Source organism: Gadus chalcogrammus, chromosome 11 (genome assembly GCF_026213295.1).
Source record: "Gadus chalcogrammus isolate NIFS_2021 chromosome 11, NIFS_Gcha_1.0, whole genome shotgun sequence".
Classification (NCBI taxonomy): domain Eukaryota; kingdom Metazoa; phylum Chordata; class Actinopteri; order Gadiformes; family Gadidae; genus Gadus; species Gadus chalcogrammus.
In genome coordinates, this window is record NC_079422.1 from 2,329,287 (window position 1) to 2,473,465 (window position 144,179).

Below are 144,179 nucleotides of genomic sequence, written 5' to 3' on the forward strand. Positions count from 1 at the left end.
TTAAAGGTCCCATGACATGCTATTTTATGTATTCTTTAATATAGGTATTAGTGGGCAACTAACACAGTATTCAAAGACGTTCCCGAAATTCAGCCGTGGTGCAGAGTTACAGCCACTCCGAGCCAGTCGCACATTGAGCTTCCCCCAAATGCGCTGTTTCGGTGGACATGTAGGAGAAAGGGATTGTTGGCGGCGAATGTCTCCCGCTTGAGCCCCGCTGAGGGACCACCGCCGGAGGCGGAGGTGCATAAGCGCTGCCCGGCAAAGATCCCTTTCTCCTCCTTGTCGTGGTTCATGTTCTTGAGGGAGTCAAAGCCAAAGTTCCTTCCCCCCAATTCATTCTCAACCTTGGCTGAGATAACCCCCAATACGAGTCTCGTTGTAGAAATACCAGAGACGAGAGTCCGACGTGTTATGCGCCATCACACCAACAGCAGAACGGTTATCCAAATAACAAGGAAGTGTACAACACTTGTGTTACAGTCCTGGAGCTCTATATCTAAATAATATCATATAATACATAGATATCTATATCATATAACATATTGTGTGCGCCTCCAGACGATATTATGAATCACAAACGACTTTGTCGGGTTCTGCGACGTCTCTGGTTCTTCCACTTTCACATCAACCTGAAGTCGACTGAACTGCGCGCTGCCTGCTGCCGGCTGCCCCCTGCCGGGCGATGGTGCCTCGCGGCAACCGGCAGCATGTCGCAGTTCATGTACTTCAGCGAGTCAAACCAAAGTTCCTTTCCCCCAATTCCTTCTCAACCATGGCTCAGATAACCCCCACGACAGTCTCGTTGTGGAAATACAAGACAAGTCAAAGAACCGACAAGAAACACTTGCGTTACAGTGTGTGTATTCACACACACATGTGGCGCTCGCACGGTCGAGTCTCATTGGCGGGCCAACGTCTCTGGGCGGGCCAGGCAGAGTAAGGGGAGGAGCTGAGATTCCTGATGACGTCATGAATACAGACATTCCAAATCAGCGTGCTTGAGCCTCCGTTTTTTCAAAGGCGAGCAGAACAGCTAGTGCTAGTTTTACACCAAACGCAAGTTTTAGCCACTGGGGGACCATAGGCAGGCTAGGGGAACTCATATTTATGTTAGAAAACCTCACAAAGTGAGATTTTCATGTCATGGGTCCTTTAAATGTGAGGAGCCAGCAGAAGAAAGGGGGGAAATTGGAGGAGAAGCCTACGTTCCACATAAGTGCGCTGTGCCATCCTCCACTGTGCCCCCTTCCACTGTTCCCCCCTCCACCTCAACTGGTCCCACTTCCACTGTTCCCCCCTCCACCTCCACTGTGCCCACTTCCACTGTGCCCCCCTCCACCTCAACTGTGCGCCCCTCCACTGTGCCCCCCTCCACCTCAACTGTGCCCTCCTTCAAAAATAACAGGGAAGTGGTCATTGCAGTCATTGAATCACCTGACAAGACTGACAAGTTCACGTGGCACCGCAATTGCCCGCAAGGATGGATGTTTACTTTCTGTCTCAGGAAAGGCCTGTCCATTTGCTTGGAAAAAACGAGCGCGCACATAATTCATTAGGCTACCAGTATTGGTAACATATTTAGGTAAGCCTGCATGTTTTCAACCATACAAAACATTAAATAGGCCTCAGTAACTGAAACAGTCACATATTAAAAAACTAAAAACTCTGTCAGTACCAGCACGTCTAAATGAAAAATGAAAGGTAAAAGAATCAGCTGCTGCCTCGACCATGAAGGAAAATTTGTTGGAAAAGTAGGTTTTGCTTATTGATGAGGGATTCATGATAATTTGTATATTTTACTTTGCCCTCATATTTGATTTGCGGGAGTGCAGTGTAGGCCTATCATCTCGCACCCGCAAATGCACCTCTATCATCCCGCCCGCACCCGCAATGAGCTTTAATTTTTTGTCCCGGCCGCGCTGCACTATTTTGCGTTGCGTCCCGCGGGAGAGAAGACCTCTACTCTCTATGTCGTTGTTTTGCGGTGCTAGCAGCAGCAGCACTAGGGCTACAGGGATCATGGCAGTGTCACATTTATACCTTATAGTAAGTAGTAATAGTCTAGTCGTAATCCCCATTGGCCCAATAGTAAACCCAGAAATGTTGAGTACCCTAAAGTTTTATTGCAGAAATGTCATCTATAGACCTAGTGGATGGAATTCAACTTGGTTGCTAAAAGTTGCACTTTGGGCAATTTGCATAATTAGCATAAATAGGCAATTAAGGCGAGCCACTACAGGTGAATATGGTAAAAAAATAAACAGCCCAGTAGACTGGGCTGGCTATAACGCATACACAGACAGAAAATCACAAACTACCAACAAGCCTAAAACTATTGTAGTCTTTGGGCCCCTTATCGATTCTCCACCTTCACACCCGGATACCGTGCTCACAACCCTAGACTACCTTGAGAGATCACTGAAGAGCTTTGGCATGAAGTATGCACGCATCACAGTGGACCTGCAGCTCTACATTGTGGCGTGTCTAATCCAATGGAGTGACCCAATGCGATGGAAGTCTGTCACCATCCATCCTGGAATGATGCACACTCTGATGTCATTCCTTGGCTGCATTGGATTCTTGATGAAGGGTTCTGGCATGGAACAACTGCTTGCCGTGGCATTTGGTGGCATCGCCAACATTCTCAATGAAAAATCCTGGACAAATGCACTGCGTGCATATCGGATGCTTATGGCTGTGGATACTGGCCGAACACCCAGAATCGTTTCCAGTTGTGCCATGGACTCTATCAACCTAAAGACCGGCTTGATAACTCCCCCAAATCTTGAAGTGAGGCGATCACTTGTCTGAGAACCCTGAGGATGAGCATCAATTACCGGAGACACATGGGGCTCAGAGGAGGGGGAAGACAACGGGGTAACACTAACAGCACCAGCAAGCCCATCCAATGCAGGAGGGACCCCCAGAATGGTTAGGTCACGACTGCCATTGTCATCCTCATCCCTGACTGGGGACTGTTCACGGCTCCACGAAGCTGTACGGTCATCACTACCGTCACTGACCCAGGAGAGCGAATCAGCCATAGTGGGATCAGCTGCACCACAGTCCGTCTCAACTGCTGATTCCTCACACTCAGATAAGTCTGACTTGGGGCAGCCATCATTCAGACTGCCGACGCCCAGGGCATCCAGACTCTCATCCAAGGGGAGGAAGCTGACCTGGAGCAGGAGATTCCGGTGCACCACCCTCTCATGTCCGACTCGATCCCTGATCTTATAGACGTGGAGAGAAGGCTTGGAGGCCACAACCGTGTGAACAACCGGCTCCCATTTGTCAGCAAGCTTACGCTTCCCTCTGCCACCCTTGTTTGCTACAAGAACCTGGTCACCGACGGAGAGAGGCAGACCCTTAACCTTTTTGTTATACTGGTCCGACTGGTGTTTCTGCTCAATAGCAGAGTTCTTCTGAGCCAGGAGTATAGCAGAGTGGAGGTCGCTCGTCAGAGACTTCACATAGGCATCATAGTCACAGACTGTCTCGTCACGGAGGACATTCTTGAACAGGAGGTCAACCGGCAGCCGAGGGACCCTCCCAAACATCAAATAGAATTGCGCAAAGCCAGTTGTCTCATGTGCTGTGCAATTATAGACAAACGTCATCGTCTGAACCATTTGGGGCCACTTCTGTTTGGATCTGGGAGGGAGAGACCGTAGCATGTTGCCCAGAGTGCGGTTGAACCTCTCTGTGCCGCCGTTCCCCATGGGATGGTATGGGGAGGTCCGAGATTTGTTGATACCAGCCAGCTCCAGAAGCTCAGCGATGAGCTCGCTCTCAAAGTTCGCACCCTGGTCAGAGTGGAGACGCTGAGGGAAGCCGTAGACACAGAAGAAAATGTCCCAGAGCTTCTTCGCCACTTTCCTTGCCGTCTGGTCCTTGCAGGGGAAAGCATGTGCTAATTTGGTGAAATGGTCAGTGACCACTAGCACATCCACAGACTTGTTGTTACTGTCCTCGGCTGACCAGAAGTCAATGCAAACAAGCTCTAGAGGGGCAGTGGTCTTAATGCTCTCCAGAGGGGCTCTTGCTGCGGGCTCCGGGGTTTTGCTGAGAACACATCTGTGGCAGTTACGGACATGATCGCGTACATCCTTCTCCATATCACCCCAGAAGAACCTTTGACGGGCGAGAGAGAGAGAACGAGGCTGACCCTGGTGACCAGCCAGGTCATTAACACCAGACAATGCCTGTGACTTCAGGGACTCAGGCAGGATGTATTGGAACCTCTTGTGTTTTGTCAGTGGATCCCTGGTAACCCTGGAGAGGACTCCATGCAGTATAGTGAGCTTTTCCCACTGTTTCAGAACCCTCAGAGTACACTGGCTCTCGTTGCAGCGCTCACGCCTGGAGGGTCTCTGCTTCCTATCTACATAGCTGAATACTCTCGAAACGACCGAATCCTGCTGCTGATGGTCTTGCAGGTCTGCCAGTGAGAGAGAGGAGAACAAATCCTGGCCAGGAGGGATCAATGAGCTCAAGCGGTCACTCATAGAAGCAGCCCTCTGCCTCGGTGCTGAGTCCCAGTCATCACAAGAGGAGAGGAGAGAGGAGACGTCATCCTCTGACATGGACACATCGACGGCCGCACAAGGAGCAACGCTCCCTAATGATTGAGGCTGACATGTCAGGCGGAATGAGTCCTGCACACATCCCTCCTCCACTTCACACACCTGTTCCAGCAGCCCGGAGTATGGCTCAGACAGAAGACGTTGGCTCAGAGGCTTCACAAAGGGGTCCCTGCTGAGGACATCAGCCACCACATTCAGTCTCCCTGGAATATGTTTGATCTCGAAAAAGTATGGTGCAAGCTTAGAGACCCAGTGCTGCTCGCAGGCGTCTAGCTTCGGTTTGGTCATGATGTACGTGAGAGGATTGTTATCAGTCCAGACAGTGAACTTATGACCTTTGAGCCAGTGGCTGAACTTGTCACACACAGACCACTTCAGAGCCAAGAATTCTGGTCGATGGGCAGGATAATTTGCTTGGCTGCGACTGAGGGACTTGCTGGCAAACGCTATGGGCCTGGCCTTCTCCTCGCCAGCAGGAATTTGCGAAAGGACTGCACCTAGGCCATCCAATGAAGCATCGGTGGAGAGGATGAATGGCCTATCGAAATCTGGGTGAGCCAACACCACACAATCGAGGAGCACCCTCTTCAAATCATCAAACGCATTCTCACAGACAGGGGTCCAGTCCTGTGGAGTCAGCTCACGGAAGGTGCCAGCTTTGCCTCCCCACAGTCTAGCTTGCCCTTGGAAAAGACATCCTGAAATTTTAACAACAGCTCAGCCAGCTCCTTCTTCCAAACAGCAGACACTTCACAGCCACCAATGTCTATGTCTGCTAACCCATGATCCTTCAGCAGCTGCACAGGATCAAGCATGGACTTCGAAGGAGTGGGAGAACCAGAAACATCAGACTGTGTCTCGCACAGACCTTGAGTGATGGGCAGGTCCTCAACAGCCAGACAGGGAGAGACGTCAGCCAGCTTGGCATTGCGGCGGAGCGTCACAGGGCTGTGTGTGGGGTTCAGGACCTTGACAGGAATCCAACGATCCCCCCACATGGGTGTCACGAGACGCCCCACCAGAATATTCTTTGGGGTTGACCGCGCCGAGGTGGGCTCCACGATCACAGTGCTCCCTGGGGACACAGGAGCGTTGCTCGGAAACTTCCCCCAGACCACATATTCCTGCTGAGGAAGGAGAGTGACGGCCTGCCTCAGCCTCACTGTGCCTATCTTACTCGGCAGCTCAGGGCCCGACCACCGTGAAACGCAGCTCAGGAGCTGGAGGAATTGCTCACACTCTTGGTCACTGCTACTGGAGGAGATGAGCTCCCAGTACCTCTCAGTGGACTTCATCTCCTGTATGATAGGTCTGATTACATTGCTCCCAAGCATGAACTCATCTCTCTGTCCAGGAACAACGAATGTCGGCACAATGAACTTAAATCCATAGACATCAACATCCAGATCGTAGATACACTTTGGCCGTGTAGTGAGGCCACCACAACCGATCAGCACCACATTACCAGGCACAGGATGAGGACAAGGGAGAACACCGGCAGCTCTCAATTTGGATTCTGCCTCCTCATTAAGCGTGCATGACATGCTGCCCGAATCTAACATTCCTTTCAATATAGACTGGCCACCGACTGACACTGGAGCATAAAACAACTCACTAGCTCTGTCCACTCTCTGCGACCCCACCATTATGACCGTCTTGTCTTCAGAAAGCTGGCTGCAACTATTTACATAGACAGACTGCAAATCTCGTTCTCCAATGAGGGTTACTCCATCACTGCCCACGCTATCCCTCTCTCTACGTGGGCTGGCTAGTTTAAAGGTGCGCTGGAAGGACGGCTTGTCGACACAGCTGGAGATTGGGAGGCATTGGGCATTCATGCCTGAAGTGACCCAGTCTGAAGCAGTTGAGACACAGCCTATGAAACCTGCAGTGCGCATTGGTTGTGTGATCCCCAGAGCTACATACTCAACACAGAGAACTCTGCTGATTCTGTGGCCGGGCGTTCTGACGAGGACCCCTCTGACCAGTGGCAAGAGAAGCAGTACACATAGAGAGGACTCTGTCAAACATAGCGACCACCTGCTGAGGACCAAGCTCAACACCAGAGGAACTGGCAGTGACGGGAACAGGGACAGTAGCTGGAGCAGGATAGAGGGGGGACACAGGAGGGGCCTGGGGCGGGTTCATTATCATGTGGGCTGACTGAGGCTGGCAATGGGCAGAGACAGGAGCGATAGAGACAGGATGAGGCAGTGATTGGTGTATCACCGAAGGGGCCTGATGTGGTTCACTATGCTGGGGACGATGAGAAGACACAGCCACAGGACTCTGGCTGCACACCGACACATTCACTGCATTTTGGGCATGAGCTGTATTTCTTCTCAGACTCGTCATGTGATCATCCAGTCTCTCCTGAACCTCCGCTGCGGTCCACAGTTCAGGGGACTTCAACTTAAACGACATGGCGAGACCGGGGTCAGAGCAGTGGGTAATGAACATCATGACCACCTCAGTACTAGGGTCCTCAACGCCCTTTCCACGCCTACGGAGGCACTCATCAGCGACATCAACAGCCTTGTTAAGGCGGATCCAGTAATCCATCATGTCCTCACCAGCCCTCGGGGCAGTGCTGTAAAAGTCTTTCATAGGGAGGCTTGAGAACGTAAGCTCACTGAAGTTGCGCTTTAGAATGTCAAATACAGCTGTTGGGAATTCACTAGAATCTAACTCAGGGTGGCTGCGAAGAGATACCTTCACCACGTCTCTCGCTTTACCAGTCAATCTGGCCATAATCAAATCAACCACCTCAGTGCGCGTATTGCACTTCATCCTACCCAGATAACACTTCATCATGTCTTCCCATTCATGAATGGAGAATGTATCCGTGTGGTCACCCCTGAAGTATGGTGGAGCTCTAGGGTCTGACTGAACAATCACCTTCAGCTGTGATGGATCAGTAATGCCAAGGGATTGGTGGCCCGGGGACTGGGGCAGAGTACTATTGGGCTGGTGCATGGTGTTGAGGCTGGCTATAATGCTATCGCCTATCTGTTTGGCCAAATCAGCTACTAGGCCACCCAATGACTCTACGGTAACAACCTGGGTAGGCTGAGGCGCTATGGGTGCCATGGGTGTAGAGCTGGCGGCGGGACCTACTGGTAAACTAAACTCTGACTGGTCAACAGAGTACTCCTGATTACCAGGGGCTACCGGCCTACCCCTCCCAAACCCAAATGGAGTGACCCTCTGGCCCCTCCCCAACCCAAAAGTGACGTTACGCCCAACAGGGCCCTGACCAGCCAAAATATCTGCACTGAAAGAATCCCCACTGGACATCTTACAAAACGAGATATTTGACCCTCTGACAAAAAAAATCAATAAAATAAATCGAACAGAAAATAATAGTCTTGGTGACTAAAATAACTGCACAAAACACATAACAAAATAAAAAAATAAATAAAAACCTCTACAATCAATACCCTTCCCCAATACACACAGTAAGAGAGACTAAACATGACAATACACTTCCAAAGAATAACCCCAATGTAAAACAGAAGACAGAAAAAGAATATATAGATATAAAAAAATATATATATATATATATATTAGGGCTGTCACTTTTTATTCGAAGTTCGAATATTCGTTCGAAGGTGGGGTGAAAAGTTCGAATTCGAAGTGTAATTCTCCATTCGAACTGTAAAAATGCGCTATAAAGAAGAGAGCGGCGAGTGGCTTTTCCTCAATAAAGCGGCCCTCCTGGATCCCCGCTTCTCCCGGTTAGTCCACCTTTCCCCTGCACAGAAACATCTCGTGACTGAAAGCCTCTCACACGAGCTCATTGAAACGGAGACCGACACTGATCGCACACGACAGGGAGAAAAGTCTGCTGCTGCGCTGGGCGCGATGGGCAGCCTGTAGCGGCTGCAGCTGCAGCGGTAACGGAGAGCTGCGAGACTACTTGTAATTTTCTTTACAAGTACAAAAGAGCAGCATGCCGTGTTGGAGGTCGGCCTCACAGATTGTTCGTTTATATAGGCTGTGTGTGCCATGGACGACATGCGCTCCGCATATCGCGCTCCGAGCAGTTATTGTTAATGCGTAAAAGACAGCCGCACTTGTGTGTCGGAGCTTCCTCTTGTTGTGTTTACAAATGTCTTATCAAAGATGTGTTTTTATCCTGTGCTGTTATGAATTCAGTAGGTATACGTGATTTCCACAAGAAATAAAAAGAAACACGACAACAGTCGTTGTCGTGTTTCTTTTTTTTTTTTTTTTTTAATAGTTCTATGGGGGATGTATGTGTCGAATGTATTCGAATGTATTCGAATTAATTATGGACATTCGAAATTCGTTCGAATTTCATTTTTGGAAAAAGTGACAGCCCTAATATATATATAATTATTTATTTCTTACGCACCCAACCATAGCAAAATAGCGCAGTATTTACTTCCCCTTTAAGCACTCTTAACGACTACCGTGTACCTCACGCGCACTCAGCGCTTATAATACCAGGGGCAGGGGCAGGGCAGACAGCGGCGAACACGGCGAGGAGACGATGGAGATAGGGCCGAGCAGCAGAGCAGGGCAGGCAGCGGCGGGCTCACCCCGACGACCAGGCAGGCGATGATGGTCGGCGATCCGACGGGTCAAACGGCACCAAGTGTGACCGGTTCGATCTGCGTTGTGTTTCTTTCTAGCAATGAATGACGTGACCCACGATGTGTCTGGACTCGGGCACTCCGACGTCCATTTATTCGATCTGAATACACACATATACAAATAGCTTCCTTAGCCCTTGTGCCCTTACTCCAACTCTCTTCCCAAGGGGATCAGAACAAAGGGAAGAGGGCCGACTACATACAATATTACAACAGAAATGATTGAAATAAAAGGAATAAAAGACATACCTGAATACACACATATACAAATAGCTTCCTTAGCCCTTGTGCCCTTACTCCAACTCTACGAAACACACAGGGGGGGAAGGGGAACTAGCATGACTACACGAGGATCAGTTATATGCTAGTACATCGCGACAAAACACAAAGTTCCCCATAACACAGAAATCTATCTAATAACTATGGATAGATTATAAACCCCAGACTTCCAATTAAACAATATATAATCAAAATAACTAATATAAATAATGATAAATTATAAGATGGTCAAAGATTTGATTACAATATAAATGTACACACCTCTTCCCAAGGGGATCAGAACAAAGGGAAGAGGGCAGGGGGGCGCGGGAAACTTATCGGGTTCTCTGGAATGTGGGCGGGAGTATAGAAGGAGGTGGAGCCAAATCAAAAAAATAAATAAAATAGAGCTTAAGGCGGCATGGAAAGCTAAACTTCAGGTAATACAGAAAAACAAAGGCAATTGTGTAATTATAATTTAAAGGATATAACACACCCTGTTACACTGAGGACGAACGTATTTGCAATACGTTCAATAAAACGTAATCGCGGACAAAATACGTTTTATGACAAACGTAATTGAGAATGCCGAATAGTTTTCTGGGAACGTGATTTTGACGAGACAGGGTTGCTTTGAGAAGACAACTATTTCCGGTTCTATCTCAACGCCTCCCACCACTGGTTGAGAACAGAAAAATTCCCAATTCCATCTCAACATCTCCCCCTGTACCACAAGAATATAACTATTATAAGTCCCAACTGGACGACCCCCTGCTTTCCAAGAAGCCAACTACTACTGTTTACCCCCCATCCAGCTCAAGAATCCCCTTAATTGTCTGCCCCCACCAGGCGATCCCAAGTTTGCCTTGCAACAATAGGGTAACCCATTGAACAGCCGTTCAAAACCCCTCTTGACTTTAACATTCATACTGGAACAGAGGGATCTCATACATTTCTATACACCCCCTATGCCACATCAACTTGATAGGCAAAGACCTGTTGATTTCCCTGCAGATCACACAGACCTGCAACTTAAAGAGGACCACCCCACCCTAGTCTGTACCTTCAAACACTCTCTTCCACACACTCCCTTATTCGTATTGATGAAAGAAGGAGGCTAAACCCCTTCCTATGGTCAGTTAAATGGAAGACTTTTCTTATTGTTCTTTCTCCCCCTTGCCCCCTTCCACCCTAAACACTTGGCCATGTGTTGGGACCAGAATGTAAAATTAGTATATTTGTTTGAATATTTGAGGGTCTGTGTGTTTCTGGGTGCTGAAATACGGGGAGCCAGTTCCTTATTAATATCGGCAGAACACGCAAGTATTTGTGTAGGTTGTAATCACTGTTTTTTGATTCACCAACATTAATAGTTTAAACGATCTGTAAATGTTTACATTTGTACTAAATTTGTTTTTTCTCGTCAGGCCTTTGCAACCCGAGCAGTGATGGATGCCCGGCATTCATCATTTTAATTGTTTACATCACTACAAATATTCTCTTTTCTCTTCAGGAAGTGGCAACACAAGCACTCCAGTTGCCCAACACTCATCATTTTACTTCTGTGCATTGATCTTAATTCTCTTTTCTCTTCAGGAAGTGGCAACACAAGCACTACAGTTGCCCAACACTCATCATTTTACTTCTGTGCATTGATCTTAATTCTCTCTCTCTTCAGGAAATTGCAGTATAAGCAGGAACGAATGCCTAACACTCACAGTCATTATGTTTTTCCAGGTTGCTGAGCCCTTCTGTCTATTTTCATGCGTTTTGTGTAGCAAGACAGGTAGAGAACCAGGATGGTTGAAATAGACACGGGGTTCAACTGCTAAAATAATATGTCTAATTAATAAATGGTGCACATGGTTTTAAACGATGCACAAGGAGGGAGTTAGCTCAACTGCTGTAGCCACAATTAGCCACAATTACAATACATTTTTTGCAAATATTAATTCTACATGGGTAAAATTCTGCACTAATCAGCTACTACATATACGAATAAACTGAATAACACTGCGTGAGATGTTCAAAGGTCAACTATTGCTTCCATTGGAGCGATTGCAATAGATATAATATCGTACCACCAATATGCATGCATTATCTTGTATTCAATAATTAGGGAAGCCGAATTCCTGAACCAAAAGAGGACTTACCAAAAGAAACAGACCCAGGGGTCTTACATCAAAGCAGATCCCTGTACGAGAGTTACACGGTGATCCTAAGATAGGGATAATTATCTAGACTCCACAACATGAACGGTTAGCCTTTAAAGTTGTCCATAGCATACCGCTCGTCCACAGAAGTCCGGGGATTATCCGGGCCTGGGGATTCTTATTAGAAGAGTTCTGGGATAACCTGCCTCGTAGGAGAGTGGAAGAGTCCCCCCCAATAGAGGACCCTGAGGACAAGCGGTAGAAATGCATAGTTCAACAGACCTGACGAGGTCCGAGTACCAAAATAAGAAAGAATAAAATATATATTTCCTTACAACTTATGAAAACAACAGACATTTCAATAAAAGTCTTCACGTAATCTATGGTTAATAATTGGCAATATTTACAATTAAATTAAATAAGTAGAATAAAATGTTATCCATAATTCATCCTAATTGTGATTGACAATATACGTGTTACGTTTTTCATTACACAACGGGCTACACTGGAAAAAGTCTTTCATTGAACCAATTATGAAAAAAAAAGTAAAAAAAAAAAATGTAGGGTAATGGTTCACATCTCCAAAAATGTAATCAAACAATTGTTTCTCATTTAAACATGAACATTTTTAAACATAACATATTTTTGTATACAATATATATTAACAATCTAAATGGCAGAGATAGGCCTACTCCCGACCTCCCTCCAGACACAGACATGCTGTGCTAGCTCACAGAACCAGTAAGTCATCGTCACTCTGGTCAAGGCTCTCAACTGCAGGTTCAGCTGTAGGTGCTACCTTGAATGAATAAGCAGCTGATGTTCCAAAAAGCTTCAAAACATGATCAGGCAGCTGGTGCTCAAAGCAAGCATCACATGACAGCTTTAATCCATATCGGATGTATAGGATGGAGTTTAAGGTCTGCAAGGACATCCGGTTCCTGAGTTTGCTTTTTACCACGAGGACTGAGCTGCCTGTAAATGCGTTGAGACGGGGGAGGGGCCGCGCAGGCACCCGGTGCTCGTTGTGAAGAGGTAATAGCGATAGTGCTTTCACCTCAAAAAGTCGCCAAAATTCACCAATAGCAGCTGAAAAAGGAGCTAGATTTGTCGCTTGTCGCTGTTTTGAAAAAAAGTCGCCAAAGGGGTCTGAAAAGTAGCTAAATATAGCGACAAAATCGCTAAGTTGGCAACACTGCGGTTTGGTCCAGTAGTCGTAAGCTTCTTTGTATTTAATGCGCATGCGCAGGCTTGTACGTAACCTTGAAATTGTACATTTGTCTAAACAAATATTTCTAAATTGAGCTCCTAATCAAATATAACAGTGTTTTAGGAAGAAAACAAAAAATGTTTATTTGGATTGAATGACAAAATTATTAATCAGTTGAATACACAACCTTAAAATTGTACATCTGTCAAAATGGATATTTCTTAATTGAGCTCCTAATTAAAAATATATATATTTCACAGTATTTTGAAATAAAAAAAAGTTATTTTAAAAATAAAACAAAAAATGTCTATTTGAATTACAAAATAATAATCAGATGAAGTACGGCTTAAAAACCTTTTTCCAGTGTATGCAGACAGTGGATACTCGATTATTACAATATATCACAACCAGTTTAATGGTCAACCAAAACGCACAGCCATAACATAACCCCGACTGTGCCCGACTGGACCCCGACTGACAACGTTCCGGTAACAACAGAAGTGTGATGCCTATATTGAAAATGCAGATTTTTTATATTATGATATTTTGTTAATGTTACGAATTTAAGTTTTGTATGTTTGTGTCTTCCCATGTGGTCTTGTCACCCTGTTATTCTGCAGGGTCTTTTAAAATGTAATCCTTTGAGGTTAGTGGTCAATCAGTTCTCACTCTGTTCTTTTGTTATCTTGTGTTGGTTTGGGCCTGTTATCCTTGATCCCCAGGGAAGCGCAGAGACGCAAGTGATCTGTGTCTGTCTGTTGATGCATGTTATGATGCATCTTCGTTCGTACTTTTCTTACGAATGTGTATATAAAGATAAAAGATAAAATTAAAATAAAAATAAGTAAAAGTGTAAAATAAAAACAAATGGAGGATAAATATACCATGTGTGAATGTCCTCTCGTATGTGTCAGAGCCACCAAGATAATGGAGGTTACTCGACTGTTACATACACGAGGGGATATTGAAAACATACCACATATAAAACTATAACATATTTAGGATATAGTTTATTATAATTGATTTACAATAACATTTGTTTCAACCAATAACTTCTGAATTTTTCTTTTAGGTTCAGTTTTTTTATAGAATATCACCATATATTTAATACCCAGTTGGCATAATTGTTGTGAGTTTGGATGACTCTTTATTCTTCCTTAGTTTAGACGGTTTTGATTGTAGTTTAGACGGTTTTGATTCACCAGGTGTCAGACGTAGGATTGTGGCACTCCTTGGGAGCCCCCGAGCCACGCGTCAACTGACTAATCGTTCCTGCGGGTTCTGGAGTGGTGACGGTGAAGCTCATGGGTACACTGGAAAAAGCCTTCTGTTGAACCAATTAAAAAAAACAAGGGTAATGGTTCACATCTATATTACATAACTTGAGCCAATGACAAATATATAGCTTGCCTCAAACAATATTTCCTATGTTCATAAAAACAAAATAATACAACTTGGCACCAAGTATAATTCTATTCTTTGAATGAAGTTAATACATTTAAATCGTATGTTAAATCCTAAACAAAAAAATATTGATTCACTCCAACAATTGTTTCTCATTTAAGAAATATCTATCAGAAATAATTTGTTTTATCCAATCAAAAAGATTACAATTTAATCAAACAATTGTTTCTCATTTAAACTTGAACATTTTTAAACGTAACATTTTTTTGTATACATCATCATCATAATTTTTTCCCGCTCGGCTCTCGCCGCTTCATGGCCTTCGGGCGCTTCTGTCTGGATTCAACATCACATCGCGACATCAGTCAGGGTTAGGTGCTTTGTCAAAGACACCTCGATATTCTGCTTGGTGAAGCCGGGAATCGAACAAACAACCTTCAGGTTACCAGCCAACCCGCTCTACCACCTGAGCTACTGCCGCCACACAATGTACAATATATATTATCAATCTAAATGGCAGAGTTAGACCTACTCCAGACCTCCCTCCAGACACAGACAGACTGTCCTAGCTCACAGAACCAGTGAATCATCGTCACACTGGTCAAGGCTAGTGCTTTCACCTCAAAAAGTCGCCAAAAGTCACCAATAGCAGCTGAAAAAGAAGCTAGATTTATCGCTTGTCGCTGTTTTGAAAGAAAGGCGCCAAAGGGGTCTGAAAAGTAGCTAAATATAGCGACAAAATCGCTAAGTTGGCAACACTGCGGTTTGGTCCAGTAGTCGTAAGCGTCTTTGTATTTAATGCGCATGCGCAGGCTTGTACGTAACCTTGAAATTGTACATTTGTCTGAACAAATATTTTTCGAAATTGAGCTCCTAATCAAATATAACAGTGTTTTAGGAAGAAAACAAAAAAATAATATTTGGATTGAATGACAAAAGTATTAATCAGTTGAGTACTTTACATATTTTACATTTGTCAAAATGGATATTTCTTAATTGAGCTCCTAATTAAAAATATCTATATTTCACAGTATTTTGAAATAAAAAAAAGTTATTTTAAAAATAAAACAAAAAATGTTTATTTGAATTGAATTACAAAATAATAATCAGATGAAGTACGGCTTAAAACCCTTTTTCCAGTGTACTTGGCAAAAAAGCTGATTGTAATTCTATAGGCCCCTGTGGCACGGCCTAAGCTTTTGTCCTTAATGGCATTTTTTCCCCTTGCATTACTTTTACTTTAATACTTTAAGTAGTTTTGAAACCAGTACTTTTATACTTTTACTTAAGTAAAAAGCTTGAGTTGATACTTCAACTTCTACAGAAGTATCTTTAAACGCTAGTATATATACTTCTACTTGAGTACACTGGAAAAAGGGTTTTAAGCCGTACTTCATCTGATTATTATTTTGTAATTCAATTCAAATAAACATTTTTTGTTTTATTTTTAAAATAACTTTTTTTTATTTCAAAATACTGTGAAATATAGATATTTTTAATTAGGAGCTCAATTAAGAAATATCCATTTTGACAATGGATTTTTGTTTTCTTCCTAAAACACTGTTATACTTGATTAGGAGCTCAATTTAGAAATATTTGTTCAGACAAATGTACAATTTCAAGGTTACGTACAAGCCTGCGCATGCGCATTAAATACAAAGACGCTTACGACTACTGGACCAAACCGCAGTGTTGCCAACTTAGCGATTTTGTCGCTATATTTAGCTACTTTTCAGACCCCTTTGGCGACTTTTTTTCAAAACAGCGACAAGCGACAAATCTAGCTTCTTTTTCAGCTGCTATTGGTGACTTTTGTATATGACATCTTCTTCTACGAAGAAGATGGCGAGTGTCAAGTGCAATACTGTAGTGTCTCTGAGAGAAGTGCCCTTTAGTCGTCGTACTAATGCGGAGAATTAAACAACGCTTCATGGCCTTGGGGCGCTTCTGTCTGGATTCAACATCACATCGCGACATCAGTCAGGGTTAGGTGCTTTGTCAAAGACATCTCGATACTCTGCTTGGTGAAGCCGGGGATCGAACAAACAACCTTCAGGTTACCAGCCAACCCGCTCTACCACCTGAGCTACTGCCGCCACACAATATATATTAATATATTAACAATCTAAATGGCAGAGTTAGACCTACTCCAGACCTCCCTCCAGACACAGACAGACTGTTCAGCTCACAGAACCAGTGAGTCATCGTCACTCTGGTCAAGGCTAGTGCTTTCACCTCAAAAAGTCGCCAAAAGTCACCAATAGCAGCTGAAAAATAAGCTAGATTTGTCGCTTGTCGCTGGTTTGAAAAAAAGTCGCCAAAGGGGTCTGAAAAGTAGCTAAATATAGCGACAAAATCGCTAAGTTGGCAACACTGCGGTTTGGTCCAGTAGTCGTAAGCGTCTTTGTATTTAATGCGCATGCGCAGGCTTGTACGTAACCTTGAAATTGTACATTTGTCTGAACAAATATTTCTAAATTGAGCTCCTAATCAAATATAACAGTGTTTTAGGAAGAAAACAAAAAAAATGTATTTGGATTGAATGACAAAATTATTAATCAGTTGAATACACAACCTTAAAATTTTACATTTGTCAAAATGGATATTTCTTAATTGAGCTCCTAATTAAAAATATCTATATTTCACAGTATTTTGAAATAAAAAAAAGTTATTTTAAAAATAAAACAAAAAATGTTTATTTGAATTGAATTACAAAATAATAATCAGATGAAGTACGGCTTAAAACCCTTTTTCCAGTGTGGTCACAGTGTCGTCCTAATGTTCATTCAATTGAATGGCCCACCACTAACAAAGTTCAATCCAACACCGTATGCGAAGTCCTGGCTGGTGAAGCACAGGGGAGCCATGGACCCCAGAACACGCCCCTGCAAGGCAGGACCTGACGTAGAGGACAAGGAGGCCCTCTGGGCACTACTGTGAATAGCATCCATACTAATACACAAACATACACACATGCCATACATAGATAGTTCTTAATCTACACATACTTTTCTTTACTGTTGAAATTTGAATAAATTGAATAAACTACAAACGCATTCATTGACTGTCATTGACTGATTTAATATGACTTTAATTGATAACATAATGGAATATAGCCAGGCTAGCCTTACAGAGTCGCAACACTTTGCGTTGCATTGCGTTGTGTCGAGGTCGGTCTGATCACAAAATTCATAGTTTACCCACCTCAAATTTGACCACTACAGCCCTGGTGCTACGGGTAGAGTATCTACGTGGACCATAAACACAAAACAAATACACAAGCGCGTACGAGTTAGTTTTTTTTAAATGTATTTTTATGTGAAATAAATAGATATAATATATGTATACTACTAGTAGGCCTATTAATAACTTACCATGGCTACAGCTGGCACCCACGTTGGTCAGATCGCCGAGCGTCGATCTTTGATTATTTCGCAGAATATCGCACAAACCTGTTACATATCAGAAATTCGATTTAGCCGTTGTTCTACATGCATAAACTATAATAACTAATAATAATAGAGAGAGAGAGCTATATTATACACTGTAAAATAATAACATACATGATCGTGGATCCAGTTGGTGCTTCACGCTCTCATCGACGGCACCGTAAATCACTGTTGAGATACTATTCATCAGTCAGTCAGATATGGACAACAGATACACATGTTTTTTTCAGACGCTAAGACTTGTTTACCGGTGCAGAATAGCTGTCTTCTGTCTGGTTCAAGGATGCCGATCCATCATCGATATTTATGACATGCGCTCATCACCATACCCCCACCCCCTCTGCGTCATTGCATCCTGGCCAATAGACACCAGGGACACACCCTACCTACGTTTAGGATGTTTGTTTACACATACACTGCACTTCTTGGGGTCCTATACATTTACCGTGGAAAATGAGTAAAGTTAATACACATACATTGTAATTGATGAAATTAATAGAATAGCTGTTAATAGTTTCATGATAACTCATAATAAGTCGTCTATGTGAACTACCGTCCGTATCTTCCCCCGTTTCCCTCTGGACCGTTGGTGAACCCACCTTTTACCCCATGATATATCCCTTAGGCCTATATGTATTGCGATACGGAAAATTACTTCATTTTTTTTCCATCACTATAATATGCTTGCCATGAGATAGACGTACTAAGAGGATTCGTCGAATAATAGGGTAGATAAAACATGATTACAACACACACACACACACACACACACACACACACACACACACACACACACACACACACACACACACACACACACACACACACTGACCCCAGTTCAATCCACATTGTCGGCTGGCTGGACTTCAAACATCTCTGTGACACCATTGGTGTTTCATCCCAACCGACGTATTACTACCATATAGCACCCCTAACGACTGTACTTCTTTTATTGCTCATTATTCATATCTCTCATACTGGCCCCACCAGACTTTTAGGCTTCGAATAACCCCATCACACACACACACACACACACACACACACACACAGACACACACACACACACACACACACACACACACACACACACACACACACACACAGACACACACACACACACACACACACACACACACACACACACACACACACAAAACACACACACACACACACACACACACACACACACACACACAAAAACACACACACACACACACACACACACACACACACAAACACACACACACACACACACACACACACACACACACACACACACACACACACACACACACACACACACACACACACACACACACACACACACACACACACACACAGCAATCCGCCCATCCTTACCCCAGTTCACCCCATTCTCCTTGTCTGGACTTCAAATATCTCTGTGACGCCCGTGGTGTTTCATCCTTGTAAGACCCTGGTTTTACATCCAGATAGCCACCCTAACGACTGGTGCTTCTTCTGTTGTTCTTTATGCATTTCTCTCATTCTGACCCAGACCAGACTTTTAGGCACCGAATAACCCCATCTGTTTTCAGGGCATTTAACAGACACTTTTATCCTAGGCGACTTAAAATAAGTTAATTTGTCATAAGAAGTGCATCATATATTGATGTTGGTACAGCAAGGATATTCATAGAACCAAGAAACATCTGTTAACACACACACACACACACACCCCCGCACACACACACACACACACACACACACACACACACACACACACACACACACACACACACACACACACACACACACACACACACACACACACACACAGCAAGCCCACCCCACCCTTTCGAGAAAACACACCCACCACAAACACACCAGAACACAAGCACCTACCAGCACACACACCCACACGCACGCACGACACATGTACTAATACATTCCTTTGATTATACTGGGCAAACAATAGAGGAGGGTCTATACCTCTATAGACCCGCATCCCAGCGCCCCCTACAGGTTCAACGCACACACACACACTAAAACACAAGCGCCTACCACCACACACACACACACACACACGCACGCACGTGTACTAATACATTCCTTTCATTATACAGGGCAAACAACGTAGGAGGGTCTATACCTCTATAGACCCGCCTCCCTGCGACCCCTACAGGCTGCCGGATGTAACTTGTTTTGAATATCGCTATGTTGGGGATCCTTTATTTACTACCAGGGGGTCTCAGTGGAAGAGATATGTGTGGCTGCCAGCTGGGCGACGCCTCACACTTTCACTAGATTCTACAGGTTGGATGTTACTGCGCCTAATCTATCTCACAGTCTTGAGCGTTGGATCAGTGAACATGCCTGTTTGATGGGTTTACACTGGGACTTCTTTGGCAATACGGGAGTTACTTTATCCCACATTGAGATACCGAGCGAATATTGAAAGAAAATTTAAGGTTGAGAAATAACCAAGGTTTTCTGATATATGAGTGAGGTATCTCACCAGACCACCCTCCTTGCCCGGAGCGAGGAAGAGGTGTTTGCCTATAGACTGAAGAGATGACATGACGACGGGACTTATGTAGTAGGAGGGTGTCCCTCCTCTGCAGGCAGACGTCACGTCTGTTGGCCAGTCACGACTGGCGTAGTGTAAAATTGCTTCTGGGGGACAGTGCGAGGGGCGTGTCCCATAGTGAGGTACCACACTCATATATCAGAAAACCTTGGTTAATTTCTTAAAGAGCCCATGCCATTAAAATCAATTTTTTCCTATTGTTTGTTAAATAACATAGGTCTGAATAAGTTTGTGAGCTGTGGTAAGTTTGAAATCTATGCAGTTTGTCTGCTGAATGCAATAGGCCATGAAAGGAAAAAGGCAGAAGAAATGAGCCGATCTGGATAAGGTGACACTGTGACGTAGCGTTGTCAAATTATTATTCATGGCCCTGCCCACTTGGTTGGTTCGTAACCACCCACAAGAATTCTGAAGGAGTCGTGATTGAGCTAGTGCTAAATGCTAATACGTGTACGGTAGTTGCTTAGTTTGTAGTAACAGGCTAGTTACAGAATTTTGAATGCAATGGCAGAACGACATCGAACTACATGAACTGCGACATGCTGCCTGCCGCCGGTTGCCGCGAGGCACCACCGCCGCGAAGCACCACCGCCCGGCAGCGGGCAGCCGGGCGGTGGTGCCTCGCGCCGGCAGCAGGCAGCAGGCAGCGCACGGTTCTGTACTACAGATTGATGTGGAAGTGGAAGAACCAGAGACGTCGGAGAACCCGACGAAGTCCTTTGTGATTCATTATATCGTCTGGACGTGCACACAGCTTATGGCCGTGATAATATGTATTATTTGATATAGATATCTATGTATTATATGATATTATTTAGATATTGTTGTTGTTGCCATGGCGCCGCGGATGGCAGCTTCGGTACTTCGCTCTCTAGTACTTTGTTTGTTTTTGTCCGTTTATTATGTTTTCGGTGGTATTTCACCAGCAACTTTTTCCAGAGAGGAGCTCTTAATCATCCGGCATACCTCTACAGGATTTTTTTCTCCAGTTTTTACTAACTCAGCAAGTTTTATTGAAATCCTGGTCGGAGGAGCAACGGTTCTCCTTGGAATCTGCCGGAGACGCAGACGGGGGATACGAGCAGGAGCGCTTGTGAAATTAAGGAAGCGGGGACTACGCACCTCGCTTCCAGCCATTCACATGGCAAACGTCCGGTCCCTGGTAAATAAGATGGATGAGCTGTTGCTTCTCAATCAAACCAACTCAGACTTTTTCAGATCCGCTGCCCTGTGTTTCACCGAAACCTGGCTCTGTGAACGCATCCCGGAAAGCGCACTTCAGCTGCCCGGTTTCCAACTCATCCGGGCGGACCGCAACACAGAGCTTTCGGGGAAAACGAAAGGCGGAGGAATCTGCTTCTACTTAAACGTTGGTTGGTGTACAGATGTTACAGTGCTGGAAAAGACGTGTAGCCCTCACTTAGAGTCTCTCTTCATAAACTGTAAACCCTTCTATTCTCCGCGGGAGTTCTCCTCATTTGTTATGGTTGGTGTTTACATACCACCACAAGCGTGCGTCGCAGACGCGCTGCAACAGCTGGCCGACCAGATAACGGACATAGAGAAAAAACACCCGGACTCTCTCGTTATTATTGTTGGGGATTTTAACAACGCCAAACTCAACCAGGAACTCCCTAACTACAGACAGCATATCAAGATTCCCACCAGAGACAAAAACACACTGGACCACTGTTACACAGTCTTGAAGGACGCCTATCACGCTGTTTCCCGGGCAGCTCTAGGACTCTCCGACCACTGTCTGCTTCATCTCATCCCAACCTACAGGCAGAAACTAAAAACTTCTAAACCTGTGGTAAAGACTTTAAAAAAAAATGGACAAGGGAATAAAGCTGGAGTTGCAGGCTTGCTTTGACTGCACCAATTGGAGCGTTTTTGAAGCTGCTGCTACAGACCTAAACGACCTCACAGACACTGTAACATCTTACATCCGTTTTTGCGAGGACCTCTGTGTGCAGACCAAGACCTTCTGCACATACAACAACAGCAAACCTTGGTTCACTCCTTATCTAAGGAAGCTGCGTCAAGCTAAAGAGGAGGCCCATAGTAGTGGGGACCGGGACCTATATAAGCAGGCCCGGAACAAGTTGACAAAGGAGATCAAGCTAGCCAAAATAAGCTAAAGTGAGAAACTAAGATATAGCCTCTCCGCGAATGACCCTGCATCAGTTTGGAAAGGCCTGCAACAAATTAAAACTACAAGAGACCATCCCCCCACCCTGCAGGAAATCCCAGACTGGCAGACGACCTGAATGACTTTTACTGCAGGTTTGAAGAGCACCCTTTGTCACACCCCTCACGCACAAAAGGTTTTCCCTCATCACCCATCCCCCTCCCCCCACCTGCACTAACTATCTGCGAGAAGGATGTGTGCCGGCTCTTTCAGAAGCAGAAGATCAAGAAGGCTCCAGGACCTGATGGTGTGTCCCCCTCTTGTCTGCAAGTCTGTGCTGAACAGCTGGCGCCAATCTTCACGCGGATCTTTAACTGGTCCCTGGAGCTGTGTGAAGTGCCCTCCTGCTTTAAATGCTCCTCCATCATCCCAGTCCCCAAAAAAACCTCCATCACAGGACTAAATGACTACAGGCCTGTCGCCCTGACGTCTGTGGTCATGAAATCCTTTGAGAGACTGGTGTTGAGCCACCTGAAGGACATTATAGGTCCCCTGCTGGACCCCCTGCAGTTTGCCTACAGGGCAAACAGGTCGGCGGATGATGCTGTCAACATGGGACTACAATACATACTGCACCACCTCGACTATGCCAGGATCCTGTTTGTGGACTTCAGCTCGGCGTTCAACACCATCGTCCCTGAAATCCTTCATCAGAAGCTCACCCAGTTCGAAGTGCCTGTCACCACTTGTCTGTGGATCATCAGCTTCCTGATTGACAGGCAGCAGCATGTCAGACTGGGGAGCATCTCTTCCAAAACCCGGTCCATCAGCACTGGCGCCCCACAGGGGTGTGTCCTCTCCCCGCTGCTTTTCTCCATCTACACCAATGACTGCACCTCAAAGAACCCGTCCGTAAAACTCCTGAAGTTTGCAGATGACACCACCGTCATTGGTTTGATCCAGGATGGTGATGAGTCTGCTTACAGACAGGAGGTGGAACAGCTGGTCCAATGGTGCAGGCAGCACCACCTGGTGTTCAACCACAACAAGACTGTGGAGATGACAGTGGACTTTCGGAGAAGTCCCCCCCCACTCCCCCCCCTCACCATCCAGAACGACACAGTGTCCCGTGTCGATTCCTTTAGGTTCCTAGGTACAACCATTTCACAGGACCTAAAATGGTGTCCCCACATTTACTCTGTCCAGAAAAAGGCCCAGCAGAGGTTATACTTCCTGCGACAACTAAGGAAGTTTAATCTGCCTGAAGAGCTGCTGACCACCTTCTACTCAGCCATCATCCAGTCTGTCGTCTGCACCTCGATCACTGTCTGGTATGGGTCAGCCACCAAACGGGACAGGGCCAGACTGCAACGGACAATACGGGCTGCGGAGAAGATCATTGCAGCTGACCTTCCCACCATTGAGGACCTGTACCAGTCCAGGGTCAGGAAAAGGGCAACAAGAATCGCCCTAGATCCCTCACATCCTGGTCACAAAATGTTCAACCTCCTTCCCTCGGGCAGGCGATACAGGGCACTGTTTGCCAAAACCAGCCGACACAAAGTCAGCTTCTTTCCCCAAGCAGTCTCTCTGTTGAACGCTCAGATTTAGCCCCCACCCTCTATTTTATTATATTATTATAATTATTGTTATTTATTGTATTGTATTGTTATTCTGTATACTTAACCGTTTATTTATATTTATTAATTTTTTTGTACCGTTTTCTGTTTTGTGTTTTTCTCTTTTTTAGATATTAACAATAGGTTAAATGTTGTGTGTTGTGTAGGTTAAGTGTTGTACATAGAGAGCTAAGGGACCGAAGTCAAATTCCTCGTTTGTTCGCAAACCTGGCCAATAAAGCTGAATCTGAATCTGAATCTGGAATATAGAGCTCCAGGACTGTAACGCAAGTGTTGTACACTTCCTTGTTATTTGGATAACCGTTCTGCTGTTGGTGTGATGGCACATAACACGTCGGACTCTCGTCTATGGTATTTCTACAACTAGACCCGTAGTGGGGGTTATCTCAGCCATGGTTGAGAATGAATTGGGGGAAAGGAACTTTGGCTTTGACTCCCTGAAGTCATGAACCACGACATGGAGGAGAAAGGGATTGTTGACCGCGGTCGTCTCCCGCCGGAGCCTCGCTGCCGATGGACCACCGCCTCGGCTTCAGGATGCGGTGATTAGCGCTGACCGCTGCCGAGGCGGCGGGAAGCAGGGCTCAAGCGGGATACATTCGCGGCCAACAATCCCTTTCTCCTCCATGTCGTGGTTCATGTAGCCTACTTCAGGGAGTCAAAGCCAAAGTTCCTTTCCCCCAATTCATTCTCAACCATGGCTGAGATAACCCCCACTACGAGTCTCGTTGTAGAAATACCAGAGACGAGAGTCCGACGTGTTATGCGCCATCACACCAACAGCAGAACGGTTATCCAAATAACAAGGAAGTGTACAACACTTGCGTTACAGTCCTGGAGCTCTGCTCTATATCTAAATAATATCATATAATACATAGATATCTATATCAAATAATACATATTATCACGGCCAAAAGCTGTGTGCGCGTCCAGACGATATAATGAATCACAAAGGACTTCGTCGGTCGGGTTCTCCGACGTCTCTGGTTCTTCCACTTCCACATCAATCTGAAGTAGACGCGGTCGTTTGAGATTCATAATAACCTATCGTCTGGAGGCTCACACAGCTTTTGGCCGTGATAATATATATTATATATTATATGATATAGATATCTATGTATAATATGGGTTTCTAAGAGCCATTGCGATACATCCACCGTAAACAGAGCGCATGGTACCGTGGCTACAATCTGCTCAGGGCCAGGTGATAATATATATTATATATTATATGATATAGATATCTATGGATAATATGGGTTTCTACGAGCCATTGCGATACATCCACCGTAAACAGAGCGCATGGTACTGTCAGTGGCTACAAGCTGCTCAGGGCCACACCCCCACCCCCCTCCTTGACCTGCCTTGACACGCCCACCATATCGTCGCTGTCCGATGAAACTCGCGTATATCCAAAACGGTTACTTTTCAGGAAATGAAAAAAACACCCTAATTTCAAAGCAGTTGAACGTAGCGTTGTCATACTTGGTACGTCTTCTTTAAATGTAGTCGTAATATTGCCAATGTGATGGTATAGTTCACATTTTACCAAAATCGAGTTTAAATGGACATACGTGCATATTTCACAGTAACGGTGGTCGATACGCGTTCTTCCGATCATGAATGGGCAAGTCGCGTTTCATACTGACAAATGAATAGGCTACGCTAAGTTTATTAAATAGCCTACGTCCAACCTAAGGCTATTTAATAAACTGAGCATAGCCTATTAATCTTGTCAGTATGAAAATCAGTGTACTGATTCATTGTCCCTTCATATTTATGTCTCCTGCTAACTATGAAGCGATAATGAATCAAGCTATACAGAGGTTGTAACGTTAGACCTACCGTAATTGTGTCACTCCTCCACTCCTTGACCTACGTCTCAGGCGACAAGGGGAAAACTTTTTCTTGCGATAAAGTTAGGCCTACTGTAAAGGAAAGCTATTGTCTCACCAGGCTATCATCAAAATAATATTTATTTGGCACTGTATTGCAGAAAAGAAAAGGAAAAATGAAGCTGCCATTTCACTAAACTCCAACTAGCCCGTTCCTGTTTAAGCAGTTACGGCTAATTAGACTCACTACTGCTACTACAGGTGGAATTATAAAATAGCAACTTGCCTAAATGCAAGATTTTAATCATGTCTTTCCTGTCAGATTGGCAGATAGGAATTCCAAGAGTTCAACAGATAAAACCAAGTCATTTTCAAACATGCACATAAACAATTACTTCTCAATACTCAATAAATATAACATTTCATTAATATATTAATCAATAAGACATGTATATAGGTAGTCAGAAAAACCACACTGGCTTTTATCAATAAATAAATAAATAATGTTTAATAGTGGTGTGTATGTTATTGTTTGTGCTATTTGAGCTGACCATCACTCATGGTCAAGTGCATCATAAAATGGATGAAAGTCCTTCGGTAAGACATGTTTCAGTTCTTGAAGGTGCTTGAACTTCAGTGCTTTAATTTTCTGGGGGGATGTATAGAGTGGGGCCACGCTGACACACGCCTTCCTCAGGGATGGGGATGTGAAGGGTTGCCAGTTGTCGGAGTGGAGTAATTTGAACTCCATACTGCCGTCCACATTGTATCTAATAGAGAGATGAAAGGAAAGAGGGATGTCGGCGAACAGAGAATAGGAGGGAACCAAAAGCAAGTTTAGATTTATGAAACAAAATATTTTAATATGATGTGGCAAATATTTCATGTATGAAAAAGTAGTCTGTACAGACCTGACTGCTCGGAGGTCATGCACCGTAGGATCGCCTGCTTTGCTACCAGGTCGAATTGACTTGCAGATTTTCACTTTGCTGAAGTCTTGGAAAAAGCTGTAATCAACATACTTCAGCTCGTATGGTTTTGGACTTGAACGAGCTCCCCGAATGACTGCAGCATACTCAGCTGGAACATGTACATCTCGGTTCCTTAGCTTTCTTTCGATCACACTGTGCACAGAGTCACATTCCATCTGTGTGTGGCCTCTTTGAAGGTACTTCTGCGTCACTTGCTTTTTTCTTTCAGTGGCAAACTTTAAGAGGGCATTGCTCAGGACCAGGTTTCGGTTTTGATAACCACACCCATCACTCCAAAGAATGAATTCAGTGTAAGTGAGGTGTGTTTCAAGATAGTCCACAATGCAGGAGGCAAACTCATTGGCAGAGACCCCCCCCTCACCCTCATGCCAAAGGTAATTTGTCGCTTCATGTGATGCCATATTGTAGATGGTAAAATTATGGACACTCAGCTTCATTTTGAAATAGAGGGCAGACGCTTGAAGCTTTGGGCAGAGGAGAAGGCCCTGCAGATCCATGCATGCAACCAAGGTGGTGTTATTTGCAAGTTGCTTGTCCCTATCCTTTTCTGCTCGTGCCTCGTCCTTCTTAACGCAGTGTTCCTCCCACACAGCAGCCTCGATGTTCCCGGCTTTGAAGGCACAGCAAGTGTCACACTGATCTTTTTTTGGATGGAACAATGACAGATTTAATTCTTTAAAGGTGTTACTGAACACTTGTCTTGACAGAGCCTGGATGCCGTTGGCTGCACATGCCTGCTTATATTGTGAGTGGAGATGATTGATTGATTTGAATAAAGGCTCCAGGTACATCTTGGAAGAGGAGGACCTACAGTAGTGCGATGGTACTTTCGGCAGTTCAAGAAGAAAGGACTTTAGGAAGTCCCGCTCCTCTGTCCTCACCCTCACTCTTGCCGTCTTCTCAGGACTTTCATCTCTTCTTCCAACCCATTTTAGAACACTCCACTGCTTGATGCCAAGGGTCGACAGGAACATCCGCTGACAAACTCTGAGCCTTTTACCATCAACACATAAAAAACAACAGAGAGATGCTGACCTCCGAGACTGAACCGCTTCTGTCCGGCGCCGCTTGACATCACTCACCTCCACCAGTGACTTCACATAGATTTTCCTTTCTTTCCAGTCCAATTTCCCCCAAAAATACTTGAATATTTTTTCCCTCTTCCCTTCATCGATTTCGGTGCAGTGTAGTTTGCTGGATTTCCGGCAGGCCTCAGCCAGGCACCGCCCCTCCATTTTTCTTTCTTCTATGTTGATGAATTCATTTTTTTTTCGTCCAAGATATGATTGGCCCCTCATTCTTCTCCTTTTCTGAATGTTACCCTTCCAAGCGTCTGGGTTGGCCCTCTTTCTTGACCTTCCCCGGTCAACAGCAACATCAACATCAACAGCATCTTCATATGATTAAAAGAAAAACAAAAGAAAACATGTTTCACAAATTCACATTTCTGTTACATGGTTTCTTAGCATGTGGAAGTATGTGTGTCAGTGTGTAGGCATGCATTAAAGTTTGGCATTGCTGTGTGTGTGTGTGTGTGTGTGTGTGTGTGTGTGTGTGTGTGTGTGTGTGTGTGTGTGTGTGTGTGTGTGTGTGTGTGTGTGTGTGTGTGTGTGTGTGTGTGTGTGTGTGTGTGTGTGTGGCTGAGCCCATTAGTAGCTGACAGAAATGTAAAAAAACAAATTGACAATAAGTTACTCACCTTCATTGACAGGTGTGTATTCCGGGTCATTTTCAGGATTGTGTTCAAGTGAGTCTAAGAGCAATATAGAGGAACACATTTAGTACAACAAATGCACTTATGACATCATTCTGAAAGAAGATTGCATTCATTTGGACTCATAATTGATTAAATACACTAGATTTGTAATTAGTAATGGGCTTTAGTCTGTCCAACTCAAAACCAATGTGAGGTGGAGACTGTAGTGTAGCCTAATCTGAGAATAAGAATAATAAGATACTTACCATCACTGGCACTTTCAGAGTGATTGTCATTATCACTTTCCAGAGAATCTAACAACAATAAAATATAATGTACATTTAGCACACGACAATGCTTTAAAAATTCAGAACTGAGCAGCAAACGTACCTATTCTCTATGAGTAATCATTTTTAATTTAGCTACATACAATTTGATGAGTTAGTATTTGGATTCCTTCCTTGATCAAGGGAATCAGAACAACAAGTGTGGCAGGCTTTCATCTTAATGTGCAACACATCAATAGGCTTTGGGTTGCAGAATAGTAGGTAGCTGCTACTGGGAGAAAAAATATTTAAGCCTAAAGTACATACCCTCATTGGCAGCTGTATTTGCACCGTCACTTTCAACTGAATCTGACAATGACAGAGGGAAACCATTTAGAGTAATGAATACAGTTTAGACTTTCCTGTCTGGTTGACTCAATTTTAGTTTCCTACAAACCTTCCTCCTCATTGTTGACCCTCACGTTCGCCTCAAGTACCCTATCATACCTGACATTGACCATTTCACACATCTCCTTAAGAGAGAAAGACATCCTGAAGAAAGGGAAAAACCCAGATCAGAAAAAAATATAGCGCTATGCCCAGTCAACATAGCTTCAATTCGGAAATCCTATTAAAGTACAGCTAAATTAATTAATAAATAACCAAAGATTGAAGTTGGAGGATGCTTGCAGGTAGGCAAAAACCCTCAACTAGTTTGGTGGTTTAGTCAAATATCCTATTGGCGCTTCTCATTGGCTATGCAGCTTAAATAATTACATAATCAGGCCGTATAGAATGCAAAATGTTTAATAGCCTAACTTTCAATAGATGGGAAAATACATGAACATCTAACATGAACGTCGCAATAACGAGGCATAGTGTTACGAGTAGCTTATGTGTGTGCGCGAGAATGGCAGTGTGCGCATGTGTGTGTGTGAGTGACGTCAGCGAGTGAGTGGACGAGCGAGCGGTAGGTGCGTCTATCACGCGCTACCGCTCGCTCGCTGACGTCACTCACACACACACATACGCACACTGCCATTCTCGCGCACACACATACGTTACTCGTAACACTATGCCTCGTTATGAAGGCGGGAATAAAGCGGCCACCGATTATTGACAGGATGGGTAGGCCTACTTTATTCTACCGGAATAGTTTGCTTATTCACTAGACAGTGTCTAGTGAAGAAGCGAACGATTCTGGTAGTTCGCTCGCTTCTTCACTAGACACTGTCTAGTGAATAAGCTTCTTCACTAGACACTGTCTCGTGAATAAGCGAACGATTCCGGTAGAATAAAGTAGGCCTACCCATCCTGTCAATAATCGGTGGCCGCTTCATTCCGACCTATAAGCAGACAAACTGCCGGTCAAATCACAGAAAACAATAGAGACAGGGATCACACAGGCAATCTTTTTCGCGCTTGGCCCAATCTCGATAAATGTCGTTCATATCGCATATGAGGACTTCGAAGGGTGTGGAGAAATGAAATACTCCGTAACCACGGAGAGCTGTCATCACAGAGAGGGCATCTCGTCGCAAATTTACGGCATCAATAAGAGGGGGCGCTGTCAGCAGACTATTATTAGACAAATTAACAAATTTCAATCGGACAATTTTACCGGAGAGTTAGAAAGGGCGTATCGCGCTTCTGCCTTCTCACACTGCGAGACAGGTTCGTGGCTTAAAAAGTTAAAGTGAGTGTCGCGATTACGGTTTCGATACGCGTTACAGCCCTATTTAGCCTACTTAATTGACGTTCTTCAGTCAGGTTCACAATAAAACATATTCGGTGAAAATTACTTTATCTTATATTGCAACTAGAATAAACTTGAGAACAGTTGACAAAAAAACTAAATACCTTACCTTCAAAGTGTTATTCGGCTACCCGATGATGCGCTTCCAGAGACGCTAATGAGATGACTCCACAGGGCGGGAGATACGCGGCGGGACTGACAGCTTTGACACCAAATGGATATACTTGAAAATCAGATGACGTGTTTCACAACTTTTCATTGGTCAATTAGGTTCATGACGCATACTGTATACGGAAATGAACCTGGACATAACTATCATCGTAAAATCTCAAAATCGGCAAAAATGGACATACGCGGTTTTCATCGGACAGCGACGATATACAGACCGCATGGTAGTGGCTACAAGCTGCTCAGGGCCACACCCCCACCCCCCTCCTTGACCTGCCTTGACACTCCCACCGAAACAGCGCGTTTGAGGGAAGCTCAATGTGCGACTGTTTCGGAGTGACTATAACTCTGCACCACGGCTGAATTTCGGGGACGTCTTTGAATACTGTGTTTGTGGCCCACTAATACCTATATTAAAGCATCATAAAATAGAATGGCATGGGATCTTTAACCTTGAGTTCCAAGTGCAGGTGGTGACTTATATCATTTGCGTCGAGAGCAGCGGAGAGCTGTAGTTCACAAAGCGGCCTCCCACAAAACCTAACATTATCAATCTTTTTCGTGATTTTTAAAAAAAAATGTGCATGAGGATTATCATTTAAATCCACAAACAATGTGTAATCCAGGGCATATAAAGACTGGGACCAGAAAATAATTACTTTCCATCCATTGAAACACACTCATATTTTTCGATCTCATAGGTCCCATGGGCTCTACCGGAAGGGGCTTGACTTTGCCACTCTATTTAACAGATGTTCAACTTGAATCCCGCCCCTTTAACGTGTCGAAATCCCCCGCTTGCACGCAAGTCTTCCCACAATCCCTTGCTCTCTACGATAACCAGGAAGCGTGGCCAATCGGAGACCACCATATGTTTTTGACATATTTTCAAATGGAAACTTTCTTTAAACCTTTATCAAAGCACATTCCAGGATATGTTTTTCACGTAAAGTATTCTTGCTACAACAAAACGTGTCGTGCAATGCGTCTATTTAAAACCACATTAAAGATATACTATTCAAGAGAATTACCATTTCAAGTGCTTTGTACACAAACTTTTTTTTCAAATGAAACCATTGTGTTTCGGGTGTATCAAGTAGGTCCAGTGAGTTAATCTTTCTGTGAAGTTGCTCAAGCTTTATAGTAGAGTTGGCTACCGCTAAATGTAATTTCTCAATAGCTCTGTGCTCACACTGGCGCGCGTCTAGCTGCCGCCGCGGTTTGCTAGTACGTCTGAAATAATGGGGGCATTCTGTTTTGATGCGCCGCTTCAGCGCCGGAGTGTGTTGGGATTTAAGCTCCCTTAAAAGGGTCAAATAGAGCCCCAAAGCTGACAGAAGGTTGGATTTAAAAACAGTGTGGAGTTCAGTCTTTTTTTATGCAGCATCATATTGAAAAAGTTGCAAGAACTTACGTTTCATGTAGGGGAATGAACTTTATTAAAAAAAAAAAAATGTTTCTCACACAAGGCAGAAAAAGAGAAGAAATGCAAATAGCTTTAACAAAGAACCGGGCCACGACCAAGCACCCTACCAAAAACAGTCACTCACTCACTCACACACACACACACACACACACACACACACACACACACACACACACACACACACACACACACACACACACACACACACACACACACACACACACACACACACACACCACTGGTGGCGAGTAGGGTTCTTTGACCAAATCAAAACGGCAAGAGAACAAGACACACATTGTTGTGATCGTGGCGATACTTACACTAAAACATTGAAACCGGACAGTCGTAACACACAGTATAAAGACAGGCAGCGTTGTCTTTCCAAATTAATCCAAATACAGCACCCCGTAACAAGTGATTTTGAGTAGACTGTCAGAAATAAAACAAGGTTTACAAGTTTACAATACATTTGATTGAGCACATTTCTGTAATACAGACTATACACGCTGTAGTGGGCACTTTCAAACAGAAGGATTGTCTTTGACAAATGAAAAAAAAGGAAAAAGGTCTCTTCTGGGTTATTTTTCTTGAGGTAACATCAAACCTTCTTAGTGGAGGTAAGCATTTCAACAGGAATACGGCGCTAGTGATTATCTATTAAAAAAAGGGCTCCCCTAACAAGTTCCCTTCTCACTTTGCAATCAGCCTGCTTGACAGTGAATCAATCACAGGCCTGGCCCCTCGTACTCCTCCAACACCAGTCCTCTACATTCCTGCACACATGAAAATCTCTCTCTCTCTCTCTCTCTCTCTCTCTCTCTCTCTCTCTCTCTCTCTCTCTCTCTCTCTCTCTCTCTCTCTCTCTCTCCCCCTCTCTCTCTCTCTCCCCCTCTCCCCCTCTCCCCCTCTCCCCTGAAGCTGGGTACGAGCCCAGCAGGGAGGAGAGCTTGGCGCAACACAACCCAGGCTATGGGGCTTCTACTTAAGATCTGCTGGAAATTCCTGCAAACCCAAGGGCAGATTTAGTGTTTTTATCCTTCTAACTGCTTTATGTGCAGTGGACTGTAGTCAATAATATGCAATATTAATGCTAGTGCAAAGTCTGTCAGAAGTCCTTTTCTTAAGGATTTAAGCATACATTCTCACGCGGCCACATATTCGTTTGGAGATTTGTTTGTCATTTCCAGAACTGAGACCAGCAAATTGAGAATGTGATTTTAGTTTTTCATTTCCTAAGACAACATTGCAGGACATTATGATAATCGTCAATGTTAAAGTGGATAAAACAGATTCTGAATATGTTATGAATAAAATTAAAATGATAACAATTGGAACATAATTTTGCTAAAGCTGTACACATTGAAGTTTGCTCTAAAATAATCTTTGATGCTAAATCCACAGCATATGCATACAATTTATTTTGAAATCCGACTTGAGACTTCCAAAAAAACTCTTAAAAAGAAAGGGTTCAATCTTCATAATATATACACAACGTAACAACCTACTTTACAGAGCCAACTACACAAATTTCACAAACACACAGTCCAAGTGTCTAGGGCCAGGCTGCAGTTTAAGTGAAAAGGGATCACGACTTGTGGGTTTCAGGGAGTGAATTGGCCTAGTCAGGGTAAAAGATAATGTGTGTGGTGTATGTGTGTGTGTGTGTGTGTGTGTGTGTGTATGTGCACACATGCGCTTCTATGTATACTTCACATGGCTGTCTACATGTTAATCTGCGAATGTTACAGTATGTGAACCTCCTGGGGAGAGTGGAGGCAGGTGGGTGGGGGCCTTCCTCAGATCATGGCCCTTATCACCAGTCTCCCCTTGAGCTGGTGCAGATAGGCGCTCTGCTCTGCCTCCAAGCGCTCGCTGCTCAGTGCTTCGTCCTCACTGTCGGCCGGCTCCTCCTTCACCCTGACGACTGCCCCATGGTGGCAAGGGGGGTCGGCCAGCTCTCCGGTGGAGCCGCCGTCGCTGCTGCAGCCCCTCAGCGTGTGCTTCCGGATGACGCCTCCAGAGGGCACCCTTTCCTCCTGAAGCATGCCGAGGCTGTGCTCTCTGCGGTCCTCCTCATCCTCCTCGGACTCCTGCAGGTGTGCGTTGGGCTGACGTAGCTGCTCGATGGACATGGACAGAAGCTGCGTACCGCATTGGGAACACAGATGGATACATGATATATTGGCCGTTTTTTAACGTAAACGTGGCATAGGGCTGTCTTATTATCAGTTATAATAAGACAGTCCATTACATAAGGGCTGTGTGGATTAGGCTGCTAACAAATATAAATAGATATAAATATAAAGAAAGATAGAATAGTATTCACAACATGAGAGCACTGCCTGCCTGTTGCTTTGCTTTAGACAGAAGACCAGTCGCTTATTCTTATTAACACGCTGCGGTTACATTTTATGAATCCAATTTAAAAGAGCTTGGTGTAGCTTACAGGTTTCCTTTCTAAACTAGCATACAAGGTCTACCTTAAATAAATTAAAAGTATATATTCCCGCTCAAAGGAAAATTAATGATAGCAAGATATCAAGTAAATCATAAGGCAATATTACGTTTTTTTCAAAGGTATGAAAAGTATGTCCATTTTTCAATTGCTTTTTTTTTTTTTTTGATTTTGCCAGACTTAACCACTTTCCATATTTATAAATTTCCTATTTTAAAGGCATTCTATGTTTATATTAAATATATTGTATTTGCCACAAGGGGTTGGGAGTTGTCTTAATCATCATGCCGGTGAAAATAAATCTAGCCTAATGTGAAAACCTCAATCAAAGCCAGAAATCTAGGGGTTATCATGGATTCAGATTTACATTTCGACAGTCACATCAAATCAGTTACAAAATCGGCATATTATCACCTTAAAAATGTAGCAAGACTTAGAGGGCTCATGTCCACCGAAGAATACAAAAACCTGTACATGCCTTTATCACTAGTAAGCTTGATTACTGCAATGGTCTCCTTACAGGTCTCCCAAAACAAACTCTGAGGAAGCTACAGCTTGTTCAGAATGCTGCTGCTAGAGTTCTAACAAAGACCAAAAAATGTGATCATATTACACCAATTCTGAAATCGTTACATTGGCTTCCTGTAGGTCAGAGAATTGATTTTAAAATCATGTTGCTAACCTATAAATCCCTACATGGTTTAGTGTAGGGATCCAAAACCAAACCCAAACCCAAAATATTTAACTGATATGCTTCCACTACATCAGCCTTCTAGACCACTAAGATCCTCTGAGACCAATCTGTTAATTATCCCCAGAGTAAACACAAAACATGGAAAAGCAGGATTTAGTTACTATGCAACAAATAGCTGGAATAAACTCCAGAGGATTTAAGACTTGCCCCAACACTGAGCACCTTTAAAACAAGACTGAAGACTTTGCTATGGCTTTCTGCTAAATCTTAAATACATTGCACTTTCTAAAAAGCTTTTTTAACTTTGCCTTTATTTTCTATTTTAATACTAAAATGCCTTTTTAACTTTCTATTTTTTGCATATGTTTTTCTTTTACTTACCTATAATTTAATTTAATTGTATGACAATGTTTATATGTGAAGCACTTTGAGTCTGCCTTGTGTCTGAAAAGTGCTTTATAAATAAAGTTGCCTTGCCTTTAAGTTCACATCACATCGCGTAATTTCATTCTAATGACATTTTCGCAGTAAAATTACGTTAACTTGTTAGCTTACCATTAGATTAGTTACCTACCCCAACAGCTGTTGATAGCATTATGTACATCTTTGAACGTGTGCTAGCCCATTGCTGTTATCTGTACCGAAAAATTACTTTATAAGCAAAAAGTACAAAGACCAAATATTACCAAAGTAAGGTCAGTGTTTGGCATCCACTGCATTGGTGGCTGGCATAAGCCACCAAAAAAATAGTGAAAGTAGCAAGCTTGATAAATATCATCGATAATCAATTATCAATAAATTAGGTGTCTACTGGATCACTGTTTTGGCATGTTTCCCCGGAGGTTAGGGGGTAAGGGCATATGACCCCAATAGCATGCGACCAAATATAATGGAGAATAACAGTGAATAATACTAGGGATTTCTCTGGGTTTTAACAATGATGGAATTTGGGATAATGTTATTACACAACTCTATGTAAATAAGGACGTTTTTTAGATATTTTGTAATGCAGAAAGATATATATTTAAGATTTCATATCATATGATTTGATTAAACAACATGCTTTTTAGTCTGATCATTTATTGCAGGATTTCAATATATTCTATATTATACAACGGGTGGCTTGAATCCAGCGATCTGATTGGTTCCTAACTGTTGTATAATGAGCGTATACATAACTGCTATGACGCCCAATCATTTTGTGAAAGTTTGCATATCACTCCGCGCCTGGAAGTAGAAACGGTTATAAGTATAAAAGTAGTTGTATAAAAGCAATAGCACAGTTCACTGAAGCCTAAAAATATGTTGAATAATGGAGAGGGTGTAAATGTTGTTACTCCGGGAGTGAGCAAGGCGATGGAGAGACTAACGAAAGCTTAGGCACCTCCGCTGTGCGTCGGGCCAAACAACGCCCCTTAACAGTGGTATAATGAGCACATAACACAGCCTGTCGTGATCTATTGCTTAATTGTATGTTGATAAGCTACACTCAACATTAAAATATCTGTACCCCAATTTTCACATCGTTGATGGCTAATACAGGATCTCCCGGGCCGTGCCTGATTGTTTATCGTGTAATTAATTTGTCAAAAGGAGGCAGAAAAAACAGCAATCCGTGGCATATTGCAAGCACCAGCCTCATCAGCCAAAATACAACAATTTTATTTAATATCTCCTTTAGTAAAGACTTAGCCTCTTCAGCCAGGCATTAGTAACAGTTGCTAAACCTCTTCCTTAACCCTCTAAGCTCCAGGAAATTCCAACTCCCCCAAAAACTCGCCCGTGTCTTCCTGCAGGTACTGTGGGACATAAGACAATCCTCCACATCCCCATATTGCCTCCCTCTGCTAAGAGATGAATCAGGACAATGATTCAGAGCTCCTTTCTCAGTCATCACAAAGGACTCATCTGTGCAGAGCAGCCATTTAAAACTTCCAGTTAGCAGGGCCTTTACATATCATTGTCTTTCAACCTGGTATCACACGATTTCGTGCTCATGTGCACTAACGTCTGGGACACGTTCTATTGAATCGTGTCCCAGAGCGCGATTGTCAGCCTTTTTCCGTGCTACACAGAACGAAATGTAAACCAATGCATTCCGAATGGGAGCGTTTCTCCGATGTTTTTTTGCTACACAGAACGAAATGTAAATGAGTTTTTCAGACGAGCGAGAGAGAGAATAAGTGCGCTTATTTTTCGATAATGACCGGCGAAGTTCTATACATTATCCCGCTTATTACACGGCTACTTCCCAAAACGAAACAATTTATTTACAATGTATTTGTTACCAGCATTCATAGTGTTGATCAGCAGAGAAATAGTCCGCCAAAGACGTTGACGTCGTCGCTAAGCAACCGACAGCGCTTGGGTTGATACATATCCCGCTTATTACATTGACAAGTTACCGGACTACGTGCGGAGTGATACCAAAGGCAAAAAGACATTTTGTTTACCTTGACAGCGGACATTATTCATCCGTTGCCAATGAATTATCAAAAAATAATTGACCGGCGGAAGTTGTGAAGTGCCCATGCAAGTGAACGGAACGTTGAAAAGACCCGTGTAATAAATTCCTTCCACAGAAGGAAATGTAAACCAATGCATTTTGAATGGAAGCGTTTCTCAGACAATTAACGTGCTCCACAAAACGAAACGAGAGAGAGAAAGAGAGAGAGAGAGAGAGAGAGAGAGAGAGAAAGTCTTCAGAAGGGGTGTGCGCAGATAGTATAGTGCACCCTCTAGTTATATATATATATATATATATATATATATATATATATATATATATATATATATGTAAATATTTTAAGCAGACCTCCTGAAAAAAAGAAAAAAAAAAAGAAAAAAGAAAAATAACCCTGCTCCACAGAATGAAATGTATCCAATGCATTTTGAATGGGAGAGGGAGAGAGAGGCTTCAGAAGGGATGTGCGCAGATTGTACAATGGCCCCTTTACTTATGTTTGTATCAAAACAACAAATGCATCAAAAGGTAGATGTAGTGTACTAGGGATACTCTGAGTTCACCGTTTTGTACAGCAGAACTCCTCAAAAACCTTCCGTTCTCACGCTCACGAAAAGTAATCTATTGAATCGTGCCACAGAGCACGATTGTCCCACATTATTCGTACTGTACAGAAAGAAATGTAAATCCATGCATTTTGGATTGGAGCGTTTCTCAGAATATACACAGGTATATATTCAATATATACAAAGAGGCCTTCTTAAGCACATCAGTTACTTGGCTCTGCAGTGCATCAGTGTCCCTCTCTATGGCTCCCTCTCTCTCTTTTCCACTGTGTTTCGAGAATTTATATCGATATAACGAGAAAGGATGCAATGATAATGGCATGAAAATAAAGGCTCCATGTCATAATAATTTAAATATAATTAAATTAAAGCGTGTAACAAGGAAATGGGACGATCTAGTTGTGGGCCAGTAGAGGCTGAATAACCAAATTTTCTGCATCGTTTTTATATTATGAATATTTTAATATTGCCTGGTATACCTGAACCACACTTACACATTGGTGGAAGTGGATTTTCAATTGTCAGATAGGCTATAGATCTTGTTATAACGATAATTGAATAAAAGCAGGGTCTACTTATAATATATAAATAATTTTATATTTATATATATAATATACATTTTAATATTAAATTAATTCAACATTAAACCAATGTATATCAATCTGGTGTTTTTTTCGACTTCAGAAGGGCGGCGCAGTGCACGCTCTATATCGCCCCCCATATATCGTTCTATTTTCCACAGTTTAGATCTGTAATTAATAAGTTTATTTTTTAATCAGTGTGACTCTATCTTCTTATATAACTGTCTGGTGGCTAGTAGGCTATAACGTCACTCTGAGAGACGTGCACGGAAAAATTTAACAAGGCAGGGTTATTTGCAATGATTCATTATGTGTGAGAGGTCATTTCTCCTCCTGAGTGTGAACTGGGTGTGTATTGACAACACAGTCTCACTCCAAGAACGTCAAATACCGAGTGTTGGCAAGGGCACTTTAACGTCGGTCGCTGACGGGAAAGGTACCCTTCGACGTCATCAGCAGACGGAGAGAGGGTTCAATTCACAACAATGTTATACCATCTCCCTCGATGTTTGACGTTCAGAGCAGGTGCTCCAGCAGCCCATTCACTCTTGTATTAACACGACTACGGCTCTAATAGACGCTGTCAGCATCTTTCCTATTGGATAGTTTTCAGGGACGTAGGAAGGGGGGGTGATGAGGGTGCTGCAGCACTCCCCCTGGCTGGGGCTGTAACTGCAAGTGAAAAACGTTTTCTGAACAAATCAATACTTTTATTTTTGGAGAAAAACTTAATCATACAACATGGTTATCATTAAACTATGGACATCCACACTTTTTATATTTTTCATATTTTTATTTCATTTTAGAACTTTGTCTGTGTAGGCTGACGTATGACGCACAACGCAGCGCACGCAATGCGCGAAAGATCGATAGAGCTAAATTGTAACATGTGAAGCAAATTTCAGATTATTTAAATACTGGCCCCAAAAAAGACAAACTTCAAAACCGCAGCCAGACAGCCGACTCCCTGCCACTGGCCCCCTGTCCCTCAACCACCCCTGAGGGGGGGAGTTCAGGGGCCGTATTCACAAAGGATCTTAGGGCTAAAAGTAGGTCCTAACTGGCGAATTTAGGAGTAACTCCTAAAAATAATGGGCGTGTCACTCTTAAATTTAGGACTCCTAACTTTTTTCACTAAGAGCAATTCACAAAGTATTTTAGGCCTAAAAGTAGCACCTAAGTCTAGGAGAGCTTAAAAGTCCTCAAGAGGACTCCTAACTCAGTAAGACCTATTCACAAAGAATCGTAAAATGCCTGCGAGACGAAATGTTAGGGTATTAAACTTGTTGTGGAGTTAGTGCGCGATGCAATAACATCCCCGACTAACAGGAATAATCAGATTAGTCCCGAAATAAAATGTTTGGCCACACTACGTTATTTAGCAACAGGGGAAATGCAACTTTGCAATGCCGACGATTTAAAAATATCGCAACCATCAGTCAGCCGTGCCATAAACTTTCCTTTGGACATTCAACAATTACACAGGATCAAAGCCAACTTCATGGCAATTGCAGGTATGCCCGGTGTGGTCGGTGCTATTGACGGGACGCACATAAAAATAATTGCGCCATCAAAAGACGAGGACGTGTTCGTCAATAGGAAGAAAGTGCATTCCATCAACACGCAGGTTGTTTTTGATGCAAATTTTAACATAGCCTACTGGATGCTGTTGCAAAGTGGCCTGGAGCTTCAGCTACCCATGATTCACGCATTTTAATGGTGAGCGGTCTGAGGCAGCTTTTTGAGATGTAGGCTACCAGTTGGGTGTCACTTGCTGGGTGACAGTGACTATCCATGCAAGACGTAGCTCTAGACACCCTACCTCAATCCACAACCGGGAGCACAGTTAAAGCATAACATGTAAGTGATTACGCAGATTACGCTTAGTCCTATGCGTAAAACACATCGTATTGGCTCTTTGACGCCTTTTAATTGTTGAATCCATATTTATTATTGTTTACTGATTTCCTCCATATATGCTAGAGCACACAAACATACACGAAATGTTGTGGAGAGAGGAATTGGGTGGATGAAACGTCGGTTTCATGTCCTCCATGGCGAAATACGCCTCACCCCAGACAGGGCAAGCACAGTCATCACCAGACATGGGGGACTCGAGTCACATGACTTGACTCGAGTCAGACTCGAGTCGCAAATTTGAGGACTTGAGACTTGCTTGAATAACACTGATTAAAGACTCGACTTGACTTTGACTTGTACTTCATGACTTGAGACTTGACTTAGACTTGAGACAGATGACTCAAAGTGACTTTTCTACGTGCACGAAGGGGTCACTTGCGGGGAGCGGGGGAGGGGGAGTGCAGTACGACCGTTTGATTGACGTATTGACTGTCCAATGCCACTCGGTGGTTCTGAAAATCATTGGCTGTTCACATAATAGTTTCGGAATGTTTTGAATAGTTTGAGTTATTGTTAATGTTAAGACATTGTTATTGTTAATGTTGAAATAAAACTCAACTTATGAACCACTCTCTTTACCGATTTTTAAATGTGGAAACTGGGTTAGATCATCAGATTTTTGTATGACTTGACTTGTGACTTGCTTGACCTGAGCAATGACTTGACTTGTGACTTGCTTGATTCTCACCACAGTGACTTGAGACTTGCTTGTGACTTTCACATGAGTGACTTCCCCCCACCTCTGTAATCACTGTATTTGCCATTCTACACAACCTCTGCAAGCGGAGGAACATTCCACAGCCAGACGATGATGATGTGGTAGAAATTAACCTTACATTTTATGTTAAACTATGATTATTATTAGGCCTACATATCATATAGATACTTTAATAGTGGAAAATAGCTGATCACCTCTGCCCTAGATGTTATGTGCCATGTGGCACCAGTGAGTGAGTCCAGTCCATTCCCACCTGATGTGCCATGTGGCACCAGTGAGTGGGTTCTGTCTATTCCCATCTGTTGTACTCTCTGAAGACAATGCTTACATTCACACGTGTGCATTATCTCTGTTTGTATAAGGATAATATATGTTCTAAGGTCACATTGGGATCCAGAAGACATGAGAATATGCTGACATCCACACAGTATGACCCAGAAAAACATGCTATGCACATCAATATTTGATGAAAGTCCAACTTTGTATTGTGTAAGGATTTGGGATATAAGGAGCTGTACGGGTGTCATTCAGTAGTGTGTATTCGCGGATACCATTCGGCTTTGTTGTCTCTCGTTTGCGGGTGGCAATAAACTCTCCATCTATACTTGACCTGGACTCTCCGATTCCTCTTGCCTATAGCTAGTTGAAGTGAATTAGATAAGTGGTTATTAGAAATCCCACCACAATGATGATGATGATGGCGATCAACATGAAAATGAATTTGGCTGTCTGGAACCGAGTGGACTCGCATTTAGGGATCACTTTGAAAAGACATTTTACCTTGGCACAAATCAGTCAACACTTGTGTAGTTCATAACATTTATTTTCTTTTCAATTTTACGTATTTTTATTGTTTGTTTCTCTCTCTCTTGAACGTGCAGGCTACAACGTCATTATCGTGGTCTGCACAAAATTGTCATCATGCGTGTATTCTGCTAACTGCACTATAACTACTTAATAGGAATACATTTCTAGCCTAGGCTATTTCCTTGTTTTTTGGTGATTTAGTGGGCTCGTCTGAACAACCAATCACCGAACTGACCGCTTCTAAACTCGTGCACGAGAATTTACGTAATCCATAGCAACGGCGCGTCACTCTTAGTTCATTCTTAGTGATTTATCCTTAGTAAGAGTAGGTCTCAGCGGCTTTGTGAATAACTTTTAAGAAAAAACTCCTACGTAAAATGTTTTAGCGCGAGTTAGGAGCACTCCTAGCGGTAAGCTAAAATGCTTTGTGAATACGGCCCCAGAGCAGCTATGTAGCGGAGAAAAAGACTGCAGCAATGCTAACCCCCTCTCTGGTCGATCCTACCTGCGGCACCACCAACTAACTCTGTTGGTTAAGAGCCCTGCCAGCCAAAGGAGTTTGACTTCCCAGCCAGGCGCTCTGCAAATGAAAACGTATTCATTTATTTTTACGTTAAGTTGAACTTCTCTATTGTTACGTTAGTTATAATAAGTATAAGTCCCTGTGGGCTTAAGAGGGCCTCTCCGTATATAATGAATATATATATGTATATATATATACACATATATATATATATATATATATATATATATATGTATATACTGAGAAACGCTCCAATCCAAAATGCATTGCTTACCATTTCGTTCTGTGCAGTACAAATAATGTGGGACAGGATTCAATAGATTACTTTTCATGAGCGTGAGAACAAAAGATTTTTGAGGAGGTCTGCTGTAAAAAACAGGGAAATCAGAGTATCCCTAATACCAGTGTTTCCGCTAGAAGAAATTGGTGCCGGTCATGTGACCGGGAAGGTTTCATTTTACAGGTCAAATTGGAAAAAAATCGGGCGGATATAGTCCGTGTTTATTGGGCTTAAAAAAATGTATAGGCAGGCTATATAAAGAAGAAGAAGTGTGTGATCATATTTTGATTCGCCATGGTTATTAAATACCGGTACCCCGCAAAGCTTGCCGCCGGCTTTCGCTAGCTTGCCGCCGTTTAGTTCATAAGCCTACGGTAGCTTATAGCGATCAATTTGAGCGAGTGCACGAAATGCAACAACTTATTTATTTTATCACACAGGCTACGCTACAATCAAAACCCTCATTGTTTTACATGAATTGGCTAAACAAATGACCACTGTAGCATGTTTAAACACAATTCAAATGAACACATTCAAAAGTATTTCTACTCAATTTAAAAGTGACTGAATGTTTGTATAGAGCGCGCATGCTGTATGCGCGCAGGGTTGATGCGCTCCACTTTTTTCTGTGGAGAACCAGCGCCTTGAATATTCCGCACAAAACGAAACCGGATCGTTTTTGCCCGTTTCGGCTCCGTGTGGACGGGGCCTTATTTCCAATCGGTCATTCTGACCGGAGACATTTAGAATTTTCGGTCCTCCTAATTTTTTTACGGTCAAACACCGGTAATTACCGGACAACGGGAACTCTGCCTAATACACTACATTTACCCTTTGATGCATTTGTTGTTTTGACACAAACATAAGTAGAGGATGCATTGTACTATCTGCACACACCCCTTCTGAAGCCTCTCTCTCTCTCTCTTTCTCTCTCTCTCTCCCTCCCCCTCTCTCTTTCTCTCTCTCTCTCGTTTTCGGAGCATAAAAATTGTCTGAAACACTCCCATTCAAAATGCATCAGAAAACATTTCGTTCTGTGGAGCACGGTTAATTTTATTTATTTATTTTTTCAGTTTTTGAGGAGGTGTGCCTCAAAAATGGAAATATTGACATGAATATAACTAGAGGGTGCACTGTAGTATCTGCGAACACCCCTTCTGAAACCCTTCTCTCTCTCTCTCTCTCTCTCTCTCTCTCTCTCTCTCTCTCTCTCTCTCTCTCTCTCTCTCTCTCTCTCTCTCTCTCTCTCTCTCTCTCGATGCTGGGTATGAGCCCATGATACCGGGTTGTGTCATTAGTGGTAACGTTCACTGTTCTGTATCTTTATCATTTGAGCTCCCCCATGGTATTTTTTTTATTACTTCATGTTTTTCGTATTTCTTTTTTCAAGAAATTAATAGAAAATATCTGCTCTTGAATGAATCACACCAGTGGGTACAACTCAATAAGAGCAGAAAGGGTTTCTGTGTTTTCCGAGTTCTAGTTTGGATGCACTTGCAGCCAGCTTCATCGGCCCCATAGCTCGTCCAAGGTATGTGTGTTTGTGTGTGTGTGTGTGTGTAGTGGGGGGGATCAGTGTGAGCACAATGTTGCCTTTCAAATTGTCTGCCATCTTACACAATTCTCTCAGCACAATGACACCCTGCGGATGGCAAAAGCATGCATTCTGGGACATCTCTCCCCATCCCCCCTTGATTTGACCTCTGCTTAATTGAGTTTCACAGAGTTAGCATGTGAACGGCGCTGATGCCTGCAGCAATGATAACAGAATTAATGCGTGGGGAAGCACTTATTTCCCCCTTGAAGTTCTGTACCCAGAACAAATAACACCAGCATGTGGTGCATTAAATGTTATACCAGGAGAGTTAGCAAGCATTCGTGGACTTGTTAGCCACCTTTTGTGTGAAAACCTAAAACTATATTTGCATTTGTATGTTTGAAAATGATAACCTCATGGTTGCCATTGCCTTGAAGGGCATGGCCTTTAATGCTTCAACTGCTATCGCAAACCAATGACTTTTGTCATTGGAATGAGGAATAGGCAATACCTTATTTATGTGGATCTGGTGCTGGTACTGCTTCTGCTTCTCCAGGAAGTGCTGGTGCTGCTGCTGGATGACCAGCTGGGCCAGCGTGTTCTGGGGCAGGGGGGCTGACTGGGTGCGGTTCAGGGGCCGGTGCTTGGGTAACTTGGGTCGACTGGTGGTAGACTGGCGCTCCTTCATGGCCAGCGGAGATAAAGGGTGGGCCGACACCAGACTCTGGGCTGTGACGATAACAAAAGAAAGGAAACAACAAACAATATGGGTTGAGTCAGTTGTTAAAATGTATCTTGAGGCCAGGATAGTCTAATGGTTAGCCGAATGGTTGCAGCCTCTCCAAAGGCATCATTGAGAAAAATGCCTTACCGCTTTCTACTCATCCTAATTGAGTATATTAAGTATATTAATAATTCTCTAAAAGCCTCTGGAGCTAAATAACTAGGTTACTTTCACATTTGTAGTTTAAGAGCAAAACACTAAACAACTGACTGTTTGACAACTGGGAGTGAAAATATAAGAAGGAGTAATTCACCAGAAGACAGGATCTTCTGTTGCCTCATCTGCTCCTTCTGCAGGAGGTGCTGGAGAAGCGCCTGGTGGCTGGGGCTGACCTTGGCCTCCAGGCCGGTCTGCAGGGGGACTGGACCCATCAGCTGGCCGTGGGGCAGCCCGTGCCTGATATCTGCTGACGGTTCCTTCAGCTCAATGGCATCCTGGAGGGGTAATGCCCACAATTGTCACCATCATTTAAAAATGATATTTATTTGGTATGTTTTATTACTATGCATTTTATGTGCATAACATGTGTGGCGTCTTAATATGTAACTGTAAATTGACTGCATTTATATAGCGCTTTTCTAACCATTGGCCACCCAAAAGCCGAAAATATTGCCTCACATTCACCATTCACACACACACTGACGGCGGAGACAACCATGCAAGGCGCCAGCTCGTCGGTAGCAGTTAGGGTTAGGTGCCTTGCTCAAGCACACCTGAACACTCAGCTAGGAGGGGCCGGGGATTGGCCAACCCGCTCTACCTCCTGAGCTACTATGGTTATCTAGCCCCCGGGGGAATGTGTATCCCTGAAGAGTAGACCAGAGTTGTGTGTTTTCTGAGTTGTTGTGATTCATTCAGATCTTGTGATGTGGCAAGGTGTGTACTCACGCTGAAGGGGGAGGACGACAGTCCCAGGGTGATGTTGGGTAAGGATGGAGACGTGTACAGGCTCATCACGGACATGGTACCCTCAGGACGGAACAATCTGGGCTGTGAGGGCCAACGCTGTATCAAGAAGATGAAGGGAGTCAAATAAATATAAGAAAATATCCCCTTGAGTAATAACACAATAAAGCCTTAATAAAGCCAAAACATGCCTATCTGTAGCCGTACGTCTATAGTCAAAAAATACATGAATCCCACCCCAAATAGTGGAAAATCACAACAATGGCCCAGAATCAACCCTTACATAATAGTTTCTTGAAAAGCCGACTTCTTCCTTCATCAAAGAGTGTATAGTGAGCATATAGTTCTCATGCTCCCTGTCGTTTGTCCAGGGTCCCCACCCCTGAAGCTACTTTTGAGAGAACATCAGCACTGGGGCACACTTCCTATACCCTGCAGAGAGGTGGAACATCTCTGAACTACCTATGTTTATCCTTCCAACCCCCAACCAGTACTCGCTGACCTGTGAGGGGATATCCGGCCCGACACACAACCCGAGGGACGAGTTCTCTCTGAAAAAGGACACCTAATGTAACGGTGCAAAAAAACGCCTTGCTTTTGCAACAGGCATGAGGTCTTCAGGGGGCCTCGCAGGTCTTCATGACATTTGCAGCTTGGCGCCGATACAATAGCAATCTGCTGTTTGCTTATGTTGTTAGTATGTGGGTGTCTCTAGCTACCAGTGCCTGAGATATCAATGATACTCCTTCCCCATCACCCTTCAGCCCCCCTAACTTCCAGGCAAATGTCAGGCCATCTTTCCCCCCATGTCACTAGGAGATCTGAAGAGCCTTAACAACCTAAAGAAAACACAGTTGGCCTGTAAAGATTCTTTGGGAGATATCATGTTGGTCGGCCACGACCCGCTCCCCCGACTCAATAATGACCTGTTCTCAGGGCTGAAAAGGGGTGGACTTATGAACGCCTTAAACGGCAACATTACTAAAAATTATGAATTCAGGGTAAATGTACATTAAGGAAACATTCCAAGCTGAAGAGATAACAAGAAAATGAATGACATTTTAAGTCTTTTTTCTAACTTATTTCATTTGATGTTGCATTAGATAGAAAGATGAGTAACCTAAGTGTCACTCTCTGCATGTAATGAACGGGAGGTTCATTACCTAAAAGAAAGCTTAGAGTTCAGTCAAGAACTCATTTCAGATTTGGTCAAGGACAATGTAGAACTGAAGGGTAAGATGGAAATTATGGAAGCCAGAGTTGATACCATTGAAACAGTAAACAAGAAGTGAGGGAATCGCTTCTGGATGTAAAGTGTCGCTCTATGAGAGACAACATTGTGTTTACTGGGATACCAGAGGCTGAGGGTAGGAACTGTGAAATAGTCATTAGGGAGTTTATGTCAGACCAGCTTAACATGCCTAGTGAAACTGTTCAGGGTGTCACATTCTCCCGTGTGCACAGAGTGGGAAGACCCTCAAAGGACAGACCCCGTGCAATTGTGGCTCGTTTCGAACACTATCAGTAGAAGGAGCTTGTCAAGGGGAGGGGCAGAGAGCTGAGGAACACCTCCTTTGGCATGAATGACCAATTCCCTCCTGAGATACATGACAGGCGTAAAGTACTTTTCCCGATCATGAGAGAACATCGGAGCCATAACAGCCGCGTTGCCCTGGTAGTCGACAAATTGTACATCAATAAACAACTGTTCAGAGACTCCAGCATCACTCCCTGGTTATTTTAATGTCACAATCCCAGTAGGCCTGTGTATTGGCATGCTGGACTTGTTTTATGGCTAGTTCCAGCATTGATGGGACTTTTTCCAAACCGGGTCTTCCTAAGGGCCTGGCATTAGCTCATTTAAACATCTGCAGCTTGAGGAATAAAACACATGAACTCTCAGCGAAATTGATGGACAATGGAATTCATGTAATGGCTATAACTGAAACACACTTGGATAGTACATTTGATGACTCATTGATATCAATTGAGGGTTTTTCCATGTTCAGAAAAGATAGAAATAGATTTGGCGGGGGCGTGGCAATCTACGTGAAACATCATATACCAGTAAAACTAAGACCTGATTTGATGAATGACAACATTGAGGCATTGTGGTTACAGGTTAATTTACCCCATACTAGCCCAATACTGATTGGTTGTTGCTATAGACCACCCAACTCTAGAATAGAATATCTCAATGGAATCTGTGATATGTTTGACAGAGCAAATAGAGAAATGTACTGTCTTGGTGATTTTAATGTGAACTGGTTTGAAGATGGCTGCTCTATGAAGAAAAGGTTGCTTGATATGACCAATACTTGTCATTTGAGTCAAATTGTTTCCATACCAACTAGGAATGCTCTGAACCGAGATGGAGCTCAATCATCCTCCTGTATAGATCATATTTATACAAATGTGCCTGACAGGTGTTCCAAGGTAATGTCATTGTTAGTTGGCTTCAGTGACCATGACCTGGTTGCTGTGTCCAGAAAGTCAAAGATTCCAAAAGCAAAGTCAAAGATAATCTGTGCTAGGTCATATAAGAATTTCAGCAACAATGCTTTTTTAGAAGATGTCAAGTATGCTCAATGGTCTAAAGTCTGTGTTGAACCTGATGCTGAAAAATCGTTAAATATTTTTATGGATTTGTTCGTACCCATTGTAAACAAACCATGCACCACTTAGGAAATTCACTGTCAAGCCTAATGGAGCTCCCTGGATTGATGAGGAGTTAAAGAACTTAATGAAACAAAGAAATGAGCTAAAAAGATGCTTTATTGCCTCTGGTTCAGTCAATGATAAAAGTTCATATTGTAAAATACGGAATCTAGTTACGAAGGTGAACAGAGAAAAAAAGAGAGAATTGTATCGGCTAAGGATTGATAGAGCCCAACATGACAGTAAGAAATTATGGAAAGTGATGAGTGATATTATGGGTCGGAGTACTAATGCTTCTGCATCCTTCATTGAAACTGATAATGGTGTATTTATTTCTAAGCCTAAGGAGATGTCAAATTACCTAAATAAGTATTTTGTGGAAAAAGTTGAAAATTTGAGGGGAGGCTTTTGTACAAATGTAAAGAACAAATCGTGTCTGCTCATTGATGATCTCATAATGAAAGGCAAACAGTGTACATTTGAGTTCAATCCGGTTGAAATCAAGGAGGTTGAAAAATTGTTACGATCCATTTCCAAATACAACTCTGCTGGTACAGATTGTATTGATGGTAAATTACTCAGAATAGCTGTTGATTATATAGCTCTTCCTGTATGTCACATATTTAATTCCTGTCTATCTAATGGAACCTGTCCTAAAATCTGGAAAGAAGAAAAAATTATTCCCATACCAAAGATACCAAATCCACATTCAGTGGTCCTAACTGTAGACCTATAACAATCCTACCTGTTTTGAGTAAAGTTATAGAAAGGATTGTATATAACCAAATCCATGATTATATGTCTAAGAATGATTTGATAAGTAATGCACAACATGCCTACAGAGAGGGTCATTCCACCTGCACTGCCTGGTAAAAATGACTGACGATTGGTTAAGGGGGATTGACAATTCATTGTTATCTGGTGCTGTCATGTTGGACTTCAGCGCTGCATTTGACCTAATTGACCATAAGTTGTTGATTGAAAAACTCACGCATTATGGTTTTGGACCTATGGCAATCTCTTGGATTGAAAATTATTTATCTTTCAGAACTCAACAGGTTTTCTTGAATGGTACTCTGTCCAACAGCATTAACATAGACTGTGGTGTGCCGCAAGGAAGTTGTTTGGGTCCGCTCTTATTTTCAATTTTTACGAATGATCTCCCGCTTGTTATTCAAGAATCCACTTTGGTTTTATACGATGACGATTCTACACTGTACTATTCTGCATCTACATGCTGTAAACTTAAGTCTGTTCTGTCACAAGATCTGAAGGCAGTGGTCAATTGGGTTACTGCAAATAGACTTGTTTTAAATCTATCAAAAACTGTCAGCATTGTCTTTGGATCTCGGCATAATGTTGCCAGTCAGCCTATGCTTGATCTGCAGATTTCTAGTCAGCCAGTCAAGCAGGAGAGCAAGTTAAAGCTTCTGGGACTTTCTATTTGTAACACTCTGTCCTGGACTGATCATGTTAGGCAGATAGTTGCCAGATGAGTAGGAGCATTGCTACGGTCCGGAAATGTGCCACCTACTTACCAGCTACTTTACGGAGACAGGTTGTTCAAACATTAGTATTATGCCATCTCGACTATTGTTCTGTTATTTGGGCCCTCTGCCTCTAAGACTGACTTAAGCAAACTACAAACTGTACAAAACCGGGCTGCTAGACTTGCCCTTGATAGATCTTACAGATCAAATGTAGATCAGATGCATTCTGATCTCAAGTGGCCTAAAGCTCTTGATAGGTTATCCATTAGGTCCTTGATATTTATTAAGAATGTAATTTCCACTCATGTTCCTAGAGCTCTTTTTAATGAAATTGGTTTTTGCTCTGATGCTCATTCATACGGTACTAGATCTGCAACAGCAGGGCTAGTTGTGCTCCCACACTGTAGGAGTAATGCAATGAGGAGGACATCCTTCTATAGGTCCATTTCTTTGTGGAATATACTCCCTTCGCACATTCGTGTTATACCTGTGAAGAGGGAATTCAAGAGGCAAATTAAATCCTATTTTTATTTATGTTAAATATGAACTCGGGACTCTGACTTGGCTTGGCGCTCAATGAATTATGTTTTGATTCTTTCTTTATTCTTTCTTTATTTCAAGGATAGCCCCTTGAGATGTATCATCTCATTTTCGAGGGGGTCCTTACAATAATGATAAATAATACAATGAAAGTAAAAAGTAAGTTATAAACATAAATTCAACACATAAGCACAAGGACAAACACTACGCACACTCACACACACTCCAAACAATGCTCCCCATAGCTACCCCCCCCCCCCCCCCCCTTCCCACCTCCTACCAGCCAGTATTACACAGAGTACAATCAAATATATTAATATACATTACATACAATACATTTTCTTGCATGCACAAGTAGAATATACAGTACATATTTGAACCCAGATACACACATGTAAATAGTATAGTGGACAAAAGGAAAGCAGGTATGAGTAGAATGAGTCCTAGAGAGAAAAGGTAAGATAGATCAGAAACAAGAGCAGGATGTTTTATAATGCAAAACTAAAGATGATTGAAGATATGGAAAGAAGTAATAGACCTAAGTGAGGAGGGAAGGTTGTTCCAATCTGATGGAGCTTGAATTTGAATGCCCGACGACCAATTTCTTTCCTGATTCTAGGTTTAACTAGAAACAGGTGGTCCATGTGCCGTAGGCTGTATTGAGAAGTTAAAGGGATTAAGAGTTGTTTCAAATATGAAGGGAAATTGAGATGGATGCATTTGAATGTAAGTATTGACCAATGGAATTGCCTTCTGGAATTAGGGGCAAGCCAGTTCAGGGACTCATACATGAGGCAGTGATGGGTTATATAAGGACACCTGAGCACAAATCTACAAAGACTATTATATTACACATTAAGAGGACTTGTTTCAAAGGTGTTACCATAGATAACATCAGCATAGTCCAATATTGGGTATTAATTGCATTATAAGTCTTTTCCGGACTTCTTGTGAGAAGCAGTCAACAGAACGATAAAGAGATTTCAGACAACCAAAGATTTTCTTGGTGATTGCATTAATATGGGGTTTAAAGGATAGCTGAGAATCAAGCCAGAGGCCTAGATATTTAAATTCTTCAATTTTTTCTATTGTTGTTCCATCAAGAAGACTAATAGACCAGTTACTTGACAACAAATGATCAGGTTGAGTACAAAACAACATACTATATGATTTTTTCTTATTCAACAGAAGCTTATTTGAAGAGAACCATATTTGAACCAAATTAAAATCAGATTGTAGAGAGTGTTGAATTTGTAAGATATCAGAGCTGGATGAGTATAATACAGTGTCATCTGCATATAAATGAATTTGAGAGTCCAAACAGATTTGAGGAAGATCATTAATAAAGATCGAGAACAAAAGAGGACCTAAGGATGAGCCTTGTGGAACACCTTTATCATTGATCTTAAATTCTGATAGACTTCCCTGAAAGGAGACACACTGACTTCTAAAATGAAAAAAATTGTTAAAAAATAATAGAGAGTTAGTAGAAAGACCAATAGCATACAATTTATCTAAGAGAAGATAATGATCGATCATATCTAATGCTTTTGAAAGGTCAATAAATATAGCACCTGTAGGCATCTTGCTGTCAGCTGCTGACAATATGTCATTTGTAAATTTTAGAAGAGCAGTGGTGGTTGAGTAATTAGGTCGAAAACCTGATTGGTGTGGAGATAATATGTTATTGTCTGCAAGGTATTTAGATAATTGATTAAATATTAGTTTTTCAAATATTTTTGCTATACTGTTGATAATTGAGATTGGTCTATAATTGTTGGTGTCTGAGGTGTCACCTCCTTTATGAAGAGGGGTTACTCTAGCGCTTTTCCATGATGACGGTGTTTCACAAGTTGCGAAAGATAAATTAAATAAATCAGCCAGTGGAAATGACAAAACTTGAGAGGCAAGTTTAAAGAACTTAATTTCCAGACCATCTGGACCAGCACTGCATCCAGAGCTTAGGCTATCAATAACCCGCTGAACATCAATTGGAAAGATAGTTTTAAAGCAAAAAGAGCTGCCACACCTATTCTGATTCGAGGTAAGACCAGAGTAACCAGATAAAGAGCTACCAATTGTAGCGAAGTGCTGGCTAAATGCCTCTGCAATTAATAAAGGTTCACTCACAGTTTGATTATTTAGTCTAATATGCGTTGTAGGGCTTTTTGTGGATTTATTGGTTATACTATTGATTCTCTTCCAAAATTTCTTCGGGTTCTTAAAATCAGTTGATAAGCAGTCTTTATAGTAATTTCCTTTAGCATTTCTTGTGTTGGTTTTACATTTATTCCTTAGCTCCTTATAAGCATTCCAGTCAGCAGCATCATTTGTTTTACGGTATTTTTTCCAGGCCTCGTCTCTTTGTTTGAATAAGTGTATGAGATCTCCCTTGATCCAAGGTAGATGTCGACCCTTGACCATAATGATTTCAAAGGAGCATGCTTGTTGATTATCTCGACAAACTCAGTATAAAATAAATTCCAAGCATCTTCAACAGATGGGATTAATTTGAATCTCTCCCAATTTATATTTAGTATATCCTGAGTGAAGTGTTCAGGGTTAATTTTATTAAATTGTCTTACTTTAATCATTTTAGGAGGAAGATGAGGCACTTTGATTTTCCAAATACAAAAAATCATAGAGTGGTCACTAAAAGAGTCAGGTAAGACCCCAGATTGTACAATTCTGCCAGGATGGGAAACTAAAATCCAATCAAGCAAAGAAGAAGAACTGGGACCGACTCTAGTGGGTTCAGTTATGAGTTGAGTTAGATTTATGCTGTTAAAGAGGTTCCGATCTTTTTGAGAGGAGCGATCCAGCCAATTAGAATTGAAGTCACCTAATATGATTTTTTCACTGGTGCAGTCTAAAGAATTAATGGTAGACAGGATACAGTCAGTAGTGTCTGCTGGGGCAGATGGAGGTTTATAAATATTTCCAATGATTAGTCGTTTATTTTCATGAAAAATGATTTTGACGAAAAGGCCTTCAAAATGCTGGGGATTCTCATTTGGAAGAACAAGTTCTGCAATCAAATTTGAGGATACATATGTTAAGAGGCCCCCACCTCTTGAGCCTCTATCGTTCCTAAATAGAACATAATTATCAAGTTTGACTTCATCATCAGAAATATTGCTGTTTAACCAAGTTTCAGACAAAGTTATTACATGGGGTTTATTATAGGTAAGCCAGGCTCTCAGTAAATCAATTTTAGGTGGCAAGCTCCTAATGTTCAAATGAATAACATGCAGCCCTTTAGCACAATTCATTAATCCAAAATAACTGAGTAAGTATGCAAATGATATGGAAAAAGAAATGCACACAGAGCATCATCGCAGGTTGTGGATTGTAGCAGGCAGGGGCAGGTGGAGAGAGGCAGAAGGAGAGCAACACACACACACACAAACACACACACACACACACACACACACACACACACACACACACACGACAGGAGAGCACATACGGCATTGGAGAAAGCACGTAAGGCACATACCAAATAAGAAATAATAATAATAGTAAAAAGAGCTCTGTCTGCATGGCTCAGCATATTGCAGACATATCAAAATGAAAGATCCATGTCTACTAAAAAGGGGTATATATTGGGCCTTTATAAGGCCGTCAGATGACGGCAAACAAAAATAAATTATTAATAATAATTATTATTATATGCTTCAACAGCTTCTTAGTTTATTCGCTTCAACATCCAAAAGTATTCAGCAATTATTCTAAACGAATTATTTATATATAGGCGTCTGTCATTCCCAGTTTAAATAACTTAGATCAACCCGTCTTTTAGTGTTACGCCATTTTACGACACTTGTGATATGCTATACGGCAGACAGTAGTAAAGCAGCTGTCACTAGCATCGTCCATTGACAATTTTGCAAGAAACAAAACAAAAATAAAGCAGCAGTCACCAACTCAGCAATTCTATCAGCGATAGTTTGCACATATGAAACATAAAACTCCAGCCAGTCCGATGAGAAAATAAGTTCAAAAAAAGTTCGAAAAGTTAATCAGCAGGCAGTGTGTTGTGTTGGCGCTGGCACTATCGACTGGTCGCCAGCCATCAGTCTGCTGCCATATCAGAGTCAATGGAAGAGTTAATGGAGGAGAGTGTACAGAGGAAATTCTCAGCTTCACCGGGAGTATGAAAGAAATGTCTCTTACCAACATGGGTAATTCTCAGCGTGCAGGGAAAGAGCAGGCCATATTCGATTTCCCTATCACGGAGCTTTTTCTTCACTGCATCAAACTCTCGGCGTCTCTGGACTACACCAGCAGAGAAGTCCGGGTAGATAAAGATTCGAACATCCTTCAAAGAGCCCCCTTGGTTCACAGCCCTCGCTTTGTACTGAAGGGGGTCCCTCTTGTCCCTGGCCAGTTTCATTATCTTCAGCTTGTCTTGAAAGCACTGGAACTTTACCAAGATCGGCCTTGGACCCTTGGCTTTGACGTTGTCCAGGATACCAGTGCGATGACAGCGCTCTATCACAGGAGGAACGGAGAAATTTGCTTCACCTAGAAGTTTTGGAATCAGATGACTTATGAAGCCGAGGACATCCCCGGCCTCGGCCCTCTCGGGTATGCCGACGAATCGTAGATTGGAGCGTCTGCTTCGGTTCTCGGCGTCTTCAGTCCATGATTTAAGGTCGGTGTTTTCCTTTTCGAGCACCTTTACACGTTTGACCAGTTCTGTTATGTCATCTTCGTTTGAGCTTACTCTTTGCTGAATCTCATTGACCTGATCTCCGAGCATATGCAGGGAGTCATCTATTTTCTTCAGACTGGATCCAAGTGAATCTATTTTTGCGTCAATGTGTGAAATCATGTCGAGCTTCATTTGCTGCATCATATCACAAATACTTTGGAGAGTAATTGGTTCACCCATTGTGAGGCCAGCAGCGTTTCCACTCGCACAAGGAGGGTGTGAAGTCTTAAAACTCGTGGGTTTGGTGCTAAAGGCTGCTTTAGTTTTTCGTTCTTGTTTCACCACAGGTAGTTCATTAGCACCAGAGACTTTTTTCGGGTAATCGTAGATATCACAACATCCTTAGTAGACAAAATAGTTTAGCCAGTAGACTGGAGCTCACAACACTCACTCACTCACGGCGGCCTTGATGAAGGTGTTTGCGCTCTGAGGTGCCTAGATGCCCATTTATTTGTTTGTTTGACTGTTGCTATGTATTTGTAGTTTTGTCACTACTTTTACTGTATTTGAGTGATGATTAATTGTTTGTATGTTCAGATTATAATTGGACCCCAGTCTGCCGCTTCTGCAACAACTAATGGGGATCCATAATAAACAATAAACAACAATTACATGCAGAGAGTGCCTGAGTCTCTTGGGATGTTTTACTGTCATACCTCAGTTTTTGTGGTGGTGGGCAGAGAGGAGGGTCCATTCTCAGCCCCCAGTGCACTAGAGGCCCCTATAGGGGAGCTGGGGCCAGAACCAGGGGCGCTGTTAGTGGGAGTAGAATCTGTGGAAAACATCACCGTTAGATGGGCATCGTTATAACAGCTACATTCAGTGTTCCCAAATGCCCAGATCAAGACATGATCCCAGACATGAAATGCCTCAGTGAGAAATGAAAATTGCTTCACCTGGAAGAAGCCTCCCTGTTATTTTTTCTGAGCAAATATTTGTCAGAAACATCTACAGATAATGGAGTAAGAATTAAATCAAAGCAAAAATGTGTAAAGATATTTCAGGATATCTAGCAGAATTTTTTTTGTGTCAATAGAAAATCATGACAGAAAAACGTCCTCAGCTAGTCGTACCCATGAGCTCCAGAGCCCTCTTCTTGTAAGGAGTTATGATGTTGCCATCCCTCCTCTTCAGCATGGGACTGCTCCTCCGCTCAGCCACCTTCTGCTTCAGCCTGGACCGCACCTTCAGGTTGGGCTCCGAGGCTTGAGAACCCAAACAAACACAACCTTAATTAGTATCTTAAGTAAGGATACATCATTATGCATTCAATGTATGGTAGAAAATACATTCTCGAGCAATCAGAGCTGTGAAGAAAAGTGTTATAATACATCAAAAAAAGTATAACAAATGTACAAATCTCAGATCAAGGTATGATCAAAGTCTACAAATACATTAGCTCATGAAATTCCACATGTAATAATTTGAGGAATTCAGAGCCGGTTTCACAGATCACAAACCCACCATCAAGTCCCTTTCCACCTCATCTCACAATTAGGGGAAGCAACACACAGGGGGCCCTATTTAAACGGTTTGAAACGCAAGTATGAAACATGAAACGCAAGTAGCATTGTGGGTGGATCTTTGGCGCTGTTGCTATTATACCGACGGATAAATAACGCCTGACGCAATTCTAGTAAGTAAGTAAGTAATGTGGCATTCCCCCGGTGCCACGCCCCCTGTTCGGGAGAGTCGAGGCCGGGATATACCGCCGGTGGCCAACAGCCGGCGACAAACCCCGACTTCCCGAGAGCCGCAATCGGGGAAACGAGGAGCACCTGGGCAGGAGGCACCCAGGTGTTAAAAGGAGGCCACCAAACGACAGATCGGGAGAAGTCGAGTGGAAGAGAGGACGACGCAGAGGACCGAGAGCGTAGAGTGAGCCGCACGGCGGACACGGGAACGACGACTCGAGCAACCCCCCCCGACTTCGATGTACAGCGTACACTTGTGTGAATATAAGAAACCGAGTGTAATAAACCGCCGTTTGAGGCTTTGGACCCTCACACCCTGCCTGATCCTTACTTGGAGCCCTTCTACCAAACCGAGTTACCACATATGGTGGAGAATGCGGGCAACTCGGTCCACGTGCGGCCCCCGGTAAGGACCCCTCCCCGCGTACTGGCAGTGGCTCTTCGTTTTTGATTTTTTTTTTGTTTTTTTCTTCCGGTGCGGTTCCTCCGTTCGCGGAGGTGAATGCCCGCGGACGTAGATGCAGAACCCCGGGACAGCCGCAGGACCAGCCGGCCCGAGAGAATCGGACCCCAGCCTGGCCCTGCTGACGGAGGCGGTGCTCCGCCTGACCCAGCAGGCCATCCGCGACCCGCCGACCACCGCCCCGACGAGTCGGCTCACAAAGCTAGGACCCGACGACGATGTCGAGGCCTTCCTGGAAACATTTGAGCAGGTGGCAACCCGGGAGGGGTGGCCAGAGGCCCAGTGGGCCTATATAGTGGCCCCGTTCCTAACCGGACCCGCCCAGCAGGCGAGTCAGGACCTCAACCCCGGGGACGCGGGCCGGTATGCCGCGCTCAAGGCGACCGTGTTGGCCTACTATGGACACAGCCTTGCGGCGAAGGCCCTCAATTTCCACGAGGCGGCGTTCGACGTCCGAGGACCCGTGCGGACCCAGGTGGCCCACCAATGTCGGCTAGCCCGGAGGTGGCTGGTAGAGGGAGCGGGACCCAGCCCCGTGGATCGGGTCGTGGTGGACAACACCGTGCGACAGCTGCCCCCCGACGCCCGGAGGGTGCTGGCCCACCACCACCCTGAGACCGTGGACGACCTCGTGCGCCAGCTGGAAAACTGGCAGGTGGCCCAGCGGCTGGCGGCGGCCCCGAGACCCAACCCCCGGGCCACCCGGAGAGAGGCCCCAACACCGCCGCCGAGGACCCGGCCGTCCACCCCGCCCCGAGAACGAGGGGAGCCCGAGACCCGGCGCTGCTACCACTGCGGACAACGGGGACACCTGGTCCGCGACTGTCCCGACCGACAGGACGTCCCCATGCCCTCCGCGTGCACCGCCCCGAGAGACCGCCCCACCTGTATGCTGGCGACCTGCTGGACACAGAGCCTCAAGGACTCCCCCACCGTCCCCATCAGGGTGATGCACCAGGACACCCATGCCCTGGTGGACACGGGGAGTGCCGTGACCCTGGTGAGGGCCGACCTAGCCGGGGGCAGGCCGGGGACCCCGATGCAGGTCTCCTGCGTACACGGCGACACCCGGACGTACGAAACCTGCCACGTGGTAGTACGCACACCAGAGGGGGTCTTCGTCGCCCGGGCCGGGATAGTACCGACCCTCCCGGTGCCGTTCCTGATAGGCCGGGACTGCCCCATCTTCACCCGCTTTTGGAGCCCCAGGAGGGGGAACCAGGGGGGACGAGAGCTGCACCGCCCGTCCCGGCGAGGGGCAAGGCGCCCGCCGACGCGAGAGTCCGGGTCGGAGTCCGGACCCGCCCCGCCGACCGCCGCCGACCACGGTCCAGCCCTGGGAGCGACCCGCCGACCGACCGCCGCGCGGACCGAGACCGACGACGAGCCGGGGTCCGGAGGAGAGGGACCGTCGGCGCCGGGGAGCCCGCCCCGATCTACCGGGGACCAGGCGCGACCGGGACCGGGAGACGGAGCGGGGCCCAGCACCGACACCGTTACCGCCTCCGAGAGGGGGAACACCCCCGAGGAGCCCGAGAGCTCCCCCCTAACTGAGCTATCGGACTTCGCCCAGGCGGGGGGGGAGAACTCGGCCCGACAGGGACAGTTCGCTACGGCCCAGCATCGGGACGATGCCTTACGGCACGCGTGGGGGCATGTGGTCGCCCACGACGGACAGGTGAGGGACTCAGTGAGCCACCTGACCCACCCCCACTTCTGCACTCAGCGGGGGTTGCTGTACAGGGTCGACGTGCGCGAGGGGGAGGTAGTACAGCAACTGGTGGTACCGCGACCGTACGTGTCGAAGGTTTTGTTCATGGCCCACACCCATTTGCTCGGCGCACATCTGGGCATGGACAAAACGCGAGAGCGGGTGGTGGCGCGGTTCTATTGGCCCGGGGTACGCAGAGATGTAGCGCGTTACTGCCAGGAGTGTCCCGACTGCCAGCGCGTAGCCCCGCGGGCAGTAGAGCGGAGTCCGCTCATACCGATGCCCATTATTGTGACTCCCTTTGAGAGAATAGCGCTGGACATCGTAGGACCCCTCCCCAGGACGAGCCGGGGACACCGATATCTCCTGGTCATATTAGATTATGCGACCCGATACCCGAGGCCCTCCCACTGCGTGCGGCGACTAGCAAGGCGGTAGCCCGAGAGCTAGTACTACTCTTTAGCCGGGTGGGGCTCCCAAAGGAGATCCTCACCGACCAAGGCTCGTGTTTCATGTCCCGCGTAGTCAAGGAGCTCCTAAAACTGTTACAGGTCTCCCAGCTCCGGACCTCGGTATACCACCCGCAGACGGACGGGCTAGTCGAGCGGTTTAACCAGACCATCAAACGGATGCTCAAGAAGAGCATCGAGGCGGACGGGAAGAACTGGGTCCAGTTGCTCCCCCACGTCCTCTTCGCCATTCGTGAGGTGCCCCAGGCTTCCACGGGGTTCTCTCCCTTTGAACTCCTTTATGGGAGGAGACCCCGTGGAATACTGGACCTGGCGAAGGAGGCGTGGGAGAGTCATCCCTCTCCACACAGGACCACCATCGAGCATGTGGAGCTCGTCAGGGACCGAATGGCCAAGGTCTGGCCCATAGTCCGAGACCACCTCGCCCGTGCTCAGCAGGCCCAGGCGCGCGTGTATAACAGGGGGGCGCGCGTGCGGAACTTCCGACCAGGTGACCGGGTCTTAGTGCTGGTTCCCACCAGCGAGTGCAAGTTTCTCGCGAAATGGCAGGGCCCGTATGAGGTAGTAGAGGCCGTGGGGCCCGTTAACTACAGGGTGAGGCAACCCGGGAGACGTAAGCCCACCCAGGTTTATCACGTGAATCTGTTAAAGCAGTGGCGGGGTGAGGACGACCCTCCCCTACGGGCCCCCATGGCCTTAATGGCTCGGCCCGCGATCCCTGACGTCCCGATGGGGGCCGACCTCAGCCCCGCACAGAGGCAAGAACTAGAGGAGCTGGTGCTGCAGAATCGGGACGTGTTTTCGGACGTGCCGGGGCGGACCTCGGTGATCTCCCATGAGATCCGGACCGCTCCGGGGGTGACGGTTCGGATCCCGCCCTACCGGGTGCCCGAGTCCCGGCGCAACGCCATCCGCGCCGAGGTGGAGCGGATGCTAAAACTGGGGGTAATTGAGGAATCCCGTAGCGCCTGGGCTAGCCCCATCGTGCTGGTGCCCAAACCGGACGGGACCCACCGGTTCTGTAATGACTTCCGCCGGTTGAATGAAGTGTCTGACTTTGACTCCTACCCCATGCCTAGAGTGGACGAGCTGATCGAGCGGCTGGGACCGGCCCGGTACCTGTCCACGCTGGATCTAACCAAGGGGTACTGGCAGGTCCCCCTGGCCCCGTCGTCCCGGGAAAAGACGGCCTTCGCGACGCCGGGGGGCCTGTTTCAGTACACCGTCCTGCCCTTTGGTGTCCACGGGGCCCCCGCTACGTTCCAGCGGATGATGGACCAGGTCCTAAGGCCGCACAGCAGTTACGCCGCGGCATATATCGATGATATAATCATCCACAGCGTCAGTTGGGACGAGCACGTCAAGCACGTGCGGGCCGTGCTCAACGGCCTACGAGCGGCCGGGCTTACCGCCAACCCTGCAAAGTGCAGGTTGGGGCGGGAGGAGACGGCCTATTTGGGGTACCGGGTGGGGAGGGGGAATGTGCGACCCCAGGAGGACAAGGTGGCGGCTATCCGGGAGTGGCCGCAACCCCAGACCAAGAAGCAGGTGAGATCGTTCCTGGGGCTGGTGGGGTATTATCAACGTTTTATCCCGGGGTATGCCACCCTAGCCTGCCCCCTGAACGATCTCACCCGGAAGGCCCTCCCGGATAGGGTCCACTGGACTGAGGCAGCGACGAGGGCCTTCGAGGACCTACGGGGAGCCCTGTGTAAGGAGCCGCTGCTGGTAACCCCTGATTTTAACCTCCCTTTCACCCTACAAACAGATGCGTCCGAGGTGGGACTAGGTGGGTCCTGTCCCAGGTCCGGAACGGAGAGGAGCATCCGGTGACCTATCTCAGCCGGAAGCTCCTCCCCCACGAGCGGAACTATAGCACGGTTGGAAAAGGAGGCGCTGGCCATTAAGTGGGCCGTCACCAAACTGACATATTATCTCCTAGGACACCAGTTCGTCCTGGTGACGGACCACGCCCCCCTGAAATGGATGGCCACCGCCAAGGACACAAATGCTCGGATCACGAGGTGGTTCCTGTCCCTCCAGCCCTTCTCCTTTACCGTGGAGCATAGGCCGGGACGGGAACACACCAACGCCGACGCTCTTTCCCGCCGAGATGCGTGCGGGGGCTGGGCCCCGCGCACGGAGGGGCATAGGCAAAGGGGGGGAGTGTGTGGCATTCCCCCGGTGCCACGCCCCTGTTCGGGAGAGTCGATGGCCGGGATATACCACCGGTGGCCAACAGCCGGCGACAAACCCCGACTTCCCGAGAGCCGCAATCGGGGAAACGAGGAGCACCTGGGCAGGAGGCACCCAGGTGTTAAAAGGAGGCCACCAAACGACAGATCGGGAGAAGTCGAGTGGAAGAGAGGACGACGCAGAGGACCGAGAGCGTAGAGTGAGCCGCACGGCGGACACGGGAACGACGACTCGAGCAACCCCCCCCGACTTCGATGTACAGCGTACACTTGTGTGAATATAAGAAACCGAGTGTAATAAACCGCCGTTTGAGGCTTTGGACCCTCACACCCTGCCTGATCCTTACTTGGAGCCCTTCTACCAAACCGAGTTACCACAGTAAGTACAATTAATTTATAAGGCACATTTAAAAACAGTTTTCACTGGCCAAAGTGCCGTACATGGTGCAAAGAGGCATATAAAAGAACACATACCACATACATAGACATAGATGAAAACATATAAAATAAACAACATATCACAAAAGGGGAGGAAAGGCCAGGGAGAAAAGGTGTGTTTAGAGCCTAGATTTAATAATGGTGATGGAATGAGCGTTTCTGACTGAAGGCGGCAGCTCGTTCCAAAGGCGGGGGGCAGCCACAGCAAAAGCCCTGTCACCCCTCTGTTTCAACCTAGTGCATGGAACGTGCAGGAGACCCAAGCTACCTCATCTAAGGGACCTGGGTGCTGAGTGGTGGTGGATGAGCTCTGTGATGTAGGGCCGGGGCAGGCCATTTAGGGCTTTAAAAGCCATAAGTATGGTTTTAAAATGAATTCTGTGCTGGATGGGCAACCAGTGGAGGGATGCTAGGATGGGGGTTATATGATCCCGCTTTCTGCATCCAGTCAGCAGCCTTGCTGCGGAGTTCTGAACCAACTGAAGGCGAGAGAGGAGTGATTGAGGGAGTCCTAGATAAAGGGAGTTGCAGTAATCCAGCCGTGATGTGATGAAGGCGTGTATTACTATTTCCAGATTGTGAAATGATAAATGGGGTTCATCTTGGCAATGACTCTGAGCTGGTAAAAACTGCTCTTGACTACAGCAGCAAATTTGCTTGTCAAAGCAGAAATGTGAATCAAAGATGACACCCAGGTTTCTGGAGTTGGGTTTGACCAGGGCCGGATCTACCATTAGGGCACACGGCACTGTGCCCAGGGGACCCAACCATTCCCAGCCAGTGGGGGGGCACCACACGAAAGAAACTTTTTTTTTTTTTTTTTTTTTTTATGAATGTTTGTACTCTTAAAATAGTTATACATGGTATTATTAAATAGGGTATTCATTTAAAATTCATTATTAAAACGAATGTCATAAGAACAGCAATATAATGATTCTGAACAATATAGTGGCCTAATGTGACAGTTAACCCCCCTCCCATAACCTGTCAATTGAGCCAGTCCACCTATGGTGAAAAAAAAAAACCACGGTAGAGATGAAAAATTTATGAAAAATTGACAGTCACAGACATGATGAGACATCAACTGAGTGGTTTCGCTTTTTTCCAGATTTTTTTCGGGGAGGGGGGGGGGGCCTTCAGACATTTGTGCCCAGGGGCCTATGATTTGTTAATCCGGCCCTGGGTTTGACGTAGGGGGAGAGAATACCTAAGTCGGCCGCGCAAGGGGCTTTGGATTTGGAAGGGCCAAAAATAATGACTTCCGTTTTGTCCTTAATTTGGAGGAAGATACTACCCATCCAATCTTTTACCCCCTCAAGGCAGTCAAGGAGGGTCTGGAGCGAGTCTGCAGATCTGAGAGGAAGATATAATTGCGAGTCATCAGCATAAAAGTGAAATGCAATGTTATGCTTCCTGATTATAGTACCTAGAGCAGTGGTTCTCAACCTTTTTTGACCTTACCCTGATCCTCTGGCGCAAATATACAAACATTCAGTCACGAGAGAGGCCAAGAAAGAAGAGTTGAGGAAGAAAAGGTTGGATTGAACATTCATTCAGTGCGGGCACTCCCGTGACTCCCGGCCGCCACGTCTCCCATCGTGCCGCGGCACCCTGCGGCCAGGGTACCTTGACCTTGGGCACCGCGACCACTCCCGCGTCTCCCGCGACTCCCACCATGCCCCGTGAAAGAATGAATGAATGGCCCGGGAACCACGGGCACCGCGGCCCGGGCAACGCGGACTCCACGAAAACAGATCGCATGCAGAGGCCTATATATTTTGTATTTGAAATGCAACAGCCTTTTCGTGGAGACTACGCTCAGAGCAGCTGGAACTGAACAAGAGGAAGGAGGAAAACGGGCTATGAAACAAAATTTGATATTTTTTTCTTGCTATTGGCAATGTTTGATTGTGTTGTGTTGGTTATTGAACTGTTAACCCGCAAACTTTGGTTATGTTTATCAGAGTTACTATAGAGATCATGACGATACCGCGCTGTATTATCAATGTTCCACTGTGCATAGACAGTAAAAAGTAGCTGAGATGGTAGAGGGGTTAGAAACCAATAAATGAAAATAGGCTATTTATTTCAGGTAGCCTATTTTTTTACAAAAAAATAATAATAATAAAAAGAACCGCCCCCGTTGAGAAACCATGACCTAGAGGGAGCATGTATAGGCAGAAGAGGACAGGGCCTAAAATTGACCCCTGGGGGACCCCACAGGACACAGGGGCAGAGGGTGAGGAGAACTGTCCGATAGACACTGTGAAAGATCTATTCTAAAATGGGTTGGTCTGAGGTAGCTTAATTACTCATAGGTGTGTTTTGGGCGTAACATGCAATCAACCAATTAGAGTGCCATCTTCCATCTCCTTAAGTGCGAGTTAATATTTTGACAGCGCGGTTGCAGTCTCCGCTGATACAGATGCATGACCACATGAATTTCAAACTTCAAGTGGCTCAGTTTATGGCCAAATAATAGGACTAATTCTCACATGGAATAGCGTTTTCTTCTACAACTTCAGAAATACTGAGTTGTCATGTAAATTTCGTCAAAGAGAACACATATGTAAGGTTGTTAATTAGACAGGCCACCATGTGGCGCTGTTTACTGCGATTTGAATATTGTGTCCCTTGTGGGCCAACGTAGTTTGTGTGTGCGCCATCTTGTTTCATGTTTGACCCTGATGGTTCCAAGGTGAGCAGTGTTTTAGTTATCTATATTTTAAATATAAGTTTAAACCACCCATCCGTTCAGTTTGTTTGGTCAATATGTTGCATAGGATGATTGTTTACTGTTGAGTGTTACATGTGATGAGTGTGTTTGGGTCTTATATGATCTCGTACAATATGATTTTGTCTACTGCTTAATTTAATGTTTTCGTCCTTTTCTTCTTTTATCTGAAAGAGAATGTTTATTGAATTATATAGTTTATGGTTATATGTGTTTATATTTACATTTTGTTGGGTCAAAGAGTATTTTTCTAAATCTTGTTTCATATGTTTGACCCTAATGGTTCCAAGTTCCAAGACGACTGTTGAAGAATTTCCACCGTTGGGGAATAAATTGCCAAGTGTCTTCCACAATCCCGAACAACTGTGCCTCGTGTTCCTTGTCTACCCATCACACCAACAATCAAACACAACGCAGAGTCCAAGGGTCATAGAGAGGCAGCGGGACATTTGGATTACATCTTTGGTGCCGTGACCCGGCACCAAAGGCCGCAAGTAAACCATCACCAATCCGAGGCCGCAAGTAAACCATCACCAATCAGTGAGGCCAAAGACTACCAACCGATCCATCAGGTTTGCAAATGCTCCTCTACAGTCTCACATTCAAGACCATCAGACCAGTTGGAACCCCACAGATTCAGGAGCAGGCTCACATCCTACCAACCCCCAATTATATCACCTTATAATGATCACTGTAGTACTCCAGCTCATAGGTACACATCACCAGGCTCTGGAGCCTCAATGCAGGTACCCCCACTATGCCTTGACAACAGCCCTGGTGCGAGACCAAGTTACCAGACCAACAGGTCAGATTACAGCCTGTCCAGTGTAACCTCTCTAGTGCCCCAGGCCGTGGTCCAGTCACCGATGGTCTCTGCCCCCCTGCCTCAAGCCAGCGTGCTTGATTCCACAACCATGCTGCCACCTCAAAGCTTCTGACGCCCCGGCTTCCCGGGAGACGCAAGCTGTACAGCAGCCCACTAATCATCAAATTACCCCCCCTTATCCAATCCATACTGTTCAGCCTAACTCCCTGTCCTACACCAGTTATGCATATCCCACCCCAGCACCCCAAGTACCCATGCCAAGCTTTCAACAACCCCAAGTAATGAACATTACGAGTAACCCCCATGAAGCTGGGCAGACCCTCCAACGGCCAGATTATGGACCTAACCCCCAAATGCATATGTCACAATCTACAGTTCAACTTCCACTGGATGTAACTTATGCAGCTTTTGATCACACAGCTCCTATCCATGCCCCTGCCCCAGCCTATCTACCAACATCTGCATCATACCCTCAAGCCGGCATGTATCCCAATGTCTTCCCCCAGCCCACACCCTTTCATCCATCATCCATCCCACATATGCACCCCGGTCTTTCTGAGCCACTACAAAGACCACCTAGCAGAGCTCTCACCAACCCGGGCCTTCCACCGGCTGCCTATGGTGGTTTCATGCAAACTCACCAGGGGAAAAATGTCCAAGTCTTCACTGGTAACGCAGACAGCAAGATCCTGGTAGAGGACTGGGTCTGTGACATGCAGTATCTCCTGGAGGCAGTTGAGCTCCCCATGCACCTTCGCCTCTCTACTGTTGTGCGACACTTGAGTGGTGAGGCCAGGAAGCTGGTTCTGAATCTACATCCCAACGACCAAACCCCGGAGAAAGCATTTAGGGAAATGAAGTGGAGTATGGGGACTCACACAGCTCCGTAGATCCACTAGCTGACTTCTACGAGCGTAGCCAGAGGACAGGAGAGTCGCCCTGCTCTTATACTATTGCACTGGAGGCAAAGCTACGGGCTGTGGAAGAAAGTCAAATAGGGGGGAGACCTTTCCCAGACCGCGATAGTAAACTCACCCGACAGTTTTTAAGAGGGCTTAATGATGAGGAGGTCTATGTAAGGATTGCAGCGATGAAGCCCAGGCTTTGGAGTTTCCGAGAGCGACAAGATGAGCTCAGGAACCTAGCAAAAGAGACAAAAAAGTTCCAGTCGCAACATAAGGCAAATAAAACACATGCACAGGTGCATGTTACACCAGAGGGTGGCACAAATGTGAGGACAGAAAGGACAAAGCATAACAAAGAGTGGTCAGAGTTGTCAGAGATGGTCAAGAGATTGGCTGCTAACCAAGAGGAGCAGATGGCCAAGCTGTCTCGTCTGGAATCAAAAATGTATGCCCCACCCACTGTTCCCCCATTAAGGATCCAGGCACCTGCTGGCACTGCAAACCAGAACTCAAGTTTTGCATGTTACCGGTGGGGGAAGCAAGGTCATACAGCCCGTGTCTGCAGAGCGGTGCTCCCTGATCCAAATCTATCCTGGACTCGCCAACAACAGCCTATGACACTTGCAGAGGAGAACCCACCCAATTCAGCTCAGCATTTAAATGCCTAGAGCCTGTGGTCGCAGGGGAAACCATGGGCGAGCAGCAAGACCCCCCACAGCAGAGTAAGGAAACTGTCGGTGAGGACAACCCATTTGTGGGTCCTAGACATGAGGGGGAGGTAGAGGTCAATGGGATGAAGTGCAAAGCTCTGATTGACTCTTTCTCTCAGATAACCAGTATTACTCATGGATATTGGTGCAACCACCCAATCCTTAAGAACCAAAAGCTGCAACCTTCTAAAATACCCATAGAGGGCGCAGCAGGTCAGAGTGTGCCCTACTATGGTGTCCTGCACATTAATTTGAAAGCACTGGGGAAAGAGTTCAAGACTGTGCCTGCCTTTGTTGTCCCTGATTCTGTCCCTGAGTACCGCTCCTCTGTTCCTTTGCTCATGGGAACAAATGTCATCCGTGCCTCCAGGAGGCACCTCAGAGCAGCCTATGGCAAGCAGTTTCTTCATAGGGCTAAGGAAAACCACCCAGAGTGGCACACCGCTCTACTGGAGATTGACGGCACTGACTATGGTGCAGCGGATGACATGGTGGGCCCTGCTGTGTATACTGGCCGTAAGATACGGATTCCTGCAGGGAAAGAAAGAGACTTAAGGTGTGAGATAAAAGCTGGCCCACGGCGAAAGACGTATACTGCCCTGATTGAAGGCAACTCCCCCCTACAGCTTCCCCAGAATCTCCTGGTTGCTAAAGTCTGTGCTGATGTAAAGAGAGGCTGTGCCCCTGTCAGGCTGATGAACCTGTCCCAGCATGCTATTGTGATAAGGCCACACACACATCTGGCCAATGCCTTCCTGGTGGACCATGTTGTGGAATTTTCAGATGACAAGCAGAGTAGCTGTCACAGCAATGGTAGTAGGGAGGCATGCCTGAGTCTGGACCAAGTAGTGGCAAATTGTAAGGTGGACGTAAGTGAAGCAGCGGTCGAAAATGAACACCAGCGCTCCCTCCTTAACCAACTAGTGGAGAGGAATGTAGGTGTTTTCTCCCAGCATCCCCTGGACTATGGCCTCACAAAAACAGTGCAACATGACATACCCCTGGTTGACCCTAAGCCTTTTCGACTGCCGTACCACAAGATTCCGCCTGCACAGTGGCAAGATGTGAGGAAACTGTTGACGGAGATGGAGGCAACAGGAGTCATCAGGCCTAGTAAGAGTCCATATGCTTCCCCAGTAGTGATTGTCACTAAGAAAGATGGATCACTAAGGTTGTGCGTAGACTACAGGAAGCTAAACTCCAAGCAAAGTACTTCTCCACACTTGACCTCACATCTGGTTACTGGCAGGTGGAGGTGGCAGAGCATGACAAGCACGAGACAGCATTCAGCACTCCCATGGGGCTGTTTGAGGCCAATAGAATGCCCTTTGGGCTGCAGAATGCTCCGTCCACCTTCAAGGGACTGCTTTGGGGATTAGAACTTCACCCACCTTCTGATCTATCTCGACAACCTCATAATTTTCTCCAAAACTTTTGAAGAACACCTGGAGAGATTGCAGCTAGTTTTCGACAGGCTTCAAGAACATGGCTTGAAGTTGAAGCCCTCCAAGTGCCATCTTGTGAGGAAAGAGGTGCAGTACTTGGGTCACTTGTTGTCTACAGAGGGGATCAAGACAGACCCAGAGACGATCAGCAGGGTAAAGGACTGGGAGAGGCCCACTTATCGGAAGGAAGTACTGCAGTTCTTGGGGTTCGCTGGATATTACAGGCGGTACGTTGAAGGCTACTCAAGTATAGCTGCTCCTTTATACGGCCTCACATCTTGTGATCCCAGAAAGAAAATAAGGGGAAAGAAGAGATTGGGTCCCGAACCACCCTTTTTGTGGACTGCAGAGTGCAAAAAGGCCTTTCAGTCCCCGAGACAAAAGTTGACAACTGCTCCAATGCCGGCCTATCCAGATTACAGCCAGCCTTTTGTGCTTCAGGCTGATGCATCGGGAGAGGGGCTTGGTGCGGTCTTGGCTCAATTCCAGGGTGGAACCGAGAGGGTCAGCAGAGGCTTGAGCCCAGCTGAGTCAAGGTATCCTGCGCATAAACTAGAGTTTCTTGCTCTGAAGTGGGCCGTGACAGACAAGTTTTATGACCATCTATATGGGCGTCCATTCTCTGTCCAAACGGACAACAACCCACTCAAATATAATAATAATAAATTAAATGTATATGGCGCTTAACTCTAAGACGCTTAGATATGTGATTAGATAGCTGGATGCAACAGGCCAGCGGTGGGTGTTTCGGCTTTCTGCGTTCGACTTTGACATTCAGAATCGAAGGGGACGGAGTAACGCAAATGCTTGACGCCCTCTCCTGTATGTCCAGCAAGGAGGTCACGCAGGTCCTACGAACCTGTCCTCAGCTGGTAACTACTAGTGAGAATGAGCGCGTAGAGGCACAGCCCACCAAAGAACCAGGCGGCTCCCCTGGAAAGACCACTGAAGACCCTCAACCGCCAAACCCTCAACGGCCAACGTCTAGTGAGCCCTATAAAGAGGTGGGGACAGAATCACTGCCTGCCATGACAAAACAGGAGATCCGTGTGGGGCAGAAGGAGGACCCTGTCATTGGCCCTGTCTTGCACTTTAAATCTTTAAACCACAAACCAAACCGCAGCAAGAGATTATGTGGTGGTGGTCAAGTGTGCCTTCTCTTAAAAGAGTGGTGGAGAGTGGTGATAAGGGATGGTATCATGTACCGCCGCATCCAAGATGGCCAAAGGGGAGCAGTGGAGCAGTTGGTGTTGCCAGAGAAGCTACGTGCAATGGTCAAGACTGCTCTCCACGATGACCCAGGGCATCTAGGATTTTAGAGGACGTTGCAGATGATTAGAGAGAGATTTTACTGGCCAAGAATGTTCCAGGACATCAAGGCTTGGTGTGAGCAGTGTGAAAGGTGCTGTCTCAGGAAGACTCCAAGTGCAGGCCTCAGGGCTCCCCTGGTCAGTATCCACAGCAGTGCCCCTATGGAGCTTGTGTGTGTGGACTTTTTTGAAGAACTTTTTTGTTCTTGTGGTTACAGAACACTTTTCCCGCTATGCACAGGCCTACCCAACAAAAGACCAAAAGGCCTGCAGAGTGGCTTAAGTTCTGTGGCGAAACTTCTTCTGTTCTTCTTCTTCGGTTTGGTTTCCCCCAAAAGCTTCATGCAGACCAAGGGACCAACTTTGAAAGTGCTATTGTTAAGGAGCTGTGCAAGTGTACTGGCATCACTAAGACCCATACAACCCCCTACCACTCCCAGGGCAATGGGACCACTGAAAGGGCCAATCGTACCCTCATGAACACGCTGGGGACGATGGAGCCTCACTTAAAGCCCCACTGGCATGAGCATGTCGACGCAATGACACATGCCTATAACAACACGATTCCACTGGGTACACACCATACTATCTGATGTTCGGTAGTAGGGCTGTAACGATACACCAACTCACGATTCGGTTTGTATCACGATTTTTGACCCACGGTTCGATACATCCCACGATTTTTAAATTTAAATAGCATTTTATTTAACACTTATATAACAATTAACTTAATGTAACATTTAATAACAAATAATTTGGAACACTGAAATGATTTCAACACAACAATTACTACTAAAGTATAGCTAAATTAATAAATAAATAACCAAAAATTGCAGTTGGAGGATGCTTGCAGGTAGGCAAAAACTCTCAACTAGTTTGGTGGTTTGGTCAAATATCGTTTAGCGCTTCTTATTAAGTAGCTTAAATAATGACATAATCAGGCCTTATAGAATGCAACATGTTTAATAGCCTAACTTTCAAATAGATGGGAAAAAACATGAACGTCTAACATGAACGTTGCAATAACGAGGCATAGTGTTACGAGTAGCGTATGTGTGTGCTCGAGAATGGCAGTTTGCGTGTGTGAGTGACGTCAGCGAGTGAGTGGACGAGCGAGGAGAGCGAGCGGTAGCGTGTGTGTCTAGTGAAGAAACTAACGAGTCCGGTAGAATAAATTACCCATCCTGTCAATAATCGGTGGTCGCTTCAGTCCGACCTATAAGCAGACCAACTGCCGGTCAAATCACACAAAACAATAGAAACAGGGATCACACAGGCAATTTTTTTCGCGCTTGGTCCACTCTGGATAAATGTTCATATCGCATGTGAGGACTTCGACGGCTGGGGAGAAATGCAATCCAGCGTAGCCACGGAGAGCTGTCATCACAGAGAGGGCATCTCGTCGCAGACTTGCGGCATCGTTAAGAGGAGCGGTGTCAGCGGACTATTATTTAGACATATTATTAGCACATTTCAATCAGACATTTTGACCGGAGAGTTAGAAAGGGAGTATCTCGCTTCTGCCTTCTCACACCGCGAGACAGGTTTGTGGCTTTGAGTGTCGCGATTTCGGTTTCGATACGCGTATCGTTACAGCCCTATTCGGTAGACATCCCAGTAGTGATGGGAATCGAGAACCGGTTCTTGTTCAGAACCGGTGCCGAGTCAACCGATTCCTTGGAATCATTAGCAAGCCTGCTTAACGATTCCGCTTATCGGTTCCGGTCGCACAAATGCGTCATGACGTCACACACACGCTGCTTTGTTTTGGTTCAGAACGCAGCAAACATGGTGCCGCCGAGGGAGAAGCGCATTGTGCTTTCACACAAAACCGGCGACAAGTTTGGATTTTTTCGCGCCACACTTTCGCCGTACACAGGCGAGCGCATTAATGAGGATTTGTGCCGCGACAAATTTGCTTGGGTTGATATATTTCAACTGTTACATGTGTAACGTAACAGCCAATCAGCGTTCAACCGTCAAACTCAGTGCAGTGCAGTCCGGGGTGAACTGCAGCATGGAGGAGAAAGTGATTATAAACTATATAATTTATTTCATTATATAGTTTATGGTTATATGTATTTATTTTTACATTTTGTTGGGTCAAAGAGTATTTTTCTAAATCTTGTTTCACATGTTTGACCCTAATGGTTCCAAGTTCCAAGACAACTATTGAAGAATTTCCACTATTGGGGAATAAATTGCCAAGCGTCTTCCACAATCCCGAACAACTGTGTCTCTTCATGTAATGGTATGGTTAGGTCTGGGACCTGCGTAGCTAAAAAAACTGTTTTAGCAATAGTAATGAACGTGTCCGGGACATGTATAGCTATAAAATAAGTAAAGATAAAACTGGGTTTTACTTTACTTCACTTTGCTAAGACATATGCACGTTTGATGTGGTATGCAAAAGGTGGTGCAATAGGATGTTGTGCAGAGAATAAGGCGTATGCACGTTTGATGTGGTATGCGATGTACATAGGAGTGAATCAAAGTGTGGACAACATCAAATGCGAGCAATAGGTAGAATAAATGAAGATTAGGTCATCCAATATACATAGTTAGTGTAGGACAATCGGGTAGTATGATGAAGGTAACTAAGGTTATTATGAGATACGGTTAACACAGAAGTGATATTGAACATGCAAATTTTAACATTGTTATTTCCCTTTTACATCTTTTTTGTTATAGCAACTTGGTTGCACTACGGCGTTGTTAGGTTTGGTTGTCATTCAATGCGCATGGCTGAAGCAATGCGCAAGGAGGGATGTAGTGTGAAATTAAATCAAAGTAGATACTGTAAAACAATTAAAATTAGAATTAATGGAAATATGTTTTTGAACAACTAACTGCTGTACATGAGTTTGTATTTCTGCAATAGAAACAAAAGTTCCAGAACCAGATGCAGACACACCCGGAGCCTACAAACTACCACCGCCGAGCAAGGACTAACAGTCACATGAGGAGATCAAATAACAGCAGGATTTGAATCGGTTCTGTTTTGGTTGTCCACCATTAGAAAAATATTGTTTGTATAAATAACATATCATAATCAGCAACAGTTCGTACAGTTTTCCACAAATAAGGTTAAAGGTATGGATATGTTATTGACAGAGCAAGGAGGGATGTATGCGATGATAAGGCACAACATGAACATGTTGTACTTTTATCCCCAATAACACAGCTCCGGTTGGGTTGGTGGCCAGGGCGCTGGCATGATTACAATCCCTCAGGTTCGAATTGGCAGAGAACTCCGGCATTAATGACCCTTTCACAGGATGGATGGAGAATATGTTTGGGAGGTGGAAAGGCATGATCCAGTAAGTGCCCGTCGCGGGAATAAATGCAGAGACCGTGTTAATTGTCACCGGCTGCCGTTGTATTCCCTGCGCACGAGGGCTACTGCATCTGCTGATCACCACAGCAGTGGGCGCTACAGAAGCTTCAAGTGCCATTCAGGCTTACATGGGGATCAGATATGATCCGATGAAAGTGGACGAGACCTCACCTGAGGGGCCCGACCCTATCCAGCTGTAATATGTAGAATAGTCAACACCTATACTATTCTAGTAGAAGCGCCAGTATATACGATAATCAATATCCCGGATTTACTTGAATAACAAATTTTGAACCACCAAGACGGGTTGTGTTTGTTATTATATAGTATTGTTTGGTTGCGAGTGCAACCCGTTATTTCTGTATCGCTGCATTGATAATGGTACTGTTGATCTTCTTTGAGACGGTTGTTTACAGGCCACCTGTTGCTGACACGATGACGATGGAGAACCTGTTTGGAGGCTCCCATGATGTAAAAGTAACCTCTCTGAGCTGAGCCCTTGACAAGGAGGGACGAGTCTTGGGTTCATGAATTACAGGCCCCGATGGCGACAGAAGAAACAATGGCTACGATAATAACAACGCCCAAAACCACCCACATGCAACAGCGCACCAATACACGAAGATCACCTGAACCACCCAAATCCATGCTAGCCTATCAATAATTTTGAATTTTTAAAATGTTATTATGACTACCAATTTTTTATTTTACTTTTGCACATGTTGAAAATTGTATGACCTTGTAGCACATAACCAAAAGTATTAGCTCAGGAATTCTATGGATACTTTTGTTTGTGTGCTGTTTGACCATATGATTGTATGATAACCAGGATACATGTTCATTGTTGTATTGTTAATATGACTTGTATTACCTATGAGACCCATCAGGGCAAATGCCGTTACAGTGTTATGGTAATCCGTGGTGGTTTTTGCTCGGTAAAAACCGAGATTTCCCACTCGGTTGGTGGTGTTGATGAATCATCCTACTTTGACTATGTTTTCGGTGTGGTAAATGGTGTTTATGATTTAAAATATTATTGTATGGTCATCTGAGCTGACCAAGGAGGGATTGTTAAGTATTTTAAGAAGCTGCATTACCCTCACATAGCCACAAGGGGAGCAAGACCTTATTGAAGGCTGCTCCACCACAGAAGGCATCACCTTTAGTTAGGTGAAGAAGCCGAAGCCATTACGTCACCCCGGCCACGCCCACTAGGCCACGCCCACTTGACGTCCTCTCTAGCGGGTGATTTCGAACTCCAGAGGCAGAGATCAATAGAGTGGCGAAGTCACGCCCCTTCCGGTAGAGCTCATGGGACCTATGAGATCGAAAAATATGAATGGGTGTCAATGGAGAGAAAATAATTATTTTCTGGTCCCAGTCTTTATATGACCTGGATTACACATATGTTGTTTGTGGATTTGAATGATAATTTTTCATGCAAAGAGTTCAACCGTTTATTGTGCAATTGTTCAGATAAAGGCCGTAGAGAAAACACAACGAGAAAGACTACACGGCTCGTATGTGACGTCACGCTCCCTGCGACGGCGTGGAGAAGACCGACAATCTTCCCATCGGCATAACTGAAACTCTGCACGTGCCCCGATTTATGATGGTTTTCACCTCTTTCGATGCTTTTATCCTCCCCTTGGAAACAGCGGTGAAGTGGGGCAGAGAGATCGCCATCTCTGTGCCGAGTTCCAAGTGCGGGTGTTGTGACGTATATCATATTCGTCGAGAGCAGCGAAGAGCTGTAGTTCACAAAGCGGCCTCACATAAAACCTAAAATTATCAATCTTCTTCACGAAATTTTTTAGTTTTCTTTGCATGAAAAATTATCATTCAAATCCACAAACAACATATGTGTAATCCAGGTCATATAAAGACTGGGACCAGAAAATAATTATTTTCTCTCCATTGACACCCATTCATATTTTTCGATCTCATAGGTCCCATGAGCTCTACCGGAAGAGGCGTGACTTCGCCACTCTATAGGTAGACGGCAGAGCCACCCCGGGCCTAAGCCCGGGGGCTTGAAGTAGATCACGGTATTTTCCTCTCACACGCGTTAGATACAATTCCCTCCCTTAAGCTTCAGTTACCATACCGAAACATGCCGACTTTATAACGAATAAAGTGAGTTAAAAGCAACCCGGGATTGGACAACTTTCTTCAAGAATATGCAACAGTGTGTTTAAACTAGTGGTGGGCATAGATTATTATTTTTTTAATCTAGATACATTTTGGAATTAATCTAGATTAAAATGGCAAAAGGCAAAATATCCTTTTGTTTACCTTGGCAGCGGACAATTATACTTGGCAACGGTGAATTATCAACAGTTTAAACCTCCTAGTTTAGTTAGGAGGTTCACGGGTAGCATATACTAACTATATATAATATCTATGTATTTATCTATGTATCTGTATAATCTGCTGAACACTCTCTTACTAGTCTCTGCTCTCAAGGGTCTCAATGCGGCTTTGGTCCATGTCTCCCCAACGTGACGTCATGCAATGCATTCTGGGGGAAATGAGAATCAATAGCAAACCGCTAATATAGTACCTACTTTTCGTATTACATTCCGTTTTGTGATACCTAACAACATTAAATACAATAGATAACAGTTTACATCTTTATTACCAACAAGCAAATTGCACAAATTTGTTGGAAAATAAACCCAGCAACACAGCCTTTAAGACACTTAGCGAGCTACACGTTCTATAAGTTTGCTATTAGCGAGGTAAATCCATCATGTTTTACTGTGTTAGCCTGACGTTATTCAAATGTTTTAACGTTATTGAACGTATGACATTTCAGACTAAAACGACGACGTCTGCTGCAGCATTGTTGTCCTCCTCATCATCAGAAGAGGATGAACCAGTTTGAGGTAGCAGCGGGAGCGTGTCTATGTTCCAGGGTCCTATGTTCCCCGGGTAATATGTTACCCTCTTTGTATGAGACTGGGGAACATAGGACTGTGGAGGTAGGGCGGCGTCTGGCCTGCAGGGGGAGTATGGAGCACCGGATCTGCTGGGGTGATGTGGTCTGATTGCGGACAGGAAGTGTGTATTTGTGCATGCTTGTCTTTCAGTGAGGGGTTGAGAGAGAGAGAAGGAAGAAGCTCTCTGCGAGCCAGAGAGAGCGTCGCAAGACCACGAGATGGACTGCATGAACATTCGACGTTGTCCATTTGTTCTTGTGACATGTTTTTACATTTGCATGACATTGTTTTTATTTGCCACGAACTGGAAATAAACAGGAGTTTGCTTCATTTTCACTGAAGAACTGTGTCCTGACACCTGTGAAACCGTTACAGTGGAGCCCAACGTGGTAGGAGTCAATCATGGAACAATCGCCATTGGCTAGTGTCCTCGGACACCTGGCACAAACAGCAGAGCGTCAGACCCAGCTACAGCAGGCCCTCCCGGTCGGCGGCCCGCTCCTTGGCCGCCGACCGGGAGGCCATGCGGGAGCTACTCGGCTCCTAAACCCGGAGGAACATCGCCGCCGGTTCCAGGCCCTGGCCTTCATCGACGGCGTCCGGCCCTTCACTTACGCCCAGCAGCTGCGGGACCAGGCGAGGAGGTGGCTGGGCCCGGAACGAAACACACAGGAGGAGATAGTGGAGCAGGTTGGCCTGGAGAGGTTTGTCGATGGGCTTCCGACCAGAACATCAACCTGGATCCGGTACCACCAGCCCGGGAGCCTCTCGGCGGCCATCAACATCGCGGAGGGCCACCTGGCTCCCCCTCTGTCGGACCGACGACCGCCGATCCCGCGGACCGGTGCAGCAGCCCTGCAGCGGGACAGGCCCATCCCGGGGCCGAGGGCGAGATGGGGGGGGGGTCCCAGTCAGGAGCAGGCACATAGTGCACCTTCCCACCCCATCCCGCAGACGGGCACTCAGACGGCAGGGGAGGCGTGTTGGCGGTGCAGACAGCCAACACGGATCAGGGGAGGAGGCGGGAGGTTCTCAACCCGAGGTCCGAGCGCCGAGATTCCCACCGGTGGACGATTTCCCCCTCGAGCAGTCTCGTGACGCTACTTTACACTCAGCCTTCGACCAAGTGATTGCTTTTGATGGTTCGAGGGTACAGCCAGACGCAGTGCTGACTTACCCACACTTTGTGGTCGTTAGGGATAGGCTTTATCGGGTGGGTCGTGACACAGAGAGTGAGGAGATTGTTACCCAGTTGCTGGTACCCCGGAGCCGCCGGGAAATTATTTTCCAGGCGGCGCATTACAACCCAATGGCGGGCCATTTGGGGTACGAGAAGACACTAAACCGGATAATGGCTTGATTCTATTGTCCGGGGATTCGGGCGGAAGTGCGTAGCCGGTGCGCCTCCTGCCCCGAGTGCCAGTTGGTGAATCCCCCCGCCATCCCCAGGGCTCTCTTCCCCTGGTGGAGGCCCCATTCGATCGCGTGGGAATGGACATTATCGGGCCATTAGAACGTTCCGCACAGGGGTATCGATTTGTGTTAGTCCTGATCCACTACGCAACCCGATACCCGGAAGGAATTCCGTTGCGCAATATCTCTGTGAAGAGTGTTGCTGACCAGGGCACCAATTTCATGTCACGCACGATGAAGGAACTTTACGGGTTGTTGAAGGTCAAGGCCATCCGCACGAGCGTCTATCACCCAGGCACTGACGGCTTGTGTGAGAGGTTTAACCGGACGTTAAAGTCCACGATCCGGAAGTTTGTACTGAAGGATGCTCGAAATTGGCATCAATGGCTAGACCCTCTGTTGTTTGCGATGCGAGAATTGCCTTAGGCTTCCACAGGGTTTTCCCCGTTCGAGTTGCTCTATGGGCGGAGGCCCAGGGGCGTCCTGGACCTCATTAAGAAAACTGGGAGGAGGGGTCCAGCGGCAGTAAAAACGAAATCCAGTACGTCATGGACTTCAGAAACGCCTGTACGACAGAGGGACTAGATTACGCGATCTTACACCGGGGGATAAGGTCCTCGTTCTGCTGCCCACCTCTAGCACCAAATAACTCGGGAAGTGGCAAGGTCCCTTTGTGGTCACACGGCGAGTCGGGGACGTGGATTACGAGGTAGTGAGGTCGGACAGGGTCGACTCCCGACAGATCTGCCACAGCAATCTGCTCAAAAGGTGGATTGATGTGGTCCCGGTCGCGTTCGCCACGACACTACCGGAGGGAGAGGAGTTCGGACCGGAAGTGCCTACTCCGGGGCCTGTCCCGCCGGTTGGCCGAGGAGAGGATCTGTCGGGGAGTCAGGCGGCGGACGTGGGCAGTCTCCAGCTCCAGTTCGCCGACGTCTTTTCGCCCCTGCCTGGTCGCACCCCATTAATAGCTCACAACATCGAGACGCAACCCGGATTAACGGTGCGGACACGTCCCTACAGGCTGCCCGTCCACAAGCAAGACGTGGTACGGCGCGAATTGGCAGCAATATTAGAGTTTGCCGTCGTCAAGGAGTCCCACAGTGACTGGTGCAGTCCCGTCATGCTGGTGGGGAAGCCGGACGGGTCTGTCCGGTTCTGTGTCGACTACCGTAGGGCCATCCTTCAGTCACTGAGACGGGCTAGGCTCACGGCCAACCCGAAGAAGTGCGTGATCGGGCGGAGGGAGATTCAGTATCTGGGGTTCCACCTGGGGCGGGGGAAGGTCCGGCCGCAGGTCGGTAAGACCGCGGCGGTCGCCGCCTCCCCTCGGCCCAGGACCAAAAAAGAGGTGAGGCGGTTCCTGGGGCTGGCGGGCTACTATCTGCAGTTCGTGCCGAACTTGTCCGACCTGGCCAGCCCCTTGACCGACCTCACCCGGAAGAGGGCCCCAGATACAGTCCAGTGGTCGGAGCCATGCCAGGTGTCGTTTGAGGCTATTAAAACAGCCGTCTGTGGGGAAGCAGTCCTGTGTGCTCCTAATTTTGCTCTCCCTTTTTCCCTCCAGGCAGACGCGTCGGATAGGGGGTTGGGTGCGGTGCTTACCTGAGCCGCAAGCTGTCGGACCGCGAGGGTCGATACAGCACGGTCGAGAAGGAGTGTCTCGCCATCCGGTGGGCGGTCGATGCCCTTCACTACTACCTGCTGGGTCGCCAGTTCAACCTCTACTCCGACCACGCCCCCCTCCTGTGGCTCCTCCGGATGAAGGATGCCAACGTGAGGATGACCCGGTGGTACCTCGCGTTGCAGCCTTTCAATTTCCGGGTGGCCCACAGGCCGGGGGCGCAGATGGTCGTGGCAGACTTCCTCTCCCGTCCTGGGGGGGGGGGAGTAGGTTTACGGCCGGATGGGTCCCCGGCCTGTGTAGGGTGGTGGGGGTATATGGAGGTAGGGCTTTGACTCCGAACTTTGTGATTCGAATATAATTCGGATATACAAAAAATAAATCAAAATTGGAACGAATATTAGGCAGCCCTTAATTTTCAAACCTGTTATGGGCAGGCCAAGAGGGAGAGACGTCGGAGAACCCGACGCAGTCTATTAATAATATTGTAATGACCACGGAAGAGGTAGTGAATGAAGTATTGATTAGACAGCGATTTATTAGAAATCGAATGAACCATTGGAACACGCAAGACCGGTAACCATAGCAACGCCGGTAAACAAACCTTGCAAGGTTATTAACCTTGCATACTTATAGTATGCATTTTGTAGTACGCCACAAATATAGCGCGTCCGAATGCTCAGTACGCATTATGTAGTACGGAAAACGTTTCCGAATGCGTACTACCGCCACAGTATACAACGGTAGGTCACTATGCTATCCCACAATGCAACCGGAGTCTCGTAACGAAAGAAGAAGAGATGGCTGACCCGACACTACCAACAGCGGCTTAGAAAGACGTCGTAGAAAGCAGCGAAAAAAAGAGACATTAAAAAGAGTAAAAAAGTAGAGTAAGTAGTTAAGTAAAAAGAGACATTTTTTATTTAATAGCAACGATGACAAGACGGAAAACAGGTAACTAATCAAGGTAATTTTGCCGGCATCTGAGGGGAGATACGTCATCTCCAAACATCCGGTGGAGTTTCGGCGGTGTTCGGAAGCGTTCAGAGGCGTACGCATAGCTGTAGACCGTACTACACTGTCAAGTGTAGTACGGTCAAGTAGTAGACGCTGAACAGAAATAGTATGTACCAAGTATTCGGATTCAGCCCAGGTCTTACTGAAGGCAATTATGGTCAAAATATTATTAATAAATATTCTAATATGATTTTTGGGCAAAAGTCAAAGCCCTTTATGGAGGTGGGGCGGCGTCTGGCCTGCAGGGGGAGTATGCTTACCCCCACATAGCCACATGGAAGCAGGATTGAACACATAAGCTGCAATTACTATACATAGGGAGCAGGACCAAACATACAAGCTGCAATAACTACTCCAGCCACAGATGGCAGCACCTTTAGACAGATGAGAAAGCCGGAGCCAAAACGTCACATAGGCCATGCCTACTTGATACAAACGCAGAAGCCGGAGCCAGTTGAGATCAGAAACACATGGCAACTAGTGGTGGATTTAATGATTCGTTTCCGCGACCAAGTTCGCGTGAGTCAGTTTGCCAAGAGGAGTCGTTCGTGAATCGTTCGTTCATTCGTTCGTTCAGTCAAGTTTCCGGTAGCACTGAGTGTGACTGACTCAGCTGAGAACCGTGCAATGGCGTGCATTCCATGATGCGATTTACCGGGCTGAACGAACAAACGATTCGCGAACGACTCCTCCCAGTTCAGTCGAGTTTCCGGTGAATCGATTCACCGGAAACTCGACTGAACTGGGAGGACTGGGCGAATCAGCCTGGTTTCCGGTAGCGGTGAATCGCATCATGGAATGCATGCTATTGCACGGTTCTCAGCTGAGTCAGTCAGACTCAGTGCTACGGAAACTCGACTGAACTGGGAGGAGTCGTTCGCGAATCGTTTGTTCGTTCAGCCTGGTTACCGGTAGCGGTAAATCGCATCATGGAATGCACGCCTTCGCACGGTTCTCAGCTGAGTCAGTCAGACTCAGTGGAGTCAGTGCTACCGGAAACTCGTTCGTTTGTTCAGTCGACTTTCCGGTGAATCCAATGGTGAACGAAAGGAACGAGTCAACACTAATGGCAACCCCGTTGGTAGCCCAGTCTCTAGAAGATAGATCAGCCGTGTGTCGCTCCACGTGCATGTTAAATACAATTCCCCTCCTTTTGCTTCATAGTTACCGTACCGAAATACTTTAACACCCTCTTGTATTTCCTTCTGGCAATGACGCAAAATTACTATTTTCGCGTCATTGCCAGAAGGAAGTGAAAAGAGGTAAATACGGATTACTCCCGTCTCAGGGGAAAATGAGAAAGTGTTCCATGACCATTTAAAAGTATGACTGGGTTTCTAACAATGCAAAGCTTAATGCAAATGGGTGGAGTGTTCCTTTAACTATTCAGCTTTTTCCACCTCCACTTTTTTTTAACCATTTCCTCTGGTACTTCAACTGTTTTAAGACATAACTCAATCAACTTTCAACCGTTTATCTTTGTTTAAACCGGAATTAAACGGAATTTCGATAACATTTAAACATTCTTCAGAATCATAGTTTTAGTTTCAAACCGTTATATTCTGCAGTTGGTCCCATTGAAGCCGTCTGCCCATTCTGACACTTAAATTACTTAGGAAATCTTAACTTGGTCAAATTTCAACCGCTTACCATCGTTCAAACCATTAAACAAATCGACACATTTGTATCTTCAATACTATCCCAATTAAATTTCGATAGAATACGTACTTTTTTCAGAATCACAGTTTTAGTTTCAAACTGTCATATTCTACAGTTGGTCCCATTGATTTTGACGCTGGAGCGTAATGACGTTCCGCAGTGTTGCCACATTGGGTGGTTTTTCCCGCCAGATTGGTTTACGTTCGGTTGCAACCCGGTATCACGCGATTTCGTGCTCATGCGCCCAAACGTTAATCTATTGAATCGTGTTCCAGAGCACGATAGTCCGACTTTTTTCGTGCTACACAGAACGAAATGTAAACCAATGCATTCTGAATGGGAGCGTCTCAGAAAATTAACGTGCTCCACAAAACGGTACGAGAGAGAGAGAAAGAGAGAGAGGGAGGGACAGAGAGAGAGAGAGGCTTCAGAAAGGGTGTGCGCAGATAGTACAGTGCACCCTAGTTATGTTTATGCCAAAACCACAAATGCTATATATATATATATTGCCTAATTATATATATTGCCTATATATATATATGGGCTATATATATAATTAGGCTATAATTATATTATTTAGCGTGTAATGAGACAATCTATAGCCAAATTGTCGAAGATGCCCGAGAATCTCCGGAAATATCAGCATGGGAAATCGGCGCATCAGACCCATGAACCTATAAAGAAAGACGTCATGTCAAGCGGGAGAGAACGTTTGCGGCTAACCCTAACCCTAACCCTAACAAATGACAGCTTTTGGCCACCCGTTATTACTTTCACCTTTGATTCTGAGAAATTGTGACAATACAAAGATATATTAAATGCAGGTGCGCTGCTCTGTAGGCAAACCGCGAAGGAAAAAAGGGTAGCTGCTTCATCTGTTCTTTTTAGAATTGTATGTCTTGATGTTTATTTTATCTAGCCATCTATTCTCTTGTTTTTGGCTATGTGAATGAAAGTCTGCGTCGATGCCTCGCAAGTCCAGTGTCGCGAGCGGACGTTGCCATGACATCTAGAAATCATACCGTATTTAATGGGTTATCATTAATATTGATGTGTAGGGGTTGATTATAACTCGTGAATAATATTGTTTAGACCACGGTCTGGGGGAATACTCGTATTCTGATTGGCTGCAGGGCGTGCATTATTAATTTATTAATATTATAGGCCTTTATTACACGGGTCTTCTCAATGCCGTGGAACGCTCCGTTCACTTGCATGGGTAGTAGTCCAGTGACTTGTCTACCCCAGCGTTTTCCGATGCTAAGCGACGTCACCGTATTTGCGGACAAATTATTTCTCTGCTGATCAACACTACGAATGGCCAAAAGACTTGTATGCCCCCCCCCCCCCCCTTAAATATATACTATGGCAGAATTATTATTATTATTATTATTATTCTCATTCAACTTGAACATGTGTTTTTACAGTAGAGTGGTGGAGGGATGACGTATGTTGGCCAACCCGGAAGTGAGCGTCGCCCTGGATTCCCTCGACAAAAAGCCAACGGGTTTTTCAATTGGATTTTGGATTATTGCAGAAACATTTGCATCTTTGAAGCACCTCCTCAAAAACAGATAATAAATAAAAATAACCGTGCTCCAAAGAACGAAATGTAAACCAATGCATTCTGAATGGGAGTGTTTCTCTGATTTTTCCATGATACACAGAACGAAATGTAAACCCATGCAAATAAAGACTTCATGGTCATAATAATTTAAATATCATTAATCTCCTGAGTGTGTAGGGTGGTATTCTATTTTTTTTAACGGGGCTGCATCCAGTCACTTGATCGTCATGGTTGCTATGGTGGTTGCTATCGACCGCCCCCCTCTAATCCTTACATGGCTCTAAAAACCATGCGGCAAAGGAGCTGCCGTCAATTGTCTTGTTTTTGTCGTAAACTAGGGTCCGATGGTTAAAAAATAGACAGATATTCCAAGGTATCCTTAAAAGGCAGCTTGGATGTTTTTATTTTCTGCAGTTTAGACTTCTTCTATAACCTATTTTTGAAAGCAAAACACCAAGCTCATTGATTTAACGAGGCAGGGTTATTTGAAACAATTTATTAAATAAATATTAGTGAGAGGTCATTCCTTCTGCTGAGTTTGCTTCCTATTTATGTCTAGTATACACCCCTACTGTCCACAAGCATGAAGTTCTTCCCAGACCTACACCCTAGCCATCCAACATGCATATCTGAGAATTAGGCCTCTCTTTAATAATGACAAAAAGTTATGAGAGAAATGCACATGAACTTTTTGTTATCTCATAAGCGGCGTGGTGCCGGCTCCTTTTGACCTTTTGACCCCAGACTTCAAAAACGTGGCCGCAGGCCAGCTGTTTCTACACACCTTAAGCCACAAATGTACACCTCCATCCCACAAAAAATGGGGACTAGAAACTAACCTCTGTCTTACGTACATTTACTGTACAGTTTGAGTCTGCCTTGTGTATGAAAAGTGCTATATAAATAAAGTTGCCTTGCCTTGCCTTGCCTACAGTTGGAGGTAACGCCCCTTTTCCGGCCTTTTCGAGATAGCTAGGGATGCTAAAATGTTTACACACATACACATTTCCCGGGGCCCCGGGAACGACATATCCGAGATTTGGAGTTCTAGCCCTTAGATAACTTTTTTTTTCCCCAAATGGACTGTCATTTGGACAAAGCCCCTCAGAATTTTTGCCTGCAAGACCTAATGGTTCAGAATGTGGTGGAAAAACAGTTTTTGAGAAAGGAAGGTCCTACTGCCCTGAAATTTGAATACCTTATTCATTACAAGGTTGTATAGGAAACGGCAACAATCCCTTTCTCCTCCAAGTCGCGATTCAATCTCGACTTCAGAGACTCTGAGAAATGCCATATGTGAGTGAATGTTGTTGTGTCTGGGTGCGGAAGCATGTTTTTATACGAACGCCCAGGGAGGGTAACTCACTCCCTTAGCACTTCCTAGTCTCACATGCTGTTTCCCATTGACCCATCCCCTCCGTTGATGGCCCCCCCACCATCCCTAGTCTTCATCAAAACAGTGTAACAGATAATAAGCTCTCCAGCGTAGAGCTAGCTTGATACAACGGGTTTTGTAAACCATCTGTTATACAATAAGCAACCTGGAGCAATAATGGAGGCTATGTCAATAAATAAATAAATAGTGTGTGGGTCTGTGTGTGGGCACTAGGGATGCATGTGTAAGATTTGTGTGTGCGTGCGTTGTGGTGTGTGTGTGTGTGTGTGTGTGTGTGTGTGTGTGTGTGTGTGTGTGTGTGTGTGTGTGTGTGTGTGTGTGTGTGTGTGTGTGTGTGTGTGTGTGTGTGTGTGTGTGTGTGTTTGAGTGTGTGTGTTTGAGTGTGAGAGCAGTGTGTAGAGCACACAGCTGTGAAGGGAGTAATGATGATGTGCGCTGGGTTGGGGCCATGGCCAGCAGATTGGACCAGATGCAGCTATTTCTGGCTCCTGTCAAAGCAGTGCAAATGCTTTGCATATTAACTAAGGTGGCCTAATGTGTGCTTGTGTGGGCAAGAGGTACAGGGTGAGAGTGAGAGAGGGAATGAAAGGAAAAAGATGGATAGATCTACTGCAGGGAGGCCGTATAGAGTTAGATAGATAGACTGAAGGGAGACCGTCTGGTAGAGATAGATAGATAGATAGACTGAAGGGAGGCCGTATAGAGATAGATATCTATAGACTGCAGGGAGGCCGTATAGAGATAGATAGATTTCAAAGAGGGCGTCTAGAGATAGATAGATAGACTTCAGGGAGGCCGTATAGAGATAGATAGATAGACTGAAGGGAGGCCGTATAGAGATAGATATATATAGACTGCAGGGAGGCCATATAGAGATAGATAGATAGACTGAATGGAGGCCATATGGAGAAGATAGGGAGACTGCAGGGAGGCCGTATAGAGATAGATAGACTCCAGGGAGGCCGTATAGAGATAGATAGATAGACTACAAGGAGGCCGTATAGAGATAGATAGAGAGACTGCAGGGAGGCCATATAGAGATAGATAGAGAAACTGCAGGGAAGCCATATAGAGATAGATAGATTGATTGATAGGTAGATAGATAGATAGACTGCATGGAGGCCGTATGAATCGGCTTCACACCTCGCAGCCCTGATTGGTTTCTATTTTTAGACTCTGCCACCACCGAGCTCTGCATCGCAAACTGTCGCCACGGGAACACAAGACAGCAGCGAGGGATGTAGCTTTTTCTCGCCTGTCTCCAAGGGGGGAAAACACAAGGCACCAGGAGCCAACCTTGGCGGCGGGAGCGTCAACTATGGCTGCACGGAAACACCTTCCGTTCCTCAGCACCACTGACAGGCTAGCCAGCACTCGGTCCGAACGAAACATGCATGCCAGGAACAAACCATGATCATAAATCCATAATGTTATTACATTCCAAGTCAGCCGCAAACAGGGATCATGGTTTTGCTCAGAACATATGTATAAGGCCAAATGTGGGCATTGTTTGATGTTGGGAATAGGGTGTGAGAAATATTTTAATGAACTTAAATGCACTGCTTTGATCTAACGCTAGAGTACAATCCTTGTCCCTTCTTGTTTGTCTTTAGCTTTACAAATGAAACTTCCAAAGGTTAAGTGTACCTTAAGATGACCATATTACCCTTTTAAGAGCCCATTTCAAATCCCTTCCTGCTCCTGCTGAATGCACAACATTGGGTCAACTAGGTCAAGACCACAGCGGGTGTTAAACCTCTCAACCGCTCAGCTGACTCTATTCTAGCACCAGACTTTCACGTGCCCTATGTTCAGGCTATTATAGTCCCCGGTCATAACACAGAAAGGATATATAGCAAGTTAACAGGTTAATCACACGGAATTCTCTACACTACTTTGAATGGTTTTTGAAACTTGTAATTGTCAGGCCTTCAACTTATCTACAGTTCAATGGTATCTATTCATTTATCTTGCCAATGCCAATTTTAAATCTTTAAATGTTTATAGTTAAATGGGAGCAGGTGGTGATATATTTTCAGTTTGAGTTTAGATTTGGCTTGAGAATTTGGAATGACCTGAAGGTGAATTTTTTTCCTTCAGGTCAAAACTATAGCTAGTTACTTCCCTTTACAGTAATATACTATGTTTAAAGATACAATATATTAAATTGACAATGAGCATTTAACATTTTCCAAATTAATTCCAAATTTAACATATTGCAGATATTTGTCACAGCCCCTCCTCCTCAGGCTTCACTCTGATTGCCAGGTTGAGGACACTGAATAAACATGAGCACAAGACATCCAAATGCAAAAAAGTATTCTGAGATGGGCACGATTATTCAATTTGACAATGACAAACGACGACGACACAATTTACCCGTCTGGAAACCCTTCCGGCTCTAAGATGTCTCAATTTTAACCTTGACTAGAACAACTAGAAGTCCAAGGAGAGATCTCTCTGGCCACTAGCTGGAGCAGCAGGAGGTCTAGCTTGTAGCACTAGAGTCATCTTTATTTTCAGAGGGCTATCTTTACTTAAACAAACAGTGGGTCCATCCTGTTCCAGAGCTCTGAGTCAGTAACACCTGCCAATCAGCTATCGGTGACAGCCAGTGGTGCAACGAGGCTACCTTTGTGTGTTAGTTATTGAGTACCAACTTCTGCAAGGGCTTAAATGAAGAGTCACAGGAAGTGGGGGAGGCAGACCTGCACAGGAAATGACCACATATAGATTCTGGAATCCAACTGCTGGGTAATGTTTTCCTACTAATTCAACATACATACAATGCATTATACTTAGAGGAAAATAAAGCATTAAATTGATCATGAATGAAAGGCATGCCAAAGTCTTTTTTTATCAACCACATTCACTGGACAATTCATATTTTGTCCGAAGTTATCAATTTAGTTTACCACGTAATTACCTTTTGGATGCTTGTAAATAGGCACATAATGCTATCATACACCTAAAAATTTAATTCAGGCAGCTTTCATATCTTAAAAACAGTCCGAAGCTGGTAATGAAAGCTAAGTGGTTACTCCTTGTCTCCAGGATATAAAGGCACGCCTACAGCGAGGACACTTTGTTTTGCCTTTACTGGATATTTTCAACCAAAGTAGCAATGAACATAAACCCTTTTCATGTAACTATTTAAGCATTTACCCTCACAAGTGCCTCAACAAGGACCAAGAATGCCTTTATACCTAAACACCATCATTCACTCTCCTGAATCTTTAAATTGTGCATACACATAGAATGACAGGCCAGTAGTTCAATAACTGAGCAAGTGTAATGGATAGCCAATTTATATTAAAAGAGACACAGATGGAAAAATAACATTATGTAACATTTGACCTCACTGGAGCGAACCAAGAAGGAAATTCCCTCCCATTTGTACAACCTCCCCCTCCAGGGTCCCCCTGCTCTAAGCCAACAAATCGTAGCGGTTTGGGGGAAATTTGCATGCTGTCAATATTTTTTGTTAAGCCAATAATTAAGAGGAACACAACACTTTGTAATTCAATCTTGTACTGCATTAACTGCTGAAAGAGGACTTGGGAAATATCTGTCTGATTGTAATATTGGAACACTTGTTTATTTAAAATGCTGCTTATTCATTTTCAGTACTGCACCCCATTATATTTTCTAGGTCAGTGTGGGTGGTAAACAATTGTTCACGACATATTTTTTCCTGAAATGGTACTTTATGTATTATCCTGTGGTGGCCAGTAGGCTAAGAGTGTCTTGAGGCCGTGAAGGCTTGAAGGTGGGGGGCAGCAGTCCTAATGAGCCTAGCTGAGTTAGCAGGTCTTCAACACAGCCTTGGGAAGATTGGCAATGGTTCACACCTCATTCATTGTGGTAATCTGTCTGTATTTGTGTTTGTGTTTGTGTGTGTGTGTGTGTGTGTGTGCACAGCAAGGAGTGTGCGTGCACATGTGTTCACGGTGTGCATCCTTGTATGTGTGTGTGTCTAACGCACCAGTCTTCCTCAAGGGGAAGTCGTCCTTGCTGTCCACGGGGGAGGGGAGGGTGTACTGGCACGTCGGAGATGCCCCGCCCAGCGGGGAGCAACTTTGGTCCAAGGATGTGTGATGGGAAGTCCTGATTACATAGCACACACAAATACAATGATAAGAACTGTTGTGTTAGCAGAATACGTAGCACTGTGGTAATGCTGACGTAGCTTAGAGGAGATGACTTACGTGTACCAGAGCTTCGGATGGTGGATCAGGGAGTGAGTGGCCCCGCTGCAGATGGGATCCTTCGCTGATTTGCTCAGCAGAAACTCCTGCAACTTTTGCTTGACTTCCGTACTGGCAACCGCACCTTTGAGGCCAGAGGTCAGAGACACAGAGATTGACATTACCCTAGGGGTAACGGCTAAGATGTCGATATGTGGGACCCTATTTAATAACAATGTCTTATTTGTTTAGATGATTTTCCTTTTTGTTATTGCTGCTATCCATAATGTTTGTTATTAAGCAACAGTAAGCCATGTCCTACGTTTCCATGATATTTGTATAGTGATGATAGAGCCTTTTGTATGCAGGTTGATCTCCCCCTAGCGGTACAGCAGAGGTGGTCCCTGTGTGTTGCTGCTCTGGGTTCTTTATTCACAGCAATTTTTGCTTTAAGAGAGCTGAGCTTCATTATAGAATTGCCAAATCAACTAATTATATAAATTAGTAGGTATAAATACAATCAAGACAACAAAGCACTTATCATCTACCTTCAGGAGCACATTTAGTAGACCCATGACTGGCTAATGATTAATTAATTTGGATTTTATTCATACGTGCTTAAAATCTAAAATAGTCAAGTAAGTGTAATAAAAAGACTTCATTAATAAAAAATAATGTAGGTTTACAATCTAAAATATGTAATTGATTTATGTAAAATGCAGAATTTGACCTTATACAGGATGATTAAATGAACATTGTTTTAACATTTATGAGTACATTTGTGGCATAAAATAAGTCAAATTTGAGATACAGTCTGGTGAGCAACCCTTTGATACTTCTTTCTAAAGATAGCTTTGTACAGATCAAATTGCTCCATATCAACATTATCGTAAAATAAATTTCTCTGAATTCCATGACTTCTAATGGAATTCTTCTTCTTTGTGTGTGTGTGTGTGTGTGTGTGTGTGTGTGTGTGTGTGTGTGTGTGTGTGTGTGTGTGTGTGTGTGTGTGTGTGTGTGTGTGTGTGTGTGTGTTCGTGTGTGTGTGTGTGTGTGTGTGTGTGTGTGTTCGTGAGTGTGTGTGTGTGTGTGTGTGTCTAGTAGCAGGGTGGAGGGGTGGAGGGAGAGTAGAAGGGTGGAGGGGTGGAAGGAGAGTAGCAGGGTGGAGGGGTGGAGGGAGAGTAGCAGGGTGGAGGGGTGGAGGGGAGTAGGGCTGGCTGGTGCGGACGGAGCCGCGGTGCTGAGCTCTTACTTTCTCTGGAGCGCTCCTTCCCCCTGAGGCTGAGGCTGGAGAGGTGCTGCTCTCGACGGAGTCTCTCCTGCTCGCGCTCCTGCTGGCTCTGCTGCTGCTGCTGCTGCTGCTGCTGCTGCTGCTGCTGCTGCTGCTGCTGCTGCTGCTGCTGCTGCTGCATCTGCTGCTGTTCCAGACGTCGCTCCTTCTCCACCAGCTCCTGCTGCTGCTTCATGGCCTGGAGCTCCTGCTGGAGCTGGACAACAAAAGCAGCATGGACTATAGAATAAGATTACTGAAGGTAATAAGAATGTATGTTAAAATGTATGTATACAAATATTTATAGACTCATATTTATATACACACAAATATATATTTATGTATATATATATATATATATATATATACATATAAATGTTTTTATAATCTTTGGGACGTCTTTGCCAGCTACATCATTTTGTTTGTCATTTTCTTTATTATTGTTTTTATTAACGGCCTTTAAGAAAGTGCACACACACAATAAACAATAGAAGGCATTATAACAGCACTATTGCCCCGAGGCCTCCCCCCCCTGCCCTCTCCCCCCTTACAGGCTGGGCTGGATCTGCCCTATGAGAGAGACACATTCTGAGTTGTTGTCTTCTTGTTAACAGTTTTTTATTGTGCTTTGCACTGTGTTTTGCGTGCTACAAAGTGTGCTAGTGTCACAAGGCAGCGTGATGCTATGGGACAGGTGCTGACCTTAAGGTGCTCCTGGAGCTGTGCCTGGTGCTGGCGGCTCAGGTTCTCGTGCTGCTTCTGGAACTCACTGATGAGGAGCTGCTTCTGGATCTGCTGTTGCTTCTGGATGAGTAGCAGCTCCTGCTGCAGCTGCCGTTCCCACATACTGGGGTCCGACCCCGGGCCCACCATCCTCAGCTCCTTGCGCAGGTCTAGCGGGGAGACGGGATCCACTTCTAGGGCCGCCTCCGGCTTAATGTCCACTGCATGGGGAAGATACCAAGACATTTGGAGAGGTTTCTCACTATCCCCACAAAACTGGTTGCTAATAGCGAGTAAGGATCAGTGGCGTAACATCATGGTGATATGCCCGGGAGCAAATGTGTGTGTGTGTGTGTGTGGGGGGGGGGGGGGGGGGGGGATTGATGTTATTCTTTCAGTGCGTTAGAAGAATTTATAAATGTACACAAAGAACAGATGACATCGGCCCCCTGGGGGACACCATATCAGCCTGTCTGGCTGTCTGTCACCAAACACGGAACTAGTTCTCCTAGTCCATTATCTCCAGGAAACCCTATCGGTCTGCTGTTAAGTTAAAGGGGTAGTTCGGAATTTTGGACATAGGGCCTGATTCCGAAGTGAGCATTGGTATTCTATATCACTGGAGACAGTTTTCAACACATTTCATTCAGTCCTTCTAGTTGCAGAGTTCGCTCGTGCTAGGCTAGCGCAAGTCAACGGGCAATGCTAGCCTGCTATTAAAAACAGTCTTACCCACTCCACAGTACACCCGAGGTAAATCAATTATAACGACAGACTATAAATCTAAATGTCTGTTTATAGAATAATGTTAGAAATAAAACCAACCTTGCATTGCATTGCATTTAGGGTTAATTGCGGGGTCTCAGCAGCAGTGTTTATTTTCCTGTACGTAGGCTACGGCAGCGGCGGACTGATACCTAGGTTACCTGCCGCTGTCATTGCTACAAACGCAGAGTACAGTGAACGAAGGAATTCTACAAGCGTATTAAATTAACAAGATATGGCCACGTTTGGAGGAGTTAGCGATGCATCTGCTTTTGAAGACGATTATGAGGAATTTGTTGTATCCAACGGACCGTACATGTACGAGCCGGTTTTTTGATGTCAACGCCAGCAGCAACAAGCCACAGTTGAGTCCTTTCTGGATCTCACACTGGAAATTGGTGGAAACTTTGTGGTGCCCATCTGTACCGTTTATTATTTCTACAATTTCTAAAAGCACACTGAACCATCATGTTGCCTAGTCGTTCAATTGCGCTTCTGTCCCACGCTTCTCTGTTTACGTTCTTCTGTTGTGATTCGGTTACAAAACTAACCAGCGCATAGTAGAATTCCGCTTCTGCTGAGAAAGTAGTCCCTCGATGTTTCATGCGATGCAAGGTTAGTTTTATTTCTAACATTATTCTATCAACACAGACATTTAAATCTATAGTCTGGCGTTATAATTGATTTACCTCGGGTTTACTGTGGAGTGGGTAAGACTGTTTTTAATAGCAGGCTAGCATTGCCCGTTGACTTGCGCTAGCCTAGCACGAGCGAACTCTGCAACTAGAAGGACTGAATGAAATGTGTTGAAAACTGTCTCCAGTGATATAGAATACCAATGCTCACTTCGGAATCAGGCCCTATGTCCAAAATTCCGAACTACCCCTTTAATAGACTTGCATATAGACTTAACAGAAATTCGACTAACGGAACATTCTACTTCATACAGATAATCCTCCTTCCGATCCAGGCCACATGAAGTGTGTGTGTGTGTGTGTGTGTGTGTGTGTGTGTTTGTGTGTGTGTGTGTGTGTGTGTGTGTGTGTTCTTTTATATCTAATCCCTCTCTTGTATCTCAGCTGCACAGAGCAGTCAGTGTGATGTCCCCATTGCCTGGAAATGCCTTCGTCTCAATAGTGGGAGACAGCATTTCCTGTTATTCTAGGTGAGGCCAGATGTTATGAAAGTGGGCATCCCCTTGTCCTGAAGGCTATATATTTAGCCTGTAGATCAGGGGATCAATAGGATGCTTGGACACAAGGAAAATACAAGGCAGCTAAATCTGCTAGCCTCAAAGAGGGGGTCGGAACGGGAGATCCAGTGTAGCCATTTGTATTTGTTCCTCCTTCTCTTCCCTATCTGTGTGGCTGTATTTTTGGCGGACAAAGGGGATTGAGTAAGCGCACAGTATCACGTGACATTCTGTCAGAAAAGCAAATACAGTGAAACAATTGTATTTGCCATTTCTATGAGAAGTTGAGTTGTAGTCATCACGAGGTAATGCTCAAAGAATTTAATGCATTGTACGCTTGATAAATGTAGCTTACATTTTTTAAACAAACTGGAGGGGGGGAAATTCAAACCTCCTTAAAAGGCAAGAGGCTGGAGGGGGAGGAGGAAGAGTGCATTCAGTGGCTGATTCTTCTTCATAACACCACCTGTACACCAAGAAGCCAGCAGGAAAACAGGGACAACGTAAACTAAAAACACACACTCTTCATCAATGCAAATAAGGATGATCTGTGATGTCCAAACCGGAAGGCTTCTCTGTATAGCGGCTGTGAATCACAACAGGCAATGCTTCCAATACTCGCCCGTAATGTAAAGTACACTGGCGCCCATTTGTTTTGTGACAGTTTTCTTTTCAGCCACCAGCATGCTGTGTGGGTGCTGATGGCCATTATAAATAGCAACATAGAAGCAAATGGTGCAATCTTGGTCTACGACAAGCAGCCCCCTCCACCACCAGCCTAACTCGGTGCTGCCATGGTAACAACGGCAACGTAATTATGTCTCGCCATCCTGCGGATATTGAGCCTCTCCGTGTGGTGTCTCCTGCTAACTTTTGCCTTGGCCACACAATGACATTCTGTTGGCCTTTTGGTCCGTTATATAAGACTAGAGAGAGCCCAGCATAGAGACACAGAGGGCTAGGGGGGAGAGAGAGAGAGAGAGAGAGAGAGAGAGAGAGAGAGAGAGAGACAAACAGACAGACAGACAGACAGACAGACAGACAGACAGACAGACAGACAGACAGACAGACAGACAGACAGACATCCCTTTGTCTTCTCAAAACATAATGACAAAAACACACTAAATCAACACTACCAATCAAACGAAGAGGAGAGAGAGAGAGAGAGAGAGAGAGAGAGAGAGAGAGAGAGAGAGAGAGAGAGAGAGAGAGAGAGAGAGAGAGCATGGACCTTTCTTCTGCTGAGAGGCATTAATAATCTTTGGCCTGTTAGCTCTTGACAAAAGGATAGTTTTTTTTTAAAGCGTTGCAGTGGCCAGCCTGTAAACCTGTGAACCATTGAGAAGCTCAGTGAGTCAGACAGCCCTGGCCCCTTCTGTCTCTGTGTCTCTCTCTATATCTCTCCCCACTCTCTATCACCTAATGGACCTAAATATAGACAGTCCACACCTGCTGGCAGGGAGACTTCAAGCGACTGAGATACCTAATTAATCTCATCTTTCATTCTGTAGCCTGGCTGAGGCCATTAAGGACTACTCTTGATCATGGCAACCGTGTCCAGCCGGCCATCAGATCATCACCCACAGTGAGGAGCAGGAGGACAGAGACACAGAGGAGGAGAGGGGCTGGTAGGGGTCTATGAGATAGCCCTCTACAGAACCAGAGCAGCTTGATGTACCCTTTGTATTGGGTTGCGGTCAAGTGTGTCGGGTAGGATGGTTGGTGGTTCAAAGAGATGATTAGGCACACGGTGTGTTATATACAAACAGAAAAGCTAAAATAAAGTGTAAATTCAACTCTATATATTTATTTCAGAAACAGAAGGTTGTTTCATTTATTTGATTAAATTGGAAAATGTACACACAATGTGCACAATAAAACGAGCTGAATCTATAATTGATCTGTTTTATGTATTATGAAACTGTTCCTAGGGCAGAGGAGAATACGGAACCAGTAACCAGGGTCTTATTATAAATGGTTTTCTGAGAAGGGTCTTAACATAGTCTACGTGCAAAAGAGCTGTGTGCTCAATTTAACACGACAGAAATAAAATCGCATGTGTTGCATTTACATATGGCAAAATACATATTTCTTTCAGTTTAAACGTGGCAAGAGAAGTAGGCCATTGCAGTAGGTCTATCATCCACTTTAACAACTCTTGCAGTAAAAGCAATATGCGTCCTGATTGGCTAGAATAGTGCTTAGAAACACCAGCAGGCACTGGTAAACATGAGATTTATGAATGACAGGTACCCCATTGGGGTGAAGCACAAGGCAGCGTGAAGCAGCCGCCCCATGCCCAAATTCCTCCCCACATAGGGCCTGCTGGGGGGTGAGCCTTGTTGACGGCGGCAGCCTCCTTCCTTTCTTTTATTTTTACCACATTAGCAGACTTCGCAAACAAGAGGAACAGGGCATAGAGACCACACATCCCCAGTGCCTGTAGATAGTGACTGCATATGCAAAATGAGGGCCGTATGCATGCAAGTGTCTACAAAACCTGTTTTAAAAAGAGTCGCGTGGGAACGTTGTCACAAGTTCAGTTACAGACCACAGACTGTATCTAAACTGGACATTTTTCAGTAGCTACATTGAGGTCATAATTGTACAAAAGTAGAATACTTTGAGCTATTTCCAATTTCAAGTTAATACTTTAAGCATTAAGAAATTTGCTGGCGGAACTAATTTCTACAAATTCCTCCCAGAAACAATGTAAAAAGTATTTTGATAGTGATAATTGTAGTCATTGCAGTTGAGCATTTGCAAGCTGCAACTCCATCTTCCGCCACACAAATAGAGTCAGGGATGCAGAAGATGTTTCGTGGGCAAAAATAAACGAATTCTTGGGCCTGCTATGTGGTGCTGGATCTTTCATTAAGTGCATAGTTATTCTGGGAGGCTGCTATGTCTAAAGCAGGAAACAGGCCTTTATTTTTAAGTCTGGGGCTCGTCCATGCAGCTGAGCCTGTGGCTTGCTGGCTATCTGCTAACAAACACAGAGCTCTCTCTGCCCGAGGGAGTTAGGGGGAACAACGATGGCTGCTATCCAGTCTTAAGGTGCCACTAATCACAGCACTGATCAACAGCTACACAGAAGACAACATAAGGCATGAAAAAACCAAAGAGTTTAACAGCCAAAGATTAATGCAAGTGATTTCATACGAAGGGAAGCAGCAAACTTAACCGATACGCTAATGCCTCCATTGGTATGTTAACATGTTTCATTATATGATGTTATATGTCACAGCACAAATTACAATATATTCGTATCTGGCACATAAAACTATCCTTACTGAATAAGGCAGTACAGTGATACTATGCTGCTGGCATTGGGCTGATGACCGAATATGATTCAAATTAGGCTAATAGTGAAGATGATAGAGATGAACGCCACCAAGGGTGCTTGAAATGTGCAATAATGTGCAATAAGGTTTCTATGAAGAAACTGTTTTTCTCCCAAGTATTGTTATTTTTTTAGGTGAAGATCCACTCTGAGAGGCCGATTGTCATTGCGCAGGAATTGTTGAAAAAATGTCATGGGATTTACTGTCAACATAAGCAGGCAGGCATCACACATTTCAAAACATATATATATGTTGTGAATGTACCCACTAATTGAACCATAAAGAATAATAAACAACCCAAGTGACATCTAAATACAGGACTTTTTACTACCCTATCGGTGTTCTCACATGGGCAACTATGAAGCATGTTTGATAGGAAATCATTTTTTCTAAACGTCTGCTCCCAGCACTATTCTAGAGGCTGCTGAGATGGAACTATAACTCACAGAGGCCTAATCTTAGCAGCCTAATGCCATAAGCTTAAAATAACTCCCCCAAGAATAGCTGACCCACAGAATAAGCAAGAAGCCTGAATTCAGGCACTCTGAATGTCTGTTGTTTAGCTCACAGGACCACGAAGGCAGTGCATATGTTATGCACTGCCACACACACACACAGCCTGGTTTGTTTCCTCAAGCCAGTAAAAGGCAGCGGTTGATCTGGAGGTTCGACATACAGAAAAAACATTGTTTTTGTTGGTTGTTTTTGTACCCCAAACACAACCAACACTCACCCATCCCCAGTAGTTTATTTCAAAATAATCATCACCCAATACATGTTAAGACCAACAAATACATATTGTCTCTTATCAGCTGCTAGTTGTACTCTAATGCTAGGCTATTTTAAACAGCTCATATGACTAAATCCCCCACTCCCCTCCCAGACTCTCCAGCAGGGAACAAAAACATTAGTGCCTTCCTAAAATCCTACATAGGCCCTTACATTTTCTTGGCTTGTTTTCTCCCCTAAATGAATGACTGGTGTTTGAATAAACAGGTTGAGTACAAAGACTATGAGTCTTTGTTCATTATTCCAACTGAGTGCTGTGCACTTCAGCACAAGGGTACAAATAGAGCAGGCATTGTCCGGTAAATACCCCGCCAACAAACCTTTTTGAGTTGTCCAATTATTATTTTTGTCACAATGTTTCCTCTTCCATTCAAAATTACAGGCTGACATGGAAGGGTTTGAATACACACAGACACACACACACCACACACACACACACACACACACACACACACACACACACACACAGACGCACACACACACACACACACACACACACACACACACACACACACACACACACACACACACACACACACACACACACACACACACACACACACACAAACATTTTACTAAAGCCACATCAAAAGTCAAAGCATATAATAGCACAGTCAACTTGAACAGAAGAAATACCTGGATGGAGAGGCAGAGCAGAGCCTTCTAAAACCACCTTGGTGAGAAGTGATGAGCTTTAGACTCACCCACGGAGTCACACAGCGAGAGAGAGAGAGAGAGAGAGAGAGAGAGAGAGAGAGAGAGAGAGAGAGAGAGAGAGAGAGAGAGAGAGAGAGAGAGAGAGGGAGCGAACGCTAGCGAGAGCCAAACAGAGGATTTAAAATAGTTTAGAGGTGGGCGAGTGGAAGCTGATCCAAAGATAGTGAAATGAGAGAAAGGCTGGATTGTTAGGGAAGTGGGGGCTGGGGTTTGGTCTGGGGTTGGCTGGAGGGGGGAGAAGCAAGATGAAAATAGTAATGATGGTGCTAAGAAAAGATGTGTCAGGGGGTCACAGGGCTCACCTGTGCTGTTCACGTTGTGCATCTTGGTGTGGCCAAAGAGCCGCTGGTGTCCGAGGTGTCGCTCTGTGGTGGAGAAACTCGACTCGCCCTCGTAAATCGTCTGCAGCATACTCCAGTCAGCGCTCAGGTCTCATCGCCAGCCCTGGCTTCCTGTCACGATGGAGCCACCCCTCATCCACCCGAGGGAGAGAGAGGAGGAGGGAGAGAGAGTGAGAGAGGAGGAGGGAGAGAGAGCGAGTTCGGGGGAGAGTGGGAGAGACCAAGTCGACAAACAGCCAACAATCTTGCTTTCGCTGTTCCAAGCTCAGAGAGAGAGAGTTGATAGAGTAGAGAGAGAGAGAGAGAGAGAGAGTAAAGAGAGAGAGAGGGGGGAGAGTGGGAGAGACCAAGTCGACAAACCGCCAACAATCTTGCTTTCGCTGTTCCTAGCTCAGAGAGAGAGAGTTGATAGAGTAGAGAGAGGGAGAGTAGAAAGAGAGAGAGAGAGAGAGAGAGAGAGAGAGAGAGAGAGAGAGAGAGAGAGAGAGAGAGAGAGAGAGAGAGAGAGAGAAAGAGAGAGAGAGGAGTGCTCTCACTGTCAAGCAATAACAGAAAACCACACTGTCCTATCCTTCTCTGTGTGTTTCTTTGCTTCCGAAATTCTACTTGGTGCCTTAGTGTGCAACTGACACGATCAGACGACTTCATTAGAAGAAGGATGAGGAGGAGGAGGAGGAGGAGGAGGAGGAGGAGGAGGAGGAGGAGGAGGAGGAGGAGTGGGTGCTGTGCATTGAAAACCCACGCTGCATTCCACCGAGCTGACTGACTCCCCCCTCCACTCACATACACACACAAGCACTGTCGGTTGCTCGACTCTTTGCGTTGCCTCCATGCTCTTGTCGCTTATTTCTTGCTCAGCGAGGTATTTAAGCAGAGATTAATGGGGAAGTTTATCGCAGAGAGAGATGCTGGGGAGGCATGTATACTGTGAAGCTTTGAAGCTGCAGCAGTAGGGGAAAGGGAGGGAGAGAAAGAGCGAGAGCGAGGGCAGAGTGAGAGCAGAACGAGAGCGAGTGCGCTCGATTTGCATGTAAACCAACAACTGCATGGCCCACAGGTGACAAAAATAGAACAATGGCGGTCCAGGCTAAAAATAGGTCAGCGAGGCTAGGGGATTGGAGCAGCATTGATGTGTTTAAAAATAACCCACCAAACACAGCTGTCTTCTTCTTCTCCTGCCAGCAGGCATGCCTCCCCCATTTCTCTCTCTCTCTCTCTCTCTCTCTCTCTCTCTCTCTCTCTCTCTCTCTCTCTCTCTCTCTCTCTCTCTCTGCAGATTGTAGACTCATTCCTCCTGCTCTTCTGTCTGTTCTCCATCTCACCCCTGATATGTTCATCTATAGAGAGAATTTTTTTTATAGTTTTCAATCCTTTTTTCAAGCATTCCTCAATTCCTCATTTGTTTTTTTCAACTTCATCAATCGATCCTTTCCTCCTTAAGCCGTGATGGGCTGTCGGTGGAGGCTAGCGGCTATAACATCGGATATTCAAGAATCCTCAAAATCTGTTTGACACATTATCTTCACACATGACCGCCTATCAAATATATTTTCAAACGAACTAGACAGGAGAACCAGTGATGTTGTCTTCATGGATCGCTGCACAATCAAGATATTGAGGGCTTAAATGTGGGCAAGTGAGGCACCCAAGTCATCTGACAATGACAACCAAAGTCCCTTTCACAAAACACATGGCAGAAATAATAGTAAGGGTTCGTCCTTTTGTTTCTAAAATATTTTTTCTGTAAACGTATGGCAGTTACAATTGCAATGATATATTATCGAATTGAAAACATCAATCATGCAAATATCTATCAGGATAAGGGGCTATATGTCTTTTAACAACATTTAAAATGTAACCTGATTCCCATTCCGAGAAAACACAAATTCTTACTGTCGTCCACACTGTCGTCCACTGACGTCCACACCAGGAGCGAGCGTCAAAGACGCTTTGGTCGCTCACAAAGTTTCGCTGCGAATTTTTCTGTTCGCTTTGGTCGCTCAAGTCGCTCATGACGTACAATTCAATTATGCAGACGCATTTAAAGGAGCCGTTTGCGTTTAGTAGGCCCTACAGACAGCCATATCAAATAGTGACCTCTCCCATACACCTTTGCCATATTGCCGAGACGGTTTTGCTTGTTCGATAAAGTGCTTCGACAACAAGTAGGACAGTGATTCCCCCCAATATAAAAAAAAAATCAAAAAATGTAGGCTAATTACAACCGAGAACAAAAAACCCTGCGTGCTGTAGTAGTTAAAATATGTTTCACTGATCTGCATCTGCAAATCATGATCTGCACTCATTCGTCGCACTCAAAACAAATAGACATTGGCGCACAAATAGACATTGGCTAATTTGCATACGTGCACAGGACGTTAAAATTGTACCGGGGGCGAAAAATGTACCGGCCTACGTCATCGTTTGTTTACATCCTGACAACCTGCCAAGCAACAGACGACGCGATGCAGAAAACATGTTTCCAAACGACGAAATAACATAATACAGATAGCGGATCGCTATCTGTATTATGATAGATAGCGATAACACTTGTTTTTACTTTATATTTGTATTGTATTTAATTGTTTAATCGAAACAATAAAAAAATGTGCCCGCAAAACGGGCGTTCGCGTCAAATGACAAATGTTTTGCCCGCGAAACGGGCGATCGTGTCAAATGACGCGTCAAATGACGCGTCAAATGACGCGTCAAATGACGTAGGAAGGTTCTTGAACATTCGCGAACTGTCATGCTCGTTCATTGCACTCCTTCATTGAGCGTGACAAGACAAACAAGTTAAACAATTCAATACAATACAAATATAAAGTAAAAACAAGTGTTATCTAGCGATCCGTTATCTGTATTATGTTTCAAGAACCTTCTTACGTCATTTGACGCGTGATTTGACGCGATCGCCCGTTTCGCGGGCAAAACATTTGTAATTTGACGCGATCGCCCGTTTCGCGGGCAAATTATTTTATTGTTTCGATTAAACAATTAAATACAATACAAATATAAAGTAAAAACAAGTGTTATCGCTATCTATCATAATACAGATAGCGATCCGCTATCTGTATTATGTTATTTCGTCGTTTGGAAACATGTTTTCTGCATCGCGTCGTCTGTTGCCGGGCAGGTTGTCAGGACAATACAAATATAAAGTAAAAACAAGTGTTATCGCTGTCTATCATAATACAGATAGCGATCCGCTATCTGTATTATGTTATTTCGTCGTTTGGAAACATGTTTTCTGCATCGCGTCGTCTGTTGCCGGGCAGGTTGTCAGGACAATACAAATATAAAGTAAAAACAAGTGTTATCGCTGGTTGTCAGGATGTAAACAAACGATGACGTAGGCCGGTACAATTTTCGCCCCCGGTACAATTTTAAAGTGACAGCTCCGCAAGGCAAATAATGGAACATATCTATCTAGGCCTATCTGTCTATCTATCTATCAACGCGTGTCTAGTTTTAATGTGATGTATTGTGTGTATGTCCGGTCAGACTTGTTCTGTGTGGTCTTGTAGGCTACTGTCCTGTGTGGGCCGAACCACCTAAATGGATTCCCGACGATTTGTGTGGTTTGGTATTAATAAAGACTTGACTAGGCGATCTATCTATCTAGACTATTTAATTAACAATTATTCACCTCAGGCTCCGTGAATGGTGGGGAATAGAGGGATAAAAGACAAGAGATATATCCCTTGTCATTTATCCCTCGTCTTGTCGATTAGTTTGTTTATGTGACAATTTCAAAAACTTATTTGGTTTTGTTTAAAGCATGCTACATGCGATTGGTTGGTTAGATTGGTGGCATGGAGAGCAAATTAAAATGATTCCCGCTTAAATACGAACGTTCTAGATGTAGCCTATAAATACTCCCGCTTATCATCACTTGATATCCAAACCACTATGGCGTTTCAATCTCTGAACTGAAAAAGGGTTGGTTCGTACAACACCGGGTGCCCAGTTACAGCCGCGATTAATACTTCAGCCGACATTTTGTTCAGTGAGTGAATAAAGGTAGGTAGGAACCAAAGTGCCTGCCGATGTTCCCTGGGATCCACGCAAGCGAAGAGCGTCTACATTCCGATTGGCTGTCAGTGTTTGGCCGCTGAAGCGAATAATAGTCATTTGCATAAAGTTAAAAAGTTTTCAACTTCTTTTTGACACTCTGGTCGCTCAACTTTGGCCGCTGGTAGCGTTGGTCGCTTTGGTCGCTTTGGTCGCTCTTGCCCATAGAAAGTGAATGACTTCCGGCGATTTGGTCGCTCAATTCGCTTCTGGTGTGGACGTACAGTTAAGGATTGCATTAAGCAATGCATGTGTCTAGGCGTTTATTACATAATTGTTCAACCCATCATTGAGGTCCCGAGTCGCTCAATGGATTGGTTAAATTAGTCCTGAATAAAGTGGAATTTGCATGCCATTGTCTGTTTTGTTCATAATCAGATCGGGCCCCCTATCATTTTTGGTGGTTACAATTCATGTTTAATTGATTTAACCTTAAATTACTTTTCATTTAAATATATCACAATATCCCTATACTTTCGTAATACACAGGTTTTCAAAATAAGCAGGAGCGCTTTAAAATCATATTTTGAAAGCATATGATAACACCTTATAAAAAATATATGTGTTTTTTGGGGTTGCATTTATCTTGTAGTATTCTCGATTGTTTTAATGGCTCTTATTGTTTATTTGCTTCTACCTTTGAACTTCCAAAATACACTGTTATCTTTTTAAGCAGTTTGTAGATTAAACAAAGTTACTTTTTAAAGTACTTTGGTGAAAAGACCATCATTACAATTTCGGTTTCTGTTATATCATTTGAGAATCCAACATGAAGTATAACATTTTCTGCATCCATTACATATGACATTGAGGGGCAGAATTTGATTTGATTTATAATAATATCCTAATTTGCCAAGATTCATTGCAAACAAAACCGTCCACTGATGCAGGACTGAGCTGGTCAAGCAGGCTGTCCCTTTAAATTTTTCATCTTCCTTCATAACTTGAACTGTTCCCCAGCCGGGGGCACGGAGCCAGCACAGGCTATATTTAGTGCTGGAGCTCTGATGCCTTGCGTCTAGAGAGACATAGAGAAGGAGTTTTACTGTGTTGTTTGAGCTGGAAAAACATTTAACCCCTTAGTCCTTTATCACAGCACAATAAATCAGAGAAGGAAAGGCACAGCTTGCAGGTTAAGTTCCGGCTATAAACAAACTCAAGATATTTCACATAGCTTGTTGTTTGTTTTTTTATATTTGTTTTTATTTGCTAGTTCAGTTGTTTATTTATTATTTTATTAAATATACTTATATACACCTAAATTCGTTATTTATTTATAATTGTTTTGGTTTGTCAGTATTTGAATGTCTAACGTGGCTGCCATGTTTTTGGCGGCCATGTTGGATGATGTCGTTAACAGTTAACAGGGATCCCAGGGCTCCAAGTCCAAGGTAATGGCCTGGGACCATCTGTCACAGGATCTGTCCTGGGCCCTGGCCTACACACAGAGGAGTGCATGATGGGGGACACAGCACAGGCTGGAACAGCAATGGCATTAATTACAATGACATAATTTCCTTACAGACGCAATGCTAAAAACGATTGCTAAAGAGAATGCCCAAAAAACTGCTTTTGAGAGACATTATTATGTTTGTTACTCTAGGAAAATTTCCTAGAGTTTCATTTCAAAGTTTCATTTCAAAGATTTTTTTATTTAATATGATTAATTTGTATGCATATTTGCTGATTGTATATAACACTTGGGAAACAAAAAAATAAATAAACTGATTAAAAAAGTAGGTCAACATGTTCCACACATACACACCACTCTTAGCTTGTATAGAATTACTGTCTCATAATCTTGAATAACATTCTTTCCTCTGCCCCACTACTCCCCAAAGCTAAAAAAAAATGCTGAATTTCTCTAGGGTCTGGTTAGCAGTGATTAACCTATAGTTCTTTTTGAATATATATATATATATATATATATATATATATATATATATAAGTTCCTGAGCCTGATGAGGGATTGTGGGATTGGAAATAGCACTGTCCAATAGGCAAAGCGCAGTCCTGCAATGTGGTGGGCCCGTTTTAGCTCCTACTGCGTCACTGGCGGCCTCAGTCTACTTTAGTCCTATTAAAGCATTTAAGTGTGAACGTCAGCGGCCGGCTGGAGAATCACTCCACCGCCAAGGGGTTACAGCCCAACTGACTATCACCTCCCTCACATCAGCCTGTGGATGTGTGTGTTTAGCATGTGTGTAGTGTAGCGTGTGTTTTGACATCAGAGTGTAGGAGGAATGGGGGTAGGGGAATTAAGACATAGAGGAACCTGTATTTATACGTGTGTGTGTGTGTGTGTGTGTGTTTGTGTGTGTGTGTGTGTGTGTGTGTGTGTGTGTGTGTGTGTGTGTGTGTGTGTGTGTGTGTGTGTGTGTGTGTGTGTGTGTGTGTGTGTGTGTGTGTGTGTGTGTGTGTTTTGTTCCCACTAATAGCAGATGATCCACATGTTGAGACCAGAGAAGTGTGCCTCTCCTCCTCTGCTCTCTGACCCCCCCCCCTCTTGGAGGATAGTCAACTCATGTCTTCTAAGTTGATTATGGATGAGTGCATCTCCCAGCCTCTCTCATCCACCTCCATCAAACTCTCACCGTCCAGATCAATATGCAGTTATAGTGGCGTCTATAAAAGGGATTCAATGGGAGTGACCTTATGTAGCTCTTCATGTGTCTGCCTTGGTGCCATGGTGCGGAGGCTCAGGTGGGAGCAAGAGTGTCATCATGGAGGGCGCCCAGGATACGCGGGATGGGAGGGATGTGGCCGGATGTTTTCATTGTCGGCAAACAGCCTCTGTTACTCCACAGGGATGAGCAGCACCCACTGCACCCCCTTGAGAGGGGCTGCATGGTTACATGGAGCTCTAACACTCCGCTGCCGCTGAGGAGTCTTCTGACTCAGGATGGGGACTCGCCCTTCAACAAATATCTAGGGGCCGAGGGTTATATGAGCCATGAGTCACTGCAGGACTACAACGGACCAAGCGGGGAGGGGAAGAGCACCCTCCTACTACCTTGTGAGGACCGGTCTGTGTCATTTCAAGAAATCCACCCTTCTCATAGTTTGTGGACTGTCTCCCACATTTATGGTTTCCCCACAAATGATTTTGGTGCTCACTTTTATTAGGTTAGTCTGTTTAGCGTCCTGCAGGGTTTCCTGTTGGACTTTACAGAGTGCACTTAACAGTTTTGATCCAGATCGACTCGGTTTGGCAAGTAATATTGATACAATTAGATGTGTGCACCACCCAGCCCACCAACCCTCTCCTCATCCTTCAAGAAAACCTCTTATTAACATCTTATCTTAGGGGCACCCGCTCTGCAAAGGACTTTGTTAGCCTTATTCTCTCCACACACAGCAAGGGCAGCAATTGCTGCTTATCTGATTCAAATCAAATAGATAAAACCAAGAATAGCCTTTAAAACAAAAAAGGCAAAATTCTGCGTATTACATTAAATATTGAATCAAATATAAATATTTTAGGCAATCATGCAGGATAAAATATATTTATTGGAATGGTTTCATACTCTTCCTCCCATTAGCACATGGCTGCCATTATCGGAAGTGTGGACAACCTGCTAGATCATTGGACCATTCGTTAATTTTTTAATAATATTTAAAGCAGAGAGGAAGCAGCCTCAAAGGTCGAGCTGAAATAGTGCCACAGGATACAAGATTGTTTAGTATGGGAAGGGCAGCCTGACGCTTATTGTCCCTCACTTCCACCTACGCCACTGCCTCTAGTCTACTGTCCTCCTGCTGTTCTCCCCGTGTCAGGTCTTGCAGACAACAATAGCCTCTTCCTCTGATATCAAATTAACATTTTCCTACAAATATCCTACCAGCTACACCCACCAACCCCCCCCCCCCCCTTGCATGGGTGACCTTTGTTTTATGAATGTGGACTTCTATGAATGTGCAAAACATGGCAGATATTTTTATGTGCAAAGGCAACTGTCAAATATGAACATACAGTTTTTCCATATCATTTAAACACGTTTCCTGAAACGTGTTTTGTGTAAAAATGCAGAAGTCTTGTGCCTACCCTCCAGACGGACCCAGTTTTTTTCGGTGCCTGAAAACACATATTTTTGAAACCAGGACCCAGGTTGGAAAAGAGAAAAACGGCCCCCTGCGTTTTCGTGTTATGATCGTGTGGACGCCAGATACACAAACGATGACGTCATCGCCCCCCCCACCAGCTGGGCAACGTTAGACATCTGCCTAATTTGTTTTATTCGATTTGATTTGTATTATTTTTGTATCTTTAAACACATTTCCTTGGTAAATTTAATTATTAACTGAACACTAAATAGTATTTTATGCTCGATCTATAAGGTTTAACAACTGCTTTCTCCTGTTTGTATACAGCTCGCAGGCTTGATGCGCATGCTCCACCTCGTCTTCTTCTTTTTTTTGTGGAGAATCAGCGCCACATGTAGGCCTTGAATATGTACTACAGCGTTTCTACAGCTAATTGAGTTTTTGCAATGACCAATGGGAAAACACATCTATTCAAAATACAAAACACATTGGTCAATTGAAAATACTGAAACACACACCTGAAAACACAAACTTACAAAACTGAAAACCTATCAGCCAGCTACAAAAAGGCCAAAGGGCAATTGTGCACGTCCCCGGGCAGCGCGGGGTAATATATCATTGTGTGCTGGCATCGAGGGTAACTGCACCATCATGCAAAAATAGGTCATTACAATACCCAACATATCATCACATTTCTACATGAACTTCATGTTGCAGCTGAACAGGACAGATCAGAGCAGACCAGGTTTGTTGTTGTCTGGGATAATGTTTGTTTCCATCGGGATATTTTGGTCAGGAACTGGTACACCAATGATAAACAATTTGAAGTTGTATACTCGCCATTTATAAACCCTATATAAGGTTTTTTTTCGGCTTGAAGATGGTGTGTACATTACCGCCAACCACATGCCTGCATGCCTCTTCTGCTGGCAATGGAACAGGCCTGTGGGACATTGAGGTAAGGTCAATCCATGGATGGATTCAGCACACAAGGCGAGGATCAATAAGCTCACCCATGCACAATTGCCGTGTTTTTCTGTGTTTACATTATTTTTTAATTGCTTGAACAAATTTTGGCAAAACTTGGCTAATTGTGTCAAAACTCACACACGAATAAGACACAACACTGAGAAATATACCATTCACATCTATGTCAAATTCTATCGAAACCTAACAATCCTTTGTCAAAATGTCACTGATGTCAAAACGATACACACTTGTATCATATGAATACACTTTCAGATCAGCAGCAACACACTAGTCTACGTTATATAAAACACTGCAGTCTTCCATATTCACTGTTTTTATTCAGTTCCACAGAGGGCACGTTTTCACAACAACCAAAAAATCGAATACTGAGTACTGTACATTGCAATACAGTACTTTACAGTTCAATAAATTCAGTTTAAGCTCAAATATAACAAACATTTAACAAAAATACACAACTGTATTGTGCATAAACACAGAAAAAGACGGTAATTGTGCGTGGGCGGGCTTATGGATCCTTGAATTGTGTGCAGAATCCATCCATGGATTGACCTTACCTCAATGTCTCCTTAGGCCTGTTCCATTGCCTGCTGAAGAGGCATGCGGGCATGTGGTTGGCGGTCATATACACGCCATCTTCAAGCCGAAGAAAAAACCTTCTATAGGGTTTGGAAATGGCGAGTATATGACTTCAAATTGTTTATGGTTGGTGGACCAGTTTCGGACCAAAACAGCCCGATGGAATCGAACATTATCCCAGACACCAACAAACCTGGGCTGCTCTGATCTGTCCTGTTCAGCTGCATCATGAAGTGCATCTAGAAATGTGATGATATGTTGGGTATTGTAGGGACCTATTTTTGCATGATGGTGAAGTTACCCTTGAAGGCTTATGGCGACACACAATGATACATTTCTCCCACGCTGCCCCGGGAGCTGCACAATTGCCCTGTGGCCTTTTTTTGTAGCTGGCTGATTACTGTTCAGTTTTGTAAGTATGTTTTTCCAAGTGTGTATCCAAGTATTTTCACATTATGTAGTATTACATAATGTGTTTTGTATTTTGAATAGATGTGTTAACCCATTGGTACGTTGAAATTTCATTTTGAACTAAGTTTCTTATGTATGAAATAGTGTGGTGTGTGCAGGAGCAAGTGTGTTGCAGAATTGCAAATAAAGTGCAAAGCAGCGCTTTTCTTTAAGCATGTGTCTACAGTGCTCAAGCAATGGACAAAAAGCTGTAAAGTACAGTTGTGTATTTTTGTTTTATTTTTGCTTAAACTGAATTTACTGCACTGTAAAGTATCATACTGAAATGTACAGTATTGAGCATTTGATTTTTTGGTTGTTGTGAAAACATTTCTTCTTTGGAACTGAATAAAAACAGTGAATATGGAAGACTGCAGTGTTTTATATAAAGTAGACTAGTGTGTTGCTGCTGATCTGAAAGTGTATTCATATGATACAAGTGTGTATCATTTAGTCATCAGAATGACATTTTAACAAAGGACTGTTTGGTTTCGATAGAAGAGTTTCAATTTGACATAGATGTGAGTGGTATATTTCTCAGTGTTGTTTTTTTATTTGCTTGTGTGTTGAAATTTGACACATGAGCCAAGTTTTGCAAAATGGGTTCAAGCAATTGAAAAAAAACTGTATTGTAGTGTTTTTCATTTTACATTACTACATTGGTGTATTCTCAGAACAGCAATGTTGCAGTATCAACCATAGGTGTGCAGTATGACTCTGTGAAGCTGGGATTGTGACCTTAACCCATTGGAGCTCATTGGATAGACAACTATACATTGTATCCTATTCTGATATGTTTGTGTCAATGCAATATTTATATGATATATTCACATTATTGTATTACAATATGGTAACAGTCTTGACACTGTATTGTACCACCTAATTGCAACTTTAAAAAAGGAAGCTATTTCTAAAAATATACATTTGAATATGTAACATGGCCTCCTGATATAAGATGGCAAAAATAAATGTAAACAGTATTTTGATGGAAGTTTTTTGAATTGATCACACCAGTGTTTAATTGATGCTCTGTAAGAGATATTCATATGATAGCTGTGTTCATCGTTTTGGTGGAAAGAATCAGTTTTTAGAAGAGAGAACATGGTTTTGAGTTCAGTGTTTCATTTTGACAGAGATTTGTGGAGTTTTGACAACATGGTTAACTCATTTCAGTTTTGTGTTGAGAGTTTTAAGAAATTAAGCTATAGTTTCAGGAATTGTGTCTAAACGATTGAGAAAAACAGTAAATTGATGCTCTGTAAGAGATATTCATATGATAGCTGTGTTTATCGTTTTGGTGGAAAGAAATCTGTTTTGAGAGGGGAAAACATGGTTTTGAGTGCAGTGTTAATTTTGAAAGGGATTTGTGGTGTTTTGACAAAATGGTTAACTCTTTAGAGGTTTGCGTTTAGAGTTTCGAGAAATTGAGCTATAGTTTCAGAAAACGTGTTTAAACGATTGAGAAAAACTAATTGAGTGCAGTGTTTCATTTTGCAAGAGATTTGTGGAGTTTTGACATAATGGTTAACTCTTTAGTTTTGTGTTTATAGTTTTGAGAACTTGAGCTATAGCTTCAAGGAACCGTGTTTAAATGATTAGGAAAAACTGTAAAATGTTCAGCTGAACTGCCTGCAAAAAAAAAGTTTTTTTTTGAAAAAAATGAAAATAAGAATATCAAATGTGGTGAAACAGATCTACATGTAAATCAGTCTGCATTTCGCCTCTGATCCTGATCAAGCCAGAGGACCATCTGCAACACAGTAGAGCTCAGCTGAGCTCTCTTTATTCTCTGACACATGATTGTAATCCAGTTGAGTTTGAATAGGTGAGAAGTGAGTGAGATTAAATGGTAATTAGGTGTAGCATTTTGAAGGCTAGTGTTTTCCAGTTGAACCAAATGTACTAAATGATGCGATCTGTGCTTAGAGTTTTGCAAAAATGTGATTTAGAATTTCAATATGAGTGAAAACTGTTGTGGTCACAGCAGTTTGCTGTGTTTTTCCACCTCCTGGGTCTGCCACTCCTCCTGTCTGTCTCACTTCACACCTGGATCTATTCTGCAATCATGCTCACCTGGTCTTCATCTACAATCAACTCCCCTTCATAAACTCTTGGATTCCTTGCTGTCGGTGCCAGATCGTACTACGTAAAACTGTGGTAATGATACATGCCTGGCTTGCACTGTTAAGGGCTTTTTACGGTTCCACGTTCCCACAATGCAAGGGGGTTACGGACTCCTTACGTCCTTGCGTACCCTCCTTGACGTGCCAAAAAATCGTAACCTTCAGTTGAGGCGACGCAGCAGCAAGGGCTGTGATTGGTCCGCTTACTAAAACCTGACGCAGAACCATAAACGTTCACGATTGAATCGAAGTGTCTGCCTGGTCATTGCGTTGAGGGAACGTGGGACCATAAAAATGCCTTTAGTGGCGTATGGTGGCATAAGAATGTGAGCCTCAAGTTGTTTCAGGGTGTTTCGGGGAACTATAAAATAGCAGGGAGGGATAATTATGTGAATTGATACAAATCCACCGGTGATAGCATTGTACTTTGTATGTTGGTGGGCAGCATGTCTTGGACTCAAAGGGCAGAAGGAAAGGATGCAAAGCCAATTAGTCAAATCAGGCCTACTCTTGATTTGTAAAACTAAATAAAAATATCTGGGCCTAGCATTGGGCCTATTTATGCCCTCATTGACTGAAGCCATTGATTGATTTTGGCTATGTACATTTTTCACAAGAAGACACAAGACCAAAAGTTATGCCATTTAAAATGGATCATGCTCTGAATCATTCACATTTTTTCCACAATATCAAACAGAACAACAGAACATTATTTCACAACTATTTGCATGAGCCGTAAGCCTAACATTGTTAACAAATATGGATGTTGATGGATGTTTCAGAATGTCGACCATGATCGTAATTGGCTTAACACCATGATTCATGAATTAAGATTGAGGGACTTCATATACATATCTATAAAGATTTCCTAGGCAGAATGATATGAAGATATCCACTCTACGGGTGCTCCGTGCATGCTATGCGTGTGTGCAGTGACTGTCAGGTTCATGCATGCAAACAATAATGTGTGGATAGACAAGAATCATACCAATAAGCAAGCATGAAAGCAATCGGCTACAGCAATTTATTGACATTAGAAAATGTAATTTTTACTTTTGAATACTAATAGGATATAATAATTTAAGTGATACATAGACATACAGATAAGAATCAAAAGTCAAAACGGGCTACATTTGGCTGAATTATAAAAGGTATAAGTGGTAATATGAAGAGCCGTTTGGGAGCTGAAAGAGCTGGCTCTTGTTGGTGAGCTGATCCAAATGATCCGGCTCCCTGAAAGGAGCTGAAATTCCCATCACCACTGAGCGGGTCGTTGGTTCTCGTATCTTAGACTTGAGGGGATAACTCCTCCCTCAGACATAGGCGGTATCCAGATCCCTTAGCTAGTCACACCCACTCAGAGGAGGACTTTCCTCCTCTCTCCCATTGAACCCCAAGTTATTCACAGGCCGCCAACACTTTCGGGGATATGAATGGGAGTCAATGGAGGCTGAGGGAGGCACGTCCTCCCTAAAGTAATTGTCAATAGGCGATAGGGGTTGCTCATGTCCCTATACCGAGGGAAACGAACATTACATATACAAAGGCATTAAAGTACTTATATTTAAGGGCATTAATTCATTAGTAGTCTGGGCAATCTACATTTTTTATTCTTAACGAATTTAAGGAGGATCTTCCTCCCTCTCCTCACTGGAAAAGCCTCAACTGGATTCGTACTAGTATTTTGATAGTATTGTTTTTAATCTAACGATTATACATTTTTCTTCTAATTCCTCTGCTTACCACTTGATAGCGCATCGCGTACCACCAGTGGTTTGCGTACCATAGTTTGAGAACCACTGATTTCGATATAGATCTCCAGGACTGTAACGCATGTGTTGTACACTTCTTTGTTATTTGGATTACCGTTCTGCTGTTGGTGTTTTGGCGCATACCACGTTTGGTTCTCTGACGTCTCTGGTATTTCCACAACAAGACTGTAGTGGGGGTAATCTCAGCCATGGTTGAGAAGGAATTGGGGGGGGAAAGGAACTTTGGCTTCGACTCCCTGAAGTACATGAACCGCGACAAGGAGGAGAAAGGGATTGGCGCCCGTAATTGTCTCCCGCCGGAGCCCCGCTGCCCGCCGCCGAGAGGCACCAGCACCACGAGGCACGCTGCCCAGTTCCGAGGCGGTGGTGCCTCGTCAGCTGGCAGCGGGGCTCCGGCGGGAGACAATCGCTGGCGACAATCCCTTTCTCCTCCATGAAGCTGTTCAGTCTACTTCAGATTGATGTGGAAGTGGAAGAACCAGGGCCCCGTTTCCCGATATCGATGGATCTTCGCTCGTAAGATCATTCTCCCGATGGATCTTTCGAACCATCGATAATTTCTTTGTTGCGTTTCCCGAAACTCCTCTTAACGTGAACGCGCATTCGCTGCACTCACGACGTCGTAGGATTGTAACTGTCTACTGACATGGTGCTGAAATGGGCTCCGTAGGAGGGGGAGACGCAGGAATGTCGCAGGAAAATTGTGTTAAAAAGGGTTAAAATATCTCCCCATCAAGGACAACAGCAGAGTAGCCTACGAAAAAAATAGACTGCAATTATATGAATGCTAAAGACATTAAAACACAATTGATTAGGCTTAAGCCGACATATATCAGTCCTAATCCTGAATGCACTGTGCGTTTCACGGCATTTTCCCCCCTGAAATAATTCCATATGACAAAAAATTAAAAATTGCTTGTGTGTCAACTACATTTATCTTAATGGGCTGATTTCTGAAACATGCTTTGCGCAGCAAAGAGAGCCGACTTAATCTGATTCGCATAAAGTTTCCTTGATTGATCATTTGATTGGCTATAAACTTTGATTCCAATTCTCACGCCCCACGTTGATGGCCACGTCTACATCTGTCGGAAGGGATATGCCGCTGTCAACTGCCAGGTGGTGTGCAACCATCAGGGCATCATCCTGGATGTCGTAGCGAGATGGCCTGGAAGCACTCACGACTCCTTCGTGTTCCGCGAGTCCTCCATCGGACGGCTGGCTGCAGCCTCCAGGGGAGAGTGGCGGCTCCTCGGAGACAGTGGCTATCCGCTTAGGCCTCACCTGTTCACCCCAGTGGCTAACCCGGGAGACGTCCACGAGGAACGGTACACCGAAGCCCACCGTCTGGCCCGGTGCATTGTCGAGCGCACGATCGGCAGGTGGAAGTTGCGCTTCCGATGCCTCCACAAGTCCGGCGGAGGGCTCCAGTTTGCGCCAGCCAAGTCGTGCGCTGTGATCTGCGTGACAGCAATGTTGCACAACATTGCAGCCAAGGCTGGGGTGGCGTTGGGTGAACCAGACGAGGACGAGGACGAGGAAGATCCATTTCGGGACGGCCTCCCGGATTACGCTGCTGGTGTGGAATCACGCCGAAGAGTGATCGCGTCTTTTTTTTAACCCCCCCCCCCTCCCATGTCACTTAACATCCCCGTCAACGTGACCAATCCCCACCATATCCCAGCCTTTTGCCTGCTCCTTTTGCCTTTCTTTTTTTTTTTCATTTCTTTCATTCATTATTTGGTTTCTTTTTTCTTTCATTTCATTCATCATTTTATTTTATATTTTTTTCATTTCTTTCATTCATTATTATTTATTTTTTTTTCACTTCTTTCATTCATTTTTTTTTTCTTTCATTTTTTTTTCATTTTTGGGGTTATTTTAGGCGTAGTTTGTTTTATGAGTAGCCTATGTCACAGTCTGCACAAATCCCCCCACTTTCTCTCACACATTTTGAGTGCCCTGCCTGCGCAAACTTTTTCTGGACTGTCCCGTTTTATTTTGGCCATTTTAACATCTTTATTAATAAATTAATTAATAATCTTTATTAATCACCAAACTAAGAACATAAAGGCGCAATGCGTTTTAATAAAACGCATCCAATACACGGAATGTCCGATGGTGACGCCACTGAGGCTATAGTAGGCTGACGATGCTCTCAGCGTCCAACAAGTACCTACAAGTACCCCTGGAGTACTCGTTAGCTACGAGCGTTTTCAAGACGTTCGTTACCAACGATGCTTTCGGGAAACGCGGTGAAAACTCTACGATGCCCTTTCGACGCACTTCGCGATCCACTTAGGCTAACAACGCTTTCGGGAAAAGAGGCCCAGAGACGTCGGAGAACCTGACGCAGTCGTTTGAGATTCATAATATCGTCTGGAGGCGCACACAGCTTTTGGCTGTGATAATGTATATTATATACATTTTTTTTTTTTTACCTTTATTTAACCAGTCAGATCATTAAGAACAAGTTCTTATTTACAGTGATGGCCTGACAAAAAGCACAGGCTTCTTGGGGGGAAGAGAATAGGGGCATTGAGAAAGGATGGGTTAGAGAGGCAACAGCACACAAACACAGCTGTGCAGACGTACAACAATGCAGCCATAGGGACCTACAGGGTTAACATACAGCTACTCAAACTAGCATGAGCGAAAAACAGGATTACATAAACAAGGCAGAATAGCAAGAAAGCAATAACATAAAAAAAACAACAACAACATATCAGCGGGTATGGGCGTACATATGAGACTGGAGACCGAGAGGAAGGTTAGATGGAGGGGAAGCAGTTACAGTAATCTGTTAGAAGGTGGGAGATGGTGTCTTTGAAGGCCGGGATGGAAATTAATTTGACCAGTTTGAGGTGTTTTTGTAGTGCATTCCAGTTAACGGCAGCAGCTGACTGGAATGATGCAAGTCCGAGTATGGATCTGGTTTTAGGGGTCGTTAGCAGGATGTGGAGAGAGGACCGGGTGTTATATGTGATAGGTAGACAATGCAGCAGGCGGGAAAGGTAGGGGGGTGTCCGTTGAAGGAGGGTCTTGTAGATGAGAGTGAGCCAGTGAATATGACGAAGAGTGTGAAGCGATGGCCAATTTACCAGAGAGTAAAGACTGCAGTGGTTGGTGTTGAGGGGGACATTTGTAGCAAAACGGATAGCAGAGTGATAGTGTGCCCAGTTTGGCGAGAGTGCCCTTGCATTCAGTTCTATAGATACGATCACCGAAATCAAATGTTGGGAGAATAGTAATTTTGATAAGCGTGAGTTTAGAAGAGGAAGTGAAGGCGTTGCGGTGGTGGTAAATGAAACCGAGTTTGGCCCCTACCTTAGAATGTAACCGGGAGATGTGATGTGAAAAGCATAGTGTCCTGTCCAACCAGATGCCCAAGTATTTGTAGATGCAGAATTGCTCCAGGATTGCCACCCCCCACAGGTGGAGATGTTTAATGGAGACGGAGAGGGAATACCTTTCCGATGAAACCACATGGCTTTTGTCTTAGATGTATTGAGTGACAGTTTCAGTTGTGAGAAGGCATGTTGTACCTGGAGAAAGCTATCCTGGAGCATAGATTGGACAGAGGAGGGAGATGGATCAGAGGCGTATAGGATTGTGTCATCGGCATAAAGGTGAATGAGGGAATGGCCAGCAGCTAGGGGGATGTTATTGATGTAGATGGAGAACATGGATGGGCCAAGTTTAGAGCCTTGAAGGACACCTTTAAGACCTAAAGGAACTTGGTCCTTTCTCTGGGACTCCAATCCAGATTCTAGGACTCTAACCCAGACAGAACTTGGAAACGTCTCCCACGGAGCTCAGTATGCCAACACCAGATGATGGCTCACTTTTTTTTCCTCTCAGATTCAACACAACCAATATCTGTGATTCCACGGCGGGAATCAAAACAACATAACTCTAACCACGAACCAAAGGAACCCACGTCGGGACTCCAACCCGACCTAAAGGAACTTGGTCCTTTCTCTGGGACTCCAACCCGACCTAAAGGAACTAGGTCCTTTCTCTGGGACTCCAACCCAACCTTAAGGAACTTGGTCCTTTCTCTGGGACTCCAACCCGACCTAAGGAACTTGGTCCTTTCTCTGGGACTCCAACCCAGATTCTAGGACTCTAACCCAGACAGAACTTGGGTCTCAAACCCTTATCCTTTCTCTCTGGTATCAGATCATGTATCTTTCTGGTAAAAATAGAAAATAAAGGGAAAGTTAAAAAAGCATTTTAGTAAAATAAAGGCAAAGTATTTAAGATTTAGCAGAAAGCTAAAGCAAACTTAAAAGTCTTCAATCTTGTTTTAAAGGTGCTCAGAGTTGGGGCAAGTCTTAAATCCTCGGGGAGTTTATTCCAGCTATTTGTTGCATAGTAACTAAATCCTGCTTTCCCATGTTTCGTGTTTACTCTGGGGATAATTAACAGATTGGTCTCAGAAGATCTTAGTGTTCTAGAAGGCTTATGTAGTGGAAGCATATCAGTTAAATATTTTGGGCCTAAACCATGTAGGGATTTATAGGTTAGCAACATGATTTTAAAATCAATTCTCTGACCTACAGGAAGCCAATGTAACGATTTAAGAATTGGTGTAATGTGTTCAAATTTTTTGGTCTTTGTTAAAACTCTAGCAGCAGCATTCTGAACAAGCTGAAGCTTCCTTAGAGTTTGTTTTGGGAGACCATTGCAGTAATCAAGCTTACTAGTGATAAAGGCATGTACAGGTTTTTGTAAGTCTTCGGTGGACACGAGCCCTCTAAGTCTTGCTATATTTTTAAGGTGATAATATGCAGATTTTGTAACTGATTTGATGTGACTGTCAATGTAAATCAGAATCCATGATAACCCCTAGATTTCTGGCTTTGATTGAGGTTTTCAGGGACAGAGAGTGAAGGTGTTGGGTTACTTTAACCCTTTCCGTTTTAGCACCAAATACAATTATCGCTGTTTTATCCTCATTTAGCTGAAGGAAATTTCGGCACATCCAGTCTTTCACTTGCTCAATGCACTGGCACAGCAGATCTATGGGCCGATAGTCATTTGGTGATAGCATAGATTTGCGTGTCATCAGCATAGCAATCATGGTCAATATTGTTATTTTGCATGATTTGCCCTAGTGGGAGCATGTAGATGTTGAATAAAGAGGGTCCTAAGATCGAACCTTGTGGGACTCCACACATCACGTTGGTTGATTCTGATAAAAAGTCGCCAATGGAAACAAAGTAGTACCTATTTTGTAGGTAGGATCTGAACCAATTTAAGACTGTGCCTGAAAGCCCCACCCAGTTTTCTAACCTGTCCAAAAGTATTACATGGTCTACAGTGTCGAATGCAGCACTGAGGTCTAGTAGCATTAGTATTGAGGTTTTGCCAGAGTGTGTTAAGATGGATGTCGTTTACAACTTTAATGAGGGCGGTCTCAGTGTTGTGCAGGGGTAGAAATCCTGATTGGAAGGTGTCATAACAACCAGTTGATGCCAGGAAGTGATTAAGTTGCTGGAGGACAACTTTCTCAATGATTTTACTTATGAAGGGTAGATTTGATATTGGTCTGTAGTTGTTAATAATAGAGGTATCTAGGCTCCGGTTTTTTAAAAGGGGTTTAATAACTGCAGTTTTCAGGGCTTTTGGGAAGTTGCCTGACTGGAGAGAGTTGTTAACCATCTGCAATATGTCTATTGCTAGGCAGTCAAAAACATTCTTAAGGAGGTTGGTAGGTAAAGAATCAAGGCAACAGGTGGATGGCTTTAGTTGTGTAACAGTTTCCACAAAAGTTTTAGAGTCTATAACATTAAAGCATGCCATCCCTGCCACGTTACTTTTGCCTGAACAGGGTGGTAGTCCAACATTTTTGTTTGAAGTGGAAATATTGATGGCGCGTCTGATGCCTTCAATTTTATCAGTATAAAAAGCTGCAAAGTCATTGCATTTCTGCGTGGAACGGAGATCAGGTGAAATTTGTGTTGGGGGGTTGGTCAGTCTGTCAACAGTTGCAAATAGGGTTTTTTATTAGTATTGGTTCTAATGATATTGGAGAAAAATGTTTCTCTAGTACTTTTTAAGTCTAAATTGTAGGTACGGAGGCTCTCTTTGTAGATATCATGGTGAATATGAAGTTTTGTTTTATGCCAGATGCGTTCAACCTTCCTGCATTCTTTTTTCTGTGCTGTTACAGAAGCAGCTTTTCTCCAGGGTGCCTTTTGCTTTCCAGAAATCGTTTTAACCTTATGAGGTGCAATGACATCCATGACTTTCAAAATTTTCAAATTAAAGTTTTCTACAAGATCATCAGCAGAACATGGGTTGAGAGGTGATAGTATAAGGAGATGGCCTTTTTAAAAAGTACCTTAGATTCTTCATTGATACACCGTTTTTTGACAGTATTTGATTTTTTCTGTATGTCGGGAATAAAAGATATATTAAAGAAAACACAAAAGTGGTCAGACAAGGATAGATCAGTCACAGAGAGATCAGAAACATTGAGGCCCTTTGTGATAACCAGGTCTAGAGTGTGCCCCTTACAATGAGTAGTCTCTTTCACATGTTGAGACAGTTCAAATGTGTCCAAAATGGTAAAATATTTTTTTGCACACTTGTCATTCAAATCGTCAGTATGAAAATTGAAATCACCAGTTATAACTAGACAGTCTAAGTCTGTGGAGATGCTGAAGATGGAATGGCCAACGGTGTCAAAGGCAGTCTTATCTGAGATGACAAGATCATTCACTTTGGCATGGCTGAGGGCTTGTTTTGAAGTTTTCTTACCGTTTTCCAAAATACATTGGGATCCATGCTACACTGTGTAAATTGAGCCTTGAAGGAACCAGATTTAGCCTGGCGTACGGCTTGTGTAGACTTATTACGGAGCTGTCGAAAATTGAGGTAGTCTATGGGAGATTTCGATAGACAGGCTTTTCTCCATGCAGCATTCATTTCTTTGAGAAGAGATGTTAGCTCTTGTGTACATAAAGCTCTTGTGTTAAAGTGCTATTTGGACCGACCGACCGACCCCCCCCCCCCCCCTTTAGCGCAAATGAGTCGAACCAACTTCAGCAAACCTACTTAAAGGGGTAGTTCGGAATTTTGGACATAGGGCCTGATTCCGAAGTGAGCATTGGTATTCTATATCACTGGAGACAGTTCAACACATTTCATTCAGTCCTTCTAGTTGCAGAGTTCGCTCGTGCTAGGCTAGCGCACGTCAACGGGCAATGCTAGCCTGCTATTAAAAACAGTCTTACCCACTCCACAGTACACCCGAGGTAAATCAATTATAACGACAGGACTATAAATCTAAATGTCTGTTATAGAATAATGTTAGAAATAAAAGTAGAGTACAGTGAACGAAGGAATTCTACAAGGGTATTAAATTAACAAGATATGGCCACGTTTGGAGGAGTTAGCGATGCATCTGCTTTTGAAGACGATTATGAGGAATTTGTTGTATCCAACGAACCGTACATGTACGAGCCGGTGTTTTGATGTCAAAGCCAGCAGCAACAAGCCACAGTTGAGTCCTTTCTGGATCTCGCACTGGAAATTGGTGGAAACTTTGTGGTGCCCATCTGTACCGTTTATTTCTACAATTTCTAAAAGCACACTGAACCATCATGTTGCCTAGTCGTTCAATTGCGCTTCTGTCCCACGCTTCTCTGTTTACGTTCTTCTGTCGTGATTCGGTTACAAACCTAACCAGCGCATAGTAGAATTCCGCTTCTGCTGAGAAAGTAGTCCCTCGATGATTCATGCGATGCAAGGTTAGTTTTATTTCTAACATTATTCTCAACACAGACATTTCAATCTATAGTCTGGCGTTATAATTGATTTACCTCGGGTGTACTGTGGAGTGGGTAAGACTGTTTTTAATAGCAGGCTAGCATTGCCCGTTGACGTGCGCTAGCCTAGCACGAGCGAACTCTGCAACTAGAAGGACTGAATGAAATGTGTTAAACTGTCTCCAGTGATATAGAATACCAATGCTCACTTCGGAATCAGGCCCTATGTCCAAAATTCCGAACTACCCCTTTAAGAAAGACCTGTGAGCCGAATTCAACATGTCGCGGTGGGCACAATTAAAAACCAAACGGCCTACCTTGACGCTGTCTTGATCGCGGGGCTTCTTGTAAATTGCAATTAATCCACACGGTTTAACATACCCGGACAGTCCTGCTAGCAAGCAATGGATTATGTTAGGTTGTAGCAGCAGGGACGTCGGGGGCACTAGCAGCAACGGTTGAAGCACTGGCCACAGCAAACAAGCAATCTATTTTAAAACATCCAGACGCCTCAGCTTGTAGAGATTTCTGCCTTTTGTCCCGAATCTTCTCCGCTCCCCCTTTCTTCTTTTTTGCCAACTCTTTCCATGATTTTTAGCCCATCCACTGAAATTAAAATATAAGCGAAGCATCATCCGCAGCATCCATGGACCGTTAACGTTCGCTGTTAGATGTATAATCCCATCGTGCACCGCAACATATTATTGCAAAATATTCTAGCATAAATTCGCCAAATATAAGAAAATCGTAGTTTAGTTTAAAGAAAGCATTTTAGTTTTATTTTAATTTAGTTTGTTGCAATGATTGTACAGTTTGAAGAAACAGGATTTTACAGTTTGAAGAAATAGAAAATTATACCATATACCAACCGTCACATAGATGTGCATGACAAGGAAGCGCTATATATACTGGATGCACCATTGCAACAATTTGACGTTAGGTTCTTTCTTGGGCTCTTTGAGTTATCCGTATTGTCAGGTAAGTAAACTTCTTACATTTACATGCAGAAAACCCATGTTGTTTCTATCACAACAATCATGGAATCAGAGATCATGTGGCTGAAGACCATTGAAGGGGGAAGCAATATCAGAAGGACCAGGGTTGACATTGAATCATTACCAGAGATTATGAGTAGTAACACAATCAGAGCACGGCAAAGAGAAGATGAGACATTGTGTTTACGTTTCACAGATGTATGGAGATTAGATGGTAACATAATCATATTACTGAATAGTCTCATAACATTGCATGAAGACAAAGAAGGAATGGTAAAGTTTGCAATTGATGGTAACCCCAGAGACATTGTAAACAGCAGGGAAGCCAAGTCTCTATTATAGATGTTAACTGAGTCAGTTTGACGGTTAGGCAAATGAGGGGGGTCGAAAAGTGTCGACTCTCCCATACACACACCAGTTGAGGAGGGTGAGACAGTTGGAAGGAGGGCAAGGAGAAGGAGAACAATGAGTAGGTTGAGGTGGGCCATGCCAGGTCCGGAGAAAGTAGCCGCTAACAGTTAGCACAGTTAAGTTTGGTCACACTATAGGTGAGCAAGCTAGCTAGCCTAGGGCTAGGCAGGGTGAGAGGGGTACATAAAGTATGGGACAGCAATGAAGCAGCAGATTAGGTTTCCACAAAGCAGTGTAGCAGGAGGCCTCAGGCAGCAAACAGCGGTAATGCAGCACGTAGGATTACCACAGAGCTTGTAGGTTGTAGGATCATGGAGGCTGGATGCTAGCAGGCCAGGCAGGTGGATTGAGGCTGGATGCTAGCAGGCCAGGCTGGATGCTAGCAGGCCAGGCAGGTGGATAGAAGCTAGATGCTAGCAGGCCAGGCAGGTGGATGGAGGCTGGATGCTAGCAGGCCAGGCAGATGGATGGAGGTGGATGATGTTGTTTATCTACCGTCGAAACGACCATCAAAATGCGAAAACGAATATGACTCATTCGTTTCCAATACCTCGGTATAAGTCAATAATGATGTCATCTATATTATTAATCAAAACGAATAAGAATACAAAATCCATATCGCTGATCATATGATATATATATCTATGTATAATATGATATTATTTAGATAACGAGCTCCAGGACTCCCGCCAGAGCACCCGGAGTGTTCTAGAATATTTACAAAACACGGCCAAAGGCTGTGTGCGCCTCGCCATTGCGATACATCCACTGTCAACAGCGCGCATGGTACTGTGGCCCCAAGCTGCTCAGGGTCACGCCCCCACCCTGCTCCTTGACCCGCCTCTCTCCTCCTCATTTGCATTAAAGCTACAGACACCGAAACGGCGCATTTGGGGAAAGCTCAATGTGCGACTGGCTCGTAGTGGCTGTAATTCTGCAACACGGCTGAATTTCGGGAACGTCTTCAAAATGCTTTGATAGGGGCCCACTAATATCTATATTAAAGCATCCATAGCATGCCACGGGACCTTTAAAGGGATGTTCAAGTTTGAAATCTGGTTTCCTTTTCAACTCTAAGGCCTGAGGCAGCAACCTTTAATACACCTACTTAATACTTAAAATAGCTCTGTGAAATGAGACGCAGTGAAGAAGGCAGAACATCAAAAGGGCCTTTATTATGTATCTGCTCTGCTTGCTGAGATGACTTCATGTTAAAATGTCATGTACTCTGTAGAAAGCAAACCACTCATCTGGCCATTCAAATGCCTTAAAGCCTCTAAATGTTGACACAGTTCAACATTTACAGTTTCATTAGTTTAGAATCAAACAAAATTAATAATTCTTATTATGTATCATGTGTCATTATTTTATTGGTATCGTTTTAAGAAAGTTTGGCGGTTTGGAGGAAGATTATTATTCAGAACGGGCTAGTCGGAAACAAATACAAATGATTAAAACAACTATAGAACCAATGGGAGAATCTCAGGGACGTTCTAGAGATGTCACTTGGTCAGGGGTCTGAATGTGTTTAAGATGGACTAGTGGACACCTCTATGAACTCAGGGTGATTTACAATGCACCCATTGTGCTCAGATTTACAGTCCAATCCTTGTGTAATTCCTGGACGATTTGTTCTGTATATTTCACACCAGGTTGTGGTGCCAGGCCTTCCCCTGACAGGTCCATCACTCACAGCAATGTAGGAGACCCACCAGGGGAGAAGCTAACTCCCAGATGAAAGACAACAACCAAAGGGACATCTAGACATGGGCATGTGGCTGTCCAGACAGACAGCACTGAGGGACACTTAACATGTTCCTTGAGGACTGTCTTTTTCATCATTGAAGGAAAGAAGAAAGGAATCCTTCTGCTATGAAAGTTCCTAGCGGCGATGTGACCCATCAGACTGGAGGGCTCACTCATCACCATCTCACCCCACCGTGACTCTGGCCAATGGGCTTGCGAAGTGACGGTAGGGCAGATAAACTGCATGAAAATTCATGTAAAAATATCAATGTTGCTCAACATATTGAGTGATAATAACAGCACAGCATATAGAGAAGACCATAGCATATAATCCTAATAAATGACTCAGTGGACAAACAAGGGAAATCACTGTTTAATATGCTGTGTTAAAGGATATCAAGTATACATAGCCACCATGCACCTTACAGAAGGCAAGAAAACCAATGAAAACCATGAGAGCAGAGGTTTACAGTCAAACAGCCTTATGCAGAACAACCGTCTAATACTAACTTCATGTTCCCTCATATGAGGGAACATGGAGAGAGAGAGAGAGAGGGAGGGGGAGGGGGAGGGGGAGAGAGAGGGGGAGGGGGGGAGGGGGAGAGAGAGAGCGCCTATAGCTTAAAAATTGTATTTATTGTAAGATGAATAATTTGTAGAATGTTGTAATACAGTGTAGTACAAGCAGGTTGCTCAATGCAGCCTACAGACCCCATGGTCCATACAAAGAATCTGTATTGGATTAATGTCCACAACATATAAATGCAATGAGGAAACAAACAAGTTCTATTTCATGTAGGCTACGCCGTCTAGGATTCGCCTTATGGGCTTCTCCCGTGAAAGTTTCAAACTATGCACCAATCAGCGTGGGCACCGCCCACATTTCCCACGGTATCGTGTCTATATAACGCAGTGTATACTGTCGCTCATCCTCCCTTTTCTTTCAGCACTTGTGCTTATCAGCGGAAAATCGAGAATACATTAAGATGACTTCGACAAAACGGATCTCCCAAGCCGGTGGCAGCGGCTCGGGCGAGGCCTTGGACAAACGGCACTCTTCAGGGCCACCTGAGAGCGCTCCTGGAGCTAGGTCCTTTTCAGGACCCCTATGCGCCTCCTGTCCCACCTCACTGGCACCGGGTGACGGGCACTTGGCGTGCTTTCGGTTCCTCTGCGCCGACCACGCCGCGGCTGCTATGGCGGCCCCCGTGTCCTGTGTCGCCTGCCGGGAGCTGCCTGAAGAGGGGATCCTCTCCAGGCATCTCTTCTTTTCCCCTTCGCTACAGGACCTGGCTGCGAGCACGGCTCTGGCAGAAGAGGTGGCCCGTCTCTTGGTGAAGGGGGGCATCACTGTCGTTCCCCCCCACGAGTCTCACCTAGGGTTTTATTCCCGCTACTTCCTGGTTTCCAAGAAGTCAAGGGAAAAAATACCTATTCTGGATCTTCGCGTGTTCAACAGATTCGTTGCCGCGAGGATATTCAGAATGCTCACTGGTGGGAGGAGCCTGTGAGAATCGCCCCGAACCGGGAACGATTCTCACGGACAGACTGTTATTCCTTAGGCCACCTGCATCCTACGCTTGTGGTGCGTTCCTCCATGTTGCCTCTTTCCCCCCCTCAACCCGGTGGCTGTAGGGTGGCGGTGGGACGGCGTGTTCACATGGCCTCTGGTTCACCTGCTTCTAAGAAGCGGCGTCCCTTGGAGCCTCGTGGACGGAACAGAGACTCGTTGCACGAGCCCGTGGATACGGCCGCTTGTACTGGTCTCCTTGTTCCCCACATTATCCCCTCTACCTCCCCTCAACAGTTTGTGGAAGGTGAGGAGACGGGTCCGCGCGCTGTGGCTACAGCCTGTGGACAGCGCACGGACACAGGTGCGGCGACCGGACGGCGCACTCCCTGTTCAACGGGCACGAGCGCGACGTCTAGACAGCTCGTTGTTTTTACAGCGGCTGGTTCTGGTACGTCTCCTACGCGCGCTGAGTCTCCTCCCTTTCATGGGAAGCCCCCCTTGGTTCACACACACGCCGTGTGGAGGCGGTAGGGGCCGAGGAATACGGGATATTCCTGACGGTCTTCCTCAGCTGTCGGATCTCCCTCTCTCCGACCGCTATGCGTGTTGGCAAGAGCGGTGCGTTCTACCATCGTGGTTGGACAACAAGTTGAGATGGGGCCATCCCATACAGTTCAAGCGTCGTCCCCCACCCTTTTTGGGGTTGGTGGAGACCACGCTACGGGACCCGGCTGCGAGCACGGCTCTGGCAGCAGAGGTGGCCCGTCTCTTGGTGAAGGGGGCCATCACTGTTGTTCCCCCCCACGAGTCTCACCTAGGGTTTTATTCCCGCTACTTCCTGGTTTCCAAGAAGTCAGGGGAAAAGAGACCTATTCTGGATCTTCATGTGTTCAACAGAGGCACGAGGAAATTCAGAATGCTCACTGTCGGAGCGTTGTTCCGGTGTGTGAGAGAGGGCGATTGGTTCACATCCCTGGATCTCAAGGATGCTTACTTCCACGTCCCTGTTCGGCAGGCGCACAGGAGGTTTCTCCGCTTTGCCTTTATGGGGATGGCGTACGAGTACCAGTGTCTGCCGTTCGGCTACTCCCTGGCTCCGCGCACCTTCTCAAAGTGTGTGGAAACGGCGTTGGAACCGCTCAGGCGTCAGGGAAAGAGGATTCTCTTCTACCTAGACGACCTGCTTATTCTGATCAACTCAGAGGAGACCGCGAGAAGGGACACCATGTTGGAGATAAACCATCTCTCCTTCCTGGGTTTTGCCATCAACTGGGAGAAGAGCTCCCCGCTCCCAAGCCGGCAGACAGTCTACTTGGGGCTTTGCCTAGACTCAGCCACCATGACTGCGATGCTTTCGCCTCCTCGGCGAGACACCATCCTGTCGACGCTCTCCCGTTTTCGCGTTCGCAGAAACGTGGCCGCACTGTCCACCATGCGCCTGTTAGGGCTGATGGCAGCTGCCCACCCCGTGGTCCCCCTGGGTCTGCTTTTTATGTGCAGACTCCAGCGGTAGTTTGCTCGCCAACGATTGGACCCCAGGCTCAGGGTGCTCCTCGTTCCCCGTTCGGTGTCGCCAGACCTGGAATATAAAAACAAAAAACAAAAAAAAAACGCCCTTCTCAGGGGTGTTCCCCTGGGCAGGGTGGCGTCCTACGTAGTGGTCTTCACGGACGCCTCGTTGACGGGTTGGGGAGGGACGTGTCTCTCTCATTCGGTCGGAGACGAGTGGCGCACGCCCCCTGCAGCACACATAAATGTGTTGGAGCTCGACGCTGTGAGGAAAGTGCTGTTGCATTTATTTCACCTGGTGCGCGGCCGCCACGTTCTGATCAGGACAGACAGCGTGGCGGTGGCGGCGTACATCAACAGACAGGGGGGAGTCCGCTCCCCTGCTATCCACCAAAAGGCGGTCGAGCTCTGGCTTTGGGCTCATCAGTATCTCCTCAGTCTGAGAGCCCTGCATATCGCGGGCGCCCAGAACTTTGGGGCAGACCTCATGTCTCGCGGCGGTCCCCGCCGAGACGAGTGGCGGTTACATCCCGACATTGTCAGACTGATCTGGCAGAGGTTCGGGACGGCGCAGGTGGACCTCTTCGCATCCAGGGAGAACACGCACTGCAGGTGGTGGTACTCCCTCAGTCCTCGGGATCTTCCCCCGTTGGGGGTAGATGCGTTGGCACACTCACCTTGGCCGCGGGCTCTCTTGTATGCGTTTCCCCCGCTCCAGCTGATCCTTCCTCTTCTGGAACGGGTCAGACAGGAGAGACTGTCCCTGATAATAGTGGCCCCGGAGAACCGTTCAGCTCTGTGGTTTCCAGAGCTGGCTGTGCTCTCACGGTCAGCGCCGTGGCCGGTACCGTTCAGGCCGGATGCGCTTTCACAGGCCCACGGGACGCTGCACCACCCGCCCGATGTTTCGGGACGGCTGTTGGTTTGGCTCCTGAGAGGTTGATCCTGCAGGGCAAAGGTTTGCCTGAGACGGTTATCAACACTATTCAGAGTGCTTGTGCGCCTTCTACTTTTACATTTAGGGCATTTAGCAGACGCTTTTATCCAAAGCGACTTACAATAAGAACATTTGTCATAAGAAGTGCATCAATATATCGCTGTCGGTACAGAAAGGATGTTCATAGAACCAAGTGCAAGTACCACAATCGCTATGTCAATCAATTCCCCGTGTTACAGCCATGATAGCAGCTACTGCAGTTGCTAAACAGTTGAGTACTACAATACAATACAATACAATACAGTGTACAATGGTGGTCAGAAGTGGGAAGGTGGCTATGCAGAGTCGAGGTGGACTCTGAACAGGTGAGTCTTGAGTCTTTTTTGGAAGATAGTGAGCGACTCTGCAGTCCTGAGAGCGGCAGGGAGCTCGTTCCACCACTGAGGTCCCAAAACCGAGAAAAGTTGTGACTTTGCTGAACGGCCTTTGCTAGCTCTTGGCGATGGCGGTTCCAGACGTCCAGCTGAGGTAGTTGAGCGGAGGGATCGAGCTGGGGTGTGTGGCTTTAGCAATGCTTGGAGGTAGGCAGGGGCAGTTCCATCGACTGCCTTGTATGCCAATACCATCGTCTTAAATTTGATGCGAGCTACTACAGGGAGCCAGTGGAGGTCCCGGAAGAGGGGGGTCACATGGGAGAACTTCGGTAGGTTGAATACGAGGCGCGCTGCCGCATTCTGGATGTGCTGCAAAGGTTTAATCGCAGAGGCAGGAAGTCCAGCCAGGAGTGAGTTACAGTAGTCGAGGCGGGAGATGACCAGTGATTGGACTAGAAGCTGAGCTGCTTCCCTTGTGAGGAAGGGCCGGATTCTGCGGATGTTGTAAAGTGCAAATCTGTAGGATCGGGCGACCGCAGTGATGTTTGCAGTGCAGGATAATTGATTGTCCAGTACCACCCCGAGGTTTCTGGCAGTTGGAGAGCGAGGTACAGAGATGTTCTCGACGGTGACCAGTAAGTCCATGTGTGGGCAGTCTTTCCCTGGGATTAGGAGGAGCTCGGTTTTGTTGAGGTTAAGCCTCAGGTGATGGGCAGTTGTCCAGGTGCTGACGTCCGCAAGACATTCCGATATGCGTGTTGCAATCAGGGTTTTCTCAGATGAGGGGAAAGAGAGAAATAGCTGAGTGTCGTCAGCATAGCAATGATAGGAAAAGCCGTGTGATGCAATTACCGAGCCCAGAGACCTGGTATAGAGGGAGAACAGAAGAGGCCCCAGTACAGAGCCTTGAGGGACACCAGTTTCAAGCGTGCAAGGTTTGGGCAAGGAGCCATTCCATGTCACTTGATAGGTGCGGTTCGTCAGGTAGAATGTGAACCAGGAAAGAGCAGATTCAGCGATGCCAATTTGGGCAAGAGTGGCAAGAAGGATCTGGTGGTTCACCGTGTCAAATGCTGCGGACAGGTCGAGGAGAATGAGGACCGATGAGAGGGACGAGGCTCTGGCAGCACGGAGGGACTCAGTCACCGCGAGGAGAGCCGTCTCGGTGGAGTGTGCCTTCTTGAAGCCAGACTGGTGAGGGTCAAGGAGGTTGTTAGATGAGAGATAGGACAGTTGGTTAGCAACGGCACGTTCCAGTGTTTTAGACAGGAATGATGTCGGTGGTATTAAGAGTTGTTTTTTTTGAGGAGAGGCTTTATTCTGGCAGTCTTGAAAGACGCTGGAACAATGCTTGAAGTGAGGGAGGAATTGATAATTGATGTGAGAAATGGCAGAATGTCGCTTGAGACATCCTGGAGGAGAGAGGAGGGAATAGCGTCAAGGGGGCAGGTGGTGGCATGGTTAGATGTTATTATTCTGTTGACCTCGTCAGAGGTGAGAGGGATAAATTCGGTAAAGACAGAGGAGGGGATGGGAGGAGGGAGAATGGAGGCAGGGATAAAAGAGGAGCTATTCACTTTCTGGGTAGAGTAGGTAACAAAGTCATCAGCAGTGAGACAGGAAGTGGGGGTGAGGGAGGGTTGAGGAGGGACGAGAACAGGGAAAACAGTTTCCTGGGGTTTGAGGCAGAGGAGTTGATTTTGTTCCGGTAGAAGGCAGATTTGGTTGTTGATACACAAGAGGTGAAATCTGAAAGAAGGAAAAGATAGTGAGATCATTAGGACAGTCTGATCTCTTCCATTTCCTCTCAGCTGCTCGCAACTTTGTTCTACAAGTCCGCAGAGGAAGGGACAGCCAAGGCGGGGGCGGTGAAGATTGCGCTAGTCTGGAGTGGAAGGGACAGAGGGAATCCAAGGAGGAGGAAAGGGAGGATAGCAGAGTGTCTGAGGATTCATCAGTAGATAGTTGAGACAATCGTTCGATAGAAGGAAGTGACGACAGAACAGTAGAGGCAAACGTAGAGGGAGCGAGGGATTTGAGGTTACGGCGAGTGGTGACAATGTGGGAACTAGAGAGGAGGGAGGGAGAGGATTTCAAGGGGAGAGAAAAATCAACAAAGTGATGGTCAGACACAGGGAGCGGGGTAACGGAGAGAGCAGAGGTACCGCAGGACCTGGTGAATATTAGGTCAAGCTGGTTCCCGGCCCTGTGTGTGGGAGGAGAAGGGGTTAGTGTTAAGTCAAAGGTGGCGAAAAAGTTGGTTAGTTCAGGAGTGCAACTTCTCAGGCAGGATGTTGAAGTCGCCGAGGATAACGAGTGGGGTGCCATCCTCATGAAAGCAGCTGAGGAGGGCATCCATCTCGTCGTAGAAGTCACGGGAGGGACCTGGAGGACGGTAGATCACCACAATGGAGAGCTTGATAGGAATGGTGACCGTGACAGCGTGGAGTTCAAACGCAGATCTGGCCAAGTGTTCTAGTGGAAGGACCTGGTAGGACCACATGGGCGAGATGAGGAGTCCGGTCCCCCCTCCTCACCCGGATGGTCTAGGGGTGTGCGAGAATGAGTAGACGGTGGAGAGGGCAGCAGGAGTAGCAGAGTTCTCTGGAGTGATCCAGCTCTCTGTCAGGGCCAGGAAGTGAAGGGTCATGAGGGACGCGTAGGCTGAAATCAAGTCTGCCTTCTTGACCGCCGACTGGCAGTTCCAGAGTCCTCCCATGACCTCTAGGTCAGTGTAAGCACGGGTAGGTGGATGGCGAAGATTAGACGGGTTACTGCGCCGAGCAGAGGAGGTAGGTGCCTGGCTCGGGCATTGGCTATGTACGTGAATCGCTCGGCCGCGTTCCGCTCCACACAACAGTTGTTTGTGTGTTATAGCGACACTAGCAGGGGCCGCGCTCTCTCTAAGCAGCGGTTTTCCCGCTGGATATGTGAGGGTGTTTGCTTAGCCTACTCTCGGCAGGGCTTGGCGCCACCGTTGGGCGTTAAAGCTCACACCACACGGGGCGTGGCCGCTTCAACGGCTCTACTCAAGGGCGTTTCGGTGGAAGATATCTGCGCGGCTGCGTCTTGGTCTTCCCCTGGCCCCTTTGTCCGTTTTTACATGTTAGACATGTCCAGGGGTTCCAGGGGTTCACTCGGCAACTCTGTGCTGGAGTCCGGGACCCCTTTTTACGACTTAAGAATATAGACATGTTCTTTAAAGCGGCGTGGTTGGATTTCCTCTCGCCAGCTGGCGAGTTGGACCTGACTACCAGTCTTACTCTCCCACCAATTTTCAAATGAAAAACAGGCTTGTGGGTTTTTCTATTGGCCCGCCAATTGTCAGGTGGTTTTGTTTGCCAGTATGGCACTCCCGCCGTTTCTTTCAAATAAGAAACGGCCGAGAGAGACCCCTTATTGGAGAGCCGGATTCCGTAGCTCCGCCCCCGGTGGTAGCGGACCTAATGGAAACCGTGTTGCTCTGGTTTTTCTTTTCCTTTTCATGGGTTCCATGAAGCACGGATTAGAGCCGGAATCTTTACAGACTCACTTTTTTCTCTCTTGATCATTGCCTTGCTTGATCTAGGAGGAATTAGTTTTTTATTAAGCTGTTGTGTTTTACACTTCCTTGGCTTTTTGAGTCTTAATGTGCTCTGGTGACTTAAGTTGTTTTAACTGGGGTCCAGCAGGAGTACATTGATCAGGCTCCGCTCGCAGCTTCACCTTAGCTCATAAGGCGAAGCCTAGACAGCGTAGCCTACATGAAATAGAACGATAGTTATGTTATTATAACTCTAGTTCTATGATTGTAGGCGTAGCCGTCTAGTTTCCCACCTGCTGTACCCTCCAAATGCTGAAAGAAAAGCGTGGAGGATGAGCGACGGTATACACCGCGTTATATAGACACGATACCGTGGGAAATTAGGGCGAAGCCCACGCTGAATGGTGCATAGTATGAAATTTTCAGCGCACGGGACAAGCCCATAAGGCGAAGCCTAGACGGCTACGCCTACAATCATAGAACTAGAGTTATAATAACATAACTATCATTCTGTGGCACAAGGGCACATGGACGGCCTGCACAGTATCAGCTGTACAGCTTAAACTTAAACTTTAAAGTGGCTAACATCACTCCCCAGAGACAGACGCACACCCACACACACACATGCACAAAGAGAAACACACACACACTAATTGAGACAAAACCCAGGACCAGGCCGCCCACTGCGCTATACACTATATAACATGTAAATGCCTGAAGGAATTGTCATCGTCAAGCATGCCAAACCTATTAGTGTCCACTATAAAGTCAAACCTTGACTAACAATAATGTATATATGAGCTCATCTACCCCACCCTAAAGGTGCCCTATTTGGCTTATTTAGTTTGTTGTGGTGAGCATTTCACACATTCCAGTAGAGAAGAGTTCTGATAGGTGCGTCACGGAATGCAAGATGTTGGAGGTATTAACTTCCTAATACCACCAGGATGCTGGCTTTATAGCTCCTACAAACAGAAAGCCCAGACAAAGGTTATGAAGACCATTATTTAGTAAAAAGTAGAGCTGTCAAGCGATTAAAATATTTAATCGCATTAATGTCATAGTTAACTCACGATTAATCGCAAATTATTTTTCTATGCTAAATATCCCTTGATTTTTTTGACCCATAATTCTTCTCATTTTAATTCTCTTATCAACATGGTGAAGTTCATCGGCTTGCCTTGTGCAAATGTTTTTTTATTGATAACAACATTGGCATATACTGATCAAAACAGGACGATACAAAAAAAGAGCCTATAGTGCAATTAAACGACTGCTTTGAACAAATGTCATTTGAACATAGCAGTCAGGCTACTGCTTCTTTGTTTTGAGCCAAAGAAAAAAAAAAAAGTTTTTCTTTTGTTAATAAAATAATTGCGTTAATCGCGCGATAATTTTTTTAACGCCGTTAAAATTCGTTTGCGTTAACGTCGTTAATAACGCGTTTAACTGACAGCTCTAGTAAAAAGGAATGCATAGTCTAAATTGTGCTACCTGAATATTCAGGGATAATATTCAGGTCCATTCTCACAGTTAGTTGGATTGTCAATACATTTGCCATCAGAGCTTTTAGAGCTGTATTCAGTTTTAGATACTGTAAAGAGAACATTTTAACGAAATAACTTAAGCCTTGCTTTTGGGCATCAACACCATCTTTCCCCACAACCTGCCAACTCCAAAGCTCACTGACTCAAAGACCCAAGCCCTGGTTCTGGTTCCCCACATTCTTAAAGGCACAGATCACACTTCTCCTCACCAGAACACAGTGGCCAAATATAGGCGGCTCACCAACGGGTCCCTACTTAGATCTGTCTCTCAAAGGGCTGCACGTTACTTCAGTGCCAGAAAATAACTATTCACATTCCTTATCAAACAGAGAGAAAATAATAAGCGAGAGGTGGGAGCATGGACTGTTGCCAGGCTACCTCATGCCATGGTAACGATTGATCTTTATGTGGAGCATAAAAACAGCAACGCTAATAATAGCTCTATGGACAGCCCCTATAATTAAATATTGGCATTGGCATACAGAAACAAAAAGTGAATTGTTCCAATACAAACAGTTATAATGTAGCTATGGTACAATATATAACTAAATATTACATTAATTAAATTCTGGAAATCACAAACATCTTCCAGAAAGAGTGAGTGCACTTTTCATAATTGCTCATTTTCAGTTTCAATGCATATAGAGCAGTGGTTCTCAAACTTTTTATACCGCGTACCACCACAGAAAATACTTGTCTCCCCAAGTACCACCATTATGACAGATGTATGACAAATATTGCATCCAATATTACATACAATAGCCTAGGCCTGCGGCCCTATTCAGCTACGTACATCTCATGCAGGAGGCACATTTATTCTTTAAAATAATATTATTTATTGTTAGCTGTTGTCAGCTGTACAAAGTGGTAGCACTAGAACAGAGACACGGACACATACATATGCACACACAGCAAGTGAGAACATGATCTCATGGTAAATGTATTTCCATTCGTACTAGTATTTTCAAAGTATTGTTTTTAATTTAAAAAAAAAAGAATCTTCTAATTCCTATTCGTACCACAGTTTTAGAACCACTAAGGATACATTATTTCTATTGCCACCTGGGACATTGGCAGGAAATGCTTAATATTCTTGAAAGTCTTTCATTTTGAAAAAAGTAACTCTTTAAAATCATACACTTGCGTCTTTAAATTAGCTAGGGGACCAGTGTATTTTCTGTAATCCCAATGTGTTGCTTCTTAGAGTAGGGTTTAGATTACAGGCACTACACCACCAAACAAAAATATAATCTGAAATATGTATTTTCCTAAACCGAATACCGCCATATAAACAGCAGGGAATAAATAATACACTGCTATTTTAGTACACAAAGTTTAAGATTCTGTATTGGTTAGATATATTATATTCTGGTTGGCGGAAAATGAGTACACTGGAAAAAGGGATTTATGCCGCACTTCATCTGATTATTATTTTGTAATTCAATTCAAATAAACATTTTTTGTTTTATTTTTAAAATAACTTTTTTTTACTTCAAAATACTGTGAAATATAGATATTTTTAGTTAGGAGTTCAATTAAGAAATATCTATTTTGACAAATGTAAAATGTCAAGGTTACGTACAAGCCTGCGCATGCGCATTAAATACAAAGACGCTTACGACTACTGGACCAAACCGCAGTGTTGCCAACTTAGCGATTTTGTCGCTATATTTAGCTACTTTTCAGACCCCTTTGGCGACTTTTTTTCAAAACAGCGACAAGCGACAAATCTAGCTTATTTTTCAGCTGCTATTGGTGACTTTTGGCGACTTTTTGAGGTGAAAGCACTACCCTTGACCAGAGTGACGATGACCCACTGGCGGCAGTAGCTCAGGTGGTAGAGCGGGTTGGCTGGTAATCTGAAGGTTGTTGGTTCAATCCCCGGCTTCACCAAGCAGTGTATCGAGGTGTCTTTGGCAAAGCACCTAACCCTGACTGATGTCGCGATGTGATGTCGAATCCAGACAGAAGCGCCTCAAGGCCATGAAGCGGCGAGAGCCGAGCGGGAAAAAATGATGATGATGATGTATACAATAATGAGAAACAATTGTTTGATTAAATTGTAATCTTTTTGATTGGATAAACCAAATTATTTCTGATAGATATTTCTTAAATGAGAACCAATTGTTGGAGTGAATCAATATTTTTTTGTTTAGGATTTAACATACGATTTAAATGTATTAACTTCATTCAAAGAATAGAATTGTACTTGGTGCCAAGTTGTATTATTTTGTTTTTATGAACATAGGAAATATTGTTTGAGGCAAGCTATATATTTGTCATTGGCTCAAGTTATGTAATATAGATGTGAACCATTACCCATGTTTTTTTTACTTGGTTCAACAGAAGGCTTTTTCCAGTGTAGTACGTAATCAGCGCTCTGGCTGGTGGCTTCTTATGAGAAATTTAACATTCTGGTTTACCACTCACTATATAATTCACACAAGACTCACGATCCTCCCACCAATTCTGAAAAAATATTTTTTCTAATTAGCGTAGTGTGTGTTGGGTACTATAGTATTATGTGTTGTGAGTGTGCATGAAGTGGCTGTTCCAGTGACTTCTCTCCCTGTCCAACTCAAAAGATGGCGCCTGCCCCCTCAAGCCATCTGACCGGTGTGGACATCTCTGAGCTCCAACCTGCCAAGAGCAAGTTGCTCCAAACAACATATTTCATTAACATTCTGAAGTGGAGAGACAACCAAAGGCCAGGGTCATTTGATTGAGAGGCTTTACATGTAATCAGTCAGCTCTGGCCTTAATGATTTTGGAATAATTGGCAAAAATTTCTTATTTCGGTATTACGTTTATAAAAAAATCACACATTTGGTATTAAATAGGCCAAGCTCGTACAGTAAAAGCATGAGTAATTGGAAAATATATCCATATGGACTAATGTATTTGTGTTGAGTCACATGTTCTGAATCTGTTAATCAAAACAAAATAATTCACACATTTCTGTTAATATTCTTAATAAGTGAACTTGGATGGCTATCTATGTCATACATGTCCAACAATTGCTCTATCAGCAATATGTGGGCTATCATGGTGGTGAAAGCTTAACTGCAGGACCTGCAGATTTAATCGGCCGATTATAGCCTTTTTGAAAATAATCAACATCTGCCAAAAAGACGCAGATTACAACCGATTTTTTTTTAAATTTTTTTTTTTAGAAATGTTATTGCGCTTAGTATCCTGCAGATTGCGCTCCTACTCGCCTTGCTAACTAACAACTTTAGCTGGAGTAAAAAAGAGGAGATTGAATTTTACCGTACAACATGAAAGCACGCTCGCTCAGGCAGCTGCGCGCTCACCTCACCAATGTACACAAGACGCGTTGTTTGAGCATATTGTGCCTGTTTTTCTTTAGGTCCCAGGCCATGTTAATTTGTTATACTGTAGACTCTAACGGTGAGACCATACTGCTCAGCACGCACGTCACTGCTCACGAGCGCAGCACATTGGGAGTTAGTTATTTATTTTACATTTTACATTACTCATTTTTGACTGTAAATGTATTCTAAAACACTCAAAGGTTCTGCATTCAATTCACATATTCGTCAAAAGTGTTTTTATTTAAGGTATTTTGTTTTGTTTTTAATCGGCCGATTAAATCGTAATCGTAATTTTTCTCTGAAAATAATCGCCATCGGCACCCAAAAATCAATATCAGTCGGGCCCTACTAGTGAGAGCTGTTTTAATTTAATGTCATAATCTTTTCACCTTGGGGGCAAAATAGGTCCAAAAAGCACTACCACTCCCGTTGAACGTTGCACTGAGGGTTTGCAATGAAAAACGTCTTATTATTTTGTGTAGCCTTAAGACAGTGCATAGTTTGGCGGGCACACTGCTGTTTTTAGAATGGAACGGAGTGCAGATGCAACCAGTGTAGGGCTGCAAAGCGGCTATGACGAGAGAACTATAAATATACATGTTTGAAAGCGCAAACACTATCATGAGAGTCATGGTGCTGGCAGACATAGCAACAGTCTTCAATAATCCCTGTGTGGAAGATCAAGCCAGCAATGCTGTCATCAGTCGCTCTACATCCAGAGTGCAATCCTGTTGACCAATAATAGGCTGAAGGGGTCATGCTAAAAGATCTTAGGTAACATGCTTTATAAATATTTGTTTTGCATTGTGCTTTGTAAGGACAGACAGTGCAGTGCTTCTGTAACACCTTTTTGGATTAGCAGATTAAGAACTCTTTATACAACAATATTCTGGGCCAGATTACTAGGTTTGACTACTGGAGCAAGATGGATAATTAATGAAACAACACAGTTTAGTTTGACGACTTATTATTCAAAAGTTGTTTCTTTAAACAGTACAAAACAAACATAACCTTATTCTTTATAAATCCCATAAATCCCATAAACGACATAACCTTGGGCCCAAGTAGGAAATAAATCAGAATAAAAGAAAATGTAACCCAGGATTGTAATTGTCACTTGTGTGTGGTAATTGTTCCGTGTTGGATTCTCGCACGATATGCAGAATAGTAGTGGCCATGCAGATCCTACCACTCAGTCAATAACTCACAACCGGTCCAAAGATTTTCAAAGGTTCATCTCAGTGGATCCTGGTTCAATGGTAGCTCGCCATCTTTGGACGGGATCGGTCAGTGTGTAATCAATCAAGCGTCAAAAGGAAAAACCTGACCAAAGGTTAAATAACCTGCTGCGGCCCTCCCGCAGCATCAAAACGGCGCCCGCGTGGCGGCGCGAGACAACAACAGAATTTCACAAGAGAACTGCGTCGCTCTGACGGTTCATCTGTTTGTATCTGCATTCGGTTATCTGACTAAAGGAATAGCACAGTGGCTTTTTCTGGCTCGGAGCATGAACACATGCGTTCCTCCCTACGCAACTCACGGCACTCTCACGCGACCAACTCCTCCCGCAAACAGTTCACACTTCAAATTAATAGTAACTTATATTGAACTTCAATCGAAAACCAACATAACGTAACCTCATACACTTCAAACTAAATAGTAGGGATGCACCGAATTTTCGGCCACTGAAATTTTTCGATTGAAAATGGCCCAAAAGCGCATTTTCGGTTTTCGGCCGAAATACTTTTATCACCGAAACAACACGGCCGAAACAGAAATTTGTGATGACGCAAACAAAAAGGGCGGCCTGGACAAGCGCCAATATGTCTGCGGTGTGGACGTTTTTCAATGTTTCTAAGAAAGACCCACGTATAGCGATTTGCAAAAATTGCAATGCCTTGATTTTAATGAAGTTAGTACACAGTCATAGCCATAAATGCAATGGTACTACCGATTATAAACGGTATGAACTTTGAATCTAGGTCAACCGCCATCTTCTCCGTCAACTCTCCAGTGACAGCGTCTGGCAGCGCGCCAATTCTCGATGTCAGCGTCTTATAACGTTCTATATATAATAGTATAATCTAATTTTTATATATAATATCACGGCCAAAAGCTCTGTGCGCCTCCGGATGGCCGTAGCACGGGAGCTCTCGTAGGGATTGTGTTTTGCGGGGTTTGTTTACCGGCGTTGCTATGGTTACCGGTCTTGCGTGTTCCAACCCTTTATTAGGTAGCCTATCTATTAGGTTTTTATATATTTTTTTTTTTATGAAAAAACACATAAAAAATAAAACAGTGCAAAGACAAACTGCCGAACTTTTAACCTTTTTAACCTAATACCGCATACCGCGGCAACCCTAAATGGTACTAATAATTGTCGTAATAATTTCTTTCGGTCTTTCGGTTTTCGGTTTTGGCCTTGGTTTCCTCATTTTCGGTTTTCGGTTTCGGCCAAGAATTTTCATTTCGGTGCATCCCTACTAAATACTTAGATTAATACAACAATTTAACCAAGTATATGCCTTCAAAAGCCCTCCAATAATGCTTTAGTAGCCCTTATATTGACAGGGTTACACCCTCCCCTCGTGAAGGGAGGCACGTCCCTGTGCCCCATTTATGTGGCTGTTTTGTTATTGGGGAAACAAGAGGAGTGAGGTTTTGATCATCAACCCATAATGTACTATGAAATTGTCCCATAAACATTTGGCAACCGTGCTTGCTTTCTGATTAGGGGTTGGTATGGCAAGGGAATATTTGGTAAAGTGATCTGTTATTACCAATATATCCTTTGTGTTACTCCTATCGGGTTCAACACTCAGAAAGTCCATGCAGACCAACTCCAATGGCCTACTGGACTTTATATTAACCATTGGGGCGGCCCTCTCTGCTGGAGTTTTCCTGCGCACACAACGGTCGCATGTTTTAATTTTCTCCTGAACTGTTGACAACATTTTTGGCCAATAGAATCTTGCTCTCACTAAATCAAGAGTTTGCTCCACACCGAGATGACCCATGTCATAATGTAAGCTTTTGAGCACTGATTCTCTCAAATCTCTTGGCAGTACCAGCTGATGAGTAATAATAATAATAATACATTTAATTTAGAGGCGCCTTTCAAGGCACCCAAGGTCACCTTACAGAGCATAAAGTCATCATAATGTCATGGTCTGTCGTGTTTTGGTGTGTTTCCCTGTGTTTCCCTCCTGGGTTGATTACTAATCCCTCCCCTAATGTGTCTCAGCTGTTCCTCGTTGTGTTTGTTACTTAAGCCCTTGTCTTTCCTTTTTTCCTTGTGCTATCATTGTGGTTGTTCGTCCTGCGTGTTCCCTGGTCCCTGTTGTCACCTGAGTTCCCTGGTCCCTTGCCTTAGCCTGTAGGCATAAATAAAGTGCTGTTCTCCCTAAACTGTCTGCGTCTGGGTCCTACCTGCCTGCCTGCACCCTCAACCCTAACAGAATGATAGCACCAACATTGGACCCAGCGGACGCTCAATTTAGCCGTGAGTTGGAGGATTTATTGTGGTTCATAATGAAAGCAATAGATTTCTGGGAGAACATTCCCAGCAGAAAGGAGCAGGAGGCTATCTTGAAACGTACACGCAGGGCTGTCTCGTCAAGGCCCGAGTTGGAGGACGCCTTGCCCGAGTGGGCAGTTGAGCTGCTCAGCCCCACAGTCTTTTGGCCTGAGAGCTACATGCCTCTGCCACCGGACTTTTGTGACCGGCCTAAGCCTCCAGGCTCCTACTCTCAGCCTCTGCCCCCGGTTCCCCGCTACCAGCCTCTGCCTCCGGTTCCCCGCTACCAGCCTCTGTCCCCGGTTCCCCGCTCTCAGCCTCTGCCCCCGGTTACCCGCTCTCAGCCTCTGCCCCCGGTTCCCCGCTACCAGTCTCTGTCCCCGGCCCCCAGCTACCAGCCTCTGCCCCCGGTTCCCCGCTACCAGCCTCTGCCTCCGGTTCCCCGCTACCAGCCTCTGCCCCCGGTTCCCCGCTCTCAGCCTCTGCCCCCGGTTCCCCGCTCTCAGCCTCTGCCCTCGGTTCCCCGCTACCAGTCTCTGTCCCCGGCCCCCAGCTACCAGCCTCTGTCCCCGGTCCCCCGCTACCAGCCTCTGCCCCCGGTTCCCAGCTACCAGCCTTGGCCCCCGGTTCCTAGCTACCAGCCTCTGCCCCCGGTCCCTAGCTACCAGCCTCCTCCCTTGCGGACAATCAGAGTGGGGGTGGTGAGTTTGGGGTACGACCCGGTTCCTCCTGGCACTCCAGCTCCCGCACTGACTCCGGTCCCCGAGCCCTGTCCGATTCCTGAGCCCACTCCTCGCCTGCCTGAGGAGGTCCGCCCTCTGCTCCTGCCGGAGGTGGCCCACCCTCCAGACCGTCCAGGGGAGGCAAGCCCTCCGCTCCTGCCTGAGGGGGTCCGCCCCCTGCTCCTTCCAGAGGGGGACCGGCCTCTGCTCCTGCCGGAGGGGGCCCGCCCTCCAGACCGTCCAGGGGAGGCACGCCCTCCGCTCCTGCCTGTGGGGGTCCTCCTCCACTCCTTCCCGGGGGGTTTCCTCTTCAAGGCCTTCCAGAAGGGTCCCGCCTTCCAAACCTTTTGGAAGGGGCACGCCCTCTTCCTCCAGAGGGGACCAGCCCTCTACCTGGCCTTCCTACAGAGGGGACCCGCCCTCTACCTGGCCTTCCTCCTGAGGGGACCCGCCCTCTACCTGGCCTTCCTCCAGAGGGGACCCGCCCTCTTCCTGGCCTTCCACCAGAGGGGACCCACCCTCTACCTGGTCTTCCTCCAGAGGGGGTCCGCCCTCTACCTCTCCTTTCTCCAGAGGGGACCCGCCCTCCACCTCGCCTTCCTCCTGAGGGGACCCGCCCTCTACCTCGCCTTCGCCGGCCCCCTGAAGGTTTCCGCCTTCGCCACTGCTGGCATTCAGAGGGGTTTCCTTGCTGCTGCAGGCCTCCTGAGGGACTGCGCCCTCATCGTCCTGGCCGCCGGCCTCCTGAAGGGTTCCGCCTTCACTCTGCCTCTGCTTGCCCCCCAGGCCGTCCGCCTGAGGCTCCCTGCCATGCCCTGGGGCAGTTTTCTGGCCGCCCGCCTGATGTCCCTCCGCTCTGCCCCAGTCCATTTATTTATTTTTTGATTCCCCCCTCCTGGCGCCCCTCCACCCACCCGTTTTGGGTTTGACTTTCTTCGGTTTTTTTTGCTTGTCGTGGGTCGCCTGGGAGTCGACCCTTAAGAGGGGGGGGGGGGTACTGTCATGGTCTGTCTTGGTGTGTTTCCCTGTGTTTCCCTCCTGGGTTGATTACTAATCCCTCCCCTAATGTGTCTCAGCTGTTCCTCGTTGTGTTTGTTACTTAAGCCCTTGTCTTTCCTTTGTTCCTTGTGCTATCATTGTGGTTGTTCGTCCTGCGTGTTCCCTGTTCCCTGTTGTCACCTGAGTTCCCTGGTTCCTTGCCTTAGCCTTTAGGCATAAATAAAGTGCTGTTCTCCCTAAACCGTCTGCGTCTGGGTCCTACCTGCCTGCCTGCACCCTCAACCCTAACACATAAATCGTTTAAAAACAAGACATTGTGGAAATAAATAAATAAAACAAAAACAAGACAAAACAAACAAACAATCAAGACAGTGATCAGTTAGACGTTGTGTGCGAGTTTGAACAGGTGAGTTGTGACTTGAAGGTTGTAATGGTGTCTGACTGTTTTATGTGTGGGGGGAGGGAGTTCCAGAGCCTGGGTGCTGAACAGCTGAATGACCGGGCACCCATTGTAATGAGTCGTGATGTGGGGATACATAGTAGTCCAGCAGAGGTTGAGCGGAGGGAGCGGGAGGGAGTGTATTCTTGGAGGAGGTCGCAGAGCTAACTGGGGGCTAGGGTGTGGAGAGCTTTGTAGGTGAGGAGTAGGGTTTTGTATTGGATGTGGTAGTGTACTGGGAGACAGTGAAGTTGGATGAGGCCAGGGGTGATGTGGTCAGATGATTTGGTGCGGGTGATGATCCGGGCGGCTGAGTTCTGAATGATCTGCAGTCTGTTGATGAGTTTGGTGGGGAGTCCGGTGAGGAGGGCGTTGCAGTAGTCTATGCGTGATGTGACAAATGAGTGAACTAGGATTTCAGTGCTGGATTGGGTCAGTGATGGGCAGAGTCTGGCGATGTTGCGGAGGTGGAAGAATGCAGTCCGGGTGATGTTGTGAATATGGAGTGCGAATGAGAGGGTGTTGTCCAGGATGACGCCGAGGCTCTTGACTTTGGAGGAGAAGGGTACTGGGAATCCATCGATGATTATGAGTGGAGCTGGGGTGTGTTGTGATTTGGCGAGGGTGGATTTGGAGCCAATGAGCAGGGCCTCGGTCTTGTTTCCATTGAGTTTCAGGAAGTTCCTGCTCAACCAGCTCCGAATCTCTTCCAGGCACGTGATGAGGGAGGTGGGGGGGATGGCAGCGGTGGGTTTGGTGGAGATGTAGACCTGTGTGTCGTCAGCGTAGCAGTGAAAATGGACCCCATGGTGACGGAGGAGTGTGCCCAGTGGGAGGAGGTAAGTGGTGAACAGGAGTGGACCCAAGACTGACCCCTGGGGGACACCCAGTGAGATACCTGAACACCCAGACTTGGGGTTGCTTAGTTGAACAAATTGTTGATGGCCGGTGAGGTCGGATGTAAACCAGGAGAGTGCAGCACCAGTGATCCCAATGCCAGTCAGGCGGTCCAGGAGCAGAGGGTGGGAGATGGTGTCGATTGCTGTGCTGAGATCGAGGAGGATGAGAATGGTGAGTAATCCAGAGTCGGCTGCAAGGAGGAGGTCGTTGGTGATTTTGACTAGGGGTGTTTCAGTGCTGTGTTTTGGACGGAAGCCAGATTGGAACGGTTCGTGGAGATTGTCAAGGTGGGACTGTAGTTGTGCGGCAACCACCCTTTCAAGTGTTTTGGAGATGAAAGGGAGATTGGAGATGGGCCGGTAATGGTTAAGGTCAGTTGGGTCAGCACCAGGTTTTTTCAGGATGGGAGTGATGGCAGCCAGCTTGAGAGTGGGGGGTACGGTACCAGTAGTGAGGGAGGAGTTAATTATGTTGGTGATCATGGGGGAGATGGATGGTAGACATGCTTTGACAAGGGAGGTGGGAAGAGGATCGAGCTGACAGGTGGTGGTTTTGGCTTTGCGGATGAGTTCTGAGACGGTCTGTTCTGTTACTGGGGTGAAGTCAGAGGGAGCTGATGAGAGGTTGGCCAGAGGTGCTCATCCAGGGTGGGTCATCAGAGGGGGTGCGAGATGAGGCCAGTTGTTGGTGAATGGTGTTGATTTTAGAGCTGAAGAAGTCCAGGAACGCAGTGCATTGGGTGGTGGTAATGTCTGCAGGGAATGTTTTAGGAGGCTGAAGTAAGTGGCTGACTGTTGAGAAGAGGACTCTGCTGTTGCCTGTACCAGTGTTGATGAGGTTGGAGTAGTATGAGGTTTTGGCAGTGGTGAGGGCATTCTTGTAGTGATGGAGGTGGTCTGAATACATTTGGCGGTGCACAGTGAGTTGAGTCTTATTGTAGAGTC

General features: G+C 45.1%; 2 protein-coding genes across 7 annotated transcripts; both read right to left on the reverse strand.

The window, feature by feature from the left end:
* Positions 1–17,822: 17,822 nt before the first annotated feature.
* LOC130392188 (uncharacterized) lies at positions 17,823–29,627 on the reverse strand. 4 transcript variants are annotated; one of them, XM_056602645.1, is made up of 4 exons: positions 29,115–29,627; positions 28,788–28,835; positions 28,525–28,578; positions 25,388–28,218 (listed from the first exon to the last, which is right to left on the reverse strand). In XM_056602645.1, exon 4 carries the CDS (start codon positions 28,121–28,123, stop codon positions 26,387–26,389), a length of 1,737 nt encoding a protein of 578 aa, XP_056458620.1. In that variant the 5' UTR covers positions 28,124–28,218; positions 28,525–28,578; positions 28,788–28,835; positions 29,115–29,627; the 3' UTR covers positions 25,388–26,386. The 4 variants fall into 4 exon arrangements, 3 of the variants coding, with proteins under 3 accessions (XP_056458620.1, XP_056458619.1, XP_056458618.1); XR_008896979.1 differs by lacking the exons at positions 28,788–28,835; positions 29,115–29,627 and adding an exon at positions 17,823–17,850 and having other exon boundaries at positions 25,844–28,218; positions 28,525–28,641; XM_056602644.1 differs by lacking the exons at positions 28,788–28,835; positions 29,115–29,627 and having other exon boundaries at positions 25,388–26,603; positions 26,745–28,218; positions 28,525–28,641.
* Positions 29,628–33,041: 3,414 nt separating this feature from the next.
* hdac9b (histone deacetylase 9b) lies at positions 33,042–99,138 on the reverse strand. 3 transcript variants are annotated; one of them, XM_056602916.1, is made up of 11 exons: positions 98,923–99,138; positions 91,793–92,034; positions 91,073–91,307; positions 89,842–89,965; positions 89,619–89,740; positions 56,851–56,982; positions 56,434–56,549; positions 46,355–46,471; positions 45,720–45,900; positions 45,194–45,411; positions 33,042–34,278 (listed from the first exon to the last, which is right to left on the reverse strand). In XM_056602916.1, exons 1-11 carry the CDS (start codon positions 99,029–99,031, stop codon positions 33,934–33,936), a joined length of 1,941 nt encoding a protein of 646 aa, XP_056458891.1. In that variant the 5' UTR covers positions 99,032–99,138; the 3' UTR covers positions 33,042–33,933. The 3 variants fall into 3 exon arrangements, with proteins under 3 accessions (XP_056458891.1, XP_056458890.1, XP_056458892.1); XM_056602915.1 differs by having other exon boundaries at positions 89,842–89,973; positions 91,072–91,307; XM_056602917.1 differs by lacking the exon at positions 98,923–99,138 and adding an exon at positions 98,540–98,644 and having other exon boundaries at positions 89,842–89,973; positions 91,072–91,307.
* Positions 99,139–144,179: the final 45,041 nt, after the last annotated feature.

Excerpts from the sequence above, each read along its gene's own strand:
- LOC130392188 (XM_056602643.1), bottom strand. The coding sequence starts at position 28,603 with ATGTGTTCCTCTATATTGCTCTTAGACTCACTTGAACACAATCCTGAA. Across the intron at positions 28,219-28,524 it reads ATACACACCTGTCAATGAAG|ATGCTGTTGATGTTGATGTT; the intron begins GTGAGTAACTTA and ends AATCATATGAAG.
- hdac9b (XM_056602915.1), bottom strand. The coding sequence starts at position 99,031 with ATGCTGCAGACGATTTACGAGGGCGAGTCGAGTTTCTCCACCACAGAG. Across the intron at positions 46,472-56,433 it reads CCACCACCACAAAAACTGAG|CGTTGGCCCTCACAGCCCAG; the intron begins GTATGACAGTAA and ends TTCTTGATACAG. Across the intron at positions 34,279-45,193 it reads ACCAGATCCACATAAATAAG|CTTCTGTCCATGTCCATCGA; the intron begins GTATTGCCTATT and ends TGCGGTACGCAG.